The 101,007-nt window shown below is 47.7% G+C and overlaps 1 protein-coding gene across 1 annotated transcript; it reads right to left on the bottom strand.

Annotated features, from left to right (window-relative positions):
- Positions 1 to 4,271: 4,271 nt before the first annotated feature.
- Positions 4,272 to 66,355, bottom strand: LOC308634442 (scavenger receptor cysteine-rich domain-containing protein DMBT1; the record flags this gene model as incomplete). Its single annotated transcript, XM_081268259.1, has 28 exons — positions 4,272 to 4,563; positions 6,824 to 7,206; positions 9,578 to 9,753; positions 10,735 to 10,767; positions 12,296 to 12,607; positions 22,624 to 22,971; positions 24,850 to 25,208; positions 26,912 to 27,227; positions 28,854 to 28,904; positions 29,972 to 30,283; positions 30,956 to 31,173; positions 31,947 to 32,144; positions 34,342 to 34,663; positions 35,359 to 35,576; positions 37,913 to 38,099; positions 41,900 to 42,217; positions 43,880 to 44,097; positions 45,894 to 46,047; positions 51,740 to 52,090; positions 52,604 to 52,633; positions 54,066 to 54,383; positions 57,036 to 57,226; positions 60,677 to 60,715; positions 60,812 to 60,869; positions 62,002 to 62,319; positions 64,932 to 65,003; positions 65,238 to 65,319; positions 66,221 to 66,355. The coding sequence occupies 28 exons, from the start codon at positions 66,353 to 66,355 to the stop codon at positions 4,272 to 4,274; spliced, it is 6,009 nt and encodes a 2,002-aa protein (XP_081124385.1).
- Between the last annotated feature and the right edge of the window lie 34,652 nt (positions 66,356 to 101,007).

Here is a 101,007-nt window from a genome sequence, read left to right as displayed (position 1 = left end):
TTTTTTTTTTTAATGTGCAGGCAAACAAAGAAGGCACAGTGCCAATAGGTTACATATATGAGCACATTCTCACAAGCAGATATTCATGACCTTGAGCCCACATGCTGAATCAGGGTGCTTATGACTTTTACTATGTATAAAACACAGTGGGCTAGAAGTCTCAGGAAGGGAGCCTAACTCTGGATTCTATATAATCATAGTCTCTAGGTGGTTGCCGGAACACAACACACACAGTTCTGGCTTCTAATGTAAATCCAGCCATTTTCCCGAGTGCCCGACACATGCGTTGTACCCACAGGATGCTGGAGGGAATACACAATGGATATGAGGGACAGTCTGCTCTCACAGGGCCAGTCTTTATCAGCCTGATAATTTTCCAGCTCCATTCCAGATCTTCCTCCTTTTCTTTTTAATATCTTCATGTAGTTATCTTAAGCAGCCATGTAGTGACTCTCTTATGTTCATCATAGAACCTAAATCCAACTACTGCAAACTTTTAAATACTTAGATATTTAATTAGAGAGGGAAAAATCACATTCAGTACTTAAAACAGCACACCTGTCTGGCAGCTGCTGCCCTTCAGCCACCTCTTCATCAGGGACTGACCAGAGGTTCTCTGATGGCCAACACGGCAGGTAGGCAGAGGCATATCAGGCCCAAATGTGTAATTCTAAGAAAATTGTCAGATTTATCAGAATTATCAAGTACTGTGTCTCACTAGAGGGTGAGATCATGTCACCACAAGTCTGAAAAGTCCTTGAGCTGTACTTGTGCATTTTCAGTATGTACGCTACTGTTTAGAATTTTTTTCTTTAGTAAGCACTATAGGGAGTGATAAAAGGCCCTGGTTGTGAAGTTGGTGACCTGAGTTATGGTCAGGGATGCTGTTCAGGTCACCTTCAGCCTTGGTCATCACAACTTAAAATAGGGGTTGGTAGCAGCTGCCCGTCCCCACTTTGGGGTGTGATGAGGATTAAAGGAGAGAACGTGCCAGCACTTGGGGGCCTCCATGCCCCACTCATCACCAGCAGAGTCCTCAGTCCCCACCCTGGAATCCTACTTGGAATCTGCTTCCTAGGGCCACACTAGCACTGTCATAGGTGAGGGTCAGAGAGGAAAACAATCTCTGATGGGGGGCTTCCTGGAATGTGTACTCAGAAACAGCAGGGGAGAGGGAAGCAGGACCCAGGAGATGACGGGGTGTGACACAGCTGCAGTCAAGGGCCCAGGCAATCCTGCGCAGCCCAGGAGCTGGCCTGGCCCCTCAGAGGTCCCATCAAGGCATGGTGCTCAGAGCTTTGCGTGCCACCCTGGCCAGTCTGGATGAGGGCTGCTCTAGTCAGGGCTGTGAACATAGACAAGACAGTTGTCTTGAGCTGAGGGAAATCAGCCACCAACACTCCCAGCAGCCTGGAGAAGGAGTGGCTGGTTGAGAAGCATCTAGGTGTCACCTCTGAGTAGCTACTACACCTACTTCCTCAAAGAGGAGGATTTTCAGAATGTCTCGCTAGGCAAAGCCTCCTCTACGCTGAATCCACGAGACTTGCTTAAAGTGTTTCAGAAAGACTAAAAACAAAGGGACCGGCAGTGGAATACCAGGCACGGACAAACAGCAGGGCCAGGGAGTAGAATCCAGGCCATCTGCATGGCCTCTGCTGTCTAAGGGGGTGGAGTCACCTTGTCACTGCTGGGCAGGGGTGAGAGCCTTGGCTTGCCTCTGGGCCCTGCTCTGACCAGCACAGAATGAAAGTTTCTGCTTGTCTTTTCCACATAGCGGTAGAAATGGAGGTCCAGTCTCTCCACCTGGTCTGCACCTGACATGGGTGTGCAGGTGAAGGCCTCACTGTGGTCCAGAGCTGATGAGCATCCCAGTGCCCACCTGTCCTCTCTGACATGCTCCTGGTGAGGGGAGGAAGGAGGGCAGGAGTGCTGGCGGAGGGTGGGACAAAGGATCCTCACGCCACCTTTGCAGGCTGGGGAGGAGTTGGGCCCTGTGTTCCCATGATGTTTGGCTGGAAGACACTTTCTGCCTAACAGTTTGCTGTCTTGCTAGCTGGCCCCTTTGCTGGTTCTTTGGATAGAAAAAGACAGCCTTCCCTGAGCTTCTCTTGGTCTGCACCCTTGGTGCTCCCGATCACAGGCCTACCCCTGTTTTGTGCCTTTTGATCCATGGGGCAGGAATGTTGCATAGCCGGCTTTCAAACCTTGATTATTATTGTTATTATTATTATTATTATTATTAAGAACCTAAGAACCACTTCAAGTGTTGTTATTATTATTATTATTATTATTAAGACCCTAAGAACCACTTCAAGTGTTATTATTATTATTATTATTAAGAACCTAAGAACCACTTCAAGTGTTATTATTATTATTATTATTAAGACCCTAAGAACCACTTCAAGTGTTGTTGTTGTTATTATTATTATTATTATTATTATTATTATTATTATTTTATTCCTAAAAACCACTTCAAGTGTTTTAGATAGAGCCGCTTCCCAGAGGAATTAATATTCAGCTTTGTTTGGACTTTTACTTAGTTACTTTAAAAAATGTTAGTTCTTTCATTGTCAGTACTTTCCACACTAGGAATTTGTTAAAAGTCATAAAATGCTGGGTATTCCTAGCTATTAGCCTTTACTTCCTCCACACACTGTGGGTAGGCAGTCAATGGGCAGATGAACTGTGGAGAGTAGAAACTCTAGCAGCCCCCAATTACCCAGGAAAACCCTTCAATTCCTTTAAAGTTCATGAATGAAACAGGTATGAAAATTACTGTTTTATATGACTGAAGATGAAGTTCCTCAGGGACAAATGATGAATTTGATTTAAAAATGTCATTTTCACCAAATTGGCCACTAGTTATATTTCATCAATTTCTATGTGTGAGAACATCATCAAAATGTATATTGGCCTCATATTTTTCTGAGTCAGTTCCTGACTGAGGACACGTCTGTAATAAAACTGAGATACTCCCCTTAGAGGCAACACCTCTTTGGGTCACTTATCAGATTTTCATTTCTCAGGACCTCAGGTTAGCTCCCAGATCCCACTGGGAACTGCCCGTCTCCCTGAGGGACTGGACGACTGTAGTCTCAGCTCAGGCATGCTGTTTATCCATAAAGACCAAAATAATTTCTTGGAGGTGGGGACTTTCTTTTCTTTTTTTTTTCTTTTTTGTTTGGTACTGGGGAGTGAACTCAGGGTTACTCAATCACTGAGCCACATCCCCAGCCCTATTTTATATTTTATTTAGAGACAGGGTCTCACTGAGTTGCTTAGCACCTTGCTATTGCTGAGGCTGGCTTTGAACTTGTGATTCTCCTGTCTCAGCCTCCTGAGCTGCTGGGATTATAGGCATGCACCACTGCACTTGGCTCATACTTTAAATATTACAATTGAATATTTCTTGAGAAGTGAAAGAAAAAAAATAAATCATCTGACTGTGTCTTTCAATACAACTTTGAAGGTAGTGAGTCTAGGCAGGTCTCTTCCAGTCAAGAGAAATAGATTAAAGTGGGTGCTGTCTCCTTTAACAGGGGATGCTGGGATATGCTTGTCTTTCCTTGTTTGCTTTTAAATTTCTTGTGTACTTTTCAAATTTTCCAGATGCTTTTGCAATCTGAGAACCAGACTGAGAACATGAGCATGTGGGCTCTTGGCAGCTCAGAGAGCGGACGCCGTAGTTCTTGATTTATGCATTGGCCTATCTTTGTAAGCTGCAACCTAAACCCCGCAAAGCTCCACCTTGTTCCCTTTGAAACAGGACAATTAAAGCTTGTTTGGTGAATCAATGGCATGTGTGATTCAACTGTATTAGACAGGAAAATGAGAAAAATGAGCAGTGGCTTCTGACAGGTGCTTGCTTTCTTTTTCATAAGACTCTTGGTGAGATGTGAAAATAATTCTCACACCACAAGTGGGTTAGAAGCAGGGATCCATCCACCTATTAGCATCTGAATAATAAGGAACCAAACCGAAGACATAATCTTTAAATTGGCCATGGGGTAGGAGGCAACCCTGCTTTTGATAATAATTCGTACACTTTAAGACAACAGTTCTTGATAGTAAAGAATTAGAAAGTCAGCATTTTGAGCCTACAAAGAGTAACTGAGAAGGTTTATTTAGTGACACACCTCAGAGAAGCAATCTCTTCTGTTTCGTTCACCTGTCTCTACGTAGATAATGTCTGATTTGTCAAACACTGCTTCACTGAAGGAAATGGGCCTTCCTTCCTACTTTCTAACAGATTTACATGAAAGCTGCAGACATCACACGAGGGTCTTGCTCTGAGCAGCTGCTCTGTGGATCTCCAGTGGCCCGACCACTGGGAAGTGCTCAGTCTGCTTTTCCTTGGCCTCAGCGAGGCCTGTACCCCTCCTACTCCGCCCTGCACAGCTCTGGGAGCAGCGAGAGGAAGAGTCCCCATCTCTGCACACAGCAATCTCACACTTCAGATAGATCACATCGTAGCTGTCAAGAAAGCTGAAGGCGTTGAATTTGAACTGGGCCACATTCTTCTGGTGGGATTGGAGGTTGGCAAAGCTTTTGTCTTTGATGCACCTGGTGGGAAGAAAAACCCCAAGCCAAGAGATTAATCTCAAGTATAGTGTGAAATTGCTCTAAACCACAGACCTCTGAAATCCAGATGGAGTCTTTCTACTACCCATTCCAAAGAAATGACTACACTGTGTTTTAACACTACTATGAATGGAAAGTCACTATACCTAGCCACAAAATAAACGCAGTGAAAACAAGGTAATTACATACCAGCTACAACTCTTGCCTTCAGAAGGATTAGTCTATTTTGTCCAAAAGGAAGATTATAAGTGGGTTGAATTATTTGAAGATTATTTAATTTTATTTTCAAATCTTAGGGCAGCCACTGAAAAAGTGAAGGAAAGAAGTATAGACAACACATCAAAAGGAGCTAAAATGGAATCACAGAAAATGCTCAATTAAAACCAGAGAAAGCACCGAAAGGGAGGGTGGGGGGAGAAACAAAGAACAAATACAATGCATAGATGTTTGATTTTAATTTAACTCTCTCAGCAACATGAATGGTCCAGATATGCCAATTTAAAGACAGAGTAGATAAAAAAGAGTAGATTTTAAAACAACAACAACAACAACAAAGATTGAGCTAGAGTTACACATTGTCTCCAAGAAACCCACTTTAAATTCAAAGACACAGACAAAAGCACAGGGATGGAGAACGATACTTCATGTGAACTCTAATCAAACAAAAGCTGGGGCAGCTGGGTCAATTTTCAATAGAACAAACTTCTGAGACAGGGTAATTATCAGGGACAAAGAGGGACATCATATAACATAATCAACCCTCCAAGAAGATGATCTTTAACGAAGATAACCAAGATAAGGATTAGTCCTTAATCCAATTCACAAACCGCAACGTACACCCTCCCTACAGTGGAACATCAAAATACACAGGCAAACTGACAGAACCGCAAAGAGAAACTGACAGACTTGCCACCACAGCTGGACTCTTCAATATCCTTCTATCAGTGATTGGTAGGCCCAGCAGGCACAAAACCAGAAAGGATGTAGATGGCCGAGGGCACCTTATTAATGCACCAGAGCGAACTGGCGTTTCTAGAACACTCCGTCCAACAAAAGCAGAATACACATTCTCCTCAAGCCCACGTGGAATTTCATCCAGAAAGACCACATTCTGGGCCATAAGAAGCATCTTAACAAATTGAAAAGAATAGAGATCACACAAGATACATTCTCAGATTACAATAAAATTACACTAGAAATCAATGACAGAAATATTGCTGGAAAAAAATTTCCCAATATAGAGAAAGTAGACCACACACTTTTAAGCAACCCATGGGGCGGTCTCAAGCGATATTTAAAAATATTTTGAACTAAGTGAAAATGAATACCCCACATCAAAATTTGTGGGAGATAGCTAAGATGGTGCTTGAGAGGGTGGTTCACAACATTCAAAATAGATTAGAAAAGAAGAAATCAATCATCTCAGTTTCAAAATACTAGAGAAAGAAGAGCAAATTAAACATAAAGAAGAAAGAAAATGTGTTGGTTGTTAGATTCTGGCACCAAATGGAACCTCTTGCCCTAATACATTCATAGGGAGGATTGACGGGGAGGGATTCTTCACTCTGGGACTCAGGGCAGGTTAGTGCCACTGCATACACCTCCTGGGCCTGTGCTCACACCACCTTGGCAGGTGCTGTCTTGCTCCTCCCTTGGCCTTTGGAGGAGCTGCAGTGCTTCTCATGGGCTTTAGACCGCTGCAGCTTTCACCATGCTAACGGTGCTGTTGAGTAAGCGATAAGATTTTGGTGGCAACTGCCCATCCATTAACATTTTGTCCCTGTTAGGGGACAGGGGAGCTAGAAAGGCAGACCATTTGCCTAAGTTCTAATTTGGAAAGTCACTTGGTTGGCCAAAGGAGCCAGAGCAATCTCACTAGAATAACTAAGCTTAGTTTGGAAAACCCATTAGCCCATCAGTATTGGTCAAATGCCTCAAAGGGGATCATGAGTAGGAGTCTTAACCATAAAACTAGAAAGGAAGGGAGGCTTAGGCCTGAAAGGGTGGAGCAGAGCAGCAGGGGTCTGTCCAGGAGTGCTTGGCATGTCAAGGGAGGTTGTTCAGGCTGCCTATTACTATATCCCCCACTGGAATCCGGGGCTAGGAGGACCCCCCACTCAGCCTCTGGTGAGGACCCTTGCACAATGCTCCAGGTTAGGACCTCCAGATCAGAGGCCACAGGTTCCTAAAGGAATGCGTGTGGATATTACAGTCAACAAGGAAGGGCTTCCATTTTCCTTACCCCTTCTGGATCAAATCATACTTGATGGTTGTGAAATCATGGGGATCTGGAGAAGCCACACAAGTATCCACCAAGACCCTCAGGCTGGGATCGGCGCTATGCAGGGTAGCCTGGAGGAAGACCTCTTTCCTCTGGCTGGCGGAGTATGGCACCATGCCCCCCATAGGCTGGGACCCGGGAGACTGGATAAATGAAATGGACACATCGTAGCCGGCACCCTCTGTCTGGTCATCAGCTCCATGAACGATTTCAACTGCGGATGGACTGTTCACCTTGCAGGTGAATTTCACCTGGGGCACCTTGTGCCGCACAACCACTCGGCCCGAGTGGCCCCGTATCCGGCCTCTGATGGAGTTGGAGTAGCTGAGGGAGCCGAGGTGTTCCTGTGAGGACAAGAGGGGAGCTGGTGGCCAGTGCTCCTGGCTCCCTGACAAGCACCTGCCCCGAGACCGCTCCTCCCTCTCCTGATGGGCACCAGCTCATTGATGTGCTGGAGGGCACTCCTGGACCTCTGGGGAGCTTAATGCCAGGAAGGGATAACACAACGTGTGGGTGCTGTGGGAGCTCCTGGTGGGCGGGAACCCCTTCTCTCTGAGGGCCAAGCTGTGCCCCTAGGAGCTGGCTGTCAAGCCCATGATGGCAGCCTACAGCTTGCTCTCTCTTGAGTCCCTGAACATGCTCCACTCTCTCAGCCACCCCCAGGCCACCCCATGCTGTGGCTCGTGTTTCCTGCCTACCCTTGAGCCCCAGACCAGTCTGGCTTCAGGTGAGCTTCAGGCCTGACCCTGCGGCCGTTGGCCCCAGCCTTGCTCCTTCAACTCCAATGTGACCTGCGGAGGACGAGGGGATGCTGATAGCGGTCCCTGCCTCTCGCTGCCTCTCGCTGCCTCCTTCCTGTTCCCTGCGTGGAGGTCTAGAGGCTCAGCTTGTGCAGGGCCTCTGGTTTAGGAAGCCATAGCATCAGGACTCAGATCCTGGACTCACTGCCTTGGGGCCCTTCCCTCTCTGCCCTCTCTGCCAGCTGAGGCCAGTGCTTCTCAACCTTTTCTCCATTATGGTCTTTGGAAGGAGTTTTCTAGACCCCTTCTTTCCTACTCATCCTGCCCTCTTTCCGGCCCCCATAATATGACAAATATATCATTTGTGTAATGCTCGTGTTTTATCCATAAAGGAAGATTTTATTGCTTTTGCTCCTAAGAACCAACATCTAGCTCTCCTCCCCCACAAGGGGTAGGACTGCCCTCCTTGAGAACGTACAGCTTAAAACAAAAGCCAAACTCCTTGGCCACATGGCCCTGTGCCCTTCTAATCTGCCCCTGGACTCTGGCCCTGAGTCTCTTCCTCACCCACCCACAACCAGCTTGCGGCTGCCCCACCCTGCTCTAGCCAAGCCTGGCGCGCCTCTCCTGCGCCTACCTGGCCACTCTGCTCCACCTCGCCACTCAGCCGTGGCTCCTCAGCCACCACTGTTTAAAGTGGTATCCCTTCCACCCCATGCCATGCCCCAATGGCAGTCCTTGTTTGATGACCCTCTTTCCCCTCTTCACTACTCAAAAGACTCGTTCAGGGCTCAGCTCTGTTTCCTTGAACAGAAAAGCCATAGGGCAGGAACCGTCAGTTCTGCGGCTGCCATGTCCTTAGCATCTAGGTGACTGCTCAGCCACTGACTTTGAAATCAGACCCAGAACCTTCCTGTGACAATGTTTTCCTCAGGGTGCCCTTGGACTGGCCTCCATCCTATGTGGTTGCTGACTGCTGTGCTCTGAGGTCAGAACATGGGCTTTTCTAGGCCAGCTGGACCAGCCAGGGCCAGACAGGACATCCGTAGGATCCTCCCCGTAGACCAGCAATGCCTGGGGCTGCCCATCTTCCAGACATGTGGGGGCTTCCAGCATGGCCCTGGGGGCAGGAACCTCTGAAGTGGACCACAGAAATGAAAGGATAAGAATGACCATGGTCTGTCATTGAATCACCATTGATCTGTCATAACAGATCAAATGTGAAGTATGGAATTCATGGCTCTTTTGGGTCATGTAAATCGCTTGACTGAATCTGACCTCTAACAATGTCAGGTGGGCTTTTTGTAGGTGTCTAAATGGGGATGCAGAAGAATAGAAGAACAGCATAAGGATCTTGCTTTGGAACATATTATATTGTTAATTATACTGAGAAAAAGGATGACACAGTTGTACATTTTTCCTACACCTTTAGTATGCTAGTTTCCTTAATTTCAATGTCATGGTTTTGTGAAATAAACAGGTAGTTTAGGAAAATTAAATAGGCATATAAACTTGCCATTCACAAATATTCTAGATGTCTGCTTTCCAGTTTGTGGAAACTTGGTTTGAAACATAACAGTCAGACAAACAATCTGTCCTCCCTCATCTGCACGACAGCTGCACATGGCAGGTGTGACCTAATGCCCAGTCTAGAAGTCTGCTGTGGAAAATGCTTTGGCTTCAGAGCTGAGAGAATACATTGATCCACTTGTCCATTCACTCACATATCTGTCACACATCAGCACTCAACACCTGTTGCAGCGTATCCCAAGTTCAGTGTCCTAAATTCCCCAGAGGACGGAAAGTTTCAGATAAATTATCGAGCTTCCCTAGGTCTCCCAAAACTGAGAAATGAAGTCGTGGCTGAGTTTTTCCTCTGTCCTGACACAAGTGTTCAACAGGTAGTTCAGGTTTCCAAGGTCCTCTCCTTGGTCTCCATCCTTAGAAGGGTACCACCTCCTTACGGATTTCTTACCTGCCGGACAGTGCCGCAGTGGCCGTATGGAATGTTGAAGATCAGGAAGCGCCCACTGACTTGTGGGCGACACAGATTATCATTTAAGTGGATGTCCCAGGAGGAGTAGCCCAGTCTCCGGAGATAGCCTCGGTCTATGACAGCTCGGAAGAGGTGGGGCAAGCAGAAGAGCTGGGCTGCAGAATGGGGAGATCTTGACAAAGAGAACCTGGTACAATGGACTTGTAGGTCAGAGGTGTGGGTTGTTTATTTCTAAAAGTACCATGGGCGGTGCTCTGGGCAGGGGCTGGCTCGGTTCTCTTCATCACCAGCCAGGACTTGACTTTCATTGACTTTATTTATATCCCCTGTGATGGCTTGCATCTGGAATGCCCCTCAGAGGCTTAAAGTTGTCTGGGGCTTTGGGGAACTGATGGGATTCTTATCAGTGGACTGGTCCATTGATAGCTGGATGAACTACTGAGAAGTGGTGGGCACGCCAGGCAGCAGGGCATGGTTGGAGGAAGTAAGTCACTGGGAGTGCCCTGGAAGAGTTATTTCTCATCCTCAGTCCCCTGACCCCCATCTCTCTCCTTCTCTGCCTCCTGGCTGCCATGAGCTGAGCAGCCTTCCTCTACCACACCTTTCTGCCATGATGTTCTGCCTTACCTCAGGCCCAGAGCAATGGAGCCTGCTGACCACAGACTGAAACTTCTGAAACCATGAGCCAAAAATAAATGTTTCTTCCTTTAAGTTGTTTTTCTCAGGCTATTTGTCATAACAATGAAAACTGACCAATACATTCCCCCTTGTCCAAAAAGGCTTTAAGGTCAAATCACATCCACAGGGAATCCTGCCCACAGCACATTTCCCATGGGCCATGAGATGGAGCTTTATCTAAGAATTTAAAGGACAGCTTGTTTTCTATAAGAGAAAAGCTGAGCCTGGACCTGTCTATCTGGGTGTTGGTGTGGAGATAAGCTGGAGGCAACCAGTGAGAGCCTGGGTGCTAAGGGGCTTCTCTGCCAACCTCCTCCAGCCCACAGTGGACAGAAACCTCAGAGGTCTCAGTGGAAACACAGGCGGGTCCCCCTCACAGCAGCGTTTTCCTCTCCATTCATCTCCCTCTTAGCTCCCCCTTTTAGTAGCCTCAGATCTTTGAAGGAAGGTGATTTTACCATTGTCCTTGGGCACAGCAGAGTCCGCTGGACCTGGCAAGGAGAGATGATGAGGGCGAATGTCAACAGAGCTGAAACACGGGCAGAGGATGCTGTAGACAAGAAGTGTACTAAGTGGTCTCGTCTGATTTGGCTACTAAAGCTGGAGTACAATGGCATGAGAATAGTCCAGGGCCTGCAAGGGAGAGGAAGGCCCAGGCATTCCTGATGGAGCTGGATCCTGGCACATGTGGACTAGAGTTGAGACTATGGGTCTCATCAACAGCAGGACTTGTTGGAGCAAGAGACAATAAGCACAGGACTTCCAAGCTGATAAATACCACCATAGGCAGGAACTCTGGCTGGTGTCCCATTTCATGAACATGGCACACTTAGGACTTCAGGCTGAGAAGCAAAACAGGACAGTACCCTGGGCCCCAATCAGCCCAGGAAGCATGGCTGGCCTGATTCACTCAACCCCTTCAGACACTCTGGGCCCCAGACCACTAGTCCTTTGGACATTGTAGTCCATGAAAGGAAACCCACTGGGTGTATAACACAAGAAGGAAAAAGGGATTGTTGTTGAGAGTGGGTCTCCTGACAGCACTAGGAATGGCTGGAACTGCAAATAGGCACAATGAAAATGATCTAAAAGATGAGGACCCCATGACCCCAGTGCAGACTCAAATTGCTTGGTTCTCTGCAGAATTAGTGTTGTCACCAGGGGGCTCTGATAGCTTTCCTACTTGGGCTCCACCTGTATGCAAAACCAGGTAGCACCTACATAAGGGTAAAGGCAATGGCAGCAATTCCTTTGATCATGTGTAAAAAACTAAGAATGGAACAGACAACATGAGATCAGATTCATGCAAATCTTAGAATTCCGTAACTGCGAGAGACTTACAGGTCAACTTAGGGCTGAGGACAAATGCAAGTGACCCCTACTCTATGCAGAAGGAAGTCATCCTGTGGAAGTCAGATGCCACGGGTGGATGCAGAGTGACAATAAAATATATTCCAGGAGCAGGTGTTGTGGCTCAGCAGTAGAGCGCTCGCTCAGCACATGCGAGGTGCTGGGTTCAATCGTCAGCACCACATAAAAATAAATAAATAAAATAAAGGTATTGTGTCCAACCACAACATAAATATATATTCCAGCAAAGGTATCAGCCAAATCTCAGATAAAAAGGACACAAGGGAATCTGGGACACTGTGGGTGTCTTTTTGACTTCTGAGGGTTAGGTCAGGATGCCGTGTTGCCCCAAAATTGCGCCCTTGGAGGCCTCCTCAGAGATTGAAAAAGGAAGGGGACCAACTGCAGTGGGACAGAAGCAGGATCTATGCCCTTCATCATTTTATGACTTTAAGTCAACCTTTTAGCTATATTTCAGAACAAATATGGCACTGAGTTGGAATTAAATAAAACTGATAAGTCAACTCCTGAGCCTGATGGTTAAAACACTGACCACCTAGGTATCCTGCCGTTCCTGGGATGCTGAGTTTGGACCTGGGCGTGCTCAGGGGTGGTGCTGGGCAGAGCCTTGGGACACTTCCAGGCCCAGGACGCGCGAGGAGCCGGTACCTGCGCAGAGCACGCCCGCGTCCTCGCTGTGCCTGCAGTTGTGTCGCGCCCAGCCCGCGTGGGCGCAGCGCTCCAGTGCGTCCTCGTGGCCCGTGCAGCGCACGTCGTCCATCAGAATGGGCCCGATGCCAGGGCCGAATCGGCCGCGGCCCGGGGCGCCCAGCGCTCGGCCGCAGCCCAGAAGGCGGCACACGACGCGGGCGTTCCTGATGTTCCAGTGGTCGTCGCACACCGTGCCCCACACGCCCTCGTGCCGCACCTCCAGGCGGCCCTCGCAGCGGCCCCGTCCGCCCGCCAGGCGCAGCGCAAGGTCTGCGGGCAAGAGACATGGTCAGAAGCTGCACCTGGGCGTCCACCCTGCACACCTCTCAGGTGTCACTTGCAGCAGGAGGTATGAGGCTGAAACGAGTTCTATTTACGGTTTTGCTGTTCCTAGTTCTCTCTCTCCTTCAAAGTCAAGTTAAATTACCCGAAGCCCTCAAGGAGTGTCCTTTATGGGCAAGCCTAGTTTCCTAGACACTTATAATTTAATCTTGTAACAAAAACACAAAACTCAAAAACAAAAATAAAAGTATTATCAGGTAAAAGTCAAACAACTCTCCTCCCAATCTTTACAAAATGATTGTTCTAAATTAAAGCTCTGCCCTAACTCATCCAACAAAATATGTCCTATGAAATTACTTTTACTGTTGATGAGTAAGAGCTTATATTTTAACTATAAAAACTATATCATATGACCTAGCTATTCCACTCCTCCATATTTACTTGAGATGCATGAAAACATGTACCCACAAAAAGATTTATACATAGTAGAATTTTCCATGCACATTAGCCTCAAACTGGAAACAACCCAAGTACCCAGGCATAGGAGAATGAATAGATTGTGTATGCACATTATGGAATATTACTAAATAAAGAAAAGGATCCATTACAACACATGGGATGAATCTCAGAAACAATTTAAATAAATTAAGACACAACAGGGTCTCATATTATTTGGTTTCATTCCATAAGGTTCTAGGGAAAAACCCCAAACTACAAAGCTAGAAAGCCGATCAGATGTTACCTAGTGAAGGAGGGAATTTCCTGGGATGGTGGAAATATTCTAAGTCTTTTTTTATATTCTGTTTTGCTTGTGGTGGCAGTTACATTAGTCAAAACTTGTAGATGTGTGTAATTGTATATATGATACTCTAAAAGAGTGATTTAAAGAGTAAAAACAATCAAAAGTAAAACTTGTAGTTGTGTATTGCTTAACAATGGGGATACCTTCTGAGAACACGTGGTCAGGTGACTTTGTCGTATAACATCATAGAATGTACTTACAGAAGAAGACGGCTACGGTATCTCAAGGCCATATAACCATATGGGATCACCATCGACTGAGATACTGTTATGGGGCACATGACTGTATTATGTTCATGTGCTGTACCCACAGATGTCTAAATATTTTTTGGCACAAATTGGCTTGTAGTGGCCGTATTTCTAATTTTCTGCACCGTTTGCCATATGGAAGAAGCTTAGGGAGTGTTGTAGATAAACATACAGTATCTTTATTTATTTTTATGTGGTGCTGAGGATCGAACCCAGCGCCTCACACATATGAGGCAAGCACATTACGACTGAGCTACAGCCCCAGCCCCTAGGGAGTGTTAATAAATCCCACTCATCACTTTTTCTGGTGGCAGTATACCAATCCAGGATGACTGGACTCTCCTGGCCTACCTGGCTGCTGCAATATTGGAAGCATGATACCCAGGCTTGTTTGAACTGGGACTGTGGAGGCGGGGTGTAGCTCAGTGGTAGAGCACTTGCTGGGCATGCTAGGGACCTGGGTTTGATTCCCAGCATGGGGTCAGAGGTATGAGTGTGAGTACACATCTCGAGTGAGGTCTTGGGAGGTGAGTTTTGGGTGGACCCATGAACCACAGTGCGTGTGTCTGTACATATACAAAGAACTAGCTCATAAACAAAATTTAAGTGCAAAAGAAATATGATCCGAACAGTATTATTAGCGCTCTGAAACAGACAAAACTTACCAGGTAAAGGGACCATTTCTTCTTCAACTGAAATTGTAACTGTAAAAAAAAAAAAAATGAAATCCTTAAAATGAGTCCCCTCAAAGTCACATATTTATAGTCAAAGTGGAAGAGGAATCAAATGTTTTCTCTAATTCTGGACAGCCATACTTTTGTTTAAGCTTCTACTTTTGTTTAAATGCAGAAATACTGTCCAGTAAGTTTTATTTTCTTGGGTCAAAATATAATAAGTGGTCTTACATACTGTTTAGTCTTCAGAAAAAAATAATTTATTCAATGGTCATAAAAGATATATAAATATACTGAATTTTTGAAAAGAAGAATAATCTTGCAACAGGTATGTGATCATTACCAGATGATGGAGTCACTTTTGTTGAAATTGAATCTGTAGCTGCCAAAAAAAAAATTCTAGTTGAAAATGAAGTATTAAAATTTAGCCTCATTGTGATTTTACACTGTAGACTACAAGTTTATGAAAACAAGCCTGTTCTCCTGAGGGGTATGCACTTATTTTGTGGATTTATCCATTCAGGATGAAATGATTATGTATGAGAAGTTGGCATTTGTAAGATGGAGCAAGAATGATTCTCATTTGCAGCATCCACAACCTGTCAGGTAATCTATGTCTCTAAAGCTTACGATGACCAACCCAGGAGTGTTTTTCTTATTTTAGAAAAGGAGGCTCAGAGGGACTGTATAACATGACAAGGTCATGCACAGTTCAAACCTGTAGGGCCACAGGCAGATTCTAAGCACTCTGCTTTTCCTGAGCTTAGGATCTGGGAGTTGTTCACCCTGGGCTCAGGGTGGTGACTCAGGGAGGAGGAGGGTTTGCGGCCACCACTCCTGTCTTTACCCTGAGGAAGGTCTCCTGTAGCAACAGGAAGTGATTTGGGCTGTCAAGCTTTCCTAAAGGCGTGGAAGTGCCACCTGATCTGTACCCAGTTGACAGCCACAAAGAAAACCTGCCTCTTTTGGTGTCGAGAGCCAGTGGGGACCACCAGGGAGGGGATCTTCTGATGTAAATGGAGACGTGGTGAAGGCCAGAAAGGAAGGTGGTGAGGGAATTCGAAATGGAGGGCGGGAGGGAAGGAGTGAAGGAAGCCATGTCACACGCTAGGGAAAAGGAAGGACTAACCCTCGGCTTCACTGAGCTTTACCCCCATATGGCCAAAGGAACCAGGGCTTGACAAGGAAAGAAAGAAAGGAAACAAGCTCAGCAGAGCCTCATCACTGAAGATGTCGCTGTGCGGGGACAGGGGGGGGCGTCCCACAAATGGATTCATCAGCAAAGCCTGGGAGCTGAAAGGACTTTGGATGGGAGTTGGGACCTGGCTTTGCCTGACCAACTCTGTGACCTCAGGCAAATGTCTTTCATCTCTGGGCCTCATTTTCCTTCAAAATGAAGGTGGTGGTTCAGTTCTTTACATCTCCAACGGGGTCCATAACCAGCAGCACTGGGGAACCTGTTAGAAATGCAGAGTCCAGGTCTATTGGGAGCCACTGGATCTGCGCTGGAACAAGTTCTGCAGGAGTTCACATGCACATGAGAATCTCGTTGGAGAAACCTGGTCTGGGTCAGCTCTAAGGGCTCCTCTGGGCTCGGCATTTGAGGTTCTTTTGTCCTGTTCAATCTGCCCAGCACCTGCCTTCAAGTGTTCAGTTTCATAACCAGTGAGTGGGAGTGGTCTGGAACCCTCTGGACATGACTGGCTTCTCCTGACCTTGCCTAAGGAAACAGGAAGTGTCTATTCTGGGTGTGTTAATTCTTGCTGGGCTGAGGATGCTCAGAAAGTCACTCACAGGGACTGCAAAGAGCAGAGAGCGTACCTGGTGAAGAAGGCGCTTCTCCTGAAGGCGGGGGAGTGGGAATTGTATCTGCGAATGGAGGAGAAGAATGTTTTGGTTTGACCTTCAGAGTCAGAAAATTGAAGAGCAAATGAGCAGAATCAACACCCTCACAACCCAGCTCTCTGTGCGGGTGCTGGGGTGTGCTGGCCGGCTGACAGCATGGCCTCAACCATAGCACACCCGGCCGAGCAGGCAAGGTGTGGACCCCAGCCCTGTCCTCCCTCGGGCGTGTCTGATCAAGACCAGGGCAGCAGGCAGAGTGTTCCTGCTGGAGGTGCCTCTTCTGTGTCTATGGCTGAGCCAAGGGGCGTGGCGCTCCCGCTCTGAGGAGGATCCTGGGCTCTATGCATACGGGTCTTGGGCCATGGAGTGAGCATCGATGCGTGTGTTCATTGCCAGAGAAAAAGTTGATCACGTTTAACTCGGGAAATGTGACAGGGAGGAACATTACCAGAGAAAGCGTCCACTTCTGTTGAGGCTGAAGTTGCTTCTGTGTATAAACCAAGAGAACAGGACACTGGGAACCGAGTGTGGCAATGCTGGGTGTCATTTCCTTGAGCTTCACGTTGTGGTCCACGTGGTCATAAGTAGGCTCCTTTCCTTTTCTTTTTTCTCCATCCCTCCCTCCCTGCCCCTCCCTCTTTTCCTCCCTCCCACCTAATCTCCCTCTCTCTCTTTCCTTTTTTCGAATACACATGAGGGTTTATTTAGAGAAATGCAGGTACTCCAGAGAATGTGGAGTGGGCTGTCCCAAGCAGGAGGTGGCCTCATGACTTCTTTTTTAGATTTTTTTCTCCACAGTGTCTTTATTTATTTGTTTATGTGGTGCTAAGGATCAAACCCAGTGCCTCACACATGCTAGGCAAGTGCTCTACCACTGAGCCCCAGCCCCAGCCCCAGCCCCAGCCAGTGCTGTGACTTCTGTGTTGTGGGTTTTCATGACCTGCTTGGGATCCCCCGACCCTATGAACTATTCATTTGTGTGGTTACAGCCATTTCCACCTAAGCTTAGTGCACCTGTGGTTGCTTCATTTTCTAAACAGAGTGCAACAAATAAGGAGCAAATCTCATGGATTTGAAAAGCATAGTGGGAGACTTTACCAGTTAGAGAGGTTGCATCTTCTGGGGTTGAAGAAACATCTGTAGGTAAAGGGGAGAGGGGACTTAAGTACCCTTGGGGGCACACCAGCCTTCTGTTCTTACCAAGGTTGCATTGGGGCAAAGTTTTCATGAAGCCAACTAGTGTGATAAACAGAGCTCTAAGAAGAGGCACTTGAAGGGACGACAGGCAGATTGTACCTGGTGAAGAGGTCACAGCAGTTGGGATGGAAGCTGCAGACAAACAGAAACGGCAAGGAGGTGATTAGTCATGCCAGGGGCTGTGGTTCCAGAAGATACAGGAACATTGAGCCGGGTCAATATAAGCATATTAAAAACTCAAAAGATTACTAAAGAATCCAAGAATTTGGTCAACACATAAATGGTTATTTAATGAATTCACTGGAAATTAAAAAAAATTGCAGCAAACAAGATGAAATCCAAAATAACATTTAAATTACCTGTTGGAGTGGTTATAGCAATATCCAAAGATCCTGGAAATAAGAAATGATAATTGGTTAAAATCTACCAAAGGGCAAGAAAACACTGCTTTATAGTTAACTTGTTTTCTTCTCTTTGTCCCTAGAGCACAGAAAGCTGATATTATGGTTTGGATGTGAGGTGTCCCCCAAAGCTTACATGTGAGACAATGCAAGAAGGTTCAGAGGAGAATTGATAGGGTTGTGAGAGTCTTAACCCAATCAGTGAATTAATCCCTGGTGGGATTAATTGAGAGGTAACTGAAGTGTGGGGTGTGGCTGGAGGTGGGAATTGGGGCATGGCTTTGGGGTATATGTATTTTGTATCTGTAGAGTCGTCTCTCTGCCTTCTGATCACTGTGATGTGAGCTGCTTCCCTCTGCCACCCTCTCCCTCCATGAAGTTCAGCATCACCTCGAGGCCCAAGGAATGGAGCTGGCCTTCTATGGACTCTGAGCCCTCAAATAAACGTTTCCTCCTCTATAATTGTGCTGGTCAGACCCTTTAGTCACAGCAGCAAAAAAAGCTGACTAAAACACCTAACTTTCATTTAATTGATTCACACTTCTTGATTGCCCATTCCCCGGTGCCAGGCACTGGGCTAATTCTGGAGCAAAAGAGTCAATAAAACTACATATAGTTGCTGCCCTCAAAAAGGGGACCAACTCATGGATAGACAGAGAGGATGAAAAGACAACACAAGCAAATGGATGACTTTTGCCATGAAATGAGAAACACAGATGGCCTGAGAACCTCTAACAGGTGAGCTGACCTGGCCAGGGAGCTCCCCTCCCATGCCCTTCTGCCTGGCACAGGTCCGTCCTGGATGAGGTGCTCAAAGACAGTGACAACCTGACACTAGCCCACTCCCAGGCCTGGAGTGGCAGACCCTTGTGCTGCCGACGTGTGCAGTGCAGGGGTAGAGGCATTACCAGGCGAAGGAGTCTCTTCCTCTGGAGTGACAGTTGTGCCTAGATGTGAAACATGGAGATATACATCATTCCATCAGGAAGTTTTGCAGAAAGGCCCAAGTATGCCTTTACTGGGGTCTCATGTACTAATCTTCATTCTTGGAAAAACGGGGACTAATTATTTCCTGTCTTCCCAAATAAGAATTTAAGTATCCAAGTTAAAACACATGCGCTATGATAGTATAAATAAATTCTGATATGATGCAAGTTTATATTTGTGTCAGGCACAAGAACATACATATTACTTGATTCCCTTTATAAGATCTTAGTCCTTTTGAACAAAAGACACTGACGGTGTTCCCATCTGCCTGATTCGGAGTCCTCAGGAAGAATGCCATTGTTGTTTAGGGATGGAACACAGAAGCACCTCAAAGGGACATCAAGGTAAGTAAATGACGTTTTGGTTCCATACTGTTGTAGTTAGAAAGTCTGGTGACATTAAATGGCTTTTCTGAGCATTTCTGTAGCTCTTGGAGCACCTGCTAGCATTTCCTGGATTGTCAATGTGGCTCTTCTATGAGGGTTACCCCTCCCATCCTCTGTACTCTACCTCCAAACATTTTTTCTTTCCTAACATGCAGCCAATAGGGAGGCCTGGTAGCCAGCTACTGGAGTGTGTAGAAAGGAGGACGGCTGGATCTGAGAGAGCAGCTCATGCACAAACACATCCCTCCATGAGCACCCAAGTACTTTATTTAGGATTGAATGTTGGGATCTCAATGTGGCCACCTAGAGGCCCTCTTTGTCTGCTTCTGGATCCTAGACTATTTTCTAAGGGATTAATTTAACCAAGTGACTCCCCAGCAAATAGAGGGCTAATTGTACTATCTTGGTAGACTTTCCACAAATAACTATCCCTGAGATAGGCAGAAGGGGGACAAGCCTCAGGAAATTTGTTACTGGTCGTGAGGATCAAATCTGTGGCTGAAGTTGAAGTAGAAACTGTCAAAACAAGCAAAAGATAAATTGTATTTAAATAACATCTTTGTTGATCAAGTTCATTGGTAAAAAATTTTCACAAGAATGACCCCTATTTATAAATGTGTCTCAGCACAGTTGATTATGCTTTGTTCCTATTTGATTCTCCTAGCCTATGTAATCAAGATAAAGGAAACAAATAACGAGGGTGGTAGTGTATGAGTCTGGGACCTGAGTGACTGTGGTCTCTAGTGTTGTGTAATGGAGCAATTGACCTTGTACAAGTCCTTTTGCATCTCTAAACTTCAGGTCCTGCAGCATCTGAAGGACCAATCCAAGGACTAATAGCCTCAGTATCCTGTTGTTAGAAATGCAGACTCTTGGGATGCATTGAATCCAAATCTGCATTTTGAGAAAATTCCCAAGTGAGTTATGTGTATATTCAACTCTAAGAAGCACTGAGCTTGCAAATGGAGATGCTGCAGGCCAGGAGAATATGAGAGGTCAGGTGCCATGTGAAGGGGCCACCCTGCCCTACTTAGCCCCAGGCAATTATTGCTCATGAGGTGTGTAATACTAGTTCTCACTCTCAGATTTTCCAATTAAAGCTGGAAATCTTGGGCTGGAAATGCAGCTCAGTGATAGGGCACTTGCCCCGCATGCATGAGATCCTGGGTTCAATCCCTAACATCACAAAAAGAAAAAAGAAAAGGAAGAAAGCCTGAAATATAGATTCTTAAAACAACAACAACAACACAACACCATTACCACCACCAACAACTTTTGTTTTCAAAATGTGGGATTAAAAATAATTTAAACATGCATTGGCAATGCTGGGTTGTCTGAATCTAAATTCATTTGTGGGTCAAAACTTGTCCAGGGCTGCCCATTTGTGACTTCTGATCTGAGCGATCTCTAAGGATTCTTCCAACTCTCAGGAATTGTTACATTGTGATGGTCCCATATCTAACTTGTCCTTGCCTAAAAGACTTTGCGGGCAATTCTCATAGCTGTAGCCACAAAAGGGAATTGTGTTTCATCATAATTTCCCTTAGAGGTTAGTCTACCAAGCCTGGCAGAAGGCTTTTGAGATTTTGGAAATGCAGACTATGGGCCACTCTCATAACTGTTTACAGTTCAAAGAAAATGTGAGTTGAGCTGCTTTGTGTTGAGGTGGTATTTCTCCAACTTATAGAGCTGCACAATGACCATCTCAAGCCCTAGGACAATCCCTGGTGTGTAGAAGAAGGACTTTTACAAAAGGACACTTTGGTCGCTTACTTTGGAGAGCCAAGCCAAGTCTTGGCCTGCAGCAGCATGCACCTCCCTAGAAGGGAAGCTCCCACCATGGTGCCCTACACCTGTGAAGACCACTCAGTCCCCAGGATAAGGCTTTCAGAATTGTGTCCATCCTTCTGTTCTACAGGTAAAGAAACAGAAGCCTAAGAGGTCTGGGGACTTGCCCACCATTACCCAACTGGTTAACACTGGAGCCAGAGAACCCAAGGTTATGCTCGGGTGCCAAATAGGGCCACGCTGCATCACCACCTGAAAGTGATGAGAAGTTTGGGAAACATTGGGTTACACCAAGTTAAGACGAGATCTCTCCCTGCAGGACTCATCAGAGACTTGAAAGTGCTAATAGACTGAATCATCAAGAGAAGATATGGTATTTCCCCAAATTATGTAGCTATGCAAATCATTCTCAGAAATTTGCATAACACCGGATGAAGGGACTGTACTCTGAAACATGCTCAGGAGACGAGTTGCTCCATTATTTCTGAAAATATGGATTCAGGTTTTGCCTGAGATGTCTGAAGTCCTGTGAGTTAAAAGAATACACAAAAAAATCACTGAATACCCCATGTGCTGACACTAATGAACATAGGAGTGAAGCAGGGTCACTAGAATTCGATCTCAGAGGCCAGCTGTGGCACCAAAGAGGGAAGAAACACACTGGAATCCTGTACCTTAGGTGCAAAAGGCACCCAATCTGTTCCTTTTATTGTTCTGGTTAATGAATATGTAAGCAGCTTACATTAGCTTGATAAGAGCTTGATATTTAGTTTCATATGAGATAAAAACTACAACCCTCATCATATGTAAGACAATCTACCACTCTGATTTATAGAAAGCAAGAGAGAAAATAAAATTACCCGGTGAAGCGGTCAATTCTGTGGCTGATGCTGAAATGGCAAAACAATCAGGAACTTTGAAGATACATTTTTGTTTAAAAATTTGATACCTCAGATATATTAAGTTAGGTACAAAACAACTTCTGAAGTGTGAAACCAAGAAAAGTTTTTTAGTTGATACTCAAATTATTATTCTAACCTGTGGGCTATAGAATTAAGATAAGCTGGGCAGTAGGTATTTTCATTTAATCTGATTTCCTTTTCTATTATACGGTTTTTGGCAAGAGAAAGAAGAAAAAAAAATAATGCACAAACTGCTGAATTAAACAAAGCAGAACAAACAAACAAGAGGGGACCACTCCAACCACAGAGGGAGAAGGAAATAGTGTTGAAGTGTTGAAATACTGTTGAGAACCTGGGTTTGGGTCATGGAATTCTCATCAGCAGTGCCACAGTGTCATCTTCAAAGCTCAAAACAGACAATTTGAGGACAAAGACTAGGAAGTGCCTGACCCCATGGTGGCTGACAGGGAGTCTGGGGGGGTCCCTGAAGACTGCAGAGATGGAGGGCTCTACGCTGAAGCAGCTTAGAAGGAAGGTTATAAACAACAGAGAGGCCACCCGGAACCAAGGCCAGGTAGGCTGTGGGACTGAGGGACTTGGGATGATCCAGGTTAAATGATGCCCCATTATTTATCGGCTGCCCAGTGCTGAGAATGGACCTCCGATTGTGTTTGGAGCTTCCCAAGGGGACCCAAACATTCCCATGTCAGTTCCCAGATCCCTCGCCAAGAGTCACAGCTCTGCCTGTTTCAGGAGACAGTTGAGAGTGAGTACCTGAGCAGATGACGCCGGCGTCCTCGTGATGGCCACAGTTGTGGACGTACAAGCCCAGATGCTGGCATCGGCCTAGCGAGGTCTCAGTGCCCCGGCACTGCACGTCATCCAGGAGGATGCTCCCCACACCCTTCCCGAAGTAGCTGCTCCCCAGGGCGCTGATGCCCTCCCCACAGCCCAGCTGCTGGCACACCACGTGGGCGGCATGGATGCTCCACAGGTCGTCACACACGGTGCCCCAGGTGCCATTGTGGTGGACTTCAACACGGCCTTCACACCGGCTCCTCCCACCCACCAACCTGATGATGGACAGGTCTGGGGAAGACTCAGAGGTTATTACTGGGACTTCTACTAGGAGTTTTCCTTAGTTCTATACCATACACCCTGGATTCTAGAGCCTTCGAAGCCCTGGCTTCTTGCTTCTAGGTCTCACAGGACTAATAAGAGTAGTGCTCAGCAAGTGCCTGCTTTCCCGGGCTATTTCTGATTTCCACTATTTTATTCCATCATTCTCATCTTTGGGTTGAGCAAAAAGGTACAAAAAGATAAAAATAAATATCTATTTTGGAGCTGGAGACAGTGGTACATGTCTGTAATCCCAGTGGCTGGGGAGGCTGAGACAGGAGGATGGCGAGTTCAAAGCCAGCCTCAGCAGAAGTATGTGTTAAGCAACCTAGTGAGACCCTGTCTCTAAATAAAATACAAAATAGGGCTGGGGATGTGGCTCAGAGGATGAGTGCCCCTGAGTTCAATCCCCAGTACCCACCCGGCACGGCAAGAAAAAAAAATCTTTTTTGGAACCAAGCCGTCAGATTGATAGAAAAACTCACTGTCATTGACATGGATGGATACCACACCCAACTTCTGGTTTTCTTTAAGTCAAACTTTCCCATTGGCTCAGGTTCAAAGCTAAAAACATCTCAGTAGAACTAGAAAGCAGATGCACTGAGGCTCTGCTTGTAGCCTGTGCCTCTGTTTCAGGTCTGTATTTTCCCAGTCCCAGGGAGGCATGGATCCAGGAGGGCACTGACATCACTGGCTGTGACCCCAGGGACCCCTAGACCCCAAGGACCCCAATAACCAGGAAGTTGTGGGAGAAACAATGAGAGGATTACCAACTGCAGGAGCCGGGCTTGCCAGAGCTGGGGCCACTTCAACAGCTGAAAGAGAAGAGGCATTCACATCAGGGAGGTGAAGACTGACAAAACGCCACCAGCCAAGTGGGCACGTGAGTCCCATTGGTGCCAGTGTGTGTGTGGGGGGTGCCGTCAGAGCTTCCCAGCAAATGCAGCAGTGCTGAGGGGAGGCCAGTGTCCAGAGGTCTGGCTCATCGGGACAGCGGCTGTGAACCATCTCGGCTGGCCTGGGTGGGAACCTGTTTCACTGGAAGCATCTCTCTGAACCAGGGAGGTCACGTATAGTGGCTCTGGAGATGTGAGGCTAGAGAACAGGATGGTGGACATTTGATGCCATTTTAACTCGGAGCACTTATCCCTAGACATCAAGAAACACTAAGTCTTCAGATTAAAATGCCACCAGCCAACAGAGGGGGGTAGAAATGCCCTCTCCTCTGCCTCATCTTCAGCCCATCTGGGGACCTCATCTCTGCCCAGCCCTGAGGAAACTGGGGTGGTGCTGGGCTATGGTGAGACCCCACAATGGAGTAGGGAGTCACAGATATTTGTTGCATGCAATTAATTAGGAATAAAAGGTAACAAAACAGGGATTTAGCACGTTCATTCAGCTGTTTTGAAAAGTTGCCTAAAATGACCCCTCATGGCAAAAAAGTCCCAACTTAGGCAATCAGCAATCAATCAGGAGCATATTCAGAGAGCATAGCTCTCTCTTTGAGAAATATCTTCCAGAGAAACCCACAAGTTAAACACACCTGAGAGAACCATTCCCAGAAGTTAAGAATCACTCCAGGGCGAGGCTCGACTTCTGTTTCTGTGTATGTTTTGGCTCATGGGATTTCTTCTCAGGGCCAGGGGGACTGGCTGTGGTGCATGGCAGGGGGTACTACTCTCCTGACATTAGAGTGACCAAGGTCCTGGCTTGTTGGAGTTCAAAGAGGACATGTGACTTCTCAGTGCTAAAGCCAGGACAATTACAGCAAAGCAGGGCAAGTTCTTGACCCACCTGGGACCCCAGGCCACTCGGGTATCTGCCTGTCAGAGATGGCTGTCCTGCTGGGGAGGGAAGCCGGGCTCAGCAGAGTTCAGGTACCTGAGCAGACAGCCCCGGCGTCCTCGTGGTGCCCACAGTTATGCACAGACAGTCCGAGGTGGTGGCACTGTCCCAGGTTGGTCTCGTTGCCTGCACACCTCACGTCGTCTAGGAAGATGGGGCCGGAACCGTCGCCAAACAGACTGCTCCTGGGAGCTGCCAGGGCTGCCCCACAGCCCAACTGCTGGCACACCACCTGGGCAGCGGGCAGGCTCCAGAGGTCGTCACACACGGTCCCCCAGGTGCCGTTGTGGTAGATCTCCACGCGGCCCTCGCATGGGTGCTTCCCGTCGGCCAGCCTCACCCCCGGCAGATCTGCAGGAGCAAGAGCAAGTGGGCATGAGGAGCCTCCTGCAGTGCTCAACTGGACAGCACATCTGGCTGGAGACTCCGGCCCTGGGGTGCAGCCTGCTGGGGAAGAGCATCTCTCATGCAGGTGGGGAATGTGCTAATGTGGAGCCTTAGAAAACAGAGGAGCAGAGATGCCTGCTGTCTACCTACAATTTAGCAGACTCCACAGTGGCTCTGCCTGGGCTTTGTGGAAGACATTCTGCTTTCACCCTTGTTTATTGTGTTATGTTTCTAAAAATTCCAAACAAGGCAGCCACATGCTTGGAGCTCAGGTTTTGCATTTCTAAGCCAGGTTTCCCCAAACATGATGAGATTATTAGAGCAAATTTAGTTTTACTTTACTTGAATTTAGAGAGCTGTAAAGTACTTATTTGGGAAATGCAAGAAGAGAAACAGTACCTATTTGATGGAAAATGTGTGGATGATCCTGAGGAGCTGAAGAAACTGAACAGGTACAAAAGAAAAGTAGCTTCCGTAAGTACATTTAAGAAAAAAATAATGAAATTTCATATTCATTTCAAATACCGTCTAAGTCATAGGCGTTTTACCTTTAAAGAACCCCATTGAGTCTCTGATCACATAGTTACTATTTAAAATGTAATGGCAGCTCATGAATGAATATGCACATTATTTTTATTAAGAAAATAAAAACTATGGGGCTGGGGTGGCTGCCTCAGCAGAACCAGAGTTCAGCCGCTGCATCCCAGGTCCCAGGTAGCGCTGCAGGTGGAGAAAGAGCTCCTGTCCTTAGGCTCTCCTTCCCCAAACTTCCCTATTCCCAGGTCCCCCCACCCCCATCCCCAGGCCCTCCAGACTTCCCTGGTCTGCCAAGGCCTTTGCATGAACTACCATTTTAGGTCAAGAGCTTTTGGGTTAAAAGCAGCTCTCAAATGCAGAACAGACAACACACTGGGCTGTTAAGATCCAGAACACCTTTTCCTCTAGGCACAGAGCAGGGTCCCAGGAGAATGGGAAACAACCCTGGGTCCTTACAGAAGAGTCTGTGCTCAGGGCACTGTCAAGGCCCCTGAAAGCTTCAAAGGGAAACCCATTGTAGGACCCTGCATTAGACAAGAGTCACCAGTCAGTAAATAACAGACACCAACTCACAGATACCTGGATGCTCAGCAGCTGCAGAACCTGCAGAGATAAAGGAGACACCGGGCGGTGTGACATTAGAAACCAGATGGTGCAGAGGTTTGAAGGTCATTTTCTCTGTTTAAACATGACTGGAGGAAGCGGAGTGTAACCAATCCTTGAGCATCAGGGCTGTCCCCTCTGGTGTGGGTTCTCACCTGGCTAAAATCTCGGCAGCAGTGATTCTGATAGAATTTCCCTCAGTAACTAAAATGACGCATCTGCAACGTAGCAATACTTTTGTGTATCAGTGGTTTGTCAGATGCTCAAGTAAATGTTCTATGTGGATTGTCTCATTTACTCCTTCCAACAAATCTATGACATGAGTACTATTGTTGTCTTTATTTTACAACCAAGTCACCTTCATAGACGCTCAAGTGGACCAGGCCACCCCATATGCTAAACAGCTGATATATTTTTCAGAGTTGGAACAGAAATTCCCTGTCAAGGACATGGGGTCGGCTGAAGGCATGAAGTCGTTTGCACATTCTACCCAGCCTGGGCATCTGTGACACTGGCCAAGAGGCGTCACTGGGAGGAGATTTGGGGTCAGCAAGGTACTCTGAGCCACCACTCACCTGAGCAGATGACGCCAGCATCTTCATGGTGCCCACAGTTGTGGGTGAACCAGCTGCCGTGGGGGCACTGTTCCAGGGAGGCCTCACTTCCTGTGCAGTGGACATCATCAAGAAGGATGCCGCCTGACCCAGGGCTGAAGCTGGCCCCTGGGAGGGCAGATAAAGCCAGGCCACAGCCAAGCTGTCTGCAGACCACATGGGCATCCTCGATGGACCAGCTGTCATCACACACAGTGCCCCAGGTGTTGCCGTGGAAGACCTCGACGCGGCCCTCGCACCTGCTTGACCCATTTGCCAGCCGTAGGCCCAGACCTAGGTGGGACAATCCAAAGAACACCCTTCATAGGGGCCCATCCAGAAGGGACATTTCCTGGGGTGTGCGCTGACAGCAAAGGATAACGAATCCCTTCTCCCCTTCATTTCATCTCCTTTACTTTTGTCTTGGGGACCACACCGTGGGCCTTCCATGCTGCTCCCTGGCCAACTGGACTGTGAGCTGCCCCACTCTGTAGCCCTCCTTTCACTGTGGGTTGTGGAGTTGTGGTTCCTGACAAAGAGTTTGTTGGATTTTTCACAAGAAGTAACCAGGCACACACTAAGTTGTATGTGTGTGTGTGTGTGTGTGTGCACATGTGCATGTGCACCCTTGCACATGTTGACCAAGTGACAATGACAATAGCTGTCATCTATCTTGTCCCCAGGATCAAGTGTGACCCATATGTAAAGTCATTCCAGGGGAATGTGAAGGGCAGCCACTGCAGATGCCACTCATTTTCAAAAGGCAGTGTTACGAAAGGGATTAAAAAACTGGGTGTGTTCAGAACACAGCCAAAGTGAGTTCCTGGCTGGGGGCTGGGAGGAGATTTGGGGTCAGCAAGATGCTCTGAGCCTTTCTAGTTGGCAACTTCCAAACCATCTCACAAGCCGGTGTTGCATCTCACATCTGTTTCCTCCCTCTCCCTTCTAATCACAGATTTTCTAGGTGAACCCAGACATTATCAGCCCACCCTCCAGCAGCTGCCATTTATAGGGCCAGCCTGAGGCCAGGGAGGAAGTTGGAAGTGGACAGTGTGTCCATCTGGGATCCTTCTTCCCACAGTACTGCTGGAGTCTTTCTGAGCTGAAACTCTATGAAGGGAAAGCAACTGAAGAGAGGAGAAAGGATTGGTTACCTGTTGATATGGGCACCTCTGTTGGCTTTGGAAAAGATGCTAAAAGACAGATAGAAAGCAAAAGGAAAAATATATAACATCTTAGTCCAATGTCAAACATTTAACTTAGTCCGCTGCCAGTGGGCTCTCCACCTTCTGCATTATCTGTGGGCAGTTTCTAATTCTAAATGAGACTCCCTAGCTGGGCCTTTCTCTGCAGACAGTACTCCAGCAGGTGTGTGTGTGTCCAGAAATAACCTCCCCAGAGCTTCCTCTGAAGGTTTGGGGTCATTTCTTTCCCCCAGCTCTTCCCTATATTGGACTTTGCACTTAAAGATCAGCCTGGGAAGAACAGCTGAATAAATTTGAAATGTAAACAGCCAGGAGCAAACTAAAAAGTGATGGTTTCAGCTTCTTCATTATTAACACTTCTCTTAAGCAGAGGAAATGTACAAAGATGAATCCTTGCAGTGCCCTGGCCTTGGAAGAGCTGAGCAGACCATGGCTGATATCTTATGTTGGCCCTGCCTCTTGGCAAGCACTATCCTCACCACTGTGCTGAGAAAGCCAGTGAATTCCAGCAGAGCCCACGGACAAATGCTACCGTCCTTCTCAACCTCATCCAGGGGAGGAAACTGAGGCAGGAAGCAGTTTGGAGATTGGCTAGAGGCTCACAGCTGGCTAATGATGAAGATAGGGCGTTTGACCCCTAAACCACTACCATTCTACCCAGGGCGACTATACTAAGGCAAGTGGCAGCCAATTCATTAAAAACAACTGAAATTACCTGAAGTTGTGTAGCGCTCAGCAGCTGCTGGTGTTGGGCTAGGCCGAGAGGCTACGAAAGACATAGGAAGTGCAGGTTGGTCATCCTCCGTTACCCTCCTGAAACCCCAGAGTGGACCTGGGGAGAACCCAGACCAGATGCACCCCACCTAGGCCTCTGAGAATGGCCCTGTGTTACCATGGTTACAAACCCCACGTGTCCTGGATCTCTGGGTTCACTTCTGCCCTGCGGCTAGACCCTGCACTGTCATTTTCTTTTCTTTCTTTTGGCAAGCTGGCCACAGCCATGGTCACCATGTGTGGAGCACCTCTCCAGCTGCTTTGGTGTTGTAATTCTTCCTGTGTGTGTGAGCAGGGGGGCTGTCTTGCCTCCCAGAGTGAATGTCAGCTGTAAAGAGTGGCGTCACATTTGTCTCCAGGACGCACACTGGCACCCTCAGTGCAGGGAGGGACAGGAAAGGCTGTGTGGACCATGGAGCTGGCCAGGAGCTCCAGGGTAGGGACGGAGGAGAAAGATGCTCCTTCAGGCACCTCTGACTCACCCCAGGCAGCTAAAAGCCTGGCTCCAAACCTCCCGGCTCTTTAAGCCCCCAGCCCTGTCCTCTGATGTCCCACTCAGCGTGTGGCTTCAGCTTCTGCTCTCCTCAGAACACTCATTCTATCCCTTGGCTTCTCTCCTCTCCCCACAGCACAGTCCAGCATGCCACCCCCTTCCTCCTACCCTCTGTAGCTGATTGGCCAGTTTGCCTTTCCCCAGCCAAACCCAGAAGGATGAAGAGATGGGTGGGGACTTTTGACTCCAACTGCTGGATTAATCTGCAGAAATTTGAATGGTTGGAAAAGGAATCAGAGCCCTGGATTAGGACCTGGGCTGCTGGCTGCCAGGAAAGATCTTAGCTCTTCAGTTTACGGTGGTGATATGAAGTTTCTGTATACAAGAAAGGGTTTTAAAAACTACAGTGTGGGTAGCAAGTGGGTACACTGGAGATCCAAGTGGCTGCCACAGGGAACAGTGGCCTGGGGACAGTCCAGGATTCCTGGCTGCTCTGTGCGTGGTTGGCACAAGGCTGGAGCAGGAATGCCACTCTCTCCACCCATGCACATAAGTCCAAAACCCACCTGAGCAGATGGCACCAGCGTCCTCATGGTGGCCACAGTTGTGGGTGAACCAGCCACTGTGCAGGCACTGCCACAGCCTGGCTTCTGTCCCCACGCACTCCACATCATCCAGGGCGATGGGGCCCACACCTCGCTTGAAATGTGCCCGCCCAGGGGCTGCAAGGGCCTCGCCACAGCCCAGCTGCTTGCACACCACCTGGACGTCAAGTAGGTCCCAGCTGTCGTCACACACGGTGCCCCAGCTGCCATTGTAGTGCAGCTCCACTCGGCCCTCGCACGGGTGGCCGCCGTCGGTCAGCCTCAGCACCACATCTGGGAAAGGGAGACGTGCTCGGTCACCACCTGGGGCTGCCCTTGGATGCTGGGGCCAGAGGGTAATGAGGACAGTTCCTCTAGTCCTCGTGCATGGAGAGGGGACACTTGTGGGTTAAAGCTGGCTGCAAAAGCACTTTAGGTTTGATTTCTCCTGTCGACTTTTTTCCAGGGGGAATATTTTTTTAGTTGTAGATGGATACAATATCTTTGTTAATTAGTTTATTTTTATGTGGGGCTGAGGATACAACCCAGTGCCTCCCACATGTGAGGCAAGTGCTCTACCACTAAAGGCTTTATTTCCCAGATTGGATTGCCTACTTCACAGAGGTCACAAAGGGCCCCGGAAGTCCTTCTGTAAAGTGAAAATCACCAGGTCCACCAGCACTGTGGCTGCTCCCAGGGAGAATCGTGTTCTCAGACACAGTTTTGACTAAGGAGACTCCAAGCAGGGCTGAGCAGCCGTCCCTGGCATCAGAAGACACATGCAGTGACTTAGTGCAGGGGACTGTGGGTGCTCGGCCAGTTTCTCAAGCCACTCCTTGGGAGATGTGACTCCCAGAGGCCTTGGGAAACCCTTTTAAATCCCTGTGCTCAGTCTCCTGAGGAGGACATCCGCCTTCACTGTCACTGTCAAGCAAGGTCAGGTGCTGAAATGACAGAAGGACTTACCCGTGTCGTTCTCGTTGTAAACTAGGGACTCATAAGATGCGTAGAAGCCCATGTTGGTGACGATTGCGTCGCTGTGGAACACCACGGTCAAGCGATTGGAGGAGGAGGTGAATACTGGGGTTGTCCCTGAGCAGAACCTCCCCAGGGAAAAAGATTCACTTTGTGGGCCATCGAAGACTTCGATGAAGTCGTAAGGACAGCCGTAGAAATTTTCCATTCTGTGAAGTGAAAAGTGACATTCAAACTCCACCCACGGGGGCTTTTCACCCAGTCGGCAGTGACCCAGGTCGGCTCAGGGGTTGGGAAAGCTACCTGAAACCGACAGCTCTTCACATAGGTTGGAGCCTTCCTTACTGACCCTACTGATATGGGCAAGAGGGACCTTCCTGCTTCAAATACCTTTACATTTTTAAAGTTATAATTCAATAGCGTTTGTTCCTTATATATCACAAGGACAGGGAACAGAATTTAAGTAGTGTTGATGACTTATGGTGAAAAGTGAAAATCTCCTCCCGCCCCTGACTAGGCCCCCCCTCACTTCTTTCTCCTTCCCAGAAGCAGTTCCAGTGAATGGCTTCTTTTTATTTCCTTCCAGAGACTGCCTATGCACAGACTATTTAATGGTCTGTGGTTTCTTGCAGCCCATTTTATATCAAGATCCACTATGTGCATGACAGCAACATGAGGATACATGGAAATCCATTTAAATGATCCCCTACTGATGGATAGTAGACTGTTTCCAATCTATTGCTACTATGTGCAAGTTGCCATGATTATTTTCAGTGCACATGAGACTCTCTGTAGACCTAATTCCTGGGGCTGGAATTGCTGGGTTAAAAGATCTGTACATTTAAAATTTTGACGTTAAAAATTCAGGTGGAGTTCACCTTTGAGGATTAAATATGGGAGTTTTTGTTTGTGTATTTTTGAGAGGAATGGATGGAGGAGAACTGCGTGACGACATTAGTGAAAGTAGAGAACATTTACTTACTTGACCACTTGAAATGTAAGTTTGATGTGTGCCCTGGTGTCCACTTGTATGTCCCAGGCACATACCACATTCGTGGGGTATTTGTTAGGATACCAAGGACTGGAGAAGGAGCCTGAGTTATTTGTGAGCAAACCACCACAGTGGAAGTTCTCATCTGTAAGAAACAGTGAAGAAGCCCCATTAGGAGGGCACTGACTTCTGCTGGAGTTTTAGGGCACTGACTTCTGCTGGAGTTTTTAGCCACTCAAGGGGGACATAATGAGAACAGAAGCAGGAAAACATGGTCTAGGGCTGCTTCTGCAGAAAAGTCAGCTATGCAGACCCTCCCTAAGCTCCCAACACTGTTCCCCTGGGCCGATGAAGACCATTCCGGTGTTCTTGTGAGGAGAGGATGATTGTACACAGGGTTGAACGGGCTTTACGGACCTTGTGCACAGACAGGGCAAACCAGAGTAGCCTTTCTCAGTATAGCATGTTATACAACAGCTTGTATGAGACGATCCCTAGTGGTACTTGTTAAAGTACTGAATTGGGAGGACACGAAACTGATCAAGTGCCCTGGATTCCTACTGGCACACCAAAACTTAGCTCATTATGAATGGTCTTTGTCGATCAGAGACTATTTACTGAACTCTAACTAGGCACTTCCCGCTGAAATGATCTAAAGAAGGCCACTGCCCAATTCCCAATCCAATATTTTCTTTGCTTTGCTTCTGGGTTCACCCTATCAAAGTCTTCCCCTCAGTGGAACCCCCGAACCACTCCGGTTAGGAGATGTTCAATTCAAAATGGCTCTCTGTTCAAATAAATTCTTATAAAATTTTAAAATACCAAAATTATCTTTTGATAATTATACAAAAATCCTAGCTGACATTAAGATCAAGGTTACATAAAGCATCCAGTGTATGGCTGCAATATTGGCCTTGGTATGGAAGTGGTTAAAGGGCTCTGTCCAGCTACTTCTCAAATACAAAAGGAAGAAAGGACATTTGTCCAGTTACAGGAAGAGTTGACATTGAAGTGAAACACACATGGGACCACATGGGGAGCTTGCATGAGCTGTACCTGTAAAGGGACTGTCATCAGTGACACCTGTGAAAATACAGAGCAAGAGTAACACCATGAGTGAGGGTCTCTGTCCAGAACACTCCTTTAAAATACTCAGAGCACTGGCCTCCAATACTAGGATTTCTCTGTCCCCCAGTGGACAGAGATGACTCTGGCTTCTCAAGAGCTTGGACCTTCAAACACCAAGTGTGCGGATGGGTGTCACCCATACAGCTTGTCCAGGGCTGGCCTGGGCTTCTCATTGTCTCGCTCCCTCCAGCATCTCACACATGGCCATGGCTGCAAGCAGTCAGCCTTGTCTTTGCAGCAGGTACTGGCTCAGAGTCCCCGTGGCTGACAGGTCGTATCTCTGGTGAATCTGCTCCTTCCCTCCCTCTTGCCTTTCTTTCCACCCTCTGCAGCCCCTCAGCCCCACCATTTTGTCAGTCCTAATGGACTGCACTGCTCTTGTTAATTAGCCACAGAGAACTCCACTGGACTGTGCCCCAACCTCAGGATTAGACAGTAACCAGGATTCACATACACCAGGGACCTGGCAACTGGTCGAACCATATGGAAAAACAGTACCTGTTGGTCCTCCCTTTGGATTGCCACCAATACCTATTCAGAAGTAGGTGAGAGAATGAGAGAGGATTGAGTAAGGTGTTCACACAATTCATGAAAAAAAAAATCGAGCACTTTGTTCAGGATCAAGCGTATTCTATTCTGGGCAGTTGGTGACATGGTATCGAAACTCATTAGAGTTGGTTAAAAGATCAGTGCCTCCTGGTGAGGGAGCACACTTTGCTCTTGGGGACTCAGATGCTACATGTTTGCTTTTGGCAAGTTTCTGGGTTGACTGGGCTTTCCTGACGGGGTGATCTGTCCTTGGCGAGATCATAAGACCCGCGTGTGATCCTGGACAGGCCTGTGCTGCCTTGTCAAGGGCAGATGCCTGTAGTCTCCATTAGAGGCTGGGAAGATTAAATGGGAGTGTGAGGGCACAGGTTGCCACAAGAGGGTGGCATGGCTAAGCACTGGATGGGCACCGACTCCTCTTCCTACTCAGGAGAGCAGTAATCACTGATGCTCTGGAGGTCCCTCCAGGAATAGGACAGCTGCTGAGACTAACCCTCTATTGAGTCACCTCAACTTTCTTCGGGGAGCCGTTAACATTTTACAGGTGCCGCCGTCGAAGAGGGAACTAACTCTTAAGCAAATTGACTTAAGAAGCTGGCCTGACGCCCGCCCAGCGCTTGCCTGGACTCATTGCCTGCTGCTGTTGACATGTCCCTTCCCAGAGGCTCCCGGTGGGTGACATCCCCCCTGAGGTGTGCGGTGTGCTCACGGGTGCTCACCGGAGCAGATGGCGCTGGCGTCCTCGTGGTGCCCACAGTTGTGGGAGAGCCACCCGTTGTGTGTGCACTGCCACACCTGGGCCTCGGTCCCTGTGCACCGCACGTCATCCAGCATGATGTGACCAGTACCCCTGTCAAAGTAGCTCTGAGCTGGGGCTGACAGGGCCTCGCCACAGCCGAGCTGCTGGCACACCACCCTGGCGTCGTTCAGGTCCCAGCTGTCATCGCACACCGTGCCCCAGGTGCCGTTGTAGAAGACCTCCACCCGGCCCTCACACCTGTGGCTGCCATTCACCAGTCGCAGGGACATCTCTGGGGACAGGAAAACGGGGGCTTCTGAGCTGTGGTGCTTTCCACAACCCTAGGACCTTCTGCAGGTAGAAAGCGTTTTCTGGCACGTGGGCACGGGTTCCCCTGCTAGACTCTGAGCCCCTAGGAAGTGTATCCCTGTGTCCTGATTTACCTGGAATAGTCCTGGCCGTGATGGGGGAAGATCCACCAATGCCTGCTGATTATTTTAGAACCTCTTTTAAACTCATAAAAGTATCCCAGCTGGACAACAGCTTACACAGACCCCAGGCGTGAGCCACCCGAGTGTAGTGACGTGTTCCCTATGCCTTGTGGGAGGACCTCAAAGAACCGGGAATGATCTGGATGGTTTTGTACTGGATTCAGCTGGGAGCAGGTGGGCTGCTAGTTGCAGTTTCCCACAGTTTTGGTCCAGATTGATGGTCCTTCCCTTGGAGAAGGAGGCTCTCATTTGGGTCCTTTGCCCACACACACAGCCAGTGCAAGATAGGAGACCTCGGCCATCTGTTTCTTCAGTGGGGGTGACACTGGGCGGCAGAGCAGGGGTGAGGACTGTGTCTGGGGCTTGTGTGGATGTCACTAAGGTTGTCAGCAGTGGGAGTGATTCCCCAGATTAGATCCAGAAAGTGCCTCCTCTCTTAAAGGGACAGGATGCGAGTTAGACATAACTCCTGTGAGGCTCATGTCAAAATACCCACCACTCTCCCTTTCATCTTGCGGAATGGTGCTGTACAGAGCATAAAACCCCGTGCTGGTGATCATGGCGTCACTTCTGAACTCCACGGTCATGATATTCGAAGACGAGAGGAATGTGAGCTCTTCCCCAGCACAAAATCTGCCCATGGAGAGCGAGGCAGCTTGCCGTCCATCAAACACCTCCACAAAGTCATAGGGACACCCATAGATGTCCTCTAGTCTAGGACAGGAAGGCAACGTTAGACTCCCAGGAGATCTGGGCAGGCATCCTGCCATCTTCTCCTAACCGGCCCCTGCTAACCACGTGACCTTTGAAGGAGCAGCTTGAATCCGCCTCCCATCCTTCCCTCCTGGGACCACCCAGTTATCCGAATCCATCTCTCGCCTGGTCCATTTTAGTGACCTCCCACCAGGAATCCTGGCTCTCAGCTTCCCCCACCCCTTTTCTCTCTACCTTGAGTGTCTCCTTAATGTCCCCTGACTCTTTAATTCAAATCCTGCCACTCCCTGGGTGGTGGTCAGTGTTCAACAGGGGCTCATTGAGTCATAATCAAGAAGACTCCTGAGCGTGGAGAAATAATGAGAGCTGTGGAAAGCTCCAGGCCTCATTGGGTGGACCCTTCCCATCAGTGTCCCAAACTGCCTGGTCCAAACCAAATGCTTTCACACAGGTTCCATCCCACCTGGATGACCAGAGGCTTCTTGACCGTCCCCTCCACTGCTTCTCCTCCTCACCCTCTAGCCCACAGCTGTAGACGTGTGGATTTTTCTTCACAGCACTTGTCCACTTATTGCTATCTGAGATTGTCCACTTAGTTTTTGGTTTATTTGAGCACTGTCTTTCCCTCTAGGATGCAAACAGGATGGAAGAGGGCTTGTCTGTCTTGTTTGGTGTGAGAAGCCCACTCCTAGACCAGGGCCCCCACAGAGTGAGGCTCAATACACACAAGTCCTATAAGTGGTAAAATCTCTTCAAGTTCAGAACCTCGTTGTAAATCATGACTGATTTTATGTCTTGAGAAACAAAAAGCAAATATTGATAAATCTAGACTTAAAAACATAGAACCCTCCCAAATTAGCAACTGCGCTCTGGTTCTAGGCAACACATTAAATGCTTTCTTGATTGTGTGCTTCAGAACTGTAGTAGGAACTTTACCTTGTAATAGCGGCCTTTTCATTAGAGGGGATGTGAGCCATTACAGTTCTTTGGAATAACTATTTTCCAGAAGTGAAAAAATGAGATGCTGTGTCTTAATAAACCATTAGAACTTTAAATTTCATATATTAGAAATATGTGATACCAAATCTCTTCACACTGTTTTCTACAGATAAATGCATATTGAATGAATGGATGATAAACATAGATTGCTCATAATGTGTAACCCCTGATGTTCATTTATGTCCTCTCTAACCAAAATGAATTTGTCAGCCAGGAGACACCAGTGGACTCCACCCTTTGTTCTACTGCCTGCACTTTTTATGCTTCTGAAGACAGCAGTTAGCCATTCAGACCCTGTGCTGCTGTGGCTGATGATCGCAGGCAGGAAGAAGCAGCAGAGATCTGAGACATACTTCAGGACAAAGTCAAGAAGAGAGAATAACCCAGATACAACCAGTGTAGACAGGTGGGAAGGTATTTTTTTTTAGAAAGTTACTCATGTGTATGGTGTATGAGTGAATATATATTCATATCTCCAACTGGCCCTGCACACCTGTGGGTTCTGCACCTGAGGATGCAATCAACCGTGGATCACAAATACTTGAAAAAAAAACTGCATCTGTACTAAATCAGTCCTAAAACTGCAGACTTTTTTCTTATCTTGATTCCCTAACATTACAGTGTTCCAGCTGCTTGCATAGCATTGACTTTGAATCAGGTTGGTCAGTCATCCAAGGTGATTTGGGGTACACAGGAGGATGTGTGGGTTCTGATTTATTAGAGGATTTGAGCATCTGTGGGCCTGGTAGCTAAGGGTAGGTGGGGGACCCGAAACCAATCCCCTGTGGATACTGATGGTCAAATGTATACAGGGACATATAAATATACATTAAAATAGGATAAATTCCTTTAAAATGGGCAGTGATTGGAGAAAGAAGTAGGAAGTGTGAGGTTCATAAATGGAGGAATAAATGAGCTGCTCAATTTGTAGAAGAAAATCTCAGCAGAGACGTGGTAGAAATTCATGGAGGGAAGAGAAACCAAATTTGCCTTGGATGCATCAAAGGGAACAAAGATGGGGGGGCGTGGAAGAGCAAAGCAGATCTGGATTCAGCAGGGGAAGCAGCCTGTGTCTCTGGTGAGCTGGCTGAGGTGGAGGGGTGAGGTGTTTGGGTGTGGCCACCCTGCAGGGGCACCAGGGCCCGCTGTTCATGGGTTATTCTCTCATTGCAAAGGAAGTTGAGCTAAATGACTGAAAGACCCTCACAGCCCAGGTGTCAGACCAGTTCTCACCTAAATGTGAAAGAATTTGAGCCACAGAAAGGCTGCCTCTTTGAGGAGACCCCGGGGTCATATTCCACCTGGCTTTTGAAGTAGAGAGGGGCGAGGCCACTCACCTAAGGCTTGGGATGGTCAGCTGTATGTGGAACTTCTCAGCCACATGTATTACCCAGATGCACTCCACGTCGGTGGGGTAGTTTGTAGGATACCAAGGACTGGAGAAGGAGCCTGAGAGGCTCGAAAGGACTCCCCCGCAAGAGTTACTTCCCTCTGTGAGAGCAGAAGAGAGACCGTGGTTGGCCTCTACGGGCATGCACCCTGCATTTCCCCAGATGCAGGAACCAGAATTCCATCAAGCTCAACAGCAGAATCACAAAAAGGGGAGGGACTCTGCTGGTCTGGGCAGGGCTGTGGCTTGGCTGGTGCGGGTGGTACTCCTCTCAGGGGGCATGTGGGAGGATGAAAGTGGGACCTTACAATCAACTGTGGGTGAGACTGGAAAAGGACTGGACACATGCAGGTGACATGTGGGTGTGTCCAGGCTGTACTTCTTTAATGCTCTCCCCAGGTTCCTGTCACACAAACCAGCTCAACTCAGGTGTGGACAGCCCACCCCTCTGACAGGGCTTGATCCCACCCATTCCTCCCCCTCATGGCAGACTGGACAGATAGAAGTCCATTCTGCTTTTATGAATTATCCAAATGATCTCACTTGATGCTTTATAGGCCATGATTTCAATGAAGAGGGTTACCTTTTGGTGTAGGCACTTGAGCAACAGCAGCTGCAAAATACAGAGAAAACCAGGAGAGAGCTGAGCATCATAAAATCACACTTGCAAAACAAGGGAGGCTGGGGAGGGAATGATGGAAATAGATTGGACTAGTGGGGAGGGGACTAGGAAAGACAGTAGAAATAACTTCCCTAGCCTTGTATTTGTCCACATGACCAGGGTAACTCCTCATTGTGTACGACACAGAGTGGGAACCTAATAGAATAAGTTATACTGTGTGTATGTATATCCTGCCAAAATACATTCTACTGTCATGTGCAACTAAAAATAAAAAATAAAAAGATTTTTTAAAAAAAATCACACTTAATTAAGAGCAAATGAATGAACATGTTACTACTCTTGGGTTTTACTAAGTAGTGTGGACACTCTCTCTTTTCTCCCTGGTCTAGGGTGGAGCTGGTCCATTTCTTTCAATGGATTCACCAGATAATCACAGACAGTGTCTAGCGGCGTGACATCTTTTCTCTTCTGTGCTTGGTCCACCAAACCCAAGGGCTGTCCTGAGACTGATTGGTCACTGTGAATGACCCACAGTAACATCACTGGGCTTGTTGACCATGCCACTGTGTCTGTAAAAATTGATCAAGTGCCAGAATCCAAGAGGAGAGAAACCAGAATCCTAGAGCCAGGGGCGGGAGGGGTAGGCCGGAGGGTCCTGTGAAGGAAGGTGGGCTTCAGGGCTTGTTTAAGGTCCCTTCTTTCTCCTTTCATGCATCCTGTTGGCTCTGATTTCTATGTAGCACGTATCTCAACATTCAATATCCCGTATTCTCAGTCCTCTCCCCACAAGGCTGGCTGAGGGCAAGGAATTTTTGAAAGCATGTTCTTTGGGATGTGCCACCTGCCTGAGTTTACAGGGAGGCTTGGTGGGAGGGAGTCTGAAGCACCCAGGCAGAGGGCTGAGAATTCCTTTACCCTGTCATCTTGCTCTGCAGCCAGCTCTGCTGCAAGGGGCAGAGCAGTGAAGTGAGGGATGCTGTCCACTTTCCTGTCCTTTGTCCTTTGCCCAGGACAGGGTTGGGGACCAACACAATGATTTTTTTCCAACCTTCAGCATCTCAGAAGCAATTTTCTTTTGTTAAATGCCTGATACACAGTATTTCTCTCAGAAAATTAAATGGCAAAAGTATTATATTTTTGTGCCTAGATAGAGGTCTCATGGTCTATCAGTAAGTGGTTTGCTGGATTAATGCTCACAGATGGATACTATGTACGCAGAAATGGTCCCTTTCCCACCCCCACCCCCAGTTTCTTTTTTCCCATGGCCCATTCTCTTCTCCAGTCAGCGAGGCCTCTATGCTTCATAAAAAGGGATCTTGGAGTACAGGGAAGAAAGAAAGGCCCCTGAGGTTTGAAACCCTGGGCTCCAGGAGGACTTAGGTGCAGAATCAGCTGAAGCACTGAAAGCCCCACCCTCCCTTCTCCTGTCCAGGCCTCCTCCTTCCTGACCCAGGCTACAACGGATTCCTCGCCAGGGAAGAAGAGGAAAGCCAGGAGGAATCAAAGGGGCCCAGCTATTCGTTAGACCCTAAGAAGGGATCCTGTATGCTCTGTCTTCCCTCCAGGGCTGCTATAAAATTGTGGGTCCCATTGTGAAATGAAAATGTGGGGCCTCAGTCAGGGATGGAGAAACGACTCTCCTCTTTCCACAGGACCACTGCTCCATCCACAGTGAATGTGAACCCTCAAGGGATGGTGCTGTCTGTCCTGGGGTGCACACAGGCCCTGGATCGAAGTGGGTAAGAGACCTCCACTGAGTTTCCACAGATGTGCCATGGTGCTGTCCGCCGGGTAGGGACAGCTTCCAGCCATCCTGGGGGCCCTGAAACATCACAGGGTGCACCCTCAATCCTGGCACCATCCAGTGCCCAGCCCCCAGTGGCAACAGTCAATGGCAGAGGCAGAGAGGACCTAGGCCAGGCCCTGGGAGCTGGGGTCAGGGAAGAAGGCAGCTGAGAACCTGTCTTAGAAGCAGAGGGAAGAGGCAGGGCCCCGCGAGCTGGGTCTAGATGGAATTGTGAGTTTGGGAGAAGGACATTGCAGCTCGTGACTTTGAGTAGGTTACCAGAAGTTCTACTCTGTTGTGTTGGATAAGCCAAGGAATTCAAGGCAGAGCCCCCAAATGGTTTGTTTCCTTCTCTCTCTCTCCCCCCGCCTCCTCTCTCTCTTTGGTGCTGGATATTGAATTCAGGGATGCCCTACCACTGAGCTATATCCCCAGTCCTTTTTATTTTTTATTTTGAGACGGGGTCTTAGTAAGTTGCTGAGCCTGACTTTGAACTTGTGATCCTCTTGCCTCAACCTCCCAAGTTAGGATCACAGGTATGAACCACTGCACCTGCCCAAATGGTTTATTTACCAGAGGTCTGTTATTGAGCAGCAGGTACAGAGTTTGCCATTGAATGCCTCTTTGTTTCTGTTTGTTTCTCTGCATGCTTTCATTTTCTAACCCACGTCCCTGAGATGCAAACCTTTCTACCTTCTCTCCTCTCCAGGTTGACCCTCTCCTCAGTCACAGTGATTGAACCATTCTTCTTCTCTCTCCTCCTGCGCCTCCTTGCTCTGCCACTAGACAGGGCGAGTTTTGAAAGTAATTCCATTTGGGAAACGTGACTTTTGGTCCCTCATCTGAGCTACTGGCTCTCAACCTGAGCCGCACATTGCATTACATGGGGAGATTTAAGTATTAGTGATGAGTGGGAGTCACCCCAAAGGTTCTGGATGTGACTGGTCCTGGATACAGTCAGGACACAGGGAATTTCAGAAGCTCCTTGGATGGCGGCAGTGTGCAACTATAATTGGAATTCAGTGATCTGGTCACTGTTCACCAGGGTCTTGGTCAGGACACAGGTCAGATTCCTCTTTAATTTTGCAGAGATGGAAATTCCCAGTGTTGGACTTACCTCTGGGTATAGGAGTCACATCTGTAGCCCAGTTCCCAGCACCTGCATATATGGAAAATAAGCAAATTTAGAGATCTAACTTAAATTCTATGAAGACAAAGAAATGGCTTTCTAGGTGGGCAGGTCTGAAGCAGGCAGGCCTCACGTTACCTAAGCAAGCACAAGGACGTGGCTTTCTTAGGAAAGACACCTAGGAAATGTGCAGAGAAGAGGACCAGCCAGTTGAGTGGTCTGGTGTGCTTATCCTCAGAACAGTGAGCCCCTCAGTAATCTCTGGCTACCTGGCTGAAGGGGTGTTCATCTGATGGCCACTGTCCTTAGATTCCCTGGCCCTTCTCTATCTATGCATGGTCTCCATCTATCACTAAGACCCCTCATAAAAAGAACCCACTGTGAGAGGGAAGGGTACCTGAGCAGACAACACCAGCATCCTCATGATGGCCACAGTTGTGGTCTGACCAGCCAGAGCTGGGGCATTGGCCCAGGTGGCCCTCACTTCCTGAACACTGGACGTTGTCCAGGAGGATGTCTCCAGAGCCTGGGCCAAAGTGGGCCTTTCCAGGAGCAGCAATGGCCTGTCCGCACTCCAGCTGTCTGCACACAACCTCAGCTTCCTTCAGGTCCCACAGGTCGTCACACACGGTGCCCCAGGACCCCCGGTGGAGGACCTCCACGCGTCCTGAGCACCTTCCGGAGCCGCCCACCAGCCGCAGCCCTGGTCCATCTTCTAAACAGAGGAGGATTTTATTTTTGAATTTTGAAAGTTTAAATGTAGGAAGTGGCTTCTAACTCCCGTGCCATGGCCAAGGCCAAACAACACAAGAGCCAAACCTTAAAGCTGTCTTGGTTGCATGATAGGCAGAAGGGCTTAGAGTGAGACAGAAATCGGGTTTGAATCCCAGTTCTACTGCTCTCTAGTTGTGTAACTTTGACAAATTGTTTTGTCTGTCTGAGCTTCGGTTTCCTCATCTGTAACATGGGAGCTCCAGCAGCACCTACCTCAGAGGGCTGCAGGGATAAATCAACCAGGGTGTCCACATGAAGGACACAGCTCAGCCCCGGCAACATGGATGCAGCAGATCTTTCCATGTGGTTCTGTGTATCAAAATGCCTAGCTACTGGGGAAGCAGATTCCCAGCTGCTCTTCTTTGGTGTGTCTTGGATAAGTATAGGTTTAGTCCCCTGACAGGCATTGTTCCACCAACATGGCTGTGGCTTCATTGAATCAAATGGCAATGGCAATTTCTGGGCCAAAGGGCAGTGGCCAGTTGGAATTACCTGCTGCCTCCTGGAGCTACCCTAAAGACAGCCTCTTCTTACTGTGCCCACAGTAAGGCTCCTCCACTCTGCTCCAGTATGTCCAGCTCTCCCCTGGAGGCCTTTGCATCTGCTGCTCTCTCTGCCTGTCATTTCTCACGTCACCTCCTCAGGGGTGCCATGTCCCCAGGTGCCCCTTCCCTCAGGCACTCTCTACTAGGCCACCTTCCCTGTCTTCCCAGCCCTTATCTGCACCTTTTGTCATCCCTATCCCCAACTCCTCCTGCCTATTTACTTGCTTCTCTTGTCTTGAGCCTTCCTCTTTCTGGCACCCACACTGGAACACAGGGCAGGGAGCCGGTTCTGTTCTGTGCCACACCCTTACAACAAGCCTGGAGCATGAAGAACCTGCCTGGCTGTTATTTAATGAGTGAATTGGGGTCATGAGTCAGAGTGGTCTTGATTTCAAATGCTGGGGGTTCCTTACCCCAGGGCAGGGTCTCAAACACGCCTTTGAAGGTCAGATAAGAGAAATTCCCTTCACAAAAATCACACAAACTCAAACTGCAGCTGGGGACTTACTACTTGGCTTTCTGAAGGCCTGAATGAATTACCAAGACTCCTGCTGGACCCTGAGCACCGAAGTCCCTAACTGGAAGGCAGCATGCTTTCAGATTGAAAATTGGGAGAATGCTGGAATGGCTGCCTATAGGGCCATGGAGAACAGTGGTCCTAAGCCTCTCCTTGGGTGAGACCAAGAACCGTGTGTGGAAGTATGAAATGGACAGCTGGTAGAGAAAAGCGCCACCTCTAAGGGTCCCACGTTTCAGCACTCTGGACAGTTCCCGAGGTGCTGACAATAGCCGATTCAGCCTGAAGACACTGCATACCTTACAGCTGTCCCCAGGATGGTTGCTGCCTGGCCCTTTACACTCTGGGTACACATCACTACTTTACTGTAGCTTGCCACATGGCCCTCTGTGGGAAAATCTAGCAGGTAGTGAGCAGGGCGGATGGAGCTGAGAGTGAGGATCTTTGAAAACAGAATCCCAAACCTCTGTCATAGGGGAGCCTCTCAAGTGAGAAACTGCTCGGTTATTTACAACATCAAAAGCTACCAGAGGCTTCCCACCTGATTCCCTTTCACCCTGTGCAATCGCATTGAACAGAGCATGAAAGCCGGTGTTGGTTATCATCGAATCGCTGCGGAACACCACCGTCATGATTTCTGACGAGGAGAAAAATAGTATAGCTGCCGGGGCACAGAACCTCCCCATGGAGAGCGAGGCGGTCCTGGGGCCATCGAAGATCTCCACCGAGTCATAGGGACAGCCGAGGATATCTTCCAGCCTGCGGGAAGAGAAGTGGAAGGTAGTGGCAGGTTAGAAGCTTCCTAGATGTTGATGCTCCAAGTGTGACAATATAGAGCTCGAATATGTGGATTACAGCTTAAGTTTCACACTAACATAGAAATGTTGATTGATTTTTTCAGATGCTTTCTCAGAACTCCTTTTCTTTCCCTGAGGAATGTGTGCAACTTATTTATGACAGAAGTTTTAAAATCTTAATTGTTTTGGCCAGTCCCAACCTACATGAGACATTAACAAATAAAAACAATATTTGTTATGACTGTAATAATACTGCAGCTAAATCAACAGTCAGATCACCTGATGATCAGCATGTAATGGGTGTCACAACCAGATCTCCCTACCACTAGGATCTTCCATAACATCCAAATTCTTAGGAGGAAAAAACTTAATTTTAAAATGAAAGCAATAGCAGCATATAGAAGGGTATTTGCACTTTGGCCATTTATTTATGAGGGATATGATGAAGAGTGATGCTGAGGAAATACACAGCCCACATCATGATAGGCTGGGGAGGTGTACGTTCAGGCTCCCCCTTACTGTGGGATAATTACGTCCCTGTGGCTTCAGCCAACAAAGATAACGTGGGTTGGGACTTCATTATTTTATTTTGTTTTGTTGGACCGTCTGCATCCATGGCTTGGTGTAGTCATGACTGATCAACAGTTCAGAGCCTGGCTGAGGCTGGGTTATCAGGGTTCCACAGCCTCGCCATTGTGTGCGTTGCAGGTGTTGTGTACAAGAAAGGTCCTGTGCAGACTCTGCTTGAGGGATCACGGATCAGTGAAGAGCTGAGTTCCGTGTCTGACAGACCGACGTGGGTTGGCCTTGGGAAAGCTAGTGTCCCCTGGGAGTTGGTTTCCTCACCTCTAACGGGAATGACAACGACATCTATTTGGGAGCTGTATTAACCCCCAAAGCAGAAAGGTGTACAGGACAGTGTGGGCACACAGTCAGCCTTTAAAAAGTCAGCTATTATGTCACCGAGACAAAAATATGGCAGTGACTAAGGACTACACCTGTTCTCTTCATGTCAGGGATGAGACAATGTCTTTTCTGTCTCCTTTCACTTTGTGGAACACTCAGAAGATGCACGTCCCAGGGCTGGAGTAGTGGGCCAATGTGTGCATAAGGAAAGTCTCCTACTGTTTGTTTAAAATTTAGATTTAAAAAATAAAGTTTAAGAAGAAAACTATTGGCACTCAGTGTATTACAAGGGAAAATGTCTTGAGTATTTTGTGGTAATTTTAGGGGAAAAAAAAACAAAAGAGAAACTATCCAGAGAAGGTCAAGTGAATATGTTCACCAACGAAGTCTCAAGCTTACAATTCTGTAAATATTTCAATAAGATTGATAAAGACACATTAAAATGGGTTAAAAAATCATAATATAGACTTTGTATCCCTCATAAATATCTTCATATGCATATGGGAGGTAGATATGTACCTCGAATCATTCACCTATTATTTTTCTCAAAGGATTAGACCTGTAAAACATGATAATTATTTCAAAGTTACCATAAGGTGCTCATTTTAAATTTTTACAGGTGTTTCACACCTGGCAAATGGGCAAAGTGGGTTAATAAGCTACTTACTGAGTTTTTTAAGCTAGAAGTGACTCAGTGCATGACATTATGAATGTAAGCCAAATTTGACTTGGAAAGATGGTAGAGTTTTGTGTTTTTCTGGGTTCACCCTTAAATGTTTCCCACTAAAAGATATATCTTCATCATAATTTTACAACTGATATTGTTATGTGGATATTTAAAAGTTTTCTTACTTCAAACTTGGAATCGTGAGCTCTATGCGGAATTTTTTATCCACATGAATTTCCCAAACACATTGGATGTCTGTTGGGTAGTTTTCTGGATATCGTGGACTAGAAAATGAGCCAGAGAGACTAGAAATGACCCCTCCACAAGAGTTACTTCCTCCTGAAACAACAGGAAAAAAAAGATGTCAGGATGGTGTCACCCAGTGGTCCAGCGGAGTCCAGTGGCCTTGCCTGGCTGGACACCCAGAGCCATCTGAGCCATCTTTAGCCTTCATTTCTCTTAGGAAGGAGAGAGCATTCAATCCTATTCTGATGGGTCAAAAGTGTTAACCATTCATGAAAGTTCCTTGTCTTTCCCTCCTCATTACCACCTGATAGAGAAGTGTGACCTTTGTCCTCTCTGCCTACTGCCTCCTCCCCTGGGGTTTTGCATGCTGGGAGCAGATCTACCAACTGAGAGGTTGGGAAGGAGAGACAAAGAGGTTGTGCACCCATGTAGGGGAGAGATTGGGGGGGTCTGGGGAGCAAGAGGCACTAGAACAACTCTGGGGTCTGATGAGCCCGAGATGAAGGGAAAGGGACTTGGAGCACTGCTTGGGGAGGCTGTGACTGGGACCCCCTTGGAGTACTTTTTCATAACTTTTCCCTAGAAAAGGTAGATTGTGTTTCCTATAACTCAGTTGTACTCACACTGGAACTTGTAGTTTTTTGGACTTATAAGGGTAAACAAGATAACAGTGAAATCTGATTCTTTCATATTTGTTTTCAAATTTGTACAACTAGATATATGCACACATGTGTACATTTAAAGCAGCATGACACGTAAGGAAGCAGAGACTTAGAATATCAAATGATCTTGGAGGAAGCTTGAAAACACAACCAGCTTTATTGACCTTGTCCCTACATATTGTAAAGTTGCTTAAGTTTTCTTCTTTCTGCTCCTCTGGCCAATTTGCAGTCCTATCACGGTCCTGCAGATTGCTCGTCCTTCCTGAGATGGATGTTGGGAAGTGGTAGCGCTCCTGGTTGTCCTAGAGTTTTACCACTAATCACATCTGTAGGTCACAATGACAGAGCCAGGTCAGCCTGACATTGAAGCCCCCGAGAGCAGAACTCCCTGTACTCTCTCCACACATGTGGCAGGGGATGGTGGGCGGTTGCCTCCTCTCTACAGGACTGTTCCCAAAGAAGGCAGGCTGAGCCCGGGCCTGATGGGCTCAGGAGCCACATTCTCACATCTCTCGTCAGCCTCCTGCCTACTCTGACCTGCTTCTCTCATTAAAAGTTCAGCATTTATAAACAGATGTAATGCAACTCCTATTAAAATTCCAGTGATGTTCTTCAGATAAATAGAAAAAGCAGTCATGAAATTCGGTCCAGAATAGCCAAAGCAATCCTTAGTGAGAAAAGTGAAGCAGCAGGCATCACAATACCTGACCTTAAATATACTACAGAGCTATCATAACAGAACCACATGGTATTGACACCAAGACAGACATGAAGACCAATGAAAAAGATAGAAGACACAGAGACAAACACACATAAGTACATTTGTCTCCTAGACAAAGGCATCATAAACATACATTTTAGAAAATATAGCCTTTTCATCAAATGATGCTGGGAATACTGGAAATCTATATGTAGCAGAATAAAATTGAACCTCTATCTCTCATCCTGCACAAAATCCAACTCAAAGTGGATCAAAGACCTAGGTTTAGACCAGAGGGGTTTGCCCCTACTAGAAGAAAATGTAGGCCCAAATCTTCATCATATTGGCTTAGGAACCAACTTCCTCAATAAGATTCCTAAAGTGCAAGAAGTAAAATCAAGAATCAAATGGGATGATATCAAACTAAAAAGCTTTTTCACAGCAAAGGAGACAATCAAGAATGTAAAGAGAGAGCCCACAGAATGGGAGAAAATCTTTACCATCTGCACCACAGATAGAGCATTAATCTCCAGGATATATAAAGAACTCAAAAAACTTACCCCTGGAAAATGAAATAACCTGATTGATAAATGGGCAAAGGAACCGAACAATGACTTCATAGAAGAAGAAATACAAATGGTCAGCAAATACATAAGAAAATGTTCAACATCTCTAGCAAGTGGAGAAATGCAAATTAAAACCACACTGCAATTCTATTTCCCTCCAGTCAGAATGGCAATTATCAAGAATACTCAAACATTGCTGGTGGGACTGCAAATTGGTACAATCACTCTGGAAAGTATTATGGAGATTCCTCAGAAAACTTGGAAGGGAACCACCATTTGACCCAGCTATTCCACTCCTCATTCTATACCCAAAGAACTTAAAATCAGCATACCACAGGGACACAGCCACATCAATGTTTGTAGCAGCTCAATTCATAATAGCTAAGCTATGGAACCAACCTAGGTGCCCTTCAACAGATGAGTTGATAAAGAAAATGTGGTGTATATACACAATGAAATATTTCTCAGCCATAAAAAAGAATGAAAGTATGACATTTGCTGGTAAATGGATGGAACTTGAGACTATCATGCTAAGTGAAATAATTCAATCCCCCCCAAACCAAAGGGTGAATGTTGTCTCTGATATGCTTATGCTAACACACAATAAGAGGTGGAGGGAGGAATACAAGTTCTTTGGATTAGACAAAGGGGAATGAAGGGAAGGGGGTGATGGGAATAGGAAAGAGTAGAATGAGTCGGATATAACTTTCCTATGTTCATATATGAATACAAGACTGGTGTAACTGCACGTCATGTTCAACCAAAAGAATGGGAGCTTAATTAGAATAAGCCGTACTCCATATAGGTATAAACATGTCAAAATACATTCTATTGTAATATATATCTAAAAAGAACAGATGGAATTTTTAAAAGTTCAGCTTTTAGAGTTGCAGCAGAGAAGCTGGCCCCCTTGCCTGTGTCTCTTTGAGCTACATCCTGAGCAGCAGCCTCCAGTCTGCTCTGAGGGAATCATTTCCACTTAAAAGAAGTGATTACCTGCTATGTGATCCTGAGAAGGTACAGAAGGACCTGGAAGAGAAAAAGGGGAAAATAATGACATCTGGGGGAAATGTTCATTCTCATCTACAAGTTAGAGAAGCATAAAGCTTTTCCCAGAAATGTCAAGGACTTTAGTGTAAATCAAGAAGAGTTGGTGGCGCAAGTGAATGTCCTCCAGGGCCTGTGGCTGGTGAGAGTAGGCCACACTTTCTTGGTCAGGTCACATGCCTCCTGTCAAGAGATGGGGTCTAGTTTCCCTCCCTCGAACTGCCTGGGCTCTGGGACTGCTTTGACTAACAGAACATGGCAGAAGGGGTGGCGATGTGCCTTTAAGGGACTGGCGGCTTCTATTTCCTGTCTCAGAACACTGGCTTGCTCCTGTGGCCCCACACCATCTTTTTGTTTTTGGCACTGGGGATTGAATCTAGGGGTGCTTAACTACTGAGCCACATTTCCAGCCCGTGTGTGTGTCTGTCTGTGTGTGTGTGTGTATATACTTTTTTTTTGTTTTTTTTTAGAGATGGGGTCTCTGAGTTGCTCAGGGCCTCACTAAGTTGCTGAGGCTGGCTTTGAACTCGAGATCCTCCTGCCTCAGCCTCCTGAGCTGCTGGGATTACAAGCACTGTGCTATGGGACCCAGCATGACACCAACTTTTAAGACCTCTGACTGCCCTGCAGGAGGGCCCTGTGAGGAGCCCCTGAGACCACGTGGACAGGAGCCCATCCTTCCAGCGGCCCACATCCAGGCACACCAAGCCTGGGAGTCAGCCACCAGAGAACACCGTGGAGTGACCCTGCTTGACGCCCAGTGGAGCAGGACCCCCCACTGACCCCAGCCCACATTCCCCGCCCACAACCCATGACCCGTATCTAAATGGTGGCTGCTTCAGCCTCTAAGCTTTCAGGCAGCAACTGGCAACCAGACGGCTCCTCTCACTTGCCTTGTCCCCACTGTCCCTGCAATTTACCTGAATGAGAAAACTACAGACGAGCCTCATTTGAATACCAGGGCTCTCGCCCCTAACCGTGGCCCTCAAGCTTTAGACAGCCCTCCTTCTCACTCACAGCCCCCCACGAAGGGCTGGCCTTCCCCCAGAACACCCAGAGCACATCCAGGGCCCCTCCAGGCAGACGCAGGAGAGAAGCTTCTCCCAGGGCTTGTGGCTTCTCTGCAGCTGGGCGGGTGCATCCAGGTGCATCCAGGTGCGTCGAAGGGCAAGGGACGGCCTACAAACACCCAGTGCTGCCTCTTTTCAATCAAGTTATCTTGGGCAGGCTTTGGGATCTCCCTAATCCTCAACCCTAAGAATAAATAAAGTAATTTATCTGGAAACCCTTGCACCACACCTGTGTTGAACAGGTGCTTGGAAGTATTGTCACAATGAAAGGAAACACCAGTGTCACGTCGGAATTCACTGTGCGTGTGTTGGTCTGCTGTTTTCTAATTTCTGGTTTTATCACAGATGGATATCATTCAATCATTAAGTCATAAGAGCTGTGAAAGCAGGAAAAAGTCACACGATCCCCGAGAGCTTCAACTTTAGGGTCAGATTGGTCAGTGTCAAAATGTGGTTCTACCATTAACTTGCTGAGTGATCTTGAGAAAGTTACTCAACCTTTCTGTGTCTCACACTTCTCATCTGTAAAATAACATATAGTTCCTTTTTGCAGGAGTGCTTTGCTGATTTGCAATAATCTGATCAAAACATCCCCTATCTTGGCTCTAGTTTTGCCTGATCTTTGTGTATCCAGGGCCAATGCATGGTATGGAGACTAAGATGGGTGGTCAAGGGCACTGATTACCCACAGGCCTGCCCTGTGAACCTTGCTAATTCACTATGTCTCAGTTTATATTGAAAATGTAAATAATTGAAGTACCTACCTCAAGGGGTTATTTGGAGCATGATATGAGTTACAGATAATCCCTGAATTATGAGGTTTCAACTTACAGTGTTTAGACTTTCCAGCAGTGTGAAAACAGTACTCACTCAGTAGAGACTGTGCTTCAGATTGTGAATTTTGATCTTTCCCCAGACTAGCAGTCACCAGTGGGTACTGCCCTCTGCAGCAAGCTGCACTCCTAGTCCACCAGGCAGTCAGGGGAGTGCTCAGCCCTGTTGCTAAGCTCCGAGCTTGGCGGGTTAGGCTAGGAAGTGTCTCCTTCGACTGAGGATGTTTTCCAACTTGCAACGAGTTTATCGGGACTTAACCGCATCGTAAGTGGAGGAGCGTCTGTCTGTATGTGAAGGGCTCAGAACAACGCCTGGCCCTTAAGTATTTGCTGCTTTTATTATTATTGCTGTTTTTATTATTATTGGAAAGTTGCCTGAATCAGGAAAAAATATGGACATACCTGGAGGTGTGGGCGGAGGCAGGTCTGCTGAATCTGCTGCACAAAGAAAGGTAATAGGTCACCGTCTTGAATGAGTCCACAGCGTGGAGGAGGTGGGGTGACAAGGGTGTCCTTAGTGGATGGAGGAGGAAGGACCACGGCCTTTCAAGGAATATGAGCCCAGAATACTAGAGCTGTCCCCGGGCACCTTCAGCCCTCATGTGGCAAGGTCTTTGGCCGGAGGACTGGGGCTCAGAAGCTGGGTCAACTCTGCCTCATGGCGGCCAGGCTTGGATTAACTTGGTCACTGTCTCGGGGGCAGGGCACTGGAACCTGTACTGCACTGCCCAGGTGGGGCTGCTGCCCACTGTCACCTAAGACCTCCTCTGTGCGACCCTGGAGCCACCCACACAGGGGCATTGTCCGAGCCCAGTGCTGGCCTCAAGTGGTGCTCAAGGAATGGGCAGATGGAGGGATGGAAACTTCCATCCAGGAAGATAGCTTTAGAACGTCTTCAATCAACTACCAGAAGCGTTTTCTTGAGAGGGAGAGTTTGTACCTGAGCAGATGACACTGGCGTCCTCGTGGTGGTCACAGTTGTGCTCTGACCAGCCCAAGTGGGCGCACTGGCCCAGGTGGCGCTCCACTCCAGAGCACTGCAGATTGTCCAAGAAGATGTCTCCTGAGCCTGGGCCAAAGTAGGCCCCGCCAGGGCCAGAAATGGCCTGCCCACACTCCAGCTGACGGCACACGACCTTGGCTTCATTCAGGTCCCACAGGTCATCACACACAGTGCCCCAGGTCCCCTGATGGAGGACCTCCACGCGTCCTGAGCACCGTCCGGAGCCGCCCACCAGCCGCAGCCCTGGCCATTCCCCTGCAGACAGAAATGTGGTGTGCAAGTCCCCTCAAAGCTCTGCCTGGGGTCCAGCAGCACTAGGCCCAGAGATGGGCTGGGAGGGGCACCCCTAATCTCGAGCCTGGGGCTTTGTTCCTCACACGTCTCATGGGTTCCTGAGCTGCAGGCTGTGAGGTCTTTATTAAATTTCATTTCATTTCAACAGTATTTCCTGACTGTCTTCCCTGCAAGGTGGTGTGGTGCAGCCATAAACCTGAGGTAGGGTTTCTGCCCTCAAGGATCCCACAGTCTATTTACCAGTGAAGCACAGACCCCAGCACCATGCACTATTCCACCCTGTGACAGGCATCAAGGGAAAGAATGGGGTGCTATGAAGAGTGACAGAGAGGTGGTGGCTGGGAGGCACCTCCTAAAAAGTGAGAAGGAGCCAGTCAGGTGAAGAGCTGGGGAAGGTCCTCGGAGCCAGTGGGACTAGCACGTGTAGAAAGACCAAGAAGTGGCTTCACTTCTGCAGCTCTGAAGACAACTCACCTGGACTGTTCAACAGAGATTCTGCAGCATCTGTAGAGAGGAAAGATAAATACATCAGCATTTTGGGGGAATCCTGGCTTCAATAACTGAGGATGAAGCTTTAATTATATCCTTCTACCTGTTTATTAATGCAACATGAGAAAGTTAGACCCAGTAAAAAAACATAGTATTAGAAGAAACAGATTCATCTATAGACAAATGTAAGTTTCTGTGTGGCTTTGCTAGTGCTATGGGAAGATGACCAGGTGTGAAAGGTACATTTAGGATAAACTGACAAGCTGTTGCTTTTGTAGCAGATGAGTTTCGCTTTTGGGGTCCCTGGGGGCACCTCAGATGAGATACTCATCTTCTAGAACATTGAAATTTGGGGATAACTAAGTTAGAGGGTGCTCCACACAGTTAGATGCCACAAACAGGTGAATAAACAACACATAGGACAATGCTTTTAAATGTGTGCCTTAGGTTAAAAGTCACAGGGCGTGGGCTGGGCACACAGTGGAGCTTCTGCTCACACGGGCCGCTCCATGGAGCGAGCACTGATTCGAGTTGTGATTCTGATTCTTTCAAGTCACATTAGGGATTATGGCTGTATTTTGTCCCATTGCAGAGAGGGCTATTAATAGTCACTCCAGAGGTGACTAATTTGCTTCCTACTAAAGGTTTGCACATGAGTAAATACAGGGTTTTCAAAAAAAAACTGTCACAAAGAAACTAAAATCGGTTGCTTCAGTACACAGATTTCCTCTGTTACAATTGAGTGGGGACATGGCAGGAAGAGGCGTCAAATGTGCAGCCTCTTTGCCAGCCGCTATGCCAGGGCTTTGTCAAACACATCTCTGTTCCTGTTGGCAGTCCTGCAAGAAAGCAACTATTTTTTTTAATATTTATTTTTTTTAGTTGTAGTTGGACACAACAACACCTTTATTTCACTTGTTTATTTTTGTATGTGGTGCTGAGGATTGAACCCGGGTCTCACACGTGTGAGGCAAGCGCTCTACCGCTGAGCCACAACCTCAGCCCCCTCAAAAGCAACTAATTTTATAGATGAAGAAACAGAGGCTCAGAGGGTTTAAGGGCCACCCAAATACAGTCTGGGTGTTCACTCCAGCTCTGAGAGCCAGCTCGGCCTCCCCAGCTCCACTGCCTCCTGTGGCCTCTTTGATTGAGCTCCTTTTCAGAAGCCCTGGAAGGATCCCACAGCACACATGCTGTGTACTTTCAGCGAAGCACACTTTCCTTTGCTAATGCTCACCACCAAATGAGAAAATCAAAATGTTTGATTCTGGAGCCTGGTAGTTAAAACATTGTATAATTAGCCAAGTTGGAAGAGGAAGAGCAAAAATCAAATGCGGTGAGTTTTGAGGATCCTGTCTTTCTCCCTGACCAACTCTGAGTGCTGGCCGGTGGCGAGGTCTTGGAGCAGTCTGGTGCTGGCAGTGCCCATCTGAGAGAGAGAGGTTACCTGAGCAGATGACACTGGCATCTTCATGGTGGCCGCAGTTGTGCTCCAGCCAGCCCGAGTGGGCACACTGGCCCAGGTGACGCTCCACCCCGGCACATTGGAGGTTGTCCAGGAAGATGTCTCCTGAGCCTGGGCCAAAGTGGGCCTTCCCGAGGGCAGACATGGCCTGCCCACACTCCAGCTGGCGGCACACGACCTCGGCTTCATTCAGGTCCCACAGGTCATCGCACACTGTGCCCCAGGTCCCCTGGTGGAGGACCTCCACGCGTCCTGAGCAGCGTCCAGAGCCGCCCACCAGCCGCAGCTCTGCCCAGTTCCCTGCAGATGAAGACCCGCTGACTGCTGTCCTCTGGGAGTGGGGTGTCCTTCCATGACACCGTTGAGCTCCGCCCCTCACACCCCCATTAGAGACAGAGAACCTGGGAGCCGACAACTGGAGTTTGATTAGTCATGGGACTGCCAACAACTTTTAGCTTTAAAAAAATCCGTTAACTATTTTGCCAGAGGTGTGTGCCAATCGGTTTTGGGTAAATGCAGAAAAACATTACAAATAGTTTGCATGAGGATTTGTGATTTTGTGAAGCACTTTCATGTGCGGTGTTCACCTTTATAATAACTCCAGGTGACACTACAAGGGTACCGATGCACCTCAGGGATACAATGAGGAAGCTGGACGTTGGAGAATCCATAAGCAGCAGACCTATACTGAGGTCCCCGCCTCCAGGGTTCACCTTGGTTTCTCTGCCCCTCTATCTGCTGCCTCTGGATTGGCTCTGGCACTCCACTCACTCCAGAAAAGCCCATTTGTGGTGCCAACACGAGGCTGACCTTGATCAGGACTGGCACCAGGACAAAAAGACAATCCTGCTGGAAGGTATTTGCAAACTTGATCAGGCTTTGAGGACACCGAGCCCCCGACCCCGAAACAAAAAAGAAAGAAAGAAAGAAAGAAAAGGAATCTGCTCATGGTGGGGTGCCAGAGCCAGATCTGAAAGTCTGGAATGGCCCTGCAGCCTGCGCAGAGCCAACTGGCTCATTTGCAGGTGGATGAACTGTGTGCAGTTGGCTTCGTTTCCCTACATGGAGCAGACACAGAAGCACAGACCAACGCAGACTCTGAGAGGAGGGGACACGGTCAGGGGAGGGGGAGTGCTAGGCTTACCTGGTCTTGCCGTTCCAGACTTGGGTATTGATGTGGGGATGGCTGTGGATACAAGGAGACGCCCTTGAATTAAAAAGGAGGACTGGGGCAAGTCAAGAGGTGACATTCTGAGAGCAGTTATGTGCCCAGCTTCTGGCTGATTCTTTCTCTGCCTTCTGTAATGACCTTCCAAATCACTCATTTCTCATGGGTCCTATTTCTCATCTGCATTTGGGCCAATTGAAACAGTATTCCCTTCTACCCAGTTGCTGAAAATGTACAATACTTCAAGTGGGCCATTCTGTGCTAAAATACCAACATTCACACCCAGTGTCCTTCTGGGGAAAACTGCTGTCCTTCTTGCTTGCTTCTGCTTGGTCAACTTTCCCTCGACATGGAGTATCTAATTAGGTGTGTTTCAACATCTTTGATAGAAACAAGAGACTAGGAAATCAAATAGACAATTATCTTTATATAGGAACCTGATTACTGATAGGCACAACTTGTGAAGAGGCAGACACCATGCAGACAGAATCTCTCCACCACCGGAGGTTTATACATGGAATTGGAAAACATGTTTGTAAAAGCCCTGGGAGGGAGGATGAGCAAGAAATACAAAGTAGGCCTGTAGATTAGTAACAAAACAAAGAAGGACTCACTGATCAGATGTGGGGTCTGTAACACAGCCTCTGCAAATACAAGAGACATCATCAGGGCTGCTTGATGCCGATCATGGTGATTTCCCCTGATCCACTTTGTGCTGCAGAACATCTCCTCTGCTCTACGGCGTGTTTCCCCAGGAGGTTCCTGAGTCACCCTGGCACTTGCGAGAGCCACTGGAGACTGTTCTGAGCCCCATCTTGGACAAGGCAGACGTGAGGCACTTGCAGTTCTATTGGCTTTGCCTGTTTCCTCTTGGCAGTAAGTAGTGCAGGACCTCAGATAATTACGGAACCCCGGAAACCTTGGTTCCCCCAAATGTAGAAGGGGATGAACCATGGTTTATGTAAGGGTAACACGTGGTAGGAAATTTGAAATGTGCTGCATAAATATAATAGACAAAAAGCACTAGCTATTACTTTGACTATTTGGATCTTTATTGTTACTGATTTGTTTTGCTGACTGGACTGGGCTGTGCTTCAGGAGAAACCCTTGGCTTGGCTTCTGCCCGCCTTCCCGCACACCTCGAACGCTCCGTCCCTGGGTGCACGCTGTTCTCTCTCCTCGCTTGCCTCTCCCCACTTCCCTGCTCGCAGCCTTGCCAGTTTCAAAGCCGAATCCAAAGGAGCCTGGTTCCCTGGTTTTCATCACTATGCATAGCCTCTGCCTGTGCTGCTCTTGTTCCCAATATCTTTCTCCAAGATGCATGCATGTGTCGATTTAGTATGTTCTAGTACGTTCTCTCTGTTCTACGGGTTTGCCTTGGTCCAGGGTATTCTATCTGTCCAGCTACATCATGTGTATTTGTCTTACTTCCTTGAGGTCGTTTTCAGATTTCTTTAGGCTGAGATCACATCTTCTGCAGGTCCTAAAATGCCCACCTCAAACCAGATTCAGAGTAACATCGGAAATGACTTCCCAAGGACCTGACGGTGGGAACGCGCCCAGGACAGAGCAGCCAGCCGCTGCATCCGGGATGTGCCGTCACTCTGCTGAGCGCACTGCGCGTCATGACATGCGTAGCTCGCAACAGCCCTCACTCAGGAGTAAGGTCCTCCTACTTTCCCCAAACAGAGCAGGAGTGCCGAGCCATCTGCCCAAAGTCACAGAGCAAGTGACGGTCCCCAGGCAGTCAGTCCAGAGCTGTGGCTCCAGGCCACCATTCTTACCTTTGTTTGCAGAATAATAATAAGCAGTGAAGTGTTTGCCTATGTTGTTGGAGCTTCGGAAGTACACAAGGGTCACCGAGCTGGAGGAGGACGTGTAGGTGAGGTGGGAGCCAGAGCAGCTCCTCCCCAAGGACTTTGCTGAAGCTGGGGGACCGTCCAGGATCTCCACATATTCATTGGTGCAGTCGAGGCTGGGGAGAGAAACAGCCACGGGGTGTCTCAGTCTCCTCCTCAGAAGGTCTGGAAGGTGGGATATGAGACAAGCCTTGTGTGTGGCTACAGAGGCCGGGGACAAGTTCAAAGTCGTGTAGAGACGGAATGGGTCTTTTTAGGCTGCTTCTTCTCCCTGGTGCCACTACCTGTAGGGAAGGGGATTGTAGCTGGGAGAGAAGGAGGAGCTGGCTCTAGATTACCCTGCTCAGGTCTGGGACAGCTGAGGCTGTGGGACCTCCCAGCTGGGAAGGGCAGGCCAAGGCTATCCAAGGTCATCCCACCACACAGCCACCTGGGGAGGGAGGGCCCAAGGTGCACAGGCTGCTCAGCTCCATGTGGGCCCGCAGTGGGAGCAGCTCCAGTTCCCAACAACCCATTTACAAACTTCTGGCAGCCAACCTGCTTAGAGAGAAGCAGGCCACAGTTCTACCCAGCTTGCTGTCTGGAAATCATCTGATCTTTTCCAAAGCTGTTCTCTGTGAACTTCAGTCCAACTACCACCAGAGACCATTTCCAGGTCACCACCCGAGAGCCATCATTTCAAGCCATCCTTCCATTAGGCAAAATCCAGGAGTAATAAGTAATTTACATTGTTCCTAGGCTTCATTTCCATGGGGCATTCATCTATGAAGGACATCAATCTTGCATATTTATGATTTTAAAACCTAAAATTTCCTGACTTAATAGGTGTAAGGTTTTCCTAGACTGCCTCTTTAGCCAGTTGGTTAGACACATACTCTGTCTTTCTTCTGTCTTTCTGTCTATCCCTACATCCCTTTCTCTCTCTCTCTCACACACACACACACACACACACACACACACACACACACACACACAATCTATCCAAAGCTCATAGATGATTTTTATTTTAATTAAAGATTCATGGAAATATACAAAAATCAGTCATATTTCTACATATGAGCAAATGCCTGGAAACCCAAACTGAAAGCAGTATTGTTTACAATTGCTCCAACAACAACAAGAAAGATAGAAATGCCTAAATATGATCTAACAAGACTCATAAAAGATCTGCCTAAGCAAACAAACAAACCAACAACCCCAGCTAACATTAAAAAAAAATACCAGATGCTCCCTAGGATGTGGAGAAACAAGATCTCAGGTGTTGCTGGTGACATGTGACATGGAAGTTACTCTAGAAAATAGTTTAATGTGTTCTAAGAATTTAAACATGTACACACTACACAGTCCAGCAATCACATTCTTGGGCATTAGTTATTTCCTCTAAAAATAACTAATGTTTTCACAAAAACCTGCATGTGAATGTCCATAGAAGCTTTCTGTGTAATACCTAAAGATGGAAACAACAAAGATGTTCTTCAAGGAAGAGAGGATTAAAGAAACCTGGATGCATCTTCAGGAACTCTTCAGGGAACTGTGCTGAATGGAAAAGCCAACCCGAGTGCTACTGTAGGCTTCCATCATATAACATCCTCAACGTGACCTACTGTAGAGGTGACAGATTGTTTTCAGGGGGCAGGAAGAGGGGCAGTTTGTGAATGCAAAGGGTGAAAAGATGGTTCCCTTGTGGTAACAGAGCAGTTTTATATCTGGAATATGGTGCTAGTTATGTGACATGGGATAAAAATGCATGCAACTACACACAGACACACAGACACACACACACACACACACACACACACACACTCACAAGTACATGTAAGATTAGTGGGAATTGAATGAGATCTATAGTCCAGCACACAGTATCACAACCAACACCAACTTCCTGGCTTCGACATTGTTCTACAGTCGTGCACGTGACGCCACCATGGGGGGAAGTTTGGTGAGGGGTCTGCAGGAGTCAGCATTACTTTCCTATGCATCTGTGGCTATTTCAAAAGAAAAAAAATGCACAAAGGACACTTTTGTTTAAAATATCCATTAAGGAAAAAGGTAATTGGGATTTTTAAACTGCACAGTGAACTGAGGTAATGCACTGGGCACTCACTCGAGACACGGAAATGCCAGCCGTATACGGTGAGACGTGTTTGCCGTGATCTCCCACGTGCAGGTTATGTTGTCGTGCATTTCATACTTTGGAGGATTTCTAATGCTTCCAGATGAGTGACTAACAATGCCACCACACTGAGAATTTTCTAAATAAAGAGAGAGATTTTAGAATTTCCAAGGTCATCCCACCACACAGCCACCTGGGGAGGGAGGGCCCAAGGTGCACAGGCTGCTCGGCTCATTGTTCAGTCAAGAAATTTTCTAATTCACACTCTCCCACACACTTTCCCAAAAAAGCTTTCATGGGTTATCATTTTGTGGTGTCTTAGGATAGAGTAGAGGTATAAACCAGTCTAAAAAGGCTTGCAAACTTGGGAAACTAGAGCATGAATGTGTCTGAAGCTAGAAACATCTTTTCTCTCTTTTGGGAATCCTACCATGGACATGGGCTTGCTGGAAAGAGCTGGTGTCCTACATTGGCCCAACCCTTCCCCTTGGTTACTCCCTAGTCCTGGGCTATAACTTTGAATTTTGTCAGCCCACCTGTGGTTATGAGTAAAGTTCTCCTTCAGTTTGGTCAATTAAGGCCAAGGCAATGTAGACTCTCGGTGGATCCGATGATGGCAGGACCCCATTACTGTCAGCCGTAATTTCTTAAAATTACATTCTTAAAAATCTATTATTTAATAAAAGAAGTTGCCCTGAGTTATCCACCCCTGCAATAGCCCTAATGCCGATATCATTTTCTGTCCCCCTGTTCACCCATCTGTTTGGTTCTTCGTCTGCTTGTCTTATTTATCTGGCCATCCAACGTTCCATTCAAAATTAAAGGTGACTCCGTGAGGATGGAAACAGCTGGCTTTTCTCCTTCAGATTATCTGGACCTACACTCATCTAATTGTGCCCTGGTCATCTAATTGTGGCTCTTCTCTAGAAGGACCACCCACTTCTCCAACATTAGTATTTTAACTCTTTATCCCAAAGTAGTGCTAAGTACAGTGGAGCTTCTGGAACCCAAAACACAGGCAAAACGGAGGGGGGGGGAGAATGGCAGATGAGAAAGAAAGTATAGAAAAGGAGGACAGAGGTTTTTCGGAGAAAGGGAAAGGGTGGAGAAGAAAACTGCCCGTCATGGTGGACACTCTCTAAAAGCATGGCCCTGGGCAGCACCCTGGTGGCATCACTATGGTAACAGCTGCAGGTTTTCCCTCCATTCATGGCGGGCTTGCTGGAAGGCCGGCCATCAGGGCTGGCATCACTTGGTTGTTTGGATTTCCTTCTTTGACTGATGAGAAATGGAGTGAACCCTCATTCCACTGGCCATCATTATTAGGTTCTTCTCTTAGAACACAGGTTCAGAAGTGGCACCTGGATAGTATCTGGGCACATTTTCCTTGAAGAATCATTTCAAAGATTGAGCTATAAGACATTGAACAGAGCTCAGGGACACACGTTCTCACCTGTAGCCACTGTCTCTGCCAGCGTAGCCAACTGGTGACCTGTGAAACACAAAAAGGACACGTGAACCAGCATCTGGAACTGATATCCACACACTGTCTGCACATGAAAATCCTGAGGAGCTGTAACACACCTACTGTCTCTGCTCCTCCCAGAACCACTGAACGAGTCTCTGGGGGAGGCCTGAGTGTGCACCTTTAATGTGCAAGCGGTAAGAGGCACTGATCTGAATTCTTCCCAGACTTTGATGTATAATTCTTTCCTCAAACGTGAAAATGAGGTGTTTTATAATAGAAGGATTTGGGAAAACTAAAGACTTAAAATACTGGCCCCTAGGCCTCTTCTGGTGACCCAAAGGCTGGGAGTTATGAACTTATGCTGTGGGAAGAGGAAGGAGCACAGTGCTTCTCAGAGGTGCTGAGTCAGGACCCAAAGAAAGTGTGGGCTCTCCTCGAGGTCCCCAATATCTCCCCACCAGAAACACTCAGCTCAACACCTCCCTGGATTCTCTTCCTGGATCACTTTATTTCCACCTGGTAGAGTTGACTACACAGGAGGGGTGTGAATGCTTACCAGACCTTATCAAACCATGTTCACATAACTCTGACTGAGAGGTGACTGCCAGTAGAAGAACCCTGGGTGAGGAACAGAGAATGGGCATGGGAAACTAGGTGTCGAGGCTGAGAGTGTGTGGGGAGCCAACAGCAGGGGCTCTGGGGTGGGGGCAGAGATGCACCAGGAACAAGGCAGAGGCAAGAGGGGTGGAACTGAGATTGGCTCAGCTTGGCTTTCCCCAGATGGGTCCCAGTGGCCATTCACCCCTGGGCAGGAAGTATCCTTAGCCATCACCCATATCCTCACCACCTCCCACCCAATTATAGCTATTGCATCTATGTAAAACCTCAGAACAGAAGCACCCACGGTGCTCTTCAGAAGTCGGAGATATTGAGAAATCCATCTCCTGAATGTGAAATTCATGGTGAGTAAACAGAGAGGTAGCCAGTGAGGCGCAGCTAGGTGACTGCTGAGGTATATCCATCTCTCCCCTGGACAGTCAGGTCCTTCCACATCTCTCAACCCCCTCCACAGGCTTAGAGGACAAGACATCCAGTTTCCAGCGGAACCTGTTCTCCAAGGTGCTGATGAGCTGCCCACTTGAACAGCACCCTCCTTACCTGGTGGTGAGACAGTTGAGTGTTCAGCATCTGCAGGCAGGGGAGAGGACAACATCTGCCGTGAGCGAATGACACGGATTCAAGTCCAACTGTATAAAGCACGCTCTTGGAAAGAGCTAGGCTGGGCCCCATCTGGAGGGGCTCAGGGTTACCTGAACAGATCACGCTGGCATCTTCCTGGTGACCACAGTTGTGGGAGAACCAGCCGGCATGGGAACATTCCCCAAGGTGCCGCTCATGTCCTCCACAGTGCACATCGTCAAGGAGGATCTTCCCAGAACCTTCCCCAAAGTGGGCCTCGCCCGGGGCTGAGATGGCCCGGCCACACTCGAGCTGCCTGCAGACGATGTTTGCTTCTGAAAGGTCCCAGAGGTCATCGCACACTGTCCCCCAGACTCCTTGGTAGAAAACCTCCACACGGCCAGCACACCTCTCAGGGGAGCCTACCAGCCGCACAGGTGCCCAGCCTCCTGGGGAAGGACAAAGGCTCAAGTAGTGAGAGCTGCCCCCAGCTCACTGGTGACTGGACTATTGTCTACATGACAGACTCTTGGTCCTGATCTTCCTTGGGCTGCTCTGAGTGAGTCCATGCCACTCACCAGACACGTGGGCTCCAGCCTGTGACATCCCTTATCTGCACCCTACTTTAGGACCACTTGCCTATGGGGATTATTTCTAGAAGTGGGTCCAGTTCTTCTCTTCCCTGTATCCTCACTCTTTACAATGTGCCGCGTGACCTCTCCCATTTGGAATTTGGGCTCTTTCTTCCCTCCTTGACACTGGGCTGGGGGCCTTTGGCTCACCTTGGCCAAGGGAGCATGGATAAGTGCCCTTGTGCTTTGAGGGCATGAGAGGCCTCCCAGGCTGCAGCTCACCCTCTGGGCACTTGGGAGCATCATGTGAATAAGCTTGAGCTGAGTGATGAAGGACATGCAACTTTGTCACCTCTGTCACTTCAGGTGACAACTATAGAATTCCCAGACATGTGAAGGAGGCCATCCTGGGACAGATAGTCTTTGACCACAGATGCATGAGCAAATCTAGCCAAGTCATCTGAACCTATCCTGCATCCACAGACTGCCCACCTGACTACTTGTGAGCAATTATCAATGGAGGTTGTTTTAAGCCACAGTGTTCTGGGATGGTTTCACATGGCAATAGATAACTTACACACATCTTTGTCCATATTCTCTTTTTGGATAACCTGCACCTTCCATAGTCAGGATGAGACAGGGCCAAAGCCATAATCCCCAGGGGAAGTCTGCCTGATCTGATGTGGAGTGCACATCTGACCCCAGGGAAACCAGTGCAGGTGCTGGATTGTGCAGGGTCTCTGTGCTGGGTATCTGGAATTGGGAAGAGAGCTGGAGGACTCAGGGGATGACGCTTCCCTTGGGGGCAACCATGATAGTCATACGTGAGCAGATAAGTGAACAGAGAAACTGCTCAAAATGACTCACGAGGGGACAGAGGAAGAAGGGAGGTCCAGAGAGTGGGGGGATGACTCTATGGTTTGTACCCCCTGGGCTGGGCTCTCCAAGACCCATCTATATCCCACCATGTACTCCCTTCAATTAATCTTTCTTGAATGAGGATTTGTACCATGAAACCAAATGCTCATCCATTAGCAAATGCCCCCCATTTCCGTTTACTTGGCTTAAAGTACCCATTCCTGCCCACTGAAATCCCCCCGTCCTTCGGATTCCATCCCCAGTGGCTCCATTTGATGATCACCCAGACCGGGACTGACATTTTTGATTCTCAGCCACTTGCTGTGGCTCTCCTAGGACTGGCCACACTGTCATGTGTAGAGCCAACAATGCACACATGTTCTCTCCCTGAGCAGGTGATAACCAGGAGGTTGAGTGGACAGAGACGTGGATGTCGGGTCAGCTCAGCATCCCTGACTAGCTCTGTGGCCTTGAGGAGAAGGGGAATTACAAGCTGTCATGAGGCGGAAGAGAGGAAGCGCACTTGGAAGAGGGCTTGACAAGGCTTGTTCTTGCTTGGTAGGTGGCTGGGGATGCCGAGAGGGGTCCAGATCTCACATGTCTGGGGTGAGATGGGTGTGAAAACAGTGGGTGTGGTCATGAGTGTTGTAGAAGTGTGTGCAGAAAGCACTCCCCAGGGGTCACAGAACAGTACCAGCCATGCTCTGAGGATGCAGGAGGAGTATGGCAGGGTCTCTCACAGACCACCTCCCTCCACATGTTAGTTGAGCTATAGTTTTCTGTGTACAAGACTTGTCTCCTTACTAAATGACATGCTCCCGGAGAACAGAGACTGTGGGAGTCACTCACACATTATCCAAAGCAGGACCTGGTTCAGTGCATGGTGGGCACGCAGGGTGGAAAGTCAATAAACGAATGAGGGGGGAAAAGATGGAATGTGAATTCAAAGACTTGAAAGTCACAAAACCATCCATGGCGCCGTTGCCATCTTCTCAAGGCCATGGTCAGTAGGCCCGCTGGGCACTATCTCACCCAGAATACTTTCAGTCCAGGACGGTGGTGGTGGCTCTTCTCAGTCCTCCCAAATCTTTTGGCAGTACCAACAGATCAAGGGAGTAATCAGGTTGAATATTTCACTCCTGTCTTATCTAGCCTCAGGCTGAACCTAGCTTATAAAAATCCAACGCCCAACTCAATCTGAATTCCCCTAAATATTACCTGTCCCTGACCACATTAAAAACAAACAAAAAGATCTCAGAGGGCCTGAGCCTCCTCCCTTGTCAGTGACTGTGTGGTTATTGGCTGCTCTAAGTCCTGCTCCATGGCCCATGGGTACTCCGTCTGGGACTTTCCTGTATAGCACAGTCCCACTGCCCTCTCACCCTCCAGGCCCCGCATGAGGTACCGCGTCCTGCCTGACCCTCAGGTCTGGATGGTGACCCTCTCCAGGCACCCCAACACCCTATCACAGCGTTCACGACTCCATGGTACCACCCCACCCCCTCAGCCCACACCAGGGTCTCCTTCGTTCAAAGCTCTCCAGGTCCCCAGTGACATGCGTCCACTCATCCCTTCATTGTCAAAGGAGCAGAGTTGTCCAAAAGCCGCAACACAGAACGACACAGCCCTACCTGCCAGTGTAGAGGAAGGTGGGTGCTGAGTTGCTGGCATCCCTGAAGAGGTGGGCAGCAGGTTCTCATGGGCTAGGGACGGGGAAGGAAGGACAGTCGTGAGAGCAGGTTGCACCACGGGAGAAGAGACGGTTTCTCCAAGGGGGTGCCTGCCTCCTGCCGGGACTCAGTAGGAAAAAAGATGCCACAGGGTTCCAAGGCCAGGGACCCCATAGACCCAAGGTCTCTCCTGAGGGTAGGCCAGGGCACTGCTGCTTGTTGGCCACACGGCTGCTGAGAGAGCAAACTCATGGGAACTGTTCCCACGTGACCTGCGGTAGGAGAGGCCATCAGCTGTCCACATCTCCCTTTGCTGCCTTCTGCCCACGTCTGCTGCTCTCTGACCTCCCTGAAGGAGGCAAGGATGGTCAGTCACACAGCAGACCTGTCAGGGAAGGGGGTCAGCTCTGAAATGGCACCTGGAAATCTGACTGAGTGTCTTTACCATGGAGGTCACACACCATCACCACAATTCACCGTGAGGAAGCCCTGTGTCCCATGGAGAGAGGCTGCTTGGGACTGATTGGGGGCAACCTGTGGAGCTGATAGTTTGCAGAGAAGCTACTGCAGGAGCAAGTGGGAGAGAACCAGGAAAGACTGGGAAGCGCAGTGAGGTAGAGAGCCAGCTAGAGGGACAGATGGCCTTGGGAAGGTCAGTAGGCTTAGAATGGGGAGGGCCTTGGGCATCAGCTGACAAATTTGGCCTGTCACCCAGAGGTCACAAACTGTAAGGTCTGTGGGCCCATACAGATAAGTATGAGGTCCGAGTAAAGGGACCAGGTGAATGGAGAGTGGTTCTGGGTCCAGAGGGGCAGCCGTCTCGGATCTGGCCAGTTGGTGTAATAAAGAACTTGCTATTTTGTGCCTTCTCTACTTTCATTTCTTTCACTAGATTAAGAATTTTTATTGTTGTTGTGATGAATATTGTGATTTTTAGATTCAAGTTTAGCCTGAATTTTCAAACTAGACAGCCCACTTCTGGGCCTGGATCAGTCTGCAAGCTGGACTTGGCCCTCTGGGCAGTCAAGGGGCTGGTTAGACTGATGCCAAACATGGACGAAACATAGGCAGCTTTGGTGATCTACCTAGATCTGCTGTATTCCTGGACTGAACTGTGGCATGTGTGTGTCTGTGTGTGTGTGTGGGGGGAGGTGAGTGTGTGTGTGTGCATGTGTGTGGGGGGAGTGCAGGAGGGGAGGACTGGAGGGGGAGCTAGGAGTCCCTTCCAATGCTGACAGTCAGCCCCTCACCTGCACCCTCCAGGTGCCCACAGTTGTGCCCACCCTGGCCCCTGTGCCATGCTGCCCTAGGTGGCTCTTGTTGTCCACATCCTGCATGCCATCCTGCTGGATCTTCCCAGAGCCTGCCCCAAAGTGGGCCCCCATGGGAGCTGCCCCCACCTGGCCACACTGCAGCTGGTGGCACATGACAGTGGCCTCAGCCAGGTCCTAGAGGTCACCACACACTGTCCCCCACGTGCCCTGAATGAGGCTTCCATGAAGCCCGAGCCCCTCCTGGGGCAGGGAGCACAAAGAGGAGGGACACTGGGTGTCATGCCTCCAGTCTCTGGAAGGTTTTTTTCCTTTAAGTTCCCAGGTGGCCATGTCCTCCTTTCACATACATGTAAGATCCCATCGTTCTCATGCACCCACACACGAGCAATAGCCAGAATCATCTCCAACTTCATGTGAAAATTGGGCTTTTCTACTTCCTCTCTTCCAAAAGATGAACGCCTCTTTAAGGAACTTCTAAAACTCCTAACAGGAACATGTCATTCATATATGATTCCCCAGCTGTGGATGGGGATAGACATGAGAGATGTCAACATATCCAGTGGAATATCACCTAGCCCGTCCACCAGCAGGTCACATAGACACCTCCTCAGCCACAACTACAGTGTCCTGGAGCAAAGAGGCCCCTTTGTCTCATAAAAATCTTTTTGTGTGGCTATATTGTGGCATTTGTTGTTTGTGAGTGAAAAGCAGGAGTCCCCAAGAACCACTAACTTACATGTTTCTCTCTTAATTTTTACAACAGGTGTGGGCTTCCCATTTTGCAGACAAAGAAACTGAGACTTGACAGGGCTAAGAAATTTGTCCTAAGTCCCACAGCTTATGAGCGGGTTGTTTTCCACTTGTGGGTCCCCCTCTCTCAACGCCATCCTCAGCCCTTCATTTCTCAGGACCTACTTCCCAGCCCAACAGGTGGAGGAGTTGAAGCCTCGGGGGCTCTGGTCACTGACGGTCCTGAGAGGAGGTCAAGGAAAAGCCACAGCTCACGTAAACCACTGTCAGCTGCATGCAGAGAATGAAGTGAACACTCTGCAGAACGGGCTCAGCCTAAGACCCAATCCCGTCTCCAACTTGTGGCTTTGTCTTCTTTTGACTCATCTAAGTCAGTCACTATCGTCCCCACTAAACAAGATTAACTTTTTGTTCACCCATTATGTGTTCATGGTCAGCTTTGAAAAATACAAGATGAATCTAAAGCTCTCACACTTACAAAACCCAAGAGAATCAAAGCGGTCTCAGTAAGCCGTGGGCCATCATGGACTGAAGGCAAGACGGAGAGCCTGCACTGAGGAGGCTATAACTCCTCTCGTCAGAAGCTAGAACAGGCGTCAAAGGCCTGTAATGTCAGGTGGATTTCGAGGAGGGTCAGTGAGAAGGGTCCAAACGCAGAGGATGAGTGTCCCTACGGAGACCAGAGCAAGAAGCCACACGCAGAAATGGGCACGGAGGCCATGGAAGGACTTCAGCAGGTGGAAGGGAAAGAAAGGCCTCCCTGCAGGCAGCTGGGAGTCACAGGTCAGCCACCAATTTTGGATACTAAGAAGCTAAGGGTGCATGCACTTAATATGACTAGAACACTTTGGTGGCCTAGGCATTAACTCCAAACACCTGGATTCCTGCTGCGCCCCTCCCCTGACTCAGGCAATGGCAAGGCCCTACTGAGGTGGAATGGGCAAGGCGTCCATCCTCTGGAGGAGCGCAGTATGTTTCTGGGAATGGGCTGGTTTGTTTTTGTATTCCTTTAATAAGTATAGTTGTGACTTCTCATATGACCATTAAGTATGAAGGAAAAAACGGGACTTTCCCAATTAATGCAAATACTTTTAAGAATAGATCTGTTTGCTCTAAATGCAATGATTCAGCTGTGGAGCGTAAATTGTTAATGTCTGATGAAAAACTCCCTGTATTCCTGTCAAGGAAGTTTTTGAGAAATTAAATTAAAATCTAGAGAAGAAAAATTAATGTTAAGAAGACAGATTAGTGCTTAGTACTGGGCAACTTGTTCTTGTTCCTGTGCACAATGGTTTGTGCTCTTACTCTTGTTTGATTAAAATTAATAACAAGTCAACCACTTGCCGTAACCATGGCACCGGTTCCAGTCAGTAAGTCAAGAAAGAATAGTCAAGGTATAGGCCAATAGTTTGGGACATTTCTAACTATTATTAAAAGTTAACTAAGCAGAAACAGCTCAAAGCAAAACGAAAACTGAAAGTACAAATGCTTGCTTATGCATAATCCAAGATACATTCTTCTATTCTAATTGTAGCTAGGTAATATTTTGTTTCTTTGAATAATGATTCCTGTTTTGTAACCACAAAGTACTGTGAACCTGCCAAAATGAAAAGTATATATGATCAACTTCACAAGTAAAGATGGGGATCAACACCTTCACTTTGGTGTCTGTGTTGTTTCTCCACCCCCCTTTCGCCGACTCCTCACCATCCGTTCGTCTCCTGAGACCCCCTGTTGGAGCTGGTCTCCGACAGATTCCAGCATTTTTTTTCTTACATCATGCAGAAGACTTCCAGAGAGATGACACAGGAAGACAATGGAGTTTTGGGTCACCTGTCTTCACAAGCGTGGCATCCTGTGACTGAATGTTTGTGGGGACTTCTAAGGGCTAATTGTATGTTAGAGACTCCTTGACATCTGGGAGGAAAGAAGCCCATTTCCTGTGTGAATGCGGTGTTTCCTACACTCACAAGGACCTGAGAACCCATGTGTGTGAGTGAGGGTGAGTGTGTGTGGGTGTGTGCACCACTGGCCTGAACTCCCTGCTGAGCTGGAGTTACTAGAAGCACATTTCTCAGAAACACCTTTATTTCACTATCTCAGGAACTTGGCAAGGAATATTTCTAGAAAAACACAGTCTCTTATAATTTTTAATAAATACACAGGATATAGGATTCAAAGTAAACCCCCAAAGATGCATTTTTAATGTACCTGTTGGTGTTTGCTCTTCTGCAGAAGTGATGGGTTCAATTGCTATGTCCACAGCTACAGAGAGCAGAGAACACCAGTCAGTAATGAAGTGCACCCAAGAACAGGCCAAGGCTGAGCAAAGGGAAGGATGGATGCCTCAGGCCAGCGTCATGGTTTCCTTGTGGAAATCTAACATGAGAAACTGGTTCTACGGAGCCTACGGAGCTTCAAGTCCAAAGATATGACTTTCAACCTGAGGTCTAAGTCCTATTCCATCATACTATAGACAGACTTCAGTTTTCTGATCTGTAAAATTGGGGATCAGATGAGCTAATGGATAGGAAAGAGGTTCATAAATCAAAAATTAATATCCCTAATTCAAGCAATACTTCTGGAAAAAATATTTTTGGAAAAAGTATCCCTCCCCGCCCCCTCCCCCGCTTTTTTTTTTTTTTTTTTGGTTTCAGGGATTGAACCCAGGGGAGCTTAACCACGGAGCCACATTTCCAGCCCTTTTTATGTTTTATTTTGAGACAGGGTCTTGCTAAGTTGCTTAGTGCCTCCCTAAATTGCTGAGGCTGCCCTCCAACTTGTGATCCTCCTGCCTCAGCCTCCCAACAGCTGGGATTACAGGTGGGTGCCATCATGCCTGGCATTTTTTTTTTTTTAAGGATAAAAGATTTGGTCACTTCAGCAAAGAGATAAGAATAGGCAAATGAAAAAATCCTCCATATCATTAATCTTTAGAAAAATACAACCAAAAATCACGAAAGTGTATCACTATTAGCTCATTATAGTAGAGAGACCATAATAGCCCATCTTAAAAAACAGATAATCCTAAATGTTGACAAGAATGTAGAGAAAATGTAACTTTCTTATGTTGCTATTGGAAGTACAAAATGGCACAGCTACTTTGGAAAACAGCTTGCAGGCTGTATGTGAATATTTATGATAGCTGTATTCATAATAGTAAAAATTAGAAATAATTTCAATGTCCATCAGATGATGCATGGAGAAACAAATTTTGATATATCCATAGTTAGCAATAAAAAAAGAACAAATGTCTGATAGGTGGAATTACATGGATGACTCTCATAAGCATTAGGCCAAATAAAAATATCCCAGTGCAGGGCTGGGGTTGTGGCTCAGTGGGAGAGCATTTGCATAGCATGTGTGAGGCACCGGGTTGGATTCTCAGCACCACATATAAATAAATAAACTAAAGGTCCATTGACAACTAAAAAAAAAAGAAAGAAAAAAAAAGTTTCAGCGCAGAATGTTCTGGGGGTGTTAGGCACAATTCCAGGAAAGGCAAACCTAGAGAGCCAGACGTCATACTGGTGTTGTCAGGGTTGGGGCTTAGGCGATGTTTAACTACAAAGGAGCAAAGGGAACTCTATAAGGCAGTGGAAGGGCTCTGTGTCCTGATGGGGGCAACAGCTTCACAGTTGTAACCGTTACGATGCTTTGAACTGCATGGTAGTTTTTACTGTAGGTAAATTGTACTTCAATAAGCCTAACTTTCAATTAAAAGTTAACTCTGCACATAAACAAAGGCTTAGAACATTGGGGACACACAGGCACAGAAACCAAGTAGACATCTGTGGTCATTCAGAAAGAAAGGGGAGAAGAAAGCCTGGGTCAGGTGGGTGACTGTCAGGGGAAGAGGAGGCCAGGAATGCGCCCTGGGTCCCCAGCTATAAATGGAAAATAAATTCCTCCACAGAGACCTATTTGAATAGGACTAGATATCCAGAGGGTTGAAGGCATTTTATTTTTTAAAAATATTTTTTAGTGTTGAGGGATCTTTATTTTATTCATTTATCTATGTGCGGTGCTGAGAACTGAACCCAGTGCTTCACACATGTGAGGCAAGCGTTCTGCCACTGAGCCACAGCCCAGCCCCTGAAGGTATTTTAATAATTTACTTAAATATCCCTGTTTGGACGTGAAGCTCTGTATATAAATAATAAACATGTAAACAATTAAAACATAATAAGTTCATGTATGTAAAACACATAAACTGAAGACAACTAGGGAAGCGACTCACAGAGTGTGACTTACTATGGAGACTGGAGTTTGATGATAACGGGGCTGGTGAAGGTGCCTGTGACGGTGACGAGGACCGCAACGGCATCGAAGATGGGGGTGAAGACGAGGTTGGTGACCACGGCGGTGAGGACAGCGATGGCGAAGCTGAGGACCATGATGGTGAAGATGAGGAGGAGGACGAGGAGGACGGTGAAGACGAGGACGATGACTGTGGTGATGAGGACCATGATGGTGAAGATGAGGAGGAGGACGAGGAGGACGGTGAAGACAAGGACGATGACCGTGGAGGTGAGGACAGCGATGGTGAAGATGAGGAGGAGGACGAGGAGGACGGTGAAGATGAGGACGATGACCGTGGAGGTGAGGACAGTGATGGTGAAGATGAGGAGGAGGACCGTGGAGGTGAGGACAGTGATGGTGAAGATGAGGAGGAGGACCATGGAGGTGAGGACAGTGATGGTGAAGATGAGGAGGAGGACGAGGAGGACGGTGAAGACAAGGACGATGACCGTGGAGGTGAGGACAGCGATGGTGAAGATGAGGAGGAGGATGAGGAGGACGGTGAAGCTGAGGAGGAGGACCGTGGAGGTGAGGACAGTGATGGTGAAGATGCGGAGGAGGATGAGGAGGACGGTGAAGTTGAGGACGATGACCATGGTGGTGAGGACAGTGATGGTGAAGATGCGGAGGAGGACGAGGAGGACGATGAAGATGAGGAGGAGGACCGTGGTGGTGAGGACAGTGATGGTGAAGATGAGGAGGAGGATGAGGAGGACGGTGAAGCTGAGGACGATGACCATGGTGGTGAGGACAGTGATGGTGAAGATGCGGAGGAGGACGAGGAGGACGGTGAAGACGAGGACGATGACCGTGGAGGTGAGGACAGTGATGGTGAAGATGAGGAGGAGGACGAGGAGGACGGTGAAGACGAGGACGATGACCATGGTGGTGAGGACAGTGATGGTGAAGATGCGGAGGAGGACGAGGAGGACGGTGAAGACGAGGACGATGACCGTGGAGGTGAGGACAGTGATGGTGAAGATGAGGAGGAGGACGAGGAGGACGGTGAAGACGAGGACGATGACCGTGGAGGTGAGGACCATGATGGTGAAGATGCGGAGGAGGACGAGGAGGACGGTGAAGACGAGGACGATGACCGTGGTGGTGAGGACAGTGATGGTGAAGATGAGGAGGAGGACGAGGAGGACGGTGAAGATGAGGAGGAGGACTGTGGAGGTGAGGACAGCGATGGTGAAGCTGAGGACGATGACTGTGGAGGTGAGGACAGCGATGGGGAAGATGAGGAGGAGGACGAGGAGGACGGTGAAGATGAGGAGGAGGACTGTGGAGGTGAGGACAGTGATGGTGAAGATGCGGAGGAGGACGAGGAGGACGGTGAAGACGAGGACGATGACTGTGGTGGTGAGGACAGCGATGGTGAAGATGAGGAGGAGGACGAGGAGGACGGTGAAGATGAGGAGGAGGACTGTGGAGGTGAGGACAGTGATGGTGAAGATGAGGAGGATGACGAGGAGGACGGTGAAGACGAGGACGATGACCGTGGTAGTGAGGACAGTGATGGTGAAGATGAGGACGATGACCGTGGAGGTGAGGACAGTGATGGTGAAGATGAGGAGGAGGACGAGGAGGACGATGAAGATGAGGACGATGACCGTGGTAGTGAGGACAGTGATGGTGAAGATGAGGACGATGACCGTGGAGGTGAGGACAGTGATGGTGAAGATGCGGAGGAGGATGAGGAGGACGGTGAAGACGAGGACGATGACCGTGGTAGTGAGGACAGTGATGGTGAAGATGAGGACGATGACCGTGGAGGTGAGGACAGTGATGGTGAAGATGCGGAGGAGGATGAGGAGGACGGTAAAGACGAGGACGATGACCGTGGAGGTGAGGACACCAGTAGTGAAGATGAGGAGGAGGGCGGTGATGAAGACGATGACCGTGCTAATTCTGCGTCTATTTATTAGGATAAAAATGTTCCTCTTACATCATGCTTCATGACAGCGATTCTCAGAGTGGTCCCTGGGCCACCCCATAAGCATCTTAGACTTGTCAGAAGTGCAAATTCCCGTACCCCATCCTAGAAGGACTGACTCCAACCCCTGAGGGGTGGGCCCAGCAGTCTGTTTCAATAAACCTGTAGGTGATTTTGGTGCAAAACACAGGTTCAAAACCCTGCTGCAGGATACGAAAGAAGGGCTGGAATGGACCCACGGTATTCCCGAGGGGCAGAGCTCCTCTGCAGTCACACGTCTGAACTCTTCAACTGCTGCCATTCCTTTGTCAGTTAGGAAGGGTCAGCTTCTACAGGCACCAGAGGGATGGCTTTCTGACCTAACCACTCTGGAAAATAGATGGCGACCTTCCCTCAAATAGGTGCTTAGTGACGGGTGATGGGCTTAGTCACCACAGAGTGTACCCTGAGCCAGGACTCTCCGTCGCAGTCCTTGAATGACCACAGGCCAGTCTTGCTGGCAGCTGCCTGGTGACCGCATTCTGCTTGGGGAAGGTTCTGTGCCTGGGGACTGGGCACTGAGAGCTAGAGTCACTCCCTGTTCACTGATGTCACCTTCAGTGTGGAGCTTTCTGAGGAGCCTCATCCCAGTTGTGCCCAGGATCTACCCGGGGCAGCTGCCCAAGAGGGGCATTCAGGCCAGGATTAACAGGTGTCTTGAGAAGGAGGCCCCCGCAGACAGCAAGCTCCGTGCTGAGCTGGGTTCTGCGTCTACCTGTTGGGGAGTCACCTCTAGGCTTCAGGTGGGGGTGGACCACCCATCTTCTCTGCAGCCGCTTAAAGCTCCACCCCACGGGCTCATTCCCCCCCCCCCCCCGTTTCCACCACACAGATACTCAGTGCTAGACAGATGTGGGACAGGACCCAGGGGAAAGTCTGCCCTGGAGGGAGGGGCCTGCCCTTTGATCTAGACCTGTTAGTGTGGGGAGAGGGGAGGGGTCCTCCCAGAAAAAGTCACGAACCCGTTCTGCCCACGAACTATTTAGAAGGAAAAAGTCCTCACCAGAGCAGATGGCCCCGGCGTCCTTCTCATGGCCACAGTCGTGCGTGAACCAGCTGTTGTGGGTGCACTGGGACAGGCGGCTCTCCGTGCCAACGCAGCGCACATTGTCTAGCAGGATCTTTCCAAAGCCTGGGCCAAAATGGGAGCCGAGAGGGGCAGATACGGCCTGGCCACACCCAAGCTGTCTGCACACCACCTGCGCTTCCGGCAAGCCCCAGCCTTCGTCACAGACCGTCCCCCAGGTGCCCTGGTAGGAAACCTCTACCCGTCCAGAGCATCTTCCTGTGCCGTTAACCAGCCTCAGCTTAGGCCAGTCCTCTGTGGAGACGAAAATAAGAGTAAGTGTTGGAAACTTACCTTTTGAACTCGCCCTGTTTGCTTGGCTTACAAATCAAGGTGAGCCCTTCAGTCATCGTAGGTGTGCAGGCCACGGCCGGACAGAAGATTTGACAATCACGCCACAACACAAGGTGCTGTCAGTCACTAAACAAAGCAGATCAAGTGGCAGACAGCATCTTCTCCTGCATGGGGCTTCGCAACTTGACGTCAGCCAGGGGGACAGGAAAATTTAGGAAAATGTTTTTTCTATTCAATGAATTAAATTAAATGGTATATTCCAAAAAAAATGAAATATTCTGGAGCAGTCAAAAGCAGTCTCTCTCTCTCTCTCTCTCTCTCTCTCTCTCTCTCTCTCACACACACACACACACACTACACAACAAAAAGGATTGACCTAAAAAATATAATGCATGATATAGAGAGACTAATATAATTTGTGTGAAAGAAAAAACACAAAATAACGTATATGGAAAGCATTAATTCATATTTGTGAGATTTTAAAAAGAAGGATATAGGCAAAATGCAAGACAGCATTTGTCTATGAGGAAGGAGAGAGGAGAGGCAGATTAGAGGTATTGAGAGTTCCGTATTTTTTTAAATTGTTTTATTTGTTCCAATTAGTTCTACATGACAATAGAATGCATTTTGACACATCATACATAAATGGAGTAGAACTTCTCATTCGTCTGGTTGTACATGATGTGAATCACACTGGTTGTGTAATCATATATTCACATAGGGTAATAATCTCTGATTCATTCTCTAACCCCGTCTACCCCCATACCCTCTCACCTCCCTTCACTCCCCTCTGCCTAATCCAAAGTACCTTTTTTAATCTTTAAAAATTGTTACGTTTTCAGTGCTGGAATAGAACTTGGGCCTTGAACATGCTGGACAAGCACCTACCATGACATGCATCCCCAGCCCTGGGGGAGTTTGTATTGTTTCCTTTCTTGATATGAATGGAAAACCAGCAGGACAAAATGTAAGCTTTGGTCCTGTTAGGTAAAGGCACTATGGTTACCTGCTCTTATTTTTGTGTTTTTTGATGTTTCCCTGGTGTAGCAGGAATTCGGAGATGAGCAGATGCCAAAGCTGTGGGCAGGACTAACTCATCAGCCCAGGTCTGGAGGTTGGTGGCCCTCCTCCCCTCCCTACGGAGCTCTCCCTGCACCCTCAGTGGCCTCCAGCTGACCACTCCCCAGGCTCCTTCCTGGTTATGACCCCTCTCTGTAGTTCACAAGAGCAGTGGCTGGTCCCTGGGGAAGGCTGCTTACCTGGAGGACCTAGTGCTGGTATATTGGCTCTGCGATCGGCAGGGGCTGGGTTGACCACAGGTAGAACTGGAATGATGTGGAAATGGCGGTTAGTGAGGACCAAAGTCCTTTTCCTGAGACAGACACAGGACACATCAGAAAAGGACTCAACTATCAACTGGGGAAGAGCCCCCTGGGCTGCATCTTAACTCAAATATCTGCACTGGCCAGATTTCTGATGAGCTGGAGCTAAGGTCAGGGAGCTGACAGAGTGCTCCCAAGCCAGAACCTGCTGCTCGATGCCTTCACCCCGTTAGCCCTGCGTCAGCAATAGGTTCTGCAAGAGGGTGCTTGGCAGTAGCAAGATAAGTCACTGAAGAATTTGGCAGAAGTAGCCGGGCATGGTGGCACACTTCTGTAATCCCAACAGCTCGGGAGGGTGAGGCAGGACTATCATGAGTTCAAAGCCAGCCTCAGCAATGGTGAGGCACAAAGCAACTCTGAGAGACCCTGTCTCAAAATAAAATACAAAATAGGGTGGGGATGCAGCTCAGTGATTGACTGCCTCTGAGTCCAATCTCCAGTACCAAAAAAAAAAAAAAAAAAAGGAATTGGGCAGAAGTTGTAAAATTCATAATATTCACAAGGAAGCTGATTGTCCTTGATGAGCCCCCAGAGGATGTTGTACATCCCAGTGATCCATTTGCCTGCACATCCACCTGGATGATGAGGCTGAGCCACAGCAAGACCCACTGTGGGGTTGCTGCTCTCACCTGATAAGACAGTTGGCAGCTTTCCATTGTCTGCTCAGAGGGAAACATAAAAAATATATATTTGTCAGAGGCATCTGGCTTTGTTAGTTTGCTCATGTGTGAAATACCCACACTCTCCTCTGAGGAGACAGAGTCGTACAGATGGGGCTACTGGCATTGCTCAGAGCGAAGCCAGTGTCTCTCAAGTGCAGGCATCTGCAATACCTTTGGCCAAGAGCAAAGCTGCTCTGAGAGGAGTCACATGCCCAGTGCACACATGTCATTTGTTCAGTGCCTAGAATGTGCCCAGTGCTGTGGCAGGTGCCAAGGATACAGTGATGAGCAGGACAGGTGGCACACTCGCCTCCTGGGTCAAAGTCTGGAGCTGCAGGTGACACTGGGTGTCACACGTTCTCCCTGATCCCTTGGCAGTGAGAATCAGCTCTTCCTTTTAGGGGCTTGACCTGCTGCATGTGGCATCGGCAGTACATCACACCAGCTTTGGGGGACTCGTAGCTCACTGACCTACCTGATGACGTGGCTGGGTGGTCCACATCTTCTGGGACGGTGGCGGTTGACACAGCTGTTGAGAAAGAACACGAGGAAAGTGGCTCCTGGAATTCAGGATTGAAGAGAAAGACGAGGGCCCTCTTCATCGGCCTCACGTCCCCAGGAGAGTTTGATTCCCTCTTTACAAGCAAAATGGAGAACTTTAAAAGGAACCAGCAGCTGTGAAAACGTGCCAGGTGTCAAAGCATCGTCACATATTGATTCCAGATTTATGAAACGTTCAGGATAGGTAAAAACACAGAGGGAGAAAGCAGGCTGGTGACTGCTCGTCTGGGGGACGAGGGGGAGGAGAAGCAGCCTCAAGTCTCTTTACCCGCTCTGCAGCCCGGGAGCAGAAGCCCAGTGCCCAGGACGCACCAGGGGGCCGAAGACCCCTTGCTTAGCACAGACGGCGCTGCAGGCTCTCCGCCACGTGTTTTAGGTGGATTCGCATCTGTGTGATTATTCATTTAATAAGCATTGAATGCCCCACAGGGAGCAGACACACAGACACTGTTCTTGGGACGCCGTGTGCCTGGTGTGTGTGTGTGTGTGTGTGTGTGTGTGTGTGTGTGTGTGTCTAGGGCTGAGGACAAAGTCAAAGGTGAGAAAGATCTGGATTCTGCCGCAAGAAGCTGACAACGGTCTTTGGAGAAACGACAGATCCTATGTGACTGTCTGAGACAGGAACAAGAGTTAAAAGTGAGGGCAGCTCAGAGCTGTGCCACCTTCTATGCAACCACACAAGCGTCTGGGAGAAGGAAGTGCAAGAGTGAGAAAGGGAAACGCAGGCTCTGGCCACACAACCGCCCACTCAGCTCTCCTCGACACACGTGGGTCCTCTTGGTTTCTGAATACGGAACGCGCCTCGTCACCTGCTCAGTGGGTAACAGGATTTTAACGTGGTTCAGGGAGTTTAGGAAACTTTAGCGACTGGGCTCTAGGACTCTCATGTCCCATGGTTTGTGTTATTATCCATCAGCCTTAGGGACAATACCTAACCTACTTGAGCAGGATTCTCTCTATTTGGAAATGGAGATTACCCTCCTCTGTTGTTGGAAGAATTTGATAAGAAATCAACACGCTGCATTTAACACAGTGATTATAGTGGCATAACATGAAGGTTTCTAATGGAAATTAAGCCAGAGTTTTGTATGTAGCTTAAAATTTTTTGGTAACTACCTTTTAAAAAAGGGAAAAAAAACAAATGAAATTAGTTTTGATAATACATCTTAATTCAATATACCAAAAAATTATCATTTCAATATGTAATCAATATAAAAATGTCAATGAACAATTTCACATTCTTTTTATAGTTCTAAGTTTTTTTTAACAACCATACTGAGGTGTAATTGATATACCAAAACCCTACAGATGTTTAATGTATACAATTTGATGAATCTGGACATAGGTATATAAATGTGGTGCCGTCACCATAATCAAGGAAATACACATACCCTTCTCTTCCAAGTTTCCATGTATTTCTTTTGTGTGTGTAGTAAGAGCACTCACTGGGATCTACCCCCTTAGCAAATCTCTAAGTGCAGGAGATAGTTAGGCTGTGGGCACTATTGACTGCAGATTTCTAGCACTTATGCATCTTGCATGGCTAAAGCTTCACGCCATTGAGCAGCAGCTGCCCACTGCCCTCAGTATTCGAAAGATACCGTGTGTATCTGACCCACGCAGCACATCTCCTTTCCCACTTGTGCTCAGAAGCCACATGAATGCTACAGGCAGCAGGCTTACTGAAGATTGTCATTGGCGGGTCAGACCGTGGATTATACAATGGTTTAATTGAAATGTCATCTGTTACAGATGGGGGAGGAGTGGAGATAGCATTAACTAGCACAAGGATAAAGTGAACATAGGCTGTAATGGTGACCACTGCTCACCGTGACCAGGGAGGGCTGTGCCTTCTCCACGTGACTCACCTGTTTGGGAAAATAACTAAATCTTACCATGTTGGATGTTTCCCAGACATTAGACTTATTTCTTAAGTTCAAAATAACTAAGTCAATTCCCTTTTTCTACATATACACCAACCTCTTTTCTTCTTACCCTTTGCATTTGAGAAAGCATGTGAAAGGAGAAACCTTGAGTTACCATGTTCTTTGACAGTAAAATTATAGATAATCAAATATAAGGTGAATCTGGACAGTGAAATGCAGACCATCTCATCCCTTTTTTCTCAAGTCATCCAATCTTGAATGAAGCACTACTGGTACCTAGTGACGGTGGCAAAACCACTACCTGCAATTGAGGAGCTATGGTAGAAATGGAAATGGCAGGGTGGGAGGGTCCTACCTGGTGATGTTGGACTTGCAGCAGTTATAGGAGGAAGCTGCGTTGAGAGGGCAACAGGTAGAACTGGAAGAAAGAAACACCTGTTAACAGTAAGTTACTGCTTACAGCCACTGGAGGGAGGTGTGGCACCCAGGGCTCCCGGTGACTTCACTAGGTGTAGTTTGTCTCCACTCCAAAGTGACCACACATAAGCAATGGAAATGCCAAGCCACCTCTTAGCCACTGGACTCAGTATTCTCCATCCCTTCTCTGCCAGACATGGAATCCAAGGGCAGGTATTCAGTGCTTTGTGGTAAGGATCATGTGCTTTGGGTACTAATATTCTCCCTGACTGTCAGCCCGATGGCCTGGCCTTCAGGGTCCCCTGACCCTTCTATCTGCTTGTTCTGCTTATTTGACTTCTGCGCCTGTTGCATCACTGACGTTTCTGATTAGTAGGTGTTGCTCTGTTTGTAGGTGTAGTACTATTTGCAATTGCTGTTCCAGTTTGTAGGTGTTGTGCCAGTTTCTAAGTGTTGAATTATTGTAGGTGTTTCACTCTTTTACGGATGTGGCACTGTCTGTAAGTGTCGAACTGATTATGGTTGTTGCACTATTTTGTACATGGTGCACAGTTGTGGGAGGAGTACAGTTGGTAGGTAGGGCACTGTGTGCAGGCGACCCGGGGTTTGTAGGTGGTGCACTGTTGGCAGGCGCTCGCCTTCTCTCCTGTGCTCCAGACTGTCCCCATGTCATATCTGGCCTTGGGAGTTACTTACACTCCCTGTAAGGAACCTTGACAGAGGAAAGAAATGACAGCAATGGCTTTCTGCTTATCTTTGTGCTGCTCCCTTTCTTGTACTGTCGCGAGCCAGCCAGGGGCTGTGTGTGTGAGGTGTGAGCCGTGAGCACTCGAGCGCACAAGGGGACTGGACTGACGTTTCTGATCTGACTGGGCTTTTTGCTCCCTCTGCCTTTGATCCCACACAGCACCTAAGATGGGCGTGGCTTTGTGAGATGTCAGGTCAAATCTGCTGACTGCAGGACATCGCCAAGCAACCCCCCCCCCCCGCCCCCGAAACCCAATCCCTTGCCTTATTTGGGTTGAACTTTCTCCCCAATAAATAGAGGATTTTCAGGTGGCTCCTTCTTTCTTTCCAGCAGACCCTCAAGGTCGAGAGCCGTCCCTGATTCCTATAAGCAAAAGGTATTTCTGTGTGTTGAGTGCTTCTTTCACCATTTTCTTAAGTTATTGGTGCAGCCAGCTCTTGTGAACCCAGCTCAGGTCGCCAGCTCGGTTAGCTGGTGATATTGTCCCACACCTTTCTTCTCTCTCCTTGCTATTTGGGCCATCATATTTCAATGTGTGACTTTAGTGATGTGTCCATTTCTGAGCCATACCAACTACGAGACTATTTTTCATATAAAAATGTGGTAAGCAAAATGTCACCCCTCCCCCAAGCATGTCCACATCCTAATCCCAGAAGCTGTGAATACACCAGGTTATAGGACAAAGGGCATTTTGGTTACAGATGAAATAAGGCTGTTCATCAGTGCCTTAAGATGGGAAGATGATCCTGATTACCCAGGGGGCTTAATGTAACAAGGCCCTTCAGAAGGGGAGGCAGGAGAGAGAGATTGGAAGGCACTAAGATTCTTGCTTTGATGATGAAAGATTTTGCCAAGGAATGTAAGGGCTGGTAAAAACTGGAAAAGTCAGGGAATGACTCCTCCTTTTCCAGAGATTCCATAATGAGCACAGTCAGCGACAACTTGCTCATTGCAAGACCCATTTTGGATTTCTGATATCTAGAACAAGACAATAAAGCATGTGTTGTTTAACCATCGAGTTTTGGCAATTTGTTCTAGCAGCAATGGAAAGCTCATCCAATAATCAAACATAAATGCAATCAAATAATTGTTCCTTTGGAGACAAATTAAAATATGTCATTTATAAAAAATGAGAGAGTTTCTCAGAGCAGTTGGTCACATTCATGCTTAAAGATAATTATAAAACTTATGTTCCAAATAATTTCCAGTATTTTTTAAACAAGTATTGTTATCTCTATTTTTTACAGTTGATAGTTAATTCTATTCAACAATTTAAATAATGTCTTTGAAAAGATATTAAGAATGGTAAATAAGTGATAAATCCAGTATTTCCTTCATCTTTCTAATCCTGCAGTCTTCCTGATGGATATAATTAATGGAATGGAAACATTTTAAGAATAACCTAAACCAGGAGTCATGGGAAATCTTTCCTGCAATTATATTGAAAGAAAGGACTCAACCCATATTGCTTTACTGATTTACCTATCCACCTGCCTAAAAGCTATCATCTTTATGTTTTTGAAGGACATTAGTGACTCTACCAGAATGATGCCCTGGAAATAATTCCTAATTATAAGAGGTAGGTTCTGATGAGTCATTCAGTAAAAGTGTTCTACAGCCACTCTTTCTTCTCCTTTCTGTATTTAGATGGTGAAACAGACACATCCACAGGGAAAACAGCACAAAAAAATATTTCTCTTACCTGATAATACAGTTGCTGAATTTCCATCACCTATTGGTGCAAATTAATTGAAACATAAGTTATTTAATGGAGTTGAATAACTTTTACTTTATCTACATAATGGCTTTCAATAAATCTTTAAAATGGCAGGTTTAAAATACAAAATGTAAAATACAGTCAATTCCTGCTGAAACACGGCTCTGAACTTAACAAGCTCTCAAAAATATTTGCTGAGTCGATTGATTTGAAGACACTGTAGGGATAAAACCTGAACACACAATACTAGCTCTTTGGAATGCAGGCAGCTGAGAACAAGCTACCCACCATAGGAACACAATGACCAAACTGTGGAACCGGCCTAGATGTCCACCAACAAATAAATGGCTGAAGAAAATGAGGTATATATTCCCATGGAGTTTTAGTCAACCATAAAGAAAAATGAAATCATGTCATTTGCAGGAAAATGGATGAAACTAGAGACCATCATGTTCAGCAAAATATGCCAAACTCAGGTCAAGGGTCATGTGGAGGCTAGAGAGGAAAATGGAAAAGAAAGATGTGTATGGGGAGGGTTTCTTATGAAAATCAAAGGATGATGGTACAGTAGAGAAAAGGGACCAGAGGGAGGGGAAAGAGGAGGCAAAGGGGAAATGCCAGGGAACAGTATGGGCCAAATCACATAGTTCTGTGGTGTGCATGTGTGGTTATGTAAAGACAGATCCCACCAGTGAGTACAATCACAATGGCAATAAATATGGAAAACATCAAGTTCAAAATATAATGCCCTTAATACACCTAATCTATGGAACTTCATAGTTAGCCACTCAGTACACTCTACAGTGTCATATTAAAGATTTATTGAAAGTGCCCGGTGCTTCCCCTTGTGATCCCAGTGTGGCTGGGAGCTGCAGCTCACCAGGGAAAGATCAGATTCAAAATTCAAAGCAGTCTCTATCCAATGCATATTACTTTTGTACAATAGCAAAGTAAAAAGATCATGTCGAACCATCATAAGTTTGTAGATTATTATACTTATGTTGCATAGAATGTGTTATAACATATGATAGTTATATAAGAGTAGTGAGTGCATGAATGAAAGGGAAATAAGCAGAAAAATGACCAACTGACCAACAAAACCCTTTGCTAATTACTAGAATTTGAAGGGAGGGAACCCCCACACACACACCCTACAGTATAATGAACCCTCCTTGCTGGTGATCACCATCTTGCTGAAGGAAGCCTTAGCCTTTGTTGAAGGAGGACCACGGAGTCTTTGATGACTAGCACATTGTTTCCAACAGCCACGCTGTACAAATGTCTACTTTTAAATTCAGTAAATATGTACTTTAAACACATTAAATACCAAGCACTGCCCTTGGCTCTGAGGTGAAAGGCTCTGCATGGTTCCTGGTCTCACTAAACCCACACCCTGGAGAGAAGGCCAAGGGGATCCGGGATGAGCCAGGGAACCAAGGAAAATACAAAGCCAGGGGCAGACGGAAGAGAAAACCAGCAGGGTGACCAGACAGGGAGAGGGCTGGCTGCAGCCTCAGGGAACCCTCTCTGAGGGAGGGGCATTTGAGCTGGGACTTGATGAAGAGGCGCACCCTCCCCACTCCCCCGCCGCAAGAAAAAAATCTGGGAGGGAAGATACACATTTTGAACAGAGGGAAGAGCCCCTACACGGGCCCAAGGCAAAGTACTTTTTTTCAAAGGCTGGAAAAAAAGATCAGAGGAAGGCCCTGTGCAAGATGAGGTCACACCTCTGACCCAGAGGTCAGAGATGTGCACAGGATCAGGTCACACGAGGACGGAGGGGCCACGGTAACTGACTGGACACCGCTCTAAACACAATGGACAGGAAGGGGTTTGAGTGAGGGCGGATGATGTGATTTACAGTTCACCAGCCGGGTCTAGAACAGAATGAAAATCGTTGCCATCACCCAGATGAAGGATGAGAGGGCTGTGGGTGACGGCAGTGACGTGGGGTGGGGAGATGCTAAGGGGTTAGCGTATATTGAGAAAGTAGGGACAGAGAATTTCCTGGCGCATTGGTTGTGTGGAGTGAGGGAGGAGGAGGAACCAGGGTGGCTCTAGTTTCTTCTGGCTTGAGACACTGACTGAACAGGAGGAATCTGCTCTTCTTTAGAATCAAGTCTGTAAGCATGAGGGTTCCCAGCATGTAGCAGACCAGCTGCATCCAGGCTATCTGCACGGTTTGGGGCGAGCAGGTGGATTTTTTGCGTGTGTGAGATTCCATTTTGTCATCTGTGAAATGGGGATTATAAAAGTGCCTACTCCACAAGGGTCTTGTGAAAATTTTAAAAGCCATGCATGCCAAGTGTTTAGAATTAATTCACAAGGGTTGAGGTCAGGACATTAAGACCTGTGGTTCAAGGGTAACTCAATGCCTGTCTTTGTAGGGAAATCTTACTGGGACACAGACAAGCCCATGAGTTTATGAATTGCTACGGCTGCTATCATGCCCAAAGAGTCTGCCCAAAGCCATGCACCATCTGACCCCTGCGCCCAAATATTATTTATTATGTGGCTTTTAAAGGAAGAGGTTTCCTGTACCCTGAATTAGAGAATTAAACAACTAGTATCTATGCAGGTGAAGTTCTCAAGTCAATACCTGGAAGATAAAAACATCAATAAGTTTGACTCTTGTCATCCTTCCACATCTGTGATCTCATTCAACCCAGATGGGCCTCTGTGAAGTGGTGTTTTTACCTCCTTCTTTAAAAAAGAGCAAAATGACATGCCTGTGGTCACACTCAATACGTGGCAGAAATGAAACTCAAATTCTGGCCTTTTACTGCCAAGTCTTTCATTTTTCCCTCACCCCAAAGCTTGTCCTTGGCTGGTACTCAGGCCTGTCTTGAACATGTCCCCATTGGGCTACTAACTGCAGGACTCACTGGCTTTCTAATACACCAGGAAACCGAAGTCATTATGTACAAAATATGTAATACATTCTCCCTTTCAATTTTGGTTCAATCATCATCATCATCATCATCATCATCATCATCATCCCTTTTGGTTTTAAACCAAAGGGAAAATTTGTACAGAAAAAGGATGTAAAAAGGCAATTCATCATAAAACACTTCCTACCTTGGGGCATTGGAAGTGGTTCCTCGGCATGCTCTGAAGAAAGAGGCATTGAGAATTCCGTCATGGTTAGGACAGCAACGAGCTACCCGGAGTCAGGTGACACCCCTCCCCCTGCCACCCGAGTTCCACAGAGCGAGAAAGAATGTGGCTAAATATGAACAATTTACCACGATTTCCCCCTAACACGGTGGTGGGAATTATGCTTTTAGCGGTGTAATAGCAATACTAGGGAATGGCTGGAACTCTCCTGATTGAAATAAAAATGAAGCTAATTACTTGGGAGGAAAAGGGTGACCAACAGCATTCTTGACTTAATGGTAGAATCATCTTAATGGCCCAGGAAATCAGAAATGGTGAACAATGACCATCGTAGTGTGACCATCTGCCCCTTCTCACCACTTATGCCTTTATTATCTTCTCCCTGCCTGCCCGGGTGGCTAACGTAATGGAAACTGTGGGCCCATAAAGCAATCGCATGAACTCACCTGAGGTAGGCTCTATATAGTCAGTTTCTGTTGATAGGTAGGAAAAAAAAAAAAAAACAGATCTACTTTAGAAAAGGGTAGTTATTTTTAGAAATATTTCAATTAAAAATTGATTTTGAAATGAAAAATATAACTCTCCAAAATAAAATTGTTGACTCTCTCTGCCTTAATTCAGGTGACTTTAATTAAACATTGAATGTATAAATGGTTATTAGCACAGTGTGTCTAATGGTGTGTGTTGGACCAATTGTGGCTGCACGATATCTGCTGGCCTAACTCAATTGCCCCCCAAAAGAGGCAAATGCCCTATTCACCTGTAAAACAGTTCAGTGGAACCAGGTGACCTTGAAGAATATGCTACCTTGATGGAATTCTAAACAACACTCCATCTAAAATTTTAAAAATCAAAGCAGGGGACAAAAACTATATGAAAAACAAACCAGCGCGCGCGCGCACACACACACACACGCACACACACCAGTGTTTGTATTGACTCAGAAGCTAATTTATTACTTGAGTATCAATATAGGAGCAGTCTTTCTGGTTGAATGCAATTGGAAATTGGAAATGGTGGCAAGTGACTGCATTTACTGCTCTAGACACAATAATCGCCTTTCTCTCCTGCGTTGGCACACAGATGTGTGTCTTGAGCAATGGTATTGTGCTGAAAATCAGCCACATGCTGATGGAGATGTGTTTGTTATCTCTAGATCAGCAGTTCTGGGTTGGGGGCAATTGCTCCCCAAAGGAACATTTGGAAATGTAGGAAGACACTTTGGGGTATCCCACTGGAACGAGAGCACTATGCCATTGGGTGGGTAGAGGTGAGGAATGCACAGGAAAGCCCACCCACCACAGAGGATGCCCTGGCCCCAGTGTGCTAGTGCTGAGGCTGAGACTGGTCAAGACAGACTTGATGATTATTCTTTGGTCAAAGACTCATGACTGACAATAACTGGTGTAAGCTCACAATCAACAGGACACACTAAGAACTATTTTAATTTACATATGCTTCACCTTTATCACCTTTATTAGACTGAAAACTTTTAGGAGGAAAAGCCTTTATCTCAGGGCTGGGGGTGTGGCTCAGTGGTAGAGCTCCCAGGCAGCATGTGTGGGGTGCTGGGTCCAACCTCCAGAACCAGAAAACAAACAAACAAACAAACAAAAACCCTTATCTCTTGCTCACTGTGGTGTCCTGGCAAAAGGGAGAACACACTCGGCTAGTGATCTACCTCCCTGTCGATGTAGACTGTCTTTTCACCAGAAGTTTTCAAATCTAGTCCTTATAATGGAATCCTCAATTGCTTTCATTATTTTTCTCTGCATAAAATCAATTTCAACATCTTGTGGCTAATATTTTTCTGAGCTCACATCAAAGTGCAAAATAACCAACATCTCCTGGTGGCCCACAACACGGTAGGCTGGTCCCTGGCTGGCCCGTGGCCACATGGGTGCACGATTACCACTGGGGTAGTGAAGGTGCAGCCAGATAATGAGATGTGCACTTTGGAGGCAGAGGTGCCATTACCTGTGCAGATGACACTGGCGTCTTCTCCAGGGCCACAATTATGAAGATGCCAGCCGGCATGTGGACACTGTCCCAGAAAACTCTCTTTTCCAGTACAGTCCACATCATCCAGCAGAAACTCGCCTTTGCCTTCACCAAATTGTGCCTCAATGGGGGCTGCAAGGGCAGGTCCGCAGCTCAGCTGCTGGCACACCACTTGGGCTTCTTTGAGGTCCCACCGGTCATCGCAGACCCTGCCCCACTGGCCATGGTAGAAAACTTCCACTCTCCCAGAGCATCTGCCTGATCCATTCATGAGTTGCAACTGTGGCCAGTCTTTTGAAGATGCAAAAAGATTGCATTTTAGGAGAAGGACCATATTCTGCATGAACCCATGTGCATTTAGTGTGCCTATGCTGAGTCACAGTGCATAGCACTGTGGACCCTGTGTTTAAGAGAACAAGCCTGGTCCTCGCTGTCAAAGAGATGGGAATCTAGTTTGACAGTCTGCAGTGGTTGTCACGTTAATCTAAAATTAAGTGGAGACTTGCAACTACACCAAGTCTGGGAGGTGACGGAGGGAGGATGTCCACTGTGTTTTAAGGATGTCAATAGTGGAGTGTGGGGGATATCTTCCTAACAGGTGACTGTGGGCCCAGGGCTTTGAGAGGGATAGGAAAGAGTTAAGGGGACAAAGAGAAACACAGGGGAGGGCAGTCTTCCTCAGTTCATTACACAAAACAAATCAAAGCCCACAGAGTTTTACGAAGAGCTGAATTCACAGGGACCCTCAGTGAAATCATTCTGTTTGGCAGTATTTGCCCAGTTGGAGTCTACCGCCACTTAGAAGCATGTGACCCACCAAGCTACATCACACAAGGTTGGGGGGAGAAAACCTTGACTCACCACCAGGGAATGGCGTTAAGATTTCAGCATCTAAGAGCAAAGAGAAATAAATAAGGTATCGTTGCCTGGCAGGATAGTGCACACAAGTTTGCTGGGCGAGTATCAGCATGTGCGTGGTGGAATCGATGTTGGGCTAACAACGTGCTTTGGGAAGTATATTCAGCAGATTTTGATCAGGTGAGAAATTTATTATGCTTAGGCAGTTTGGAGTCATTTACAGCTTGCTTTTTAGAACTGGGTTATTTGTGCAAATGTCCCTTCTGCCAGAAAGGCAAAAGGGTCCAGTGCTAATGGAATTGTACTCCTGTGGCGCTCACAGAGAGCCTTCAAGAAAGGAGAATTTTGGAGTATACTGGAGGACTCAGGTTAGTAAGAAAGCATAAGAGAGGATCAGAAGCTGTTTCTGCTAAAGTACTGACTCTTCGTTGGGGCCTGCAGATGCCAGTAGGTAACTCAAGGAAGGGTGGTAGCCTGGCAACTCTGCCTGCGTTCTGTATCTGGCCCTTTGCGGTGTGCTGGAGCTGGATTCTTGTTGACTTTGCTCGCAGGCATGCTATTCATTTAAGGAGCGCTGGTGTAAACACTGGTGTTACAAGGTCCATTGCCCTAAATTTACCCAGCCTATCTCATGCCCTTTCAAGACTGAGGACACCAAGATAAGAGTAACTGAGGCATTTCTAAGATTTGTAGGGACATTCAACTGCCAGCTCTTTAGCCTTCTCTTCTAAAGAAGACTCCTGGGTGGTGCCTGGTCAGTGCCCTGCACCTTCCAGGAACAGCAAATCATCTCTGGATAAGATTGTCTTCCAAAGCAGGAGCAGTCATCTCATAGGAACTAAACTGTCCCCTTCGGGATCATAGGTCTCATAGCTCAACACACTGAGCAGCAAAGGGAGATTACATCCTCAGGGGTGCAGAGCAGGACTTCTCTGAGCCACCTTGCAGAACCTGAACTGGGATATTGACACAGACTAAGACTGCTCAGTTTTCAGATCTCTCACCCCACCCCAAATCTTCCTCTATGTAAACCTGAAGTTCGTATCAGTGCCATGAAGTCAGGGCTGAGATGCTTGATCTGAATTTGCCTTCCAGGACAGCCATACTGATTAAAGTTCCCTTCCTGCTCTTCACCATACTTCTTCCTTTTGGTTTTGGGGGCCAATGGCCAGACCTAATTTGTTGGGACTCTCAGAATCAAGCCTCTGGCCTGGGACTCTGGTAACAAAAGGGCACACTTTGCTCCATCAATCTCTGAATCTGCCAAAGGGACAGAGAGGAATGTTGTGTCCCGAGGCCACGCTCACCGCCTTTCCAACACATTATCTGAAGTCAGGATTTTCTTTAGTCTAATCCGAGTTCGATGACATCTCTGAATGTTAATTTACTAAACCACATTCATATCCTCACTTCGCAATTTTCTAAAATACAGTTGGACAGGAACAAACCAGTTGGGAGAGAAAATATCTACTGCATGGTTAAAGGCAGGGGATCCCCTTCTCTTCCTTTCATTGGTCAAAGGGACTTGTGTCCCTTTGATCACATCCAATTGTTTGTCTCCTGCCCGTCCCCTGCCTCCTGCAGCAGGTTACATTGGTTAACACAGAGCACTGGGGCATGTGTGGAAGCTCTGCTGAAGACATACTAAAGTGTGACTCTTACCAAAATCTTCCAAAGTTTCATGTTCATATTCTACGAAAAAGAAAAAAAAAGTGGAATGTAACTTGAGTCGATGAGGAATAATAATTCTGAAAGCCCCACAGGCTAAGCAGGTGCTTTCCTAAAGGGCTAATGCTATTTGATGTGAGTACCTAAAGCATTGGTTTCATATGAAAATAAATGTGGTTTTATTACAATTGGAAAGAGAAACTCTGAAGGGACTTTTATAGATAATGGGATTTCGAAGACAGTCTCTGCTTAGGGCAAGCAAACTTGGGCTCTGCTGTTTGGGGCATCTGTTTGAGAAATACCAGAACTGATTAATCTATTAACTGCAAAAATATACTCAAAACATACTCTTACGTCCTCTGAAGTAAGACATGTATTTATAATTTGCTAACTGGACTGTTTCCTTCCAGGGAGCCTGGCCCAAGGAGATGCTGGGAGAGTGGCAGATCCTCCTTCTGCCCGCCCAGGCTGCTTGGGGCACCTTTAGCCAGGTGAGGCAAGGCTGAGGACACCCAGGAGGGGCTTTGGGATGTATGTGGCACAGTCAAACTCTAAGGCAGGGCCTGGGGTCCAGGAGGCTGGAGGGGCTGAAGGTGCAAGATGGTGAGAGGCCTTGGGAAGGCAGGGTTCATGGACTGCAGCGCTCCTCCACCCCCTGGGCCTGCTCCTACAACTGTGCTGTCTGCAGTAGAAAAGGGCCCAGCCAGGCAGGGCTCCTGACCCTGAAGTCACCAAGATGGGAGTCTGCTGCTTGGAATGGGAGCTGGCATGGGGAGGGAGCTATAAGCCCAGAGCAGGGTCATTTTGCTCACTGCTAGATCTCAAAGCCTTTTGCAATATATAGTGGTTGAGTGCTTAGGTCTCGGCCACTGGCTGATGCCTCAGATCCTTCTTCCCTATATGTTGAATTTGGGAGGCTCAAGAATAAGGCTGTCAACAGGAGTTAGCAGCTGAGGAGCAAAGAGTGGCCTTCCTCCTTTACCCCCTCCTCTTCCTCCTGACTCTGCCCCCTCGACGTCATCCAAAGTCAGCTAATCAGAGACACAGCTGTGCCATCTCGAGGAGGTTGATTACCTCAAAAAGCAGAAGGTGCCGGTACAGGGTCACTGGCAGCCTGCTCTCAGGCTGTGGACTGACAGGTTAATGGACCAGAATTAGCAGTACTCAGCCTCATGGCAGCCCGGGGAAGGCAATGTGATTATCGTTGTGACAATCATTCCCTTTTAGTTAGAAAAGGGCTGAGTGATTTGCAAAGAGCCACATTAAGGCAAGGAAAAGAGGGGTTAGGGGAGGGCGGCAGAGGGATACCCATGGGGGTGGCCCCACTGAGTCTGCGATTGGAAGGGCCCTGCCGTTAATGCTCCCCTGTCACTGTCCTGAGATTCTTCATAATTCTTGAACAAGGGAACCCTCGTTTTCATCTTGCACTGGGACCCACAGATTATGTAACCTGTTGTGTGCCTGACCTGGGTCTTTTCATTTCAAATCTAGCGTTTTCTCTGAAGTAACTGCAATTGGCTTCTCAAGCAGACAGAAGAGGACTGGGGTGACACAGGGTGGCCAGCTGCTTCCTGAACACCACAGAGGGAAGCTTCTTGGGAGCGGCTTTCTTGGGAAGCTAGCTGAGGTCTCAAGCAGACGTGGTGAGTCACAAAGGCATTCTCTTGTGTTGTGGAGAAAGGAGGAGACTCAGGGAATGATATTGGACAAAGAGAAAAAATCAACTCTCAGGAAAGATGGAAAGCAATTTACCGGAGCAGATGACACCAGTGTCCTCCCCGTGCCCACAGTTGTGGGTAAACCAGCCGGCATGGGAGCACTGCCCCAGGTGGGCCTCGGTCCCAGAACACTGCACATCGTCCAGAAGAATGGGGCCAGAGCCCTGGCCAAAGTAGGCCCCTCCAGGGGCGGAGACGGCCGTCCCGCAGCCCAGCTGCTGGCACACCACCTGCGCTGCCTTCTCATCCCACAGGTCATCGCACACCGTGCCCCACATGCCTTCGAAGTACACCTCCACTCGGCCAGAGCACCTTCCAGAACCTTCCACGAGCTGCACAACAAGCCAGTCTTTGGGAGAAAGGCAGTCCCCGCCCCCACCTGAGTGTTTGTGAATGAAGTCGTCTCCCCCACCACCTTCCCCGTCACCGCTGGCTCTGGCTAGACTACGCCCCTGACAAGGGACATCTTCTTAAATTTCATAACTGCCCGTGGGCATTATTGTCCCCGTTTTACCACGGGAAGAAACCAGGTGACAATGGCATCAGCCTCCTGGAGTCTCACTGTTAGTGAGGGGCAGCAAGGGACCCCACGAGAGCTCCAGAGGGTCCCCCTGTTGGGGTGGCATTGTCATTTGAGACCACGGCGTGGTGAGATGTCACAGGGCCTTGCTCTCTTCTTTCAGAAGCACTTCATGCTGGACCCTCCCGCCTGCCCTGACAAGAGTACCAGCTCTGGGCCCTGGAGGGTTTAGCCTGGGACCGTCTCGTGGATCTGGGCTCGCTCTGGCTTTGCTGTCATCAGCCTCACATCAAGGGCGCTGTGCATTCTTCCCAAAGACACTGCTGCCCTCGCCGGCCGCCTGGACCTACATTTCACCTCTCGGAGGACTTTGAGGTCCTCAGGGACCTCAGGGGCAGGTAAGGCCTGCTGGGCCAGTGGATAGCAAGGTGCCAAGGGTGGGGCTCCCACGTGGTGGTCACAGGCATCCAAATTTGCTTTTCAGCTCAGCCAGCAACTAGCTATGTGATTTGTGGGCCACCTGAGCTCTTTCCTCCATCTGTAAATAAGAAGGACACCTGCCTCACAGGGGATTTGTGAGGCAAATACAGTCAAATGCCTGGTGCTGAGGGAACACTTTGGAGCTGACAACTTTTTTTTAACTTCCATTCTAGAAACTGGTAATCAGATCCATCAAGGGACAGTTACCAATTCCCAACGCTCGCTGATACAGAGCCCTGGTTGGGTCCCTGCTGTCTCTCCTCTTTCCTGTGGCCACAGGACAGTGCTTTCAACACGTGACCCTCACATGGCCCCTGTCGTGCACATCTTGGGGACGCCTGTAAACATGCAGAATCTGGAGGGTGCCCACATCTCAGAGCTGGGCCCAGGATTCTTCACGTTCAGTAAGACCTGGGGGTGATGCCCACACACCTCCCTCATAGAAGAACACTTGAAATAGAGACCCATAAGTCAGGCCTGACCTATGAAAATCATGAAGGTAGATAAAGGTCTGATAGCATCCTGTCTTGTTAAGCAGAAATAAAACTGGGCTGTTCTTATTTCTGCTGAGCAGGAACCATCACTCCCCAAAGGCTTTTAAAGTATCTGTCCTAAAGGTCCTGCCCACCCTCATCTGTCCTCCTGCAGGCCTAGGGGACTGTCTGGCTGGGACTCACCTTGCTGCTCCACAGACGTGCCTTGGATAGGGCTTCCCTTAGGGTGTCCCTTCCCCAGCCTTCCTCCAGATCCTCTGGTGTCCCTCCTGTAGCAAACTGAGATGCACCAGCCTCATTAAGACCCAGCAGGGATGCTGACCACAGCCCGCCCCAACAGCAGCTTCCTGGCCAGCTGCAAACCCACGACACTCAGGCTCAGCAGACTGGGGCCTGGAAATCTGAATTTTCAACAATCCAACAATCTGTACGGCCAAGTGTGGAACCCATGTTCCGCTGTTGCTTTACCTTAAGCTCTCGCCTTGGAGGATTCTTGTCCTACAGCTCTTGCTTTAATCAGGTAAGTTATGCCAACTATTTGCCAGTAGTGCACTTTATTATGCAGCACAACAATTTTTATGGCTATCATTTTTGTATTTTCATTACACACTTTTTTTTTTCTTTTCAGAGGCTATTTAACCTTAGTTAATTAATTTTATGTTAGCCTTGGTAAGAGAGGAGGTATTTATACTCAACATCACATAAACACAGCAGTCTTTTTTTTTTAACTGGTTCCTGACTCTTCCTGGAGGGTGCAATAGCTGCCATATAACATTGTAATTACCTACAAATAAGTACTATCTTCCAAAAATGCCCCTTTGATGGGTTTGTAACACGAATCCATTTGCCCTTCAGCTCACATGTCTGTCTCAGCCATTACAAGGTGACCCCTTATTTGGCAGAACACCCAGGGCACAGGCCTGGGATGCTGTTCAGCATCTGCATGGATTTGCAACAGCCCATTTAATCCTGAGGTGACTGTTGGGGTGGCCCTGGCACGTCTCGTCACTGAACACAGCCCTAGGACATATTGAAGGCATCTAGAGCCTTTGATGTGTCCTAGGGGCCCACTCCACAGGTGCCCACTCCACAGGTGAGCGCCAGATCAGGTGGCACACAGTCCAGTGGCCAGATGCATGGTCTGGGCTGCAAGCAGGGGACAGACAGTAGCTCTCCCAGACCACGCAGCTGGCAAGAGACCAGGCTGGGATTTGGTTCCAGGCTCTAGACACTGGGCCACTGAGCCATCTGGCTCTCATGTGCTCCCCTGCCCCATTCCCCTCAGGACAGCGTCTCTGATTCTTCTCCTTCCACACCTCTCACATCCTGCCAGCATGTCAGAGCGATTCTGTCCAGTGTCTCTTTGACCCATTCCTTTGCATGAACAACATTAGATCCCATGTCTACATTGAGCCTCAGCATTTTCAAAGCCCTTCCAAACCCTTTGTCTCATTAGATTATCAGAGAAACCTGGCATGTGCTGCTCAGGCTTAGCAAGGTGACTTAGATTGCAGAATGTCACTCAAAAAAAAAAAAATACGAATCTCTATTGCTTTGCCTAAACCCACCCTAGCCGCACTGAGCTAGGGTTTTTAAACATTTTGTGCCTGGACTACCCTCACCACTGTTTTGGCCAGTTTCATTAATGCAGTCTCTCCCCACCTCCTCCAGGCCACCCATCTACTCATCTGAAAAAGCCACCGTTATATCATTTTGCTGCTATCATGGTGGGCGAAGACCAGAGTTCTTTTCCTGGAATCCAGAACCCTCCAAAATCAGCTCCCTGCTTCCTTTCCAGCTGTTCTCATGGGCAGACTGCTTTCTCTCCCTCAGAAGGAAGCTTGCCCTTCCCAGCTCCGGGACCCCTCTAGAGCTATTAAAATTCCCAGGAATGTCATAACCCTACACACAGACATGGCATCCTGGCTATCCAGACAGGACGAATCTCAACTCAGAAACCTCTGTAGCGTTTTCTAAGAATTCTCCCTAGTGAAAGCCCCACCTCCCCAAATCGTAACGTCCAGTTTGTTTAACCAATGTGGCTGAGCATCTTGGTGCCAAGTGCTAGGTGGTGTCTTGATAACTCAAGAGTCAAGACATGATCCAAGTCTTGGGAGATCAAGACGTGGTACCCACCAGCGAGCTTGTGTCTTGTCTCCTCAGCCCAGGTGGAGGGCCTTGGATGGACAGAGCGGACTGTCCTCCCAGCACAGGACCTGGATGGAATTGGACACTCCCTCATGGTCAGAGAGTGAATTAATGGCACGGGATGTCAGAAGGCCTTGAAAACTGGGTTGGTTAAATTGAAGGACGCGGATAAGGCATGGCATGAAGAGGTGAGGAAGGGAAAGCAGGCCAGCGTCTGGCTGTGGACAGGGGAGGGCTGGGCAGGGGCTCAGAGCCGAGTGCGGCCTCCGATGTGGAAAGTCAATATTCCCCCAATCTTAAGAAGGGCGCAGCAGGACACAAGCACCCTGCACCCCAGCCTGAAGCCCCCACACCCCCAGGGCTGCCCAGCCCCTCCTGCGCAGGAAGGCCAGGCGGCCTGGGGGTAGGAATACGGTGTCCTGCGTATTTGGTTTTGTGGGCTTGGGGGAGCTAATTGTAAGTGTGAGGTGAGAGCCCTGAAAAAGGAAAGGTTTAAGACTAATTGATAAAGGAAAGGTTTAAGACTAATTGATAACTCCACAAGGAGGGTGGCATTGGGGACAGGGGGTAACAACAGTGCTTCTTTTGGCACCTGAAGGAGGGGGAAAGAATGGATGAAACAAGTTGGACCTGTTTGGGGAGTGTGTGAGTATGAGTGTGATGCATGTGTAGAGTGAGAGTGTGCGTGCGAGAGTGAGTGCAAAAGTGTGTGTGTGTGAGAGTGTGATTTATATGGGAGTGTGTGTGAATGTGTCAGTATATGTGTGTGTGTGAGTGTATGTGTGAGTGTGTGAGTACATGCATATGTGTGAGTGCTGGTCCTCAGTACTGTCAGCAGGACAGGGCGGTGGGACTCCCACCGAGTGAGTGACAGAGATACATGGGGCACAGCTGAGCACACCCAGGAGTAGCCATCTGACCTTGGCGGCAGGGCTGGAAGGCGGGTCTGAGGGAGCAGAGGCAGGGCAGAGAGGACGTGGGTGTGGGCGTGGGGGCAGGAGGCAGCCCCACCATGGAGCGTTGCTGGCTAATGGGGTTTTAGACTGTTTAGCAATTTAACTTGGATTGCGTTGATCAATAAATGCTGCCCCAGTCTGCAATCACATTCTGAGAAACAGCCTTTGTTTCTACAGTGGTCAACAAGTTGCCCTTTGTCCCCAGTTTTCATGTGAATTGTGCTAATATCAACCAAGCTGCAACCGTCTGCAAATTCCCCCAATCCCTTCCAGTATTGTGGGACCTGCAAGGACCTGCAGTGTGTCCCTGGGGTGGCTGTCCCTGGAAGGTCACACTGGCCTCATTATCTGTGAGGCTCTTATGCAATTGGCACCAGGAGCCTGACAAAGCCTATTGGGCCATATCATGTCACTAATCCTGAGCTCCCGGAAACTCAAGATCACCCCCACCAGATACCCACAGGGTGACTGACACCTCCTGGGGAGAGTGTGGCATGGATGGGAGGTGGCAAAGGGCACCCAAGAACCAGGGAGAAAATGGCCCCCTTGAGAACGGAGACTTGCAAATGATGTCTACACGATCAGCTGAGCCTCTCAAATATCCTAAGATCTGCAGCAGCTCTGGAAACCAACTCACAAGCTCATAATCCCTGCTCCTGTTCTTTGAAAGGGTCTCATGGGCAGAGACCAGTCAAGGGTGTGACACGCTTGCTCATTGTTTTGCCATTCATTTACTTCAGCTGTGGGTGCAGAGCCCTTTACTGTGCAGGGGGACTGGTCTCAGCAGAACAGCGGGTGCCCTCGCATGCTGCTGGCAGAAAGCTGGCGAGTTTCAGGGAAAGCAGAATAAGGCAGGGACGAGAAGAAGTGAACATTAGTGTAACTGGACGCCAAGTGCCCGCTCAGGCCATGCAGCCTTCACTGGGGCTGAGTTCCCCATTGGAACTTGGCGTTTTGGTGTGATGGGAGCTGGGGGCCGAGGGCCTGGGATTGAGGCTGATCCTTGGTCCCAGGGGCCCACTCTCTGCCACTCCTGATATATTATCAGGTAGCTGTCTGAGGCAGCCTCAGGAGAATCCCTGAATTTGGGACCACTTTTTTCAGAGCTTCCAGAAATCATTGAACTCATCAGACTTGGAATTCTCTCCATTTCCTACCATGACATCTATCCTAAACCCTCTGGTCATTGATCCCAAACAGACTAAGCCACTGTCCAGTTCCTCTTTGCAAGAGTAGCTCAGGGCAGCTGTGGGGGCGGAGTTCACTGGGACTCCTTCTGGATTGGAGTCACATATACCACGCCCGGAGCAGCTCCCCTACAGCCAACACTTGGTCACTTGGAGCACTCAGCATCGTCTTTGCCACAAGTTAACAAATACAGTGAATGTGAATTTTGAATTCTTTCAGAAATTTCCACAAGTTGTCATACTCCAGCAAGCCCCACTGGTTTCTAGGCTCACTTGGTAAAGGATAGATGTCCCCAGAGTACTTACCTGCATGTGTGGATTCACTGAGAAAAAAAAAATTCCCTCCTGCTCTTTGTTTACTTGAAACTTATTACTGAAATACTGAAAGGGGCAAATATCTTGGTTTCAAAGGGGGAATGGAGACATTATGGTTAAATGTCATTTTCAGAAGCTGAGAGTCCCTATTTTTATCTTGTCTTGGTTTAAGATACTCAGTTTGTAATATACAATGTCTATAGTAACAGTTACTGTCGACTGAGTGTTTTCTATGTCTGAAGCACTCTTCTAAGTATTTTACAGACATTATTTCATTAAGTCCCCTTTACAATCCCAGGTATCAGACCTTTTTTTCATGGGAGAATATTCAGCATAGAGAGCTTGCAAACTTATCCAAGTTCACGGGACCGGAAGGGGCCCAATTAGGGTTTGAATGGCCAGCCCATATCCCTGGGTTCAGCACTCCCAGGACATACAGATGAGAAGGAGGTCCAAAAGGTTTAAAAAATCACTTAAATCCTTCTTAACACCCTGGTATAAATTAATAAATATATTTGAATATGGACATAAATATATCCACACAATTACTTGCAGAATAAAAAAATGTTTGAATATAAACTTTAGGCCCAAACATTGTTCTATGACTGGTGAGTTATATTTCTTCTCTACAAATAGTAAGAATTATATTCAAGCTATTTGTTGGTCAAGAATATTTTCTTTTTGTTGTTGTTGTTGGTACATATGAGAAAATGAAATAATAAAGAACTTTGAAACCCCCCCCCCCCGAAACCACAAAATAATAATGAAATAATCAGAATTGTGCAGATATTTTAAATTAGTTCCAAATTAATATTTCCTTTAGAGAACTAGATGAGAAATATACATTAAAGTCAAGAATATTAAATTATCTAATCTAGTTTTAAGAGAAGGTACAGATTTCCAGATTAGAAGTTTTCATAAATCAACTCCAAATAATTTTACGAAATGTCAGTGTTTCAAGCTAAGATTATTTTTTTTTTACTTTACATTTTCCATCTCCACTCAGCAACAATAAGAAATCATGATTGCAATACCCCTTGTGTCAAATATCAATACAGAAGCCAAAGAACACTTATAAAACCCATGCTGGATTGTCCCACAGCCAAGTATTCCTTCATTATATACTTTCCCCCAAAATCCTTATTGCTCTTATAAAAGGGCATTTTTACTAGAGCAATAAGCCCATTTTATAAGAGCAATAAGCCAGCCACTTGCTCACAGAAAGCAAAACTTACAGAAAATATCTGACCCAACTTCCCTAATATTGATTATGACAATGGGTCATCACTGCAGCAACATCTTATCAGTGGCTGGGTGGCATTAAACAGAGCAAAAGCTCCCTTTGTCTGGACATCCTGCTTGTAACAAGGCACGAACGAAAGCACCTGGCGCCTTATCTGCAGTACCTGCTCCAGGTAGAATGACGGCTTGGAAGAGCAGCAGCCAAAGGAGGAAGGTGAGACTGCTCATGGTGGGAGGGCTTTCGGCTACTGGAATCCTGGAGCTTCGGCTTTATATACTCTCCAGACTCCCTGGTGGGGGTGGGGCTGGCTGGGCAACTTGGTGCTCTTCTGTCTTGGACTGGCAGGTGTTCAGAGCAGGGGCCAACTTACTAGCTTTGGCATTCCATGGGTATTTGCTATGGGGAGAAAGGGGGATTCTGCCTGCTGGAGGCATTTCATGGAACAGTGGGAGTTGAAAGCAGAAGAAAAGGTCGACAGTGTGCTGGTGGCCGGCTGGGCAGGTGGGACCCTCGAGCCCTCTGGGGGGGAGAGGCCACCAGCGTCCCTAAATCCCTCTGAAGGCACCATTTCCTTCAGCATGTAGCTGTTTCCAGGGGGAAGAAGCTGCTGAGATTTTATTCCGCTTTCAATGCCCACACCCTGCCTCTCCTCTTTTTGAAATTTGCCCCTTATTCCTCAACTGCAGATTTGCCCCATTTTCCAATTCCTTCACTCGCCCTGGGATGCCTCTTCATAGCACTCCATCCATCCTGCCTCGACTGCCTCTCCTAGTATTGTTGTGAGTCCGTCGTTAGCTTGTGAAGTTCCTGAGGGCCTGACTTCTCTTTAGATAGTTCATGATCTCACTTAAATAATGCTTACGTATAACGTGCTTAGCATGTTGCCTTCTACTTAAATGTTTGTGAATCCCATTGTGCCATATCTAGGGATAGCTGATGTTTGTAAAGTTAGTGCTCCCCAACAGGAGTGTTCTCTCTACTGGATCATTGGCTTGCAGTACAAATTATCCCATTATCTCAAGGAATTGCTCTCTGCACTGAGTCTTGTGTATAACAGAAATGGGAGAGAGGATGCCCCTTTGAGAGCATATGTCTAGCTCCATATCCTGCGGATGAAACAGGGAAAAGGATGAGATGACCTAGTGGACGCCAGGCCAGGGGCTGTGAGAAGGGGTTGCAAGAAAGCCTTTTTCAATCTGAATATGCTTACTTATTGAGACCACTGTGGTGTGTGAGTCACCATGTCCAATAGGAATGGCTTCTGGGCTACTATTGTATGTGGAGTGCCCCAGACCAGCCAGGTCCACACCTGGTCATGATGACAAACATCAGGCTGTGGGGGGAAGCGGGTGGGAGCTGGGACTTGCTCCCTACACTGTGATTGGGGGCAATTCACTTAGCTTCACTGAGATTTAGTTTCCTTGTCTAAAAAAGTGAGATCACACCATCTGCCCTGCTTAGTTTGGAGGGCTGCTGGGATGGTCAAATAGACATACATGAGACATGTACATTATTGAAGCAGGAAGATTTCTATCCCTCCATAGATAGCCTTATAGAGAGACTTTGAGTTTTCCTGACGGTCTTCAATGCAACTAAGTCATAGAATAAAGTCAGTCAAATTTGGCCACAGCTGAAAAATAATAAGCATCAAGAGAAAGGAATAGTACACAGTCGAAAATAACTGCAGCTAATACATTTCACAGACCGAAAATGAATCTCTACGTTCTGTGAGGTCTCCTACCTCACTCCCCCCAGAGGGATTCATGGAATTAAGTCAAAAGAAGTCTGAATAGCTCACCCACTTCAGGCCTACTCTTGGTAAATCCAGGTTTTCCCTCCCTTCTGCTAAGTCCTTGGGAGCAGGCTGTGGCCCTTGTGATCCTGCTACCTGGACCCTGCTGTTCACTCTGCCATCCACGAGATGCAGGGCCAGTCTGTCCTGTCCTCGGACTCCGCGGTCCTTCACACTGTGCTTGCTGCAGTGCCCGTGTCCTGGTGTGGTCCTAGCTTATCAACGCTTTCTTCAGCAGCTCTGGCCCTGACTACCCCACCCCCACACACACACTTTGGGGTCTCCGGCTCCTACTCTATTCAATGTTATAAAAATGTTATAATACTTTTCTTACAATAATTGTTGAGAAGTTAAATTTTACACAAAATAAGCTGCTCAGCATCTTAGATATTCCGACCATAAAGAGTAGTGTTTTGGGAAAATTGGGTCAGAGCAAAAATCTTATTGTGGCAACCCACCCCCACCCCTGAACATTCTCACACCACGTTGTGTGAACCGTCTGGGCA

This window comes from Spermophilus citellus, assembly GCF_964194105.1.
Source record: "Spermophilus citellus genome assembly, chromosome: 15".
Lineage (NCBI taxonomy): Eukaryota > Metazoa > Chordata > Mammalia > Rodentia > Sciuridae > Spermophilus > Spermophilus citellus.
Note: the sequence above shows the minus strand (reverse complement) of the source record. Positions and strands in the feature narration are given on the sequence as shown.